The sequence below is a fragment of the Lynx rufus genome, unplaced genomic scaffold (genome assembly GCF_022079265.1).
Source record: "Lynx rufus isolate CCGP_SWC_20201006 ecotype Redwood Valley unplaced genomic scaffold, mLynRuf1.p SCAF_4, whole genome shotgun sequence".
NCBI lineage: Eukaryota > Metazoa > Chordata > Mammalia > Carnivora > Felidae > Lynx > Lynx rufus.
This window is the reverse complement of record NW_025814856.1, coordinates 55,903,327-56,045,665: the sequence shown is the minus strand read 5'-3', so window position 1 is coordinate 56,045,665 and position 142,339 is coordinate 55,903,327. Positions and strand designations below refer to the sequence as shown.

The 142,339-nt window shown below is 53.5% G+C and overlaps 1 protein-coding gene across 5 annotated transcripts; it reads right to left on the bottom strand.

The window, feature by feature from the left end:
• Window positions 1-31,756: 31,756 nt before the first annotated feature.
• On the bottom strand, window positions 31,757-141,097 carry NUP210 (nucleoporin 210). 5 transcript variants are annotated; one of them, XM_047096015.1, is made up of 40 exons: window positions 140,858-141,097; window positions 122,139-122,275; window positions 120,304-120,435; window positions 116,934-117,030; window positions 113,225-113,375; window positions 110,796-110,928; window positions 105,304-105,462; window positions 104,656-104,724; window positions 102,420-102,526; window positions 101,290-101,430; window positions 100,269-100,406; window positions 99,110-99,265; window positions 97,416-97,614; window positions 92,212-92,357; window positions 82,290-82,511; window positions 79,984-80,157; window positions 74,251-74,443; window positions 73,615-73,721; window positions 71,737-71,841; window positions 71,553-71,654; window positions 62,869-62,997; window positions 61,658-61,785; window positions 61,433-61,568; window positions 59,786-59,848; window positions 59,439-59,618; window positions 56,054-56,134; window positions 54,866-54,997; window positions 53,611-53,769; window positions 50,467-50,558; window positions 48,685-48,859; window positions 47,080-47,255; window positions 44,937-45,157; window positions 43,581-43,717; window positions 40,693-40,810; window positions 39,530-39,676; window positions 37,719-37,969; window positions 36,515-36,731; window positions 34,675-34,770; window positions 34,513-34,596; window positions 31,757-33,285 (listed from the first exon to the last, which is right to left on the bottom strand). In XM_047096015.1, exons 1-40 carry the CDS (start codon window positions 141,028-141,030, stop codon window positions 33,185-33,187), a joined length of 5,664 nt encoding a protein of 1,887 aa, XP_046951971.1. In that variant the 5' UTR covers window positions 141,031-141,097; the 3' UTR covers window positions 31,757-33,184. The 5 variants fall into 5 exon arrangements, with proteins under 5 accessions (XP_046951971.1, XP_046951970.1, XP_046951969.1 ...); XM_047096014.1 differs by lacking the exon at window positions 140,858-141,097 and adding an exon at window positions 135,944-137,058 and having other exon boundaries at window positions 79,987-80,157; XM_047096013.1 differs by lacking the exon at window positions 140,858-141,097 and adding an exon at window positions 135,944-137,057.
• Window positions 141,098-142,339: the final 1,242 nt, after the last annotated feature.

The following is a 142,339-nucleotide window of genomic DNA, read 5'->3' as shown; positions in this document are numbered from 1 at the left end:
AAGAAGCACTGGGCGTTTACAATAACTGGTCTGGCATATCCTCCTGGAAATATAAACCCTGCGGAGGCTCAGGATTCAGACTCCAAAGGCCACTCACTGATGTTGCCACTCAGCAAAGCCTGGTTCACAGCCGGGCCCGTGTCAGCCACGGCCTGGCCTGGGTCTGCACCGGGTGGGGAGTGGCAAGGTCGAGGCCCAGGTTACTTCCAGGCCACGAGTGTGATCCCAGACCGCCTCTCGGCCTCATCCACCGCTTCTGTTCTGCTTCAATTAGGTCAGTGCACTTTCCCCACCCCAGTTCTTGCTGAACACCCAGCTTGTCTGTGTTTGTTTGTTGTTTTTTTTTTTTCTGCTGCTCTGTGGCAATTATTCAGATGACACTTACCCTGACAAGCTCGGAATGGTGCCCTTCCCAAGTTAGGCAAAGCATCGCTCTTTCTTACACAAACAGCGAGCAAAGAACAAAAACCACGATCAGCTGTCAAAACACTGTCACAGACAAAACAGCTGACTAGTAGCCACCCAGCTCACAAAAAATGCTGATGCCCCCAAGTTCCCGATGCTCACACCGCCCCCCCCCCCACCACGGCACAGCCCCGAGATCTCTACAGGCTCCGGGAGGCCTGAACCCAGAGAGCCGAGGGGGAAACAGACATGGGAACGAGAACACGCACGGTACTGCTCCCTGTTTTTTCCCAAGCCTAGCCAGATAAAGAAGCTTTTCACGATTTATTTTCCAGGTTGTAAAATAATAATTTGCTTAGCTTGTCAGACAGCTGGGGGAGAACTTCAGAGAAACACTCTTCCTCATCTTTCTGCGGATTCTACCATCTGCTGGAAAAATCGGAGCAGCTCACCCCGCGCCCTCGGAGCTGAATGCATTTTGCCCAACCAGGACAAGCTTCTCTGAGCATGTTCTAGCTCGTTCTGGCCGGGGGACATCCTCCCCGGCACTGGGTACTCGGCTTTATCTTGGCCGGGAGAACAAGAACATTCTTTCATGAAGCCGTGAACACAGTATCTCCCTCTGCCACCTTCTCCGCCGCCCTCTCAGATCAGGAAAACCCTCGAGGCCTCTCTCAGCCCGTACGCAGTTCCCACTCTCTGCTAAGAGGGGGGAAAGGAGACAGGGACAGAAGGTTCTCGGGGCTTCAGACCCTGAAGCTCAGGTCTGGTACTTCCAGCTACCCTGAAGAACAGAACGGCATGCTTTCAGAGGCGTCTTGCCAGGACCCTCCCGAGTACAGCTTCTTGCGTCAGTGACTTCTTGCCTGCCACCCCCTCTCTCCGCTGGCCACCCTTAAGCTTCCCTCTGAACTGCTACACCACCATCACCACGAATGTCACCACAGACCCGGGGAGAGCGCTTGTTTGGTAAGTCAACAGAGACTGAATGCCACTGGAAGCCTCCCCCAGAGTGAGTCACCAACTCAGAGCTTCAGCAAAACGTCCTCTTGGAGTGATGTGACAGCTCTTGAGGGCCGGAGGGGACGGGAAAGCGAGGGAGGCCACTTCACAGGGCCCTCTCTCCAACCTCTGCAGGCTGGTGTTTACTTCTGCCGGGAGACTCTGGAAGATCGGAGGCTGGGAGGAGTCACCACGCTCAACCCTTGCCCCACTCACTGCCACCTCGGGTGATGCTGAGGGCCCGGACTCGGTGATGGGATCCCACACGGCAGGACAAAAGCCACATATGCTGGGCTTCCTCTGGCACTGGAGGCTGGGAGTCACGCAGGATCCCAGCAGGGAGAGGGTAGCCTGATCATTCTGCAGCAGGGAGGGCTGTTGGGGGGCGGGTGAGAGCAGGGGGCTAGAGGCAGGCCACCTGAGCCCCAATCCCGGCTCCGTTACTAGGGGGTGGGAGAACCTGAGTAAGTCACATGACCTCTGAGCTTCAGTCTCCACATCCATAAAATGGGAGCAGCAGCCGTTCCTGCCTCGTGGTAGCGCTGTGCCCATGCAGCGCACTGACACATGCACACGCCCGCAGCAGTGCGGGGCACATGGGAGGCCTTCAGTGCATGCAGCCATAATGCACTCATCCCTGCTGACCAGAGATCTGGCTCCGTGTCAGTGGGGCCGGCTCAAGTTCAAGCTGACTTTGGAAAGGAAAACACAGCAGTTCTAATCAATCCTGCCTGCCTTCATCCACTCAACAGGCATCTATTGAGTGTCTATTATGTACCCCAATCTCTAGTGGGAGGGAACAGTTCTAGAAACATCATTAGAATGTAGCCCGCTAAACACCGGATATGAATTCTGATGTCAGAAAAAAGTCAACTAAATAATCCAACGGAAACAAAGGTACCCTCTTTTTTTCCTGTTATCTTCCTGTTGTCCCCAAACTTGGGAAACTCATGATGGTATCTTCCAGCAGAGGACTTCCGAGGAAGGGTTTCAAGTTTGGGGTTTGAGAGTATCTACCATGCTCGGGGGAGGTGGCACGAGATCACTGTTGTCCCAGGATGAGCCTTTTCAGTGGTCTCTCCCCTGCATCTATCTGTTCTCCCTTCTGGATACGCAGGTGCAGCCTGTCCACGTGGTGGCGGGGGCCAAAGGGCTCCTGACTCCAGCCAGAGCAGCTGGCGGCTGCTGAAGACATGGGTAGCCAGGCGTGCCTTAGCCTGACACGCTCTGTGCACCCTTGCCTACAAGGACCCCTGTCTGCAGGCAGGAGGGCCTGGGAGCCAGCACGGGCAGTGCCCACTGGTGGGTGCACCAGCACTGGGAGAAGGTGGAGCCAAGTGCCCCAGCAGGAAGTCATCCCGACGCTGTGGTCTTGCACTGCCCGTCGCCTCGGGAAGCTCATGCGCAGGTGTTCCCTGCTCCATCCCAGGTGGCCAACCCCAAGTTGCCCCCGAGTTCTGGACAGCCGTTCTAGCTCCACACCCCCTGCACCGGGCCCCAGGGGGTCTCAGGCAGGTTGTCAGGAAGTTCACTTACCTCCTGCCAGGGCACCGTGGGCCCCAAAGAACCGAGAAACCGATGGACAAAGGAAGAATCTGAAATGCATTAGGCACCTACTGTATACCAGTTTCCTCCATGCCCATTATCCTCCCTTAACCCTCAGAAAAAGTATGGGAGGCAGCTGTGATCGTCCCTGCTTTGTGTGCATTAAAAACAAAAAAAACAAAAAACAAAAAAACCCTGAGGCTAAATGAGGAGGCATGACTTGTCCCATGGTCACTGGCTGAGAGCCGGCCATTGGTCCCAAGTCTGCACGTGTCCCCTTCTCCTCTTCCTCTGTTCTCTGCCCTTGCCTTTGTGTCTCCAAGCACATCACTAACAGTTCTGCACACAGTAGACACTTCATATAAGTTGGCTGCTCTCAAAGGGGTTGGTTAAACCATGCTCCTCAGGCATAGATCATTTTGCTACATAGAAGGACAGTCGGTGGGCACGTCAAAACCAGGTGTGGAAAAGCAGCCCTCAGCTCACTCCCCCTACACGGTCCAGTGACCCAGAATCCCAAGGGTGTGAGAAGGCACGTATGATACCACGGCCCCCCAAGAGTCTCCTATGAAGGGAGGGAGGCGGCCTCCCAAAAGGCTGGGACATGCAGTGGATGCTAGAAATGGGCCGGCGCGCTCCATCTCGAGGGACCCCACTGTTCTGTTAATATGCTGGTGCCACACAGTCTCATTTGTCACGGTGCGTTCTGGGGGCCAGCAGCATCCACAGCTTCTGGGAGCTTGTGTGCCTGCCCTGGGCCTACTGGTCAGAATCTGGATTTTAGCAGGATCCCCAGGCACTTGGTGTGCACATTCAAGTTGACTTAGAACTTGACTGGTTGCGGTTCCTCTGAAAGGGGATGCTGTCACAGGCTCTGGCTGTATCTCAGTGGAGGGAAGCCAGTGTGACAGAGCTGGGGACTTGTGAAATAAACCCCGCACCCACATCCCCAGCTCCCCCCTCCAAGGCCACCGCCCAGATGCAACGCTGGGGATTCCCCACAGCAAGCAGGACTCACTGTCTCCATCCTCCCTCTTGGTCACCAGAGGTGACTTTGAAGAGAAGAAAGGAATGCATTCCCCAGGACGGTGCTGGGAGGCATTTGCCAACAGCGTGTGTCACTGTTGCCTGTGAAAGTGGACCGTGCGTCCCTGCCCTTGTGTGTCGCCTCCCTGAGCTGCTGAGGACCTCACCTGGGCCATCCCCAGCTTTTCTTTCAGTCCCTGCATGAGGGTGCGGGGCTCAGTCTCCTGCAATAGCACCAAGTAACCCCCAGCCACTGTGGGAGGGACTGAGTGACACCTGAGTGACACCAGAGAGCCAGGGGTGGGGCGCACGGAGGGAGCAGGGTCTCTGCTTTCTCTCGCTGACACCAGCTAGGAGCTATCCACACGCCTCGCGAAACCTTCCCAGGATAAAGAGAAAGCAGGAGTTTGCTAGTGGGCCTGCCACCACAGAGCCATGAGGCTGACCCACGCCCTGACCTCATCCTCACAACCCTCCTTCTTCAGAGCCCACAAGAGCCCAGAAGCACTGCCCAGAACCCGTGCAGGAAGCAGGGTGACAGGCAGGGGTCCTCTGTCCCACCACCACAGCCTGGCACAGCTCCTCCGGGTGGGGGAGATACCAGGTCTGAGATGGCTGTACCTGGACTCTGGGAATCAGGAGCCCCTCCCCCCCCCACCCCCAGCAGGATTTGGGAGTCAGGGTCAACTCCTCCCCCATCATCCCTGCCTACCCCCAGCCTCCCAGGAAACCTTTCCTGAAGCTGCTGATCACCATCCTCCTTTCTCCCTCCGTCCCCCCCCCCCCCCCCCCCGCAACACAGTGTTTTTCTCCTCTGCCCCGGGTCCAAACCATGGAGTGTGGCCAGGTGGTCCCAAAGACAGAAGGACAGAGAGGGCAGACAGGCTCACAGCACCCCGGAATCCAACCCTGGAGTCACCTGAAGCCCCCGTGCCCCCTGTCTCTCCCCAGAAAGACACCCGGACTTCTGCGGAGAGGAGCCCCGCACCCGACTTGGGCAACCCTGGAAAGCGAACGGGCTGCTGCACGCAAGCTGCGAGCTCACCCAGGACGCCTGGGGCCAGCGCGGCCGGGCAATCCCGCCCCCATCCTGTCCCCCGCTTAATCCTTGGTCCGAAATAGCCAGGGGTAATCCCAGGGTGAGGCGGGCGGGGTATAAGACCCCGGGCCGCGAAGGAGGAGACGGAGGCGTCCAGAGGGAAGAGGCTCGCTCATCTCCGGCTAGAGGGAGTATACGGTCCCTCCCGGAGGGACAGTGACCCGCGAGTGACCCAGGCCCGCTCGAGGGCGGGATCTGCGCCTCCCGCACCCCTTTCCCACTGGGTCTCGGGCTCTCCGGGTCAGGAGTTCTGGCCCCACTACCCAGAGCCCCAGTTGTGCGCGCGGACAGCAAGCACCCCGTAGCGAGGCCGATCCCGCCACCGAGCCTCGGGGGTCGCTGGAGCCCGAGTCCGGAGCCGTCCGTCCTCGGAGAGCGGGCCGGTGGAAGCGCCAGGCAGAGCCCCAGAACCTCTTTCCCAGGGAACCCGGTCCCCGCCCGAGCTCCAGCCCCGGGTCGGGGGTCCCCCGGCGCGCCCTCTGGACGGGCTTCTCCCCGCCTCCGCCCAACTCCTCGCCCAGCCCCGAGGGGAGCGGGCCCCCCTCCCCAAGAAGTTCGCGCACCCTCGACACTCCCGCCGCCCCCGGTGCCTGCTTACTTGTCGCGGCGGCAGCCGAGCTCCGGGATGACGCCGAGCGGCTGCGGGCCGGCGCCGGGGCTGGGGTCCGGGCGGCGGGCGCACGCGGCCAGGTGTCGCCGGTGCCGCTCCAGCAGGCCGGCGTTCTCGCGGCTCAGCCGCGCCACTTGGCGCTCCAGCTCCTCGATGCGCCGCCGCCGGCGCGCCAGCAGCTCCTGCTGCGCCGCGACGATCCGGGTCAGCTCCTGCAGGTACTCGGCCGCCTTGCCGGGGGGCTCGGCGGAGCTGGCCATGGCCCCCGCCCGGCGGCCGGCAGCGCCTCAGGCCAGCGGGCGGCGGGGCGGCGGCGGCAGCGGCGGCGGCGGCGGCGGGGCGGCCATGGCTGCGCGGCGGGGACGGCGGCTCGGCGCGGCGCGGCGCGGGGCTCGGCCCGGGGGGCGCGGCGGCGCGGGGCTGGCGCGGCCCCGCCTCGGCTCCCGCCTCCGCCGGCGCCCGCCCCCGGCGCTTCCGCGCCTCGCGCTCCCCGCGCCGCCGCGCTCCGCCGCCGCCCGCTGCCCCACGGACGCGCCGGGGCGGGCAGGGCGCGGAGCTGCGGCCGCCGCGGGCAAGAGAGGAGTTTTGCAAAGTGCCGGCTGCGACGCGAGGGGGAGAGGGAGCCGGAGCGGCCGGCGCGGGAGGAGGCGGGAGGGAGGGAGGGCGCCGCCTGCCGGGCCCCGCGCCCCGCGCCCCGCGCCCCCGCCCCGCGCCCCGCGCGAACCACTACCGCCTCATCACCCGCCCCCTCCCAGCCGCTCTGATGTATACATTTAATTTAAAAAGAAATTCGGCAAAATATATCTTCATATTGCCATCAGCAAACGATTTTCGGGGTGAGTAGAAAAATAGTTAATAAATTCAGAAGAACTTTGAATTTTTAAAAACATCGGTCTCCTAAGCGCCGGGTTTGTTTGGTTGCAGACCTCTACAAGTTTCCTAGACCGTCCATTCTGCGTTCTAACGGGTTGGTGGCCCTGATGCCTCCAAGATGTCAACGTGGACGAGCCACCAAGATTCAGGCATGGTCATTCCAATGGCACCTCGAGTTCTGGGAGCCCATGGGACTGTAGGGCAAACACCCACCCAGACACTGGCATCGAGACCTTGGGCAACTTGTTTTGCCTCCCAGCTGCTGTTTCCTCAGCACTGTTTTCTAGTTCTTTACTTTTTGTAATCTTTATTATTTTCATACTCCAGATTTCTTTGGAGCTAAACCTATTTTTCGATCTTTTTGGCTTGAGGAGTTAGGTTCTTTCCATTGTTGTTTTGCAGCAAATGCCTTTAAGGCTATACATTTACCTCTGGGGGAAGCTTTAGCTACATCTCATAAGTCTCTAAAACTCTGTTATAATGTACATTTGATGGTATTTTTTTCTTTGTTAAGGGTCGCACTGCACTGGCTTTGCTGACTCTTGATATTCCATACCCATGTTTGTTGATATCTCTGTACCTCCAAGAGAGGATGGTCCCTCCATGGAGTTCCAAGGTCCTAAGCCCTCCGTGGGTATCCCCTGGACACGGCCTATGGAGAGGAAGAGAATAGAAGGGCCCCATTTATTTGGGTCCTCAAATTCAAGAACTATTACGTCAGGATAAGGTTATACCCACACCATGGTGAATGAAAACTCTCAACACTTAACTTTAAACTTGGCTCTTGTTACTAGACCAGTAATAGTCCTCTAGAAATTAATACTCTTTTTAAAAAGTCCTGCACTTGCAGTGGCCTAGAAATTAATATTATTTTTCTAAATCCTGTAATTATCCTCTGAAGAACACAATTATTACACTCTACTTGTGTGTGTATGTGTAAAAAGTGTTCGTCACTTCAGTCTATACATTTACAATATACCAACGTCTTTGCAATCCTATTTTAATATTTCTACATTTTAGAAATATGCCAAGAGCCTCCCAAAAAGGGAGGTGCCCCCAGCCTCTCCTGACTTTCTGGGGGGGATACCTGACCCCAGACCCCCAATACATACCCCTCTGCCAGTATTGGGGAGGGAAGGAAATTCAAAATCCTAAATCAAAATTCTAAATCCTGGCGCATGTCAGTGAGGATGGCAGTGAGGAGACGGAGTGGTGGACCCTTCTCCCAGCCCCAACCCAGAGGCTCCTCCTGGCGGTTCCAGGAGGAGGCTGACCTCTCCTCTCCATTTCCACACTGACTCCCTGCTCTCCGAAACCTGCCCCCTCTCCACTCCACGGTGCCAGGCCCTCGTGGGTGCTGGAGACCCTGGGCAGACGAGGCTCCATCCGTGCCTCCCAGGCGCTGCCAGGCCAGGCCATCCTGCAACCATGGGGGCCTCAGGGGACCTGCACCTATACCCCGGGACTAGGCAGGACCCTTTCCTTCTGGACCTGCCACCCCCAGCCCCCCGAACCAAACAGAGATGTCCACGGCACATAAAGAGAACACCCATGGGTGGCAGGAATGATGGCGAGTTTTGCGATGCATTTCTCTGCTCCTCCCAGCTGCTATCACTGAGCTCCTCAGCCTTAGGCAATGGGAGAGGTGAAGGGAGTGAGCCATCGCTGACTTGCCATCTGCCTTCGGTCTTACTCATTTTCCTTGACCTCCATTCTTGGCACTCTGGGGCGTTCCAGTCAGTGCCAAATCCCTGACACGGGTGGTTACAAGAGAGTCTGTCACGAGCAATGAGGCCGTGTACACCAGCCCTCCCAGTTCACACGCAGGTTCACACCCACAACAAAGGCTGCCCCCTCCCCAAAGGCCTCTTCCTCAGAGCGTATCACCTGGTCGCTCAGTTTGCAAATGTCACTGAGCAGTGACTCGGGCCAGGCTCTCGGGACCCTGTGCATGACAGACAAGCCCTGCTCTCCTGGAGCGCCCCTGTGAAGACAGACCCTGAACGAGTAGGGTGGGCAGGCGTGTGCTCTGGGCAGTCAGGCAGGGCCCGCTCCCGTGTCACCGTCTTAATGGTCTTAATTTTTGGACAAGAGGCCGAGCATTTTAATTTTGCACTGAGCCCCCTGAATCATGAGGCCAGTCCTGGAGGAGTGCAGTGGCGTGCTGGGTGAGCATGGGACAATCAGAAGAAAGCACTGTCTGTGGCATTTGCTGATCTTTGTCGTGTAAATGCTCCTACCACGGCCAATTCCACCAGACTGCAGTGAACGTGGAGCTAGGGGGAGGCATGCATGGCAGTGCAGACGAGGTACAAGGCATTGCAGAAGCTGTAACAAGTGCTTGGCCTGTTTGAGATTCAGCAGAAACCTAATAGTAATAATAAGGTGCCAGCAGGAGAGTTTCGCCTTTGGGTCAAAGGATTGAGAGCTGAGAGCAAAGATTCCCACCACAGAAGTCTCCATGGACACCTCCACCCTGCTCCAAGCTAGAGAGTGTCCCGCACCCCCACATTCCTTAAATGGCTGGGGGGACCGAAATGCTTACGTACAAGGTCACATAGGCTCGGCCTTGGAAGATGGTCCAGCAAGACCTGCCTTACGATAAGGTCTGTTGTCACATGCTAGGGTATCCCTGGCTTGGATCCCCACTACTAGACCCCAGTGTTGTGAGAAAACTGACCTCTCTTCTGGGCAAGACACTTAGCTGTCCAGGTGTCTCTTATGATCTTCCCAGGTAAGAACACTGACTTTGTCTGTACACCATGACTTTTACCTGGTTATGATTTGTGGGGTTTACATGCTGTTCCATAATTCTAGTTAAGGTCTCCATGCTTTGTATACAGATCGATTCTAAACCCTGAAAAGCCAATAATTGGCTTTTCCAATATTGTAATTATATAAATACAGGGCCAAATAGTTTACAATGAACTGCACAGAAAAAGATGTAGCTGTGCATTTAAAAGAAAATACAGGTAACAAAAATTTGAAGGAGGAAACAGGAATAAGCCTATTATGATTATTTATTCATTTTCACTATTATTATCCACATTCAGCTTCTCAGTAAGATCATCTATGTTTTTAAATATTACCATCGGTTGCAGCATATTCATTTTTCTTCTTAAAAACGTTCCTCTGAGAGCTCTCTGATTCACTGTTGTAATTTGGGCTGGCTGCTTCCTTGGCCTGCTACATGGCTATCATTGGAGAGTTCTTGGCATTACACTTCTGGATTGGGTCCATGGTTTCTTGGATCCTATGTATTCTCTTTCTTGGAATGATTTTTTTATTTTGTCAGGTACATCCTCTAACAATTCTCCTGGTGATAGCCTATCAGAAGGTCTCTGAGTCTTTGGGTGTCTAAATGTATTTATTTTGCCCTCCCACTTGACTGACAGTTTAGCTGGGTATAGATTTCAAGACTAAAAATCAATTTCCTCAGAACCTGGAAGGGTTTGCTCTGTTTTCCTCTATCATGTAGCATTACTAATGTTCATCTGATTATTGTTCCCTTGAATAAGAGATTATCTTTGGGAGGTGGAGATGGTACTGACCCTAATCAGGACATGTGGAACTATGATGAGGGAAATTTTTGATCACAATGATTGTGAACACTCTGGTCTTAATGGGCAGGGGCCTGGGATACACTGTGCAAAGTAGTCCCACTCAACCCAAACTGTCCCACTCAAATTGTCAAAAAGAGAAACAAAGTCAGAGGACTCATGCTACTGATTTCAAGACTTATTGTAAAGCAAGGGTCATCAAAACAAGTGGTACCGGCATCAAGACAGGCATAAAGATCAACAAAGATACTAATAAGGCACCTTGATGAGGGAAAGGATAGTTTTTTAACAAATGTGATTGGAAAATAGGATATTCACAAGCAAAAGAGTGACCCTTTGACCCATGCCTCTATAGAGCATCTATGAAAATTAACTTGGAAAAGAAAGTAGACCTAAATGTGAGAGTTAAATGCATATAACTTCTGGAGGGGGGAAGGGAAAAATCTTAATGGCCTTCATTTTGGCAAAGATTTCTTAAGTCTATGGTACCAAAAGCATGAACTTTAGAAGAAAATAAAATCAATAAATTGGACTTCATTGCAATAAAAAACTTATTTTGGGGGCCACCTGGGTGGCTCAGTTGGTTAAGCATCCGACTTCAGCTCAAGTCATGATCTCATGGTTCATGAGTTCAAGTCCTACATCAGGCTCTGTGCTGACAACTCAGAGCCTGGAGTCTGCTTCTGATTGTGACTCCCTCTCTCTCTGGCTCTCTCTCTCTCTCTCTCTCATGAACAAACAGAAAAAAAAAATTTAACTTTTTTTTTTTGAGAGCAAGAGAGGGCACAAGTGAGTGAGGGGCAGAGAGAAAGAAGTGGGGCTTACCTGAAGCGGGGCTCAAGGTTATCCTGTGTGGGACTCAAACTCATGAACTGTGAGATCATGACTTGAGCTGAAGTCAGATGTTTAATGACTGAGCCACCCAGGTGCCCCAAAACCTTGTTTTTCCATACACACTGTTAAGAAGAAGAAGAAGCAAGCTAAGTATGGGAGAAAATATTTGGCAACATGTGTATTCAATGAAGGACTTGTATATAGAATATATGACGAGCTCTTAAAATGTAATAATAACAAGACAAATAACCCAATATAAAATGCATCATAAGATTTAAACAGACATTTTACCAAAGAAGACAAACAAGTGGCAAATAAGCCCATAAAAAGATGCCCAAGGGGCACCTGGGTGGCTCAAGTGGTTAAGCGTCTGACTTCAGCTCAGGTCATGATCTCACAGTTCATGAGTTCGAGCCCCATGTAGGGCTCTGTGCTGACAGCTCAGAGCCTGGAGCCTGCTTCAGATTCTGTGTCTCCCCCTCTCTCTGCCTGGAGAGAGATCATTCTCTCTCCAATCTCTACCCCGATCATTCTCTCTCTCTCTCTCTCCCTCTCCCTCTCTCTCCTTCTCCCCCCCCCTCAAAAATAAACCTTAAAAAAAAAAAGATACTCAACACCATTAGTCATTAGAGAAATGCAAATCAACACCACGGCGACTTATAAATGACACCCAAACCGTAAGCAACCAAAGGAAAAGCAGATCAATTGAATATCACCGAAATCAAAAACGTTTGTGCTTCAAAGGACACCAGTCAAGAAACTGGAATTGACAACCTACAGAACAGGGAAAAAGAGTTTTTGCTGATCATATATTTGATGAGAGACTTGTATCTAGAATATCTAAAGAGCTTTTATAGCTCAATAACTAAAAAGGCAGGATAACCCCGATGTAAAATGGGTAAAGGATCTGAATAGACATTTCTCCCCAAGCAGATATAATAAGCACATGAAAAGATGCTCACCTTCAGTAGCCCTCAGGAAAACGCAAATCAAAACCACTGAGATATCCCTTCACACCTCGTAGGTGTGGCTAAAATTAATTTAGCCCGTAGGTTGGCTAACATTAATAATACAAAAAATAATAAGTGTTGGCAAGGATGTAGAGAAATTGAACACTCAGACACTGCTGGTGGGAATGTAATATGGTATGGCTGCTTTGGAAAATAATCTGGCAGTTCCTCAAACATTTAAGCCGTATGACCCCGAAATTCCACTCGTAGGTATACAGCCGGGAGAACTGAAAACATACATTCACACAAAATCTTGTACATAAATCCAAAGGTCCGTCAATTGAACAATGGATACATAACAATGGTATATCCATACCATGAGTATTATTTGGTAATAAAATGGAATAGAATACTGACATGTGCTCTAATATGGATAAATCTTCCAAACGTTATGCTAAGTGGAAGGAGTCATGCACAAAAGACTATGTATTGTATGATTCCGTTTATGCACAATTCCCAGAACAGGTAAATCCATAGAAACAGAAAGCAGATCTGTGGTCGCTTAAGGGCTGGGCTGGGGGTAGTGGGTAGGTGAAGAATTCTTTATGGGGTAAAGAAAATGTCCTGAAATGGACTGTGACAGTGTTTGTAAAACTCCCTGACTGTACTGAAAGTTGTTGAGTTGTATACTTTTAAAGGGTGAGCTGTGTGGTATGTTAATTGAACCTCAATGAAGCTGCTAAAAGGAAAAAAAAATGATTATTTACTAGAATGGCTTTAGTTAAGAAGACTGAGCATTCTTCCAGAGTCCCCATGGGGTGCAGGGTGGTGAGGTGGGGAGCCAGGGGTGGGTAACCAGTTTCTCCAGGCTCAGCATGAATCCCTCCCAGAACCCCTGCCCAGTTGGGGACATCGATGTGACCGTGGGGGAGACCCGGCCTGCCTGACCCCAGTGCACATCTGCAACCTCCCGCCAGGGGCCTGGCCCAGAGAAGCCGCAGATCATTGTGTTCCTGTTGAAGAAATAGCGTCGCTGGCCTGTCACTCGGCCTGTCACTTGGACACATTCTGTTGGCCAAAGTCCTGAGTCCAGCCAGGTTCAAAGGAAGCCCCTGGATGGGAGACGCCGTGCACTGCCAAGGGTGTGGAGACAGGAAGGGGGCAGCATCAGGCCGTTGGTGTAATCGTGGCTTACGTGGCACCAGGTGCACAACAGGGGCTCCGTAAGTGAGGCTCACATTTCATTTCAAGGGCACATCCATCGCTTCCTACAGCTTGAAGCCAGGACTGTGGTGGGATGAGGGAAGGGGCTTTTTCTCAGGACACCCCAGCAGCCAGGGCCCCTTGATGGCATCGTAAACCGGCCCCTCCTCGGCAGGACCAATCTCTGTTGTAGTTGTCGCCTTCCATGTGCCATCACATGCCCTCCATTGATGTCGGTGACGATGATGTTAGGTGCTACTGCGGCTGTCTGCCTACCCGGGGGGACACTGTGTCATGGGGCTCCCGTCCCATCTTCCCACTCCTGGCAAGCGTGAGGAGCTAGCGGACCTGCTGAAACACGCAGTGTCTGCTTGGTAAGTTGAGTCTCACTGTAGAAGGCCACGGGAAGAGCGCAGAGGGCTCTCTGGAGGTGGAGGCAAGATGAGTGGAGCCTGAGGAGAGCTGAAGTCCCCGCATGCCAGGACAGCAACTGCCTGCTAAACCCTGGCTCCAGCCACCTTCCCTTCACCCCAAGCTGGGGCCGTGCCAACAAGCCCAGCATGGATTCCTGGGTACGGATGACGAGGTTGAAACCCAAGACGAGAGTCACTTGCCCAAGGCCACCCAGCGGGTTAGAGGCAGAGGGTTTTGTCCTTGAACTCCAGGCTCTATATACATGGTTTCCCCCCACCCTGCATCATTTCCAGTGGTTTATTATTTCACAAGACCTCACCTTGAAGTGAAACCTTCTTTCATACTCTATCATAGAGGGGACAGAGAAAAGGGGTCAAGGTACAGCTACCAGTGCCCCCCCCATTACTGGACACCCACATTCCCTCCTCTCCACTCTACCATTCTGCATTTCCTCACATTAGACACGTCACATGCTCTAATGCCTTTGCCTTTTTGCACATGCTGTTCCTTCTTCCAGATACTCCTTTCCCTTTCCCGTACTCCCCAGACTGGCAAATTCCTACCCATCCTACAAGACCCAATCCAAGTGACACCTCCCTCCAGAAGCCCTCTCAGACTTCTTCCCTGGCCCACTTGAAGGCTCCTTTTGGTTCTTCGTGATATTTAAAAGATGGTCTTTACCAGTTTGCTGGGGCTGTAGAGAAACAAGCACTAACTCTTAGTCACTGCTGGAGTGACAATTGGCACAAGCTCCTTGAGGGACAACTGGAGAAGCGAACTGTCCTCCAGATGTCAAATGAATGCACCCTTTGACCCGAACGCTCCAGTATTAGAAGCCTAGCCCGTGATAAACTCACTCGCATGCTCAAAGGAATCATGGAGAGTCTGCTCTGAGGACCTTCTGCGGCCTTAGAGGACATTGGGTGGCTCCCTATGGATTGACGAGAGTGACCTCAGGATAGAGGGAATGGTAGACATGGATGTTTCTAACGGTGTGATGATATGAAGGGATATGCAGATTGAGTGCTTGAATATGTATAGACTATTTCCAGAAAGATACACTCCAGATAGTGCTGAAAGTGATGCCTCTGAATTTTTCTACTTCCTCATGTATATTTTACCATTTTACAAAGTGTTGAGAGCCTAGCAGCAGGAAGAAGACTGACCCTATAGACTTTCGTAGAGGTCGGATATCGTTTTCCATTCACACATGTATTGCCTTTTCAGAACATAGCCATAATAATTAACTGACAGAAAACAAAAAATCTCAGGGCATTACATTCTCTATGCACATCTGTCTGTCATTTCCACCACATTCTGCAGGCTGGAACCATGTATGATGAATCCCTGTACCTCCACTCCCACATCCTGCCACAAAGAAGGGCTCAGGAGATATGTGATGAATAAAGAACGAACGAATGAACAAACGAATGAACGAATGCATGGAGGAGGGAATAAGTGACCGAGAAGCCTGCAGTGTTACAAGGCAGGGGCAGTCCCTGAGCTCCTAGTTCAGACCTGAATCCGCACAGGGATCCTTCCCAGAGCTCTGCTGGGCTCCCTGGTTCCCTGAACCCTCGCTGGCAGGAATTAGGGGCCAGACGATCAGAGAGGAAGCTCCCTCCTCCCCCTGCACATCCTCATCCCTGCCCTTGGCATTTCTGTCTTCACTCTCTACTTTGCCTGACCCTTTATTAAGTACAGACAAGTAGGAGAAAGTACAGACAGGCAGACAAACAAAAAGTGGTGGATCAGGCCTCAGAAATTCCGTTTGGCCACCAACTTGCTATTTAACCCAGGGTAACTCTCTTCTCTCAACTGTCTCTTTAAACTTTACGTTCCTCATCTGTAAATGGGCAGACTAAGCCCCCTTTCCAGGCTGCTCTGACGGCAAAATGGGGTCACGTATGGAAACGCTTAGAAAGAACCTGGCACATGGTAGATGTTGTAACATTGTCCCTTGCTCCACACTCCGATCTCTGCACTCCACACTCTGATTTGTCAGTGTCACCAAGATGGAGTTGGAATAGAGACACCACTAAACAGTAAGCATGATTAGGAAACTAAGTACGTACGTTAAAAATATCAAAGTAGCCATTAGAAAAATAGAGAGAGAAGGCATGATTTTCAAAGCAGTAGGGGGAGAAATGGAACAAAACCAGTTTGATCGGTTTGCAAATGAAACAATGAAATTATAATTAAAAACATAAACTAAGGTGGCCAAATGAGTCCAAACAGATCAACAAGTGCAATAAACATTAATGTTTTCAACTCCCTTATTAAAAGGCTGAGACTCTCAGGACTGTCCTGATGCCCAGCCACCTGTATTTACAAGAGGAAAGGCATCGCAAGACCCCCTCCAGGTTGGAGCTCCCGCCTCCCGCCCCTCCCCGCCTCACCTGTGCTGATGTTCCAGACCTCCAATCCTCAAACTTGGCCATTTGGCCCTGCCCAGTGGGCGGCTGGGGAGCACTTTGTGGTCAGCCCAGATGAGGGCCCGCTGGTGGATGCAGTCACCTTGTCAGTCATCATTTTTCTGCAAATCAGAAGGATGCTCATCCCTCAGCTGTCCCGCCTTTCACAAACAGGTAACTGCTTTCAGGGCCCCTGGGAGCAGCTGCCCACAACAAGTAGGATTGAAGACCCTCCCAAGGTCTGACACCCCCAGTGCCAAGCTCCCGGAGTGTGTGAGCACAGAGCATAGTATCAGGACTCAGGCCTGTTCTAAGTGCCCCTGGTCCACTGTCTGCTGGGCCTAAATGGAAGCCTTTGATCTTCCCTTCAGAAAAAGGAATCTTCAGAATTACATTGTTAGCACTAACGCCTGTCTAGGCAAACAATCCCTTTATGACAAATGAAGAGGCCCAGAGAGGGGGAGTGGCTTGTCCGAGGACACACAGCCCACCCTCAACGTAACCCCAAATTTGGTCATTAATGCTGCCTTTGTGAATTTTGCCATCACCAGATACTCCTAAATGCATTCTTGATTTTTTTCTTTGATTTACTTTTCTTAACAAAATACTTTTAATTTAAAAGTTTTGTTACCAAAACATATTTAGTCTGCAATAAAGCTTTGTTGGGGCACGTGGGTGGCTCAGTTGGTTAAGTGTCCAACTTTGGCTGAGGCTGTGGTCTCACGGGCTGTGAGTTCGAGCCCCGTGTCAGGCTCTGTGCTGACAGCTCAGACCCTGGAGCCTGCTTCGGAGTCTGTGTCTCCCTCTCTCTCTGCCCTTCCCCCACTCGTGCTCTCTCTCAAAAATAAATAAACATTAAGAAACTTTTTGAAATAAAGCTTTGTAGCACTTGCCATAATTAGAAGTTTATCTATATAATAAAACAGGATGGAAAAAATGTTAGTATCTGGATAGAAAGTGTTGTCATTCTACACTGTGAGTTGATGGCTGTTCTTTCTAGATTAACAAGGGCTAGAGAGTTGTTAAAGGCCCAGTAGCACATAGCTGAGCCCTTCCCTTCATATAATCAGAGGGACTGAAGAAGAGAGACCTTTCTCTCCCTATGACCCTATGCTGTTTGGTGTGCTTTTGTCCACATCTCAAACGACCTTGGGGACTTGGTCTCAGGTGTATGAGGGCCCCGCAGGGCTGGTCCTAACCCCACCCCAAGTCTCCGTCTTTCATCTGTAAAATGGACATAAGAATATTTACTTCTTTTTTTTTTTTTAATTTTTTTTTTCAACGTTTATTTTTTTTTGGGACAGAGAGAGACAGAGCATGAACGGGGGAGGGGCAGAGAGAGAGGGAGACACAGAATCGGAAACAGGCTCCAGGCTCTGAGCCATCAGCCCAGAGCCCGACGCGGGGCTCGAACTCACGGACCGCGAGATCGTGACCTGGCTGAAGTCGGACGCTTAACCGACTGCGCCACCCAGGCGCCCCAAGAATATCTACTTCTGAGAGCTGGTGGAGGCCGTACAATCAAATGAGGAAATAGGGGCGCTCAAGTGGCTCAGTCAGTTGAGCATCTGACTCTTGACTTCGGCCCAGGTCATGATCTCATGGTTCATGGGATCGAGCCCCAGGTCGGGCTCTGTGCTGACAGTGAGGAGCCTGCTTGGGATTCTCTCTCTCTGCCCTTCCCCGACTTGTGCTCTCATGTGCTCTCTCTCTTTCTCTCTCAAAATAAATAAACAACAAAGAGAGGGGGGGAGGGGAGAAGGAAGGAAGGAAGGAAGGAAGGAAGGAAGGAAGGAAGGAACACGTGAGTTGCCCAGCACAGTGTTGCCCTGGGAGGGACTTAGAGTTGCCATTGCTGCAATAAATCTGAGGGGGAACAGCTTTAACAACACCCACCATGGGAGGCATGCATATCTCTCCCCTTTCACAGACAGGAAGCCTGAGGCCCTGAGACAAGGCCTTCTCCCCTAGGCGTCTTCAGCCAGGAGCCTCTCAGGGGCCCATGAATATGTTTGAGAAGGGGAGTGGGGAAGGGAGGAAAGAAACACACTGACAAACACGTCAAAATGAATGAATGTTTAATTAAATGTCCAGAGAACGTAACATTAGTCAACTAGTCAATGGCATTTCAACTCAGCTCTGATACAGTTATATATAAATTCTATTTAATGAGGCATGTGGGCGCCTTTTAATACGTTTGACGTGTTGTGGTGTGGATGGGCCAAACAGGACCTGGCAGAAGCCTTAAGATAGGCCTGCCCACACAAAGGAAGAGGTTTGTCAAGGAGCCCACTTGCATTCATTCATTCGCCCGTTCATTCATTCGCCCAGCAAGCCGAGAGTCTGTGAACCCAGCAGAGTCCACATGACAGTCCCTGATTCTGCTGGGTGGTCGCTCAGAGTCACTGCCTCCCTCCAGTGCTCATCTCTTAGTATCTCATCCTGAACCTGATTCCTCCCTCCTTCTCCCCCCAGTGCAGGGCCCCTCCCATACACATGGGGAAACGGAGGCTCAGAGAGAGCAAGGCAGGCATGAGGTCACGGAGGCTCACCCCGTCGGTGGCAGAGCAGGGATTAGCACCCACGCCTCCCTGCTGTGCCTCTCCTGCAAGCAGGCAGGCCGACGTCCCCCAGGGACCCTCTCCTGGATCCTCATGAATATGTACGCGGCTGACCCCATCCAGCCTCCCCTCCTTCCAGAAGTCTGCGAGGAAGCCCATTACAGATTCATGTGGCACCGCCTGCATTTCTAATTAAGAGAACATGGTTGTTCTAATTTTAACATCAGTCCCGTACTACCTCTGACCCTTCCTGTCACTTCTACAAGGGATGTTTTCGCCTCCAAAGACCACGTGCGGCCCTAGCTCTCTTGTCTGGTACTTGGGATGAATCATCTTCTGGAGGGCTCTTGGTAACGTGGGCGACTCGAATCCCTTGTTCTGGGGTCCCCGACGGATGCGTCCTCCATTAAGTGAAGAACGCCCACCCAGTTAGCACCTGGACCAGGCTGGGGGCTGGAGGCCACGGTCCCTGTTAACCATGACCCTAAGAATAAAACCCAGCCGCCTCCCCAGGCCCGCCAAGCCTCTGCTGCTGACTTCTCTCTTCCAACTCTCCCTCCTGCCCCTCCCCCCCCGGCCTAGGATTGCCAGAGGAAATACAGGGCGCCCAGCTACATTGGAATCTCCCAAGAAGACCAAATGATTTTTTAGTATAAGGATGCCCTGTGCCACATTTGGGGACATACTTATACTAAAAGCTCTTTTGCCCTTTATCTGAAATTCTCATTTCAGAAATGTAACTGGGGGCTCTATGTTTGTATTTGCTAAATCTGGCAGCCCTGTTCCAGCCACACTGTCCCCGTGCTATTCCACAATCACACCCGCTAGCATTCCCACCTCAGGGCCTTTGCACGTGCTGTGCCTGCAGTCCGGAACACTCTTCCTGCCCCATCTTTGCAGATTCCTCAACTCAAACATCACTGCTGCAGAAATCCTCCCTGACCACCAGACTGAAGTACTATCCCACCGTCACTGCCATCGTCCTCTCTTCCGCGATCTGGTCTTACGCCTCTTGGAGCGTTCAGCGTGATCTCTGAGGTGATCTTACGTGTCTGTGTTTTTCTGTCTCTCCCCCTACGGCGTCAGCTCCACGGGAGAAGTGAGTCTGCCCAGCAGGGGGCCGGGCACGTGCCTGCATCTTGGATGTTGTTCAATATGTACAAGTTACCCCCCCCTTGCAAGGAGCTTTCGTTTTGTCTACACTGTAGCACCAGAAACCCGAGTAGGGGGGTGACTTCCATTGGTTGACTCATTTAACCTCAAATCAGCCCAGGTGACAGAGGCACCACTACTGCTTCTATTTCCCAGTGGAGGCAACAGAGACACAGAGAGATTCAGCCGCTTGCTCACAGTCACAGAGCTCAGGAGAAGTGGAGTCAGAATCTAAAGCCGGGCCTTCTGATTCCAGAGCCTGCACATGGAAAACAGCGGCCCGGCCCAGCCCCTCGCTTCATTCTCTTACGTGTTTACAGCAGACTCCCAGACGCCCCGCCCCCCGCCGCACAACCTCAACACCCTCCCGACCTCAGCCAGGCACTTCTCTTCCCCCACCATCGCCCACCCAGCGCCCACGCAATCCCGTCTTGTCCCAGTCAAGTTAGCAACTGCCGCCCCTCTTCTTGGGGACCCTTCTTTCTCTTGTTTACCAGAAAACATTTTACTATTTCATCGAGATGTCTGACAAGCGTCCCCTCTTCCAGGCAGCCCTCCCTGACCATCCCCTCCCTCCCAGCACTAGGCTGGGGCCTCCTCCGGGGCTTCCTCAGGACTTCTCCCACTCTGGCCCTGGTCCAAGCCTGGGCTCTCTCCGTGCTAGACCATGAACTCTGGAAGGGCAGAAGTGGGCTGGAGGCCTCCCAGGGCCCCAGCACCCAGTGCAGACCGGGCTGAGAGGGTAATAGAAGTTCAGGACTGTGAGCACTACCCCTCCCATCAGCAGGGAACCTCAGTTGCTTCTGTCCCTTCTGTCCTCAGCAGGACTTTGGTTCCCATCTCGGGCTGTCCCTGGCCACCTGGAGCTGACTCCCCCGGTCGAACTGGAACAGGGACAGCCACTGAGTTGGGGCAGCTGGTTCATGGAGGGGCTTCCAGAAATTACATGCAGGTTGGGACTTTGGCTCAACAACTCTCAACACCCACCCAGAGGAAAGCCCATGCCCATATTTAGAAAGGTATCCTAGGGAGGGGCACCTGGGTGGCTCAGTTGGTTAAGCATCTGCCTTCGGCTCAGGTCATGATCTCACTGTTTGTTGAGTTCAAGCCCCACGTCAGGTTCTCTGCTGTCAGTGTGGAGCCCGCTTTAGATCCTCTGCCTCCCTCTCTCTGCCCCTCTCCTGCTTGCATGCACTCGCTCTGAAAGACAAACATTAAAACATTTTTTTTAAAAAGAAAGTTATCCTAGGGAAATAATCAGGTGCACAGAGACGAATGAGGATGTACATTTCAGGGACCAGCAAAACAGTGAAAACATTTATAACAGTAAAACGGTATAGGGGCAGCCGGGTGGCTCAGTCAGTTAAGTGTCCGACTTCTGCTCAGGTCGTGGTCTCGCGGTTCGTGGGTTCGAGCCCCACACTGGGCTCTGTGCTGACAGCTCGGAGCCTGGAGCCTGCTTCAGATTCTGTGTCTCCCTCACTCTCTGCCCCTCCCCCACTCACTCCCTCAAAAATGAACATTAAGAAATGTTTTTTTATAATGATAAATAAAACATCGGAGACCAGCTGCTGCCCACTCCCCAGGGACTGGTTTTCTGACTTGTGCTGCATCTATGCCAGGCCACTGGCATCAGCTGTTTCTCTTGTACGGTTTTCGTCCTGTTCTCCGTCAGCCACAATAGCCACATCCCCTCCAGCTAGAGCCTTTGCTCACGCTGTTCCCCCTGCCCGGATCACTCTTCCCTCCCTTTCTTGCTTGGGCCACTACCACTCACTCCTCAAATCCCAACCCAGTCCTCACTTCCTTGTGGGGGCCCTCCCTGCCCAGATCACATCCCGCAATAACGTGGGCCTCCCAGGAACCCGTCATACGCGCCATGGTCCCTGGATTGGTGTGATTCTTGGTTTATCTTTTTCCCCGATTGGACCGTAAGCTCCACAAAGGTAGGAACTGATCTGTTTCACTTCCCCATCTAGCGCAGCGCCTGGCACACAGTGGGTGCTCAATATTTGTTGAAAGGATGTTTACATTAATGAATCACTAATGGATACAGACCCACACTTACCGACGTGGCAAGATGCCTGTGATATATTTACATGCATGAAGAACATAGGTTACAAAATCTCTACTGCTTGCTGATGCTTTTGCAAGAAACACAATTTCTCTGTAGGCATTTATATAAAAGAAAAAAAAATCTTGGAAGGAAGAACAGGAAATCGAAATGCAATCAGCAGAGGGGCCGTGAGGGGATGTTTCTTTTCTTCTTGCTTATCTATAGTTTCTGCTTCAAGTAGCTCAGATTACTCAGTAATTAGAAAAGTGTATACGAGTCCCTGGGGGGTCTCGTTGAAGCACAGGTTCTGATCCAGCAGGTCTGGGGCGGGGCTCCAGGTGGCGCCCATGCTCTCAATCTAAGGGCTAGTCTCTCTCTTTCTCTCTCTCTCTCTCTCTCCCTCCCTCCCTCTCTCTCTCTCTCTCTCTCTCTCTCAGATGTCCGGAATCAGGCAGGGAGAGCCAGGGGCTTCAGCCCCTTACAGTGGTCATTATTGGGTAAATGGGGCCGGGGTTTGGCGGGGAGCTGGCCTGCTGGCCTGTCCAGCCCAGCTCAGCTATCCCTCTGCCGTCTAACCTCTCTGCTGCGGAGGACAGGGCAGCCCCTTGAGGACAGCAAATGTGCTGCCTGAGGACCTGGTTCAGAAGGCAGCCTGGGGCCCGGGCACTGGGGCTACTCCTTCACTGGACCCTCAGCACTGCAGAGCTGGGAGCACCTGATCAGAACTGAGGGGGACACTGAGGCCTGGACAGAGGAGGGGACTAGACAGAAAGGACCAGAAGTAGAAGCCTGGGGAAGAGAAAGGGGCACAGGCGAGGCAGTGTTTTCCCCAGATACAGCCCATCCACTCCCTTGATTCACCAGCCATCCCACCAGCTACCACCGAAGTGATTCAACCCTCACATTCACCCCTAGGATACCCTTATTAGCCCAAACATATCAGGCTCCTGCTCAAGCACCATCCATGGCTCCCCATTGCCTGTGGGAGAGGTTTTACAACTTTTTGTTGACTCTCACAGAATTTTCACAGAACCCCATCCCCCCAACCTTTCTAAGTTAGCATCTATGACTTCTCATGTTTAAAGATATACTTTCATTAATAGGAAATAGAACGTACGAAACATTTCATAGGATGAAATGTGATGAGGATCTACCATAGTTAGAATACTTTATGATATGACTTGAGAAAATAGATTTTAATCAAATTAAATACCTTCCTCAGGATCTGAAATTAGGCAAAATTTTTATTGGATGGGTTTTATCCATTTTGTAACTCAAAATGGATAAAATGCAGGAAACCTCAAAAAGAGTCTGGGGAAATTGGAAAGAATCATTTTTGCTGACTTCTCTTGGGCTGCCCTGAATTCAGAACATCTTCACCCAGGCCACACGTACCCAGGAGCGGATATTACAAGACTGGAAGAGACAGGGAGCCTGCAGTTTGAACATAGTGATCTCAGTCATCCCAAACCAGCACCATCATCCCCGAGTCTGGGGGCCGGGAGCTTTTTATACCCAGCACAACATGCCACAGCTGCATTCCAAACAGGTGAGGATTCAAACCCAGGCCACTACATGTTCCTCCCTACTGCTCAATGCTGTCCCTACCTGAGTTTCTGACCTTGGGCTCAAACTGGCTCCTATGCTGAGATGTCCATTGTCCCAGCACAGGTTCTGACTTACCTCTTCCTGGGACCCTCCTCTGACCTACCAACCTGGAACAGTCCCTTCCCTGAGGTTCCAGTACTTTCCATACCATGGAAGGTGCATATCTGTCTCCCTCCCTGTCCCTCCCTAAAGAAGCCCCATCTGACTCACACTCTGTTCCTCTCCCCCTCATCCCCGCTGGCTCCTTGGGAAGCTGCCAACACATAACTTGAGCTAATAAATGTTTAGAGAATAAATACATGGGCAAGCAGGGCATTGATAAAGGGTGCCAACGTCCCTTGGAGGTGATAACAGCAACTCAACCTTCCTGGCTTAGGGAACAAAATTAGTGACTTGGCAACCAACATGAATCTGCCTCCAACCTGGGTGTCTAAGAAACAGCCCTTGATAATTGTCCTTTGATTTAGATCATGAGCTCCCATCTGCCCTCTCCCCGCGCACCCCCCCCCCACCTCCACGAATAGGAAATGTCATTTCAGTGGTTCCTGAAAACAGCAAAATGATTACATTTACATACATTTGCACACCCTGCCCCCCCCCATGCAGTCCCTTTGCCCACCAGCTGGGGCTGCAGCCATTGCCTGTGCTTCCGCATTTTAAGATGCTTCAGCTCCAAACCTATAATTTTGAACGAGGGTAAAAAACCTCCAAGCATACACAGCAGCTTTTAGCCACTCTTCTGTCTCTTCTTCTATCTGTGTCCATCCCGGGCAAGTGGCCAGAGAAAAGCTAACACGTTCACATCTTTGGCTACGGGTGAGCTAAAACCAGTCCTTCTCCACCTCTAAGACGAAGGGCTCCTCTGTCAACACCAGATGACTGGCTGTGGCTTCCCAGAACACTGGATGAAGTCCTGCTGGAGCGGAGTGGGAAGGAGTGCTAGGAGCAATTAGCAATGTCTGCCAGGGTGATCGGAAGGGAATGTGGGGATACACACACAGAACGTTGCCATTGATGAAATTCAGAGAAGATCGAAAAACGGTGGTCTGAGGGCAGGTTGCTTTGGCCCACACAAGTTGTTTTTCCTATTTAAAAAAATTTTTTTTGAGGAGAGAGAAAGAGAGAGAGAGAGAGAACGAGCAGGGGAGGGGCAGAGATAGAGGGAGAGTGAATCCTAAGTAGGTTCCCAGCTGTCAGCTGAGAACCTGACACGGGGCTCGAACCCATGAACCGTGACATGACGTGAGCTAAAATCAAGAGTCAGACGCTTAACCAACTGAGCCACCCAGGCACCCCTGTGTTTTCTATTTTTTTTTTAATTTTTTTTCAACGTTTATTTATTTTTGGGACAGAGAGAGAGCATGAACGGGGGAGGGGCAGAGAGAGAGGGAGACACAGAATCGGAAACAGGCTCCAGGCTCCGAGCCATCCGCCCAGAGCCCGACGCGGGGCTCGAACTCCCGGACCACGAGATCGTGACCTGGCTGAAGTCGGACGCTTAACCGACTGCGCCACCCAGGCGCCCCTGTGTTTTCTATTTTTTAAACTTGAATTTTGTTACCACTATTTATAAAGTGGAAGGTTTTACCCCCAACCTCCCCCCACCACACACACAAAATTGGATTTGGGGAAATCTCTAGAAAACCACAAAAAATAGCTCCATGGGCCTTTATTCTCACGTGGCAGCTGGAGCAAGTGGGTGAGGCCGTGCACTCCAGGTCACTGCCCACCCCCCCCCCCCCCCGCCAGCTCCTCAGGGGTATCATCTACCTGGCCTGTCACACTCATGTTTGTAAGCCCGGACTGATCACCGATTTGCTCAGCTGGCAGGTGGCAGAGGGGACAGCTGTAAAGACTCCCAGAGGGTATGTGTTGTGGCCCCTGAGAGAGTGAGGGTGGCTGTCCCGGACCACCCAGGGAGAGAGGAAGGAAGAAAAGTTCACGTCTTTGAGCACGAACTATTTGCTCCCACCGTGCTGGGGGTTTCTATGCAGGAGCTCGTTAAGCCCACAAAGCAAACCGCTGGATGAGGTCATATGATAATCCCCATTTTACAGACAGAGAAACCGAGGCTCAGAGAGACAATGTGACTTACCCAAGGTCAAGGTCATCTGTCTGGTGAGAGGCAAAGGCAGGAGCGTCTGGGCCCTGTCCACCAGGCTCCCCAGCTTCTCTCTGGGGGAGGAGGGACGGAGCCCTGCTGCCCTGGGGTGATTGTGCCTTAATGCAGTGAAGCAATAGGTCTTTAGGATTCCATTTTCCTGGTGCTTATAAATGGTCTTTATTTGCTTTCAGTAAATACTCCCCACATGAAAGTGGTCACCTGATGAGGCTGCTAATGAAACCCTCCACAGAATTTTATCTGCTAATTACATACAACATAAAACTTAACAAAATAATAGACGATCGGCAAACCCGTGGTCTTGGGTTTTGTTTTCCTCCTTTTTCTCACTCTTGGAATTGCTCACTTTATTGGATGTAAAAATTGTGGCTCTAAACCAGCTCCTCGAGAATTCATCATAGGCTAAAACGCTCACAACGATCTATCGAAACATCCGCATGAACTGTCTTAGTTGTGGTGGCCAGCATGGTCAGGTGGGGGCCTTAAATGTCAGGGGAAAGGGCTAGAACATGGTGTGTTACTCAGGTATGACCCTGGGCGAGTCCCTTCCCGTGTCTCAGCCTCAGTTTTCCCATCTGTACGATGAGGGAATCACACGGGTTTCAAAATTTTATTTCAGAAGCAGAAGATCTCAGACAAAATATCAAAATATAAACTATCAATGTGCACCTTGAATAGAGGGCTACTGCCGATGAGTCAAAAAAAGACAACCATGACAAATTTGCATTGATGATCTTGATTCTTCACCCCTCCATTCACACCCTATCCCTTGTGGCTTTGTAGGTCCTCCCATCAAAGGGAGAGTCTATTCCCCAAGCCCTGATTTTAGAATCAGACATGTGACTTGTTTGGTCCAATACAATGAAGCACAGATGATAGCATGCCAGTCCCAGCCTAGCCCTCAAGTAGCTGTATGGCAATTCCACCTGCTCTCTTACATCAAGGTTGTCACCCTGAGAGGGACATGTCTCACCTGGCCTGTGGGTCCTGGAAGGAGGGTAAGAGACACAGTCACTCCCAGCTGAGCCCAGCCTGGATTAGCTGACCCTGGATTCATGAGAAATAATTAATGTTAGCTGATGTAAATCATTGAGAATGGGGGGGGGGTTAGTTTGTTACACAGCAATAGCTAACTGATACATTGATGACAAAATTGGGCATATGAATAGGTTTCTTATAGTATCTCTCTTTTGGAGTGACAAATAAGCTTTAAAAAAGTCAACATTTGGGTGGAGGACAGAGAAAAATATAAATGGCCAATAAACAAAAAAAAGATTACCTTCCGTAGCCATCCGAGAATTTGAATTCAACTTATCAAATTCAAAGTCACCCATCAAACCAGTAAAACTAAATATACATAGATATGACAATGTGATATGCTGACAAGGATAGGGGAAATCGAATCTCTCGTATCCAGCTGGCAGGTGTGAGAATCGTGCAATGCTTTGGAAATCAATTTAGTAGCATCGAGGCAAACTCATAATGGGCACACCCTTTGCCTTGGGAAACTCCAGCCCCTGGGCCCATGGAGCCTTGTACAGGAACATTCACTGCAGCACTGTTCAGTATAGCAAAACTCGGAAATAAGCTTCTGTCCAACAATAGGGGAAGGAAGAATTCAATTGAAATGAAGCTATATGATAGAATAATACAAGGAGGGAAAAAAACAAGAGTTGAATGAGACAAAGTATGACCAAGGTCATGCAAATGTATAAAAATACACACAAAACAGCAATACGTATATATATTTTTTACCGATGCTTATTATTAACAATAAATGTTGCTTTGGAAGGACATGCTGCAAATTTATAAAGGTAGCTGCCTCTGAGAGGGGAGGGAAGGGGGAGAAGGCAGAAGGTAAATGAAATTCAAGTCATATTAGTTTTTTGCTCTTCTGTGTTTTTAAACACCACCACCATATTCAATTTTTTTCCTTGTGAAAAATCAAATGACCCATGAGACAGCCTGAAGCAGAGCTGCTCGGAGGGGTGTGGGTGCCGGCCCTGGCTCCCTGCGCACAACAGTCTGCCCCTCTGGATGGATCCCCCACTGCCCGCTCCAGGTGGGCAGGGGCAGGAACTGGTGTGGGACAGCGAACCCTGCCGCCAGTCTGAGTGGATTCGGATTCTGGTTCTGCCACTTGCCAGTCGTGGGACGCCAGAAGGCTTAACCTTGTGTGCCTCGGTTTCCCCACCTGTCAATAGCTGAGGTGAGGATGAAGCGAACTAGAGATTAGAAAGGGCTTGGCATGTGCCTGGTTGCGGGGTGGGGGGAGGGGTGCAGTAAATGTCAGCAGCTTTGCTCGCCTGTGCAGCCCCAGGCCTCTTCCGTCGCTCACGCTGGCCACAGGGAGCCATGGCTGGCTATAGGAAGTGGTGGCTACCTGCCAAGCTATCTTTCCTTGGCCCTGGTGCCTGGTCTGGTACCCTTCCAGCCATTTGCCAGAGCCACCCAGCAAACCCTGTGCCAGCAGGAAGGGCCGAGGGGGCCCAGCTCAGGGTTCAGCCATGTCATTCAGACTCTGTGACAAGTGGCAGGAAACTTGCCTTCGATGGTTCAGCCAGAAGGGAATCATATCATGCTTTGTATCAGCCACCTACTGCTACAGTAATGCTGCCTAACAAACCGTCCCCAAAGTCAGTGGGTTTTCACACCTGTCATTTATTCCAAGTCATGGATCTGCAGGTCAGTTGTTCCAAGATGAGCAGATCCGTATCAGGTCCCCCTTTAGGTGTCTTTTTCCCTCCTTGCACCAGCAGCTACCTGGGCTTCCTTACTGTTATGTCAATGGCAGAAGCACAAGAAGGGTGCGTGGAAACTTCAGGTCCCAGGCTCTGAACTGATGTCCCTCCCACCACATCCTTCCAGCCAAAGCAAGTCACAGGACCATGGCCAACTTCCACGGGGAGGGAATATACTTAGCCTCTCGTGGGAGGTTCTGCAGTTACATGCCAAAGGGTGTGCATGCAGAGAGGGAGGAGCCTGGAATAATAATGCACCTGCTTCCTGCTGGCAGCCATTTGGGGTGATGGGCAGGACAGATGCCAGCATGGCCACTTCGTAGAACAGGGGACTGCTGTGGCCCAGAAAGGTAAAATGATTTCTCTTCAGCCCCAGAAGGTAGGCCTACACTCCTGGTCACCTGATCTCTAAGCTTCACGCATTCCCCACTCACCTAGACCTTTGCCGCCCATCCTGGATGTCCCAGGTCCTAGGCTTTCTTCTAGCCAGTCCATCAGACCTTGAAATGTAACATTTCCAGACTGCACAGAGAACAGGAAGATGCAGACACAGAGAGTTAATTTTTGCCCAAACTTAGGAATTCTGGAGGAAAAAAAAAAACCTATACGCAATACTATATTTTTAGCGCTAAATGGTGCTAAAAGCATTTTTTGGCACCCTTTGGGCGGTTCGCTTGGGAGCGGAAAGCTGAATGTGCTGTGCGTCCCCTGGTTTTGTCAGAGCACTCCCTTCTGGCAAGGTGGGCCTGCTTCTGGCAGCCCGTGCATTCACGGTCCTTTGTATGTGCTTGAAAATGGTGGTCGCCTCTGGGGAGAAGAAAGCCCGGGCCTCTCTCTAGAGTATCTGAGGTGGGTAAAGGGAAGAAAATGCCATCATCACAGAGAAAACCAGCAGATGCTGAGACCTTTCTATTTTGATCTGAAAGAAGTTGAGCGTGTTGATACACTGACCTCCACTCAACTGTGAAGGATTGCCATGCATGGACGTGATCATCCTGTTGCCCTCACTAGCCATGGGGCAGGAATGGCCAGAAGAGCCAACTCTGGCTATAGACATGACGGGAACCATCCGCTGAGGATCCTTCCAGGAAAGAAATCTTTAGTCCTTAGAAGGAGACAGGAAGAGATTATCCCTCTGCTTCTCTTCTTCTTCTGGATGCTGCCATGTCTGAACATGCTGTGATGCCTGGATCTTGGCAGCCATCTTGCATCACTGAGGGGGACCTACCTGGGGGCAATACTGTCATTATTGAGCGCTGCATGCCAGGCAGGCCCTGTGCTGAACGTAGGACACGGATTGAATGCTTTCTAGATCTTCTTAAGTGCCAGGTCCTGAGGACACAGAAGAACAGGCCTCAAAGAGGTCCCAGCTGGGGAGGGATAACAGGGTCAGACAATGGCGACACAGCACAGGGAATGACAACAGGTCCAGGGGGCTGGGGGAGCACCCTCCCTGCTGCTCACCTGCTGCCTCTGCATCTCACCATTCTGTAAACAAATGTTCTCCCACCATCTGGGCTCCTCATGGGCCCCGTGCCAGCTTTCCCCAACAACAGTGACAGCAGCATATGTGGATTAGCACCTCCTATCAGCTCATTTTGTCCTCCCAGGATCCTCATGAGGAAAGCGTCCTCCCCATTTTTCAGTCAGGGAAACCAGGCCCAGGGCGGTGACGGCGCTTTTAGCCTTTTAGCTTCGGCATTAACTTCTCAGTGTGGGTGGGCCACAAGGGCTTCAGTGCCCTGGAGTTGTCACTTGTCCTCCAAGCGCTTCTGCGCCCAGTCACCCCCACTGCCCAGGGCCCTCAGGACTGGATCTGCCACACAGAACATTCCTCGTTCCTCGGGGAGCTGGGCCCTCCCCCTCGGCTTCTCCCTCCCCTGCCGTCCCCTCTGACAGTCAGATCTGCCATTCCCTCCGGGAGAGGAAGGCACCCCTAGTCACCAACCCACTGCCCAAAGAGAAGGCCCCACACATGGCTTCTGGTTTACATTTACAGTAACTGATGGCACCGCCATGCCCACTTTGCAGAGCAGAAAACTGAAGCCCAGAGTGGGGGAGAGCAGAGCAGGAACACACAGGTGGGAGAGGGTGGGTGCAGGACCGCCCCAACCCTGGCTGGTGTCAAAGCCCCAGGGCCCGGGGGCGGGGGTGGCCTGGTTGGCTGCTTCTACTAGAGGTGAAGACGTTGGGGGGGGGGGAGCTGGTGTGAACAAAGGGACCGCACCCACCCCAAGGGCAAGCTGACTGCAGCAGAGTTTAAGCAGGAGGGTGTGAGCGGTCAGATCTGTGAGCAGCGGGTTGGTGCAGGGGACACGGAGGCTGGCACCTCATCCCAGGGGAGGCTCCCTGGGCCAAGAAGAGGGTCGTGGGGAGGGCAGATTCATGGGAACTTGGAGACCGGCCACATGAAGGGTATGGGAGAGGAAGGTCTGAGGGGGGGACCCGAGTTGTACAGGAGCAAGTGTGTCCACAGCGGGGGGAGGGGGCAGGGGGGAGAGCTCTGGTGGTGGCCAGATGTGGGGGCGTGGCTACAAGAGGGGGCACAGAGCTGGACTGCCAGGCTCGTGTTGGGGCGCTGCCATTGAATTGGCTGGGATTCGGCTCGGCTGTGGCAGAAGACTCACTGGAAGCCACTGGGAGTGTCCTTCCTTCCTGTCAAGGGAGGCCGTCCTGGGCGGGGCACAGGCTCCAAGGACAAGGGCCGAGCCATCCTGGTGGCCTCCTCCCAGCCAGCTCAGCCAGGGTTGGGACAACGTGGTGCGGAGGGCACCGCCTCCCGTCAGTCCAGTTCCTGAGCTGCCCGGGACACCACTGCTCACATTCTGTCCCCAAAACGTAGTCACATGTTGGCTTCCAGCAGCCAAAACGGCTGGGACACCTCGTATGGATTCTGGCCGCTGTCTGCCCAGCTCTGAGTCAGGAAGAAGGTGGATGATGTGGGCGACAGGGGGTCTCCGCCAGAGGTGGCTTCCAATAGCCTGCCGCCTTGGGCGGCCACCTGGTCTCTCTAGGCATCTGCCTGCGACGTGGGACAGGAGACCCTGCTCAGGCACTTGGGGTGAGCCTGCATGAGAGCTCGGCGACGGCAGAAGTCAGGGCACGAGGGGGCTGTGGAGGGTGGGCAGAGGACCACCCCGAGGGGAGCAGGAATGGGGAAGGCGGAGGGTGAGGGGCTGGGGAGGCAGGAGCGGCTGCCAGCGAGCAGTGGGGCGAGGTCCAGGCTGCAGAGTCAGCGAGAGGATCAGTGACACCAGGGAGGTCAGTCGGTGCGGAGAGTGGGTGCAGAGGCCAGAGTGACACGAGGAAAGGACAGCTGCAGAGTGAGAGGCACCCGAGAGAGAGAGAGAGAGAGAGGGAGAGATAGGGGTGGGACACGTGGTGATACCTGGTGATGTGTGGGCGGGGCTGCGGCATCCCCAGGCACCCGTGGGGGCCCCGTGGGAGGGGGGGTGTGGCACAGAAGGGCAGTGGAACAGACCCGCTCCCCAAATCTCTGTAACCGGAAGGAAGCCAAGTCACCGGAGCCTGGGTCACGTCCAGGCAGGACGCACGCAGATCTGGCAGTGATCACGCCCCTCTTAAGAAATTAGATAGAGCTTTATTAAATAAACCAAGTAGAAACGCGCCTATTTACATCCAAGTCGTCAGTTTGAGCTCAAGTGATAGGCAAGGCACAATTCTTCCTGTCTCCAGCTTTAGAAAAATAAATCGCACGGCCCGGCCCAAAAGGCCTGCGGTAGGTTCACGCTTGCGGCTCAGAGTCCAAGGGTCCCCCCCTACAGCGACCCCGCGGGCCGGGCTCGGGGTGTGCCTCCAGTTCTTCCTGAGAGCGGCACAGCTCTCGGCCCAGGGCGGAGAGGCCGCGTTCTGGAGGCCTCGGGTGCTGAATGAACGAGGGGGCATCTTCTAGACGTCTTCTCCTTCCCAGCCCCTTCCTGGAGGGCAGGCCCGCCCTCCTCACTGGCCGGGTCTGGCTCCATGGCCTGCTGGGGGGCTGCTGCGGGGAAACTGGTGCCCACACGGGGCAGGCCAGAGGCTCAGGGCTGCTGAGGTGCACGACCGTGGTACAAAAGGAGGAAGGGAGAACACTGGGTTTTGGTCTGGTGCTCAGGCGGAACACAGTGGCTTCTCAAAACAAACAAACAAACAAACAAACAAACAAACAAACCAGAAGAAAAGGTCCCGGTCTCTGGCTCAGGGATGTTTTCCTAACTACGATTCCGAAGTCCCTGTGTGGGTAGAGAAGCCGGGATAGGGAGGAGGAGCCGGACCCCAAAGAGCACCTCGATGGAGCTGCGGCCGAGTCCAGGAGACGCTTCCACGCGCAGGAAGCAACCACAGAGGACGCCGTCTATATTCACAGTGGCCCCCACGGAGGCAAAGAGCAGCCCGGCTCGTGGCTCCTGTGGCCCGTCGGCGTCTCCCGGTGAGGCTGAGCCAGTGTGGGGTTGGGCCCCGTTGGCGCCTACCTGAGGCCTCCGTGCAGTCACGGGGCCAGCTTCGGACACTCGTGTCTGCTCGCTCCCCTCATTTCCTGGCAGGGGCCGGAGAAGGGGAAAAGTAAAGTTTCCAAGGAGGGGAAAAAAAAACCCCACAAATGTTAAGAAAAAATAAAAAAGTCCTTTCCCTGAGGCCACTTCAGGAACATCCCTTACAGACCACTAGTGAAGGGAGCTTCGCCTGCTCAAAGTCTCGAGAAGGGAGTGGTTCCAGAGACTGCGGGGAAGGAAAAGCGTAAGTGCACGTTGTCCAGAAACCCTAGACAACTGGGCACAGAGGAATGAGCGAGAGTCTTAGCCTTTGTAAGATTCTGAAGAACGGAACAGAAAACAAGAGCCAACAGAAAGCCCTACACGGAAGGGTGAGCTAGCGAGCACAGCCTAAACTACAGGTCTACAAGAACACAGCAGGCAGCGACATGGGCCTGGGCCAGGGCTCGGGGCCCAGGGGTGCTCCAGGCTGGGCCCACCGTGGGGGCGCAGGGGCATCACGGCCCGGCCCGCGGACTAGTGGGAGGGGTACGCGGGGCTCCACAGCCCCGATGGAGGGCTGGCTCTGCGGATGGGAGGCAGTGCGTTGAAAGGCGTCGGCGATGAGGCAGCAAAATCTAGGGAGGAAAGAGATGAGGTGACCCACAGAGCATATGGGAGAGCTCGGCGCTCCGCAGGGAGCCCTCCGTGCCCCGCAGGGAGCCCTCCGTGCCTGCACCGGAACAGCCGCTAAGGACGCATCCGCTGCCCAGCTCGGCCATCCCCCTGACCGTGCCCCCAGGCAGCCCTGGGCCAGTGATGTGAGGTCACCCAGGGAAGGGGTGACAGCTGGACATGCCGAGAGGCTTGGAGCATGAGCCCTGACCTCCCACAGCTGCGGAGTGAGAACAAGCCGTGGGTCTTAAAACCACATGGGTGCGTCTGTGGGTCCGTGGGGCACGCAGGGAGCGGGGCCTGTCCATCTGGGCAGGAACAGCCTCTTGGGCAGAGAAAGCCGCATGAACAAAGACTCCAGGGCCTGGAGCGTTCAGGAGGTAACGCAACTACTCCACTATGGCTCCGACACACAGAGGGAGGGGTTGGAAGATGGGATTAGAAAAGGTGAGTGCCCGTCGTAAGGATGGCTGAATGACATTTGTGGAAGACTATGATTCCAGGGGTCCAGGATGCACGTGGGATCTGGTTACCCAGGAAAATGTATCTATATACATAACTGCATCCTTTTCCAAAAAATTTCAGACTCTTGGAAGCCTGGCCATGCCCCTTTTGGGTCAGCAGACACCATTCAAGGATTCCTCCTATAGGGGAGAGAACCCTCAAACGGAAAAGATATAAAGGCCACCACGTGCAGCTGTGAAGGTTGGGCACTACACAAGGTTCAAGGGACACCGCTCACAGAGAGAAGTGTCCCCTGGAGTTGTGTAGGATCACCAGGGCCTCAGGGTCACCAGAGACAACTGGACTTGAAGAGGAATGGCTCCTGTGATTCTCCCCCATCTGGGAGATCCATCAGCGGGACTGTCCAGAATCCTCACCTCTGAGTCAGTCAGTTCAACCCAGCTTAGAGCCCTCTGCAGCAGCCCCAGCAGGTAAGAACCAGTCCCAACATGCACCCCTGCAGAGACGGCCCCCGCTACCAGCCCTCCACCCTCCACGGTTCTGCCGGGGGAAAGCTCTCCTTGCCCAGGACCAGCTCCCAGATCTGCCTTCTGGGCCTCACACCCCAGCTGCCACTTTTGTGTGGGGCCAGAGCTTCTGAGACCTGGGGTTCAGGGCCTTGATCCCCACAACCCTCCCTCGTAGCCCCGGCTCTGCCTGGCTGCATCCGCAGGGTGGTGACTCACAGTGGGGGCTGTGGCGAGGGCTGGCTCCGGGGGAGAGGCCTGGGGGTGCAGTGAGCTCCCGGGGTGTGCAGACCGTGTGGTAGGCTGCAAGACAACATGGCTGGTTAGAGTTGGGGTCAGGGGTGGGGGGCAGCCCAGGGGACACAATGCAGCCCGCCTCACCTATGATCATGACAGCAGTCCCAGCCAGCAGGGCAAAAAGTGTGAAGAACATGACCTGGTAGGAATCCAGGAAGTGCTGGAAAAGGCTGGCTCCATCTGTAGTCAATGGAAAGACAAGTTACCAAACAGCCACGTGGAGTCCCCTTGTGTCTCTGTGCGTGGCCGGAGGGCGAGGCGGCCTGCCTGAGGCCTGGGGCAGCAGCCGGTCCTGTGGGGCTGTCACTCCAGCGCTCCGTCCTATTTCATCTTGGGCCACTTGAACCAACCCGTGTCCACCTGAGGCCCTGCTGGGAGGAGGGTTCAGGTTCCATACCCATTCCGGGGAAAAGCAGAGCTGTCTGGGGGAGTTCGGAGGGTAAGGGTGGCCCAGGAGTCAGCCACGTGCCCGGAAAGGCAAGGCAGTGTGGAAGATGTCAAGCCAGGAGCTGCCGTCATGAAAACGGAGGTCAGGGTTGGGCAAAGGCTCTGGACAGGGATGTTGCCGCTCTCAGAACTGAGGCCCATGCACCACGGGAGCCCGGCATCAGCTGCCCCAAAGCCACTCCTCCTTTGGGGCCCTGCCTCGGGGTGGCCCAGACTGTGGCTTCCTCTTGCATCTCCCTCTGCCTCATCCTGGGCCCCTCCTCCTCCCCTAAATGGACTGTCCTGAGTCAGGACACATCCCTGCTTGACGGGAGGAAGGAGGTGCCCTCTTCAAGTGCCCCTGACATTGGCCTTAGCCCCTCAGGCTGTTCCTCTCCAGACCTGACCAGGCCACTTCCCTGCTCTCAAGAAAAAGCCCAAGCCCCTGGCCAGGGGTTCGAGGCTCCTCGTGGCCCGGCCCCTCACTCTGCACCTCACCCCAGGGCCCTTCTGACGGCTCGGCCCTCCCCCTGGCTACTCATCCTTCCAGACCTGAAGGAAGCAGTCCCTTTGAACCACACCCTCAGGCCAGCAGGTGTAAAATCACCCGCTCCGTGTGCCCCCCACTTCTTGAGCCCCATGTTTAGGATCATTCCTTTCTCGCTGTGTCTGTAATATTCCATGCCCTGTTTGAGGTGGGGGCTTCTCAGGCATCTGCCCAGCACATGCGCTGCTGTGCAACAGGTGCTCGTACACGACTGCGGGATAAATGAGGCATCCGTTACTGAGCACCTACTGTATATGCTAGGTAAGCCCTGTTCTAAGTGCTGTCCCCACATGCAGTACTCAGCTCCCAGTTGGGGAAGACCAGCGGAAATTATAATTAGTTGTATTAATTATTCCCTAGGCTGACAGTGGGAACAGGGCTATGGAAGAAGGAGAAGGATTTACGTGGGAGTAAGGTTCAGAATTTCCTAATATCTGAGCAGGGAATGTGTGAGGAAAGGTGGGTTTGACTGAGGTGGGGACGTGGCCAAGGGGCTATCGGGGGGAGAGGCGTCCCAGGCAGAGGAAACAGTGTATGCCAAGGGCTTAGCTGGGAGTTGCACGTGTTCCCAAAGTAGGAAGAAGGCCAACGTGGCTGCAGCAAGGTGCCCAAGCGGGGAGACAAGTCATCAATGGTTTGGGGAGGCAGATTATGGGGGGCCGGCCTTTCAAGACACTGGAGAGGCTTGGGCTTTACCCCCCAGGGGAGGTGGGCGCCAAAGCAGTGTTGAGCAGAGGAGGGGGTACGATCCAGTCACATTTCAACAGGATCCCTCTAGCTACCCGAATGGGCCAAATTCACTTTGTGGGACAATCTGCATTTCTGAGTCCTCCAGGTCTTGACCCGCCCCCCTCCTGCTCTCCTGCCCAGATTTCCACCCACAGCCAAGACCACCCGGACCGGCCCTCCTCGCCCAGGTCCATCCCAGCGGTGTCCCATCCCATGACTCACGAGGACCAGGCCCTCGGCGATCCATCACAAAGGCCACGGTGACCGGAATGGTGAGGGCTTGGTTAGTCATGGGGCTGGAGAAGGTCAGGGCGGTGGACAGAGGCCCCTGACTGCCAGCTGTGGGATCCGAGATGCCGACTGTGTATGTGATGAAGCTGGGGAGCCCCAAAGACTTTTCCTTCTCAAAGGCCAGCACAGCTGGGGACCCTGATTTCACCTGGGAGAGACAATGTGGCTGGAGAGCGGCACCCCCACCCCCACTTCCGCCTGACATGCTGTGCCTCCCTCTGGGGCCCAGACGGTAGGGGTGGGGACCCTTCCCTGGTCCACCTTCCTAGGTAGGCGATGACGCCTGGGTACTTCTAAGTGACAGCGTGAAATCTGCAAAGTCAGGGAAGGAGCATACTGTCTACACTTGGGAGTGTTTTTAAGGAAAGGACAAATCAATATCATTGAATTCTAATCAAGTGCTCTTTAAAAAAATGCTAAACCAACATGAACTACCACCAAACGCCAACTTGCCAAGGCAGCAGCCTGGAGCTCTGCTAATGGCCGATCGCCAGCAGCTCAACCCCTGGGCTGGCGGACCCTCCATCAGCAGCAATGAATTCATCGCCGTCTCGCTCCAAGAACGTTCATCCACGTCCACGTTTGCTGCAGTGAGACCAGGGATACGGCAAACGGAGGAGCCAAAAACCCCTTTGCCACATCACCCCAGATCTCTTACTGGCCTGCTGGGCTGCGGGACCTAGGACATCGTTCACCCAGCATTCAGCAGATGGGGAAACTGAGGCCCAGGGCTAGGGACTCGTCCCCAGTTGCGCGGGCGTTGGTGATAAGTTAGGGATTACAGTGTTTCTTGCTCCCCCATGTCAGTGTACGTTCCTGCACTGACTTCATTCACTGAACATACTAAGTGTTCACTGAGCACATACTATGTGCTAGGTACGCTCTGTGCTGAGTACTGCCCTCGCATACTGAGCTCCTGGTTGGGGAAGTCCGGCAGCATTCCCAGTAACTAATTCAATGATACAAGCTCACAGATAATGGTATGGGGGAAAAGAAAAGGTTAAGGGTATTTACGTTTAAAAAATCTTTTTTTCACTTTTAAAGAGAGGTGGTCCACGACTTCCACCTTTCACCTCGTCTTCCCTGCCTTCCGGTCCTTTCCAAGGCCCCCGGCTCATGCATGGACGCCACTCACCTCCAGGTTCTCGAGAATCTCCACGGTACCAAAGACCTTGACCTCAGAGCTGGTGAAGTGGTTGCTCAAAAGGATTTCAGCCTGGTCAGTGTAAAGCCCTGGGCTGAAGGGCACCTCGGCACCAACATGCTCCCCAGAGATGTGGCTGCCGGGGATGGAGGCGGTGACCAGCAGCGCCGTCTTCTTCATGCTGAGGTGTTTCAGCTGCTTGTCCGTCAGCCTGTGCATCGTGACTGAGCAGAGGTACCGGCCTGTGGAGACAAGCAAGCTCTGAGTTGTCCCCTCTCCCACCCACGCCCGGACGCTGCACTTTCTCCTTGCTCTTCTAACTGCAAAACTCCTACGCATCCTTCGGAGCCCAGGTGAGGTGTCACCTCCTCCAGGGACCTCCAGGGATGTCCCTCTTCAGCACCCCTGATCCAGCTTGGACACCCTTTCTGTGACCAGCGCTCTCGCTCACTCCTCAGAATCCTCTGCTCGCCAGATCCCCACTGCACTGACGTTGCCTGGGGAAGGAACGTCTGGACCAGCTCTGCATTTCAGGGCTTAGCCATCCTGGCTCTCAGGATGGGGGTGAGTAAATAATGAACGGATACCGTGACCCGATGCTGAGCTACAGGCTGAGCTGGAGCGGACTCCCAGTATGGCCCGTGGCCCCAGATAACAGCAGAAAGTCCTGTGAAGGTGTGGATTGGGGCTACCTTGGTGCTTGTTGGACCCTCCACGCCTGGCCCTGGGTAGATAAATGAGTTCAACGCATACTGTTGAGCAATGCCCTGGAAAGTACCTGGAACCCGGATGCCTGGGCTGGAGTCCCCTCTGTGCCCTTGCCAGCCAAGTGCCCCTGGGTGAGTCAGCCTCCTTGCTGACCTGGTTTTCTTGTATTAAGTGGGAATAACTTCACACGCCCTCATGGGGCCGCATTAGCCAATAAACAGGGCATGGGACCATCAAATGCCTGTTCTGTCCCTGCACTTGGGCCCCACACAGGTGCCCTGAGGACATACCTCCTGCATCTTAGGCAGCGGCCTGGGTGCTGACCCCGGGCCATGGCAAGCTGCAGGCTGGGCTTATTATGGTCTAGCGTCGTGCCCTCGCTAACTCCTCCTAACTAAGACCGGGCTGCATATTCTTGGAAGGAACTGAAGAATGGTCCAAATGCTCATCGACAATCATTATCATAATAACACTGGGCAGCTCCTGTCGAGGACTCGATGGTGTATGCTGGGCACTGTGCTCAGCATATGGCAGGAACTATCCTACTGAACCCTCGAAGCACCCCACGTGGGCACCCCCCTTCTCAGACACTCCGCACCACGTGGCCGGCATGCCCGGGGCCAGGCAGTCACTCCAGCCCGTGGCGCGGGCATCACGGGCAGTGGAAGTTCTGTTCGGACACACCGTGGGGCCCTTGGCCAGTTAACAAGGAAGGGCCCTTCTGCCCAGCTCTCGCTTGCACCGCTCAGCTCTAAGGCATCATCCTTCCCATTTCACAGAGGGAGGCAGCCTTAACACCCACTGGCCCTGAGGTAGGAAGAGCAGAAAGGGACCTAAACCCAGGCTTTCCAACTCTGAAATGTGTCCTGCCTGCTGCGTGTAGGTGGGTGCCGAGGACAGCCATCGCCCAGCACTGGACCGCCAACCCCGCCCAGCGGCCGAAATGAATGACAGGCCAGAGTGGTGGCATCGACCGCCAGGCTGGGCTCCTGACAGACATGGCCCTTCCGGACAGATGGCTGCCGTGAGCCCGACACGCCAACAGGAACCCTCCATGCAAGCCAGTCATCCCATGCAAACCCTTGCAAACGTACCCAGAGTGGCATCAAATCCTGGTTCTGCCGTGAAAACGTCACGCGCTGGGAAATCGAAGACATCTTGCTTGAACTGGAGGTGGCAGCTAATGAGGGATTCTGGGTGCAGAGTCTCAATGGTTTCCATCTGGGAGGGAGAGCACTCACCTGGAGAGGGGAAGGGGTGAGAAGGGCATGGGCCAGACCTACTAGGCGCCCCACCCCGGCCCCCCTGCACAGGCTTCTGCATCCGTCTGTTAGAGCCCCGAAACGAGGGAGCAAGAGCAGGCCAGGTGCAGGCTAGCCGGGCCGCGAAACGCCCCACATTCCTTCCACACAGGGCCCCCCGAGGGCTGCCCAAAGCTTCGTGACAGCACCACAGTTTATAAGAGCTGGGGAGAATTCTATGGGGGAGGAGGGTCATTCCGAATCGTGGGCAATTTCAGATCAGAATTTCAGCATTTGGGCTACAGAGCCTGCGTCCCGCAGCACAGCAGATGGGTCGGGCTCACTAATGCACATCGTCTGTTCCTGTCGGCAGGGGGAAAATGGGCAATTTATTTCTGGACTTCAGGAGGGCAACAGTTTCCCACTAATACACTGAGTATCATCTCGGCAATTGTGCAGTATTGGCCCCGTGCCCTGAAGTAGGAAAAAAGAGGTTATGTGATGCAGAAAAGCTACCTCATCAATCAGAACAAGAACAGTGGTATTTAATTCCACTGGGTACATGGTTTAAAAAAAAACAAAAACAAAAAAAACCAAACCAGCCCACATCGATGTATTTATTTCTGGCAGTTGCTGTCCAGGGCTGTCACGGGCAAGGCCAGGGTCGGATGTTCTACTCATGACTTGGAAAAGGTAATTACAAAAATCAAAATCGGCCGCGAGGCCTGCTAAATCATTACTTTCTTGGGATTACCGGCAGTCAGCTGGGGCTTTCTTTACTCGGCTGCCCTGGGGCTGAAGTGGCACTTCCAGCTCAGACACAGGCAGCTTCTGGGTGCCGGGGTCTTTTAGAAAGAACACTCGGGTTTCGAAAAAGCTGGAAGGAATGGGCCAGCAGGGGTTAAATGCTCTCTCTGCCTTTGGCGTGAGTTTAAGCAGGGCCACGGGGAACCTCCTCCCTGCTCGTGCGACTGGCGGGGCCCCTCCCCAGACCAAGCAAGCCCCTCACTCTTTACCTCTCAGGTTAGAGCCTCTGTCTCCCAAGGTGACGGTCACTTTGGAGGCCTCCTGGAAGCTGGTCTGGCCTGGGCGGACGGAATGGGCCACGATCCTTTGAGGGACACCGATCGCTATCTGGGGAGGGAGCCGAGGCAGCTGCACTGAGCACCGACCACGTGTGGGCTCAGTGACGGGCATTTTTGTGACCTCACCCCGTTGCCTGGGATGCAGGCACTGCCCATTGCACAGGGGACAAAACTGAGGCTCCACGTCTTTTTGAGACTTGGCCAGATGTGGCAGAGCTGGGCTTAGACCCCAGGCCGGTCAGACTCTGCCTCCCTCTGAACGAGCTGCTTTTCCTAACAGCGGAGTGCGGTGCTGAACAGCAGGTCTGAATGCATTCAGTCCGGGGTGGGCTGTGGGGTTTGGCTCCTGGGACAGCGGCAGATCACTTCTCTGTTCATCAGTTTGCTTAATTAGTCTTTCAGCAATGAGAGAAGGAGCCATTTTACTTTACTGTCATTTATTCAAAATAAATCAACCTGACCAAAAGGCAACTCACATAGCCTGGGTACTGAACGCCCCTCCAGACTCCAGTCTTCCCAGACTTTCCCCTGCTCACCCCCCTTGGCCCAGCCTGCACTGGCTGCACCCAAACACCCCAGTCGTGCGCCCCTCTTAAGCTGGGATCACCCTCCCCCCTCCCCCCGCAGAGCCTGACCCCATCGGCCCTCGCAGGCCCAGCTCCAGCATGGTCCCCTCCAGCCGGCAGGCTGTCCTCCCACCTCTGGGCAGGCGCTGAGCACTTCCTGCCTCCCACAGGATTTCTAGCGGAACGTGATCTCGTCAAGAGCAGGGATGGGGTCTCACTCCTCCCCAAAGCCCAGGCAGCTCCTGTGGCTGACACAAGAGCACGGGCAGGCCGTCAGGCTGGCCCCATCACCTCCACGCTCACTGGTGGGCACCCACATCCGGGCCCTGGTTCTTCCCACCTTCTCCTGTACTCCTGGCTGCCTGCCTGCCATCTTGTCCCTGCTTCCTCTGCCTCCTCCCCCCACACCTGGCAGAGGGGGCCCAAGGCCTCTGATATGTGCTGCATGTATGTGCACCTGTCCACTCTCAGGTCTTCCAGAACCATGTCTGTGCTGTGGACTCCCACCCCACCTCCAGCTTGCTGTCTTGGAGCTCCAGAAACACCTGCTGCCTCATCACCAGCCTCACCTACAGGAGCTGCAAACGCCTCCAACTGGCCACGCCTCCATCCACTCATCATCTTTCCCCAGTGCTGGCCCCTCCTTCTGCAACCCCCTACCGCCATCAGGGCAAAGGACCGACATCCACCTTGTCACTCAGCCCGGACGCCGGGGAGGTCATCCCCCAAAGGGTTCTCCAAGCTCTGATGACCCTCCCTTAGTTTCTGCCCACCCAACAGGGCCAGCAGAGTGCCCATCCTGTCTCCTAGCTCACTACCCCTGCAGCTACTCCCCATCTCTTGGGCTCTTAGACTCCACCAGGCACTGGATACTCATTCCAAACATTACCTCTGATTGTGATCACTCTTTACTTAAAAAAAAAAAAAAAAATTCTGATAGGGATGCCTGGGTGGCTCAGTCAGTTAAGCGTCTGACTTCGGCTCAGGTCATGATCTCACAGTTCCTGGGTTCAAGCCCTGCATCGGGCCCCGTGCTAACAGCTCAGAGCCTAGAGCCTGTTTCAGATTCTGTGTCACCCCCTCTCTCTGTCCCTCCCTCCAAATAAATAAACATTAAAATTTTTTTTAAAAAAATTAAAAAAAAATTAAAATAAAATAAAATAAAAACCAAAAACCCTGATAAATCCCTACTGGGTCTGGCATAAGCTTCTCCTCTTTGCTCCAGAATAGTCACAGGTGCAGCTAGTACCTACTGAACATTTGCTAGGTGTTGAGTACCACTCTAAGTGCTTCACATAGGTTAACTTTTAATCCTCTTGGCCCTCTTACCTCCATTTTACAGACACAGAGAGGTGAAATAACTTATCCAATGCCACACAGCCTCTCAGTGGCCTGGCTGGGATTTGAACCCAGGCAGCCTGGCCCCAGAGCTCACGTGTTTCACCAGGAACTACCCAGAACACAATGTGCATCACACGATCTGACTGCAACGCCAGCCTCCACACTCCCCCCACTGCCTATGTTCCAGTCATCGGGGCTCGACTCTTGAGCCCTGCACACTTTTGCCTACGCTGTGCCCTCTCCTCCAGCCCCCCTCCCACCCGCCCCTGCCCACTCTCCGCGGCTCCTCCTGGGAGAGCACAGCTTTATTAGTCACAAGGTGCCTCTATCTGCAACCCGCTCACCCACTGCAGAGCCCTGGCACTAAATATGCAAGCTATTAGGTTAAACTGCTGGATTCGATCACGTGCACGCTGGCTCTAAAATGAGACACGTTTGGAACGCAGCCAGACGCTGCTCATTGATTCATTCTCGGCTGGAGATAAATAGAAGAGAGAACGGTTTTGTTCACCTCCAGAAAGACTCAAAAAGTGACTTGCTGGGGAGGCTTAACTTTGCCAGTGATGCCAAATGGCCACGCCGGCCCGCCTGCCCTGAGACTCCTGGGGAAGTGCCCACAGGGGACACTCCTGCCCTTACGCCAGCGTGCGTGGGAGCTGGGGGGGCGGCCCCGGGAGGTCAGCCCTTGTCATGACACCATTTTCAGCGTGGGAGGCAGGGGCCTGGGAAGGAAAGGGCACCTGTTCCAATCCCGGAGGAAGTGGGGAGCAGACCCCAGACTCACGACTCCGGATCCTGACTGCCTAGCAGGGTGCTGGTGCTTCTTTTTTTTAAAGGGAAGGGTGCCATTCAGGATAGAAAGCCGAGGCTTTTACCCCAAGACGGTGAGCCACGTATGCCCCGAAGCCCTACCTCCTTGTAGGTTCTCAGGTGCCCAGCAATCTCGTAGTAAACCGTCACAGATCCCGCCTCTTGGGCCACAGCCACGCCCGTCCTGGGGTCGATGCGGAGGATGCTGTGAGCTGAAGAGCTCCAGGTTCCGGAGAGGCCTGGGAGAGAAAGCCCTGGCTGTCACTCATCTTTCCCACGTCTGCCATTCCCGCCCAGCCCTGTCACCTGGGTGACACTGCCCCACCACCATGCTCCACCCTGCTCCCGGGGGTGCTCACTCATCACCCTCAGGGTAGAATCCATGCCACTGGCCTCTGCACCCTGGCACTGGCCCCCGCCCCCCACCTCCCCTGGCTCCTGGCTGCGGCCACCTGGAGCACACCTGCTCTCTGCCCGGCTGTGACCCTGCCCAGAGTGAACCTCTGGCCCTATGTTCACTCCAGTGCTTTCCTGCTTGGAATCTCTTGATCACTTCCTTGTCCTGGGATGACCCGGGTGCTGAACCTCCCCACGCACCACCCCTGCCCATCCCCGACTGTTTATCAACCCCTTTGTGCAAACAAAGCAAGTGTCAGGTTCAAGAGCGTTTCTTAGTTAAAAGCCAATTGCATTATATAACAGATAACAACAAAATAACTCAACAGCCACGTTCTATTTCTGGCAAATTGTATTTGCTTTCTTTTAAGGGCAGTGTTGAACGTCTTTTTAAAATGAATTTAATTAGGTAAGAAAAAAACAGGGAGTCAAACTGAAAAAAGAAGTTGGGTAACGTAGGTGGTGAATCTACAGGTGGCATGGGAACAGGCCCGATAGCTGTTCTCTCCTTACATTTCCTTCTAGATGTGGGCTGTTGGCGATACATGGTAACCACTAGCCACGAGATGAATTAAAATGAAACACATAGCTCCTCGGTTGCATTAGCCACATTTAGAATACTGGATGGTGAGTGCCCCGTGTCAGACAGTGTAGATATGGGATGTTTCCACAATGCTAGAAACTTCTAGCGGACAGGGCTATACGAACGCACGGGTTGGCCAGCTTCCTCCACAAAGGGCCAGATGGCACATCTGTTGGGCCATGCGGGCCCAGAGGTCTCTGATGCCAGCGCTCAAACCCAGCAGCTGGAGGGTAAAACCGGCCCCTGACAACATGTAAATGAGGGTGTGCCAGAGTTCCCAGGCACTTGTGTTTGCAAAAAGAGACAGCATGCTGGATTTGGCCGGTGGTTTTCTGACTCCTGCTCTTGAACGTCATGCCAGCCCTGCTTGTCTCACCCCCACGACAGGAGCCCGCTCCCATCTTTGGGGCTGCCCCGGACTCAAAAGGAAGCCCCCCCACCCCGACCCCGGCCAGTATCTCTCTCTCTCTCTCTCTCACCTTCCAGGCCGACCAGAACTGTGGCCAGACAGAGGACGTCCCCCACCACCACCGCTCCGGACAGCTCCGGGGAGATGGCCTGAAGGACGGGCAACGGGACGAAGTCGGACAGGCCCACGTGCTCCGTGTCCCGCACGCTGAGCAGCGTCAGGCCCACGCTGATGGTCCGGACGATGCAGGTGTTGTTGGCGACGCCCTTCCCAATCTGCACGAACTCGTCTCTAGGCACAGGAAGGGGGATGCGGGCTCTCAGTCTCAGGAAAGAGCCCCCAACTCCGGAGGGAGAAACATAGCTGAGTCCTCTGCTGGGCGAAGCTTCTTGCTAATGGTGGCCCCAGGGCGTCCCTCCAGCTTAAGTTTACCAAGCAGCTGCCCAAACCTGGTCTCATCTCATCTCCCCTGGGAGGAGCCCATGGCCCACAGCACATGCCCCACGTCCCAGGAGGGAAAGCTGAGGTCAGAGGGCAAGGCGAGCTTCGAGATGCTTGCTGGTCCCTTCCCAACAGGGAACAAGGACATTCTCAGGAGGCATGGCCTCTGCCCACTTCCTCATGGGTAGCTATAAAGCACCGAGACCAGTGTCTGGCACAGTGAGTGCTTGGTCAACACCAGCCAATGTCGCTCTGGTGGAAAGGCCCAGACCGGCAGGTCTGAGGGGTAGGGTCTCTGGCTTTATCTCCTCCGCCACGCCGTCTCTCTTCGGAGCTCCCGCTGGTCTCTAGGAGAGAGGCTCAAGGGCCAGCGGGACTTCTGTGGGGTAGCTGAGGGGCTGGGAGGAGCTGGCTCCATTTCCTCCAGGGTGGCCTAGATCCCAGACTCATGGATGGCCCATACAACGTGCAAAGAGCTCCACACTTTGCCAGACGCCTTCACGACTATGGCTTCAGCTGCCGGCCCCGAGGACTAGGCATGTTCCCCGTATGACAGGTGTGGAAACAGAGGCCTGGAGAGGTGAGCCGCCTTGTTTGGGAAGGCGCCACAAAGGCCAGAGCTAGGGCTTGAACGGGCTCCAACTCCAAGCCCCAGTTCCCCCACCATGCTAAGCCCCCCCTACACCTGGCCCTGGGCGTGCTAAGCAGGCCTGTGAGGAGGCCAGGTTGCAATGGTCACCCACACCTGGATACAATCTTCTGCCCCCCATAGGCCCTAGAACCCCTGCCCAAGCCGTCCTTCTTCCTATGCCTGATGCTTCTCTCTCCTCCTCTGAGCTTGTCTGCATGCCCCCGGGGCAGTAGTTCTCAACCTTTAGAATCGTCCGGAGGTCTAATTAAAACAGACTGATGGTGGGGCCCCTGGGTGGCTCAGTGGGTTAAGCATCCCACTTCAGCTCAGGTCATGATCTCGCGGTTTGTGAGTTTGAGCCCCGCGTCGGGCTCTGTGCTGACAGCTCGGAGCCTGGAGCCTGCTTCGGATTCTGTGTCCCCCTCTCTCTGCCCCTCCGCACTCACGCTCTGTCTCTCAAAAATAAACATTAAAAAGAAACCCCAGGTTGTTGGGGTATTTACAGGGCCAGCCAAAATGAACCGCATGTGGAGCCTGGTGTTCAAACCCCGCGTGACCCTGAGCAAGTGGCTTGACCTCTCTGGGCCTCTATAAACAGGCGGCAGTGAGGAGTCAGCGAGACGTCACGTGGAAAGGCCTGTACACACACAAGGGGATGCAGTGAAGGTCAGACCCCTTCCTCGCTGGCACCAGAGCATTGGAATATGTGTGCCTTGCTCTGACCAACTTTTATAACGTCTGTGATCACTGATTTGCATCCGCTGATCACAGGGCCAGTGCAATGGCCAGGGTGGCTATGTCTCCCCTGCAGTCCGGCTTTCACGGGTACACCAAAGTTTATCACAAACCCCAACACCTGTGTCTCGCTTCCGGCCCGCCACGGGACATCGCCAACAGCTTCCCGCCACGCGGTGGTACAGGCTCTGTGCCCTGCCTTCCCCTCACCACTGCCTCCCGCCCAAGCCCAGTGCTCCCCCTGTGGTCCCGCAAGCACGACACGCTCCCTCCTCAGGACTGAAGGGAACAAAGCTCCCTTCCAGTGGCACGGAGGGTCTAGTGGACTCAGCCGCCCCCATACATCAAATCTAAGTACAACTGACACACATCTTCACAGGGGAGATGAGCATCACCCACACCCTACCTGTTAGTCGCAAAGCTGAGGACCGAATTGTGAGCATGGAAGGTGTCTCCGGAGTTGTCGTGGAAGTGGACGGTGAAGGTCACGGTCATTCCCAAAGGCAGGGCTGCCAGAGCCTCCTTGTTCTGGGTGTGCAGGGCGGGGCTCATGGAGAGCCTCAGGTAAGACACAGGAGATACCTGGGGACAGTGAGCAGGTGTGGTGATGACTGCCCTGGGGACCAGCCTCCCAGGGAGGAGTCACTTGCCCCCAGTGGGACCCACCTCGGGAGGGATCGGGAGGCTGATCGACTCAGGGGTCACGGAAAGAGAAAAGGCCTTGGTCTGCTAAGCGTCCCAACCTCGCGACAAGAATCCCACCTTCCCACACAGTGGGCTGGCCTCACTACAAGAAAACCCCCCAATCTACAAGAGTCAAAACCCATGACTTTGAAAAATTAGATCGTTATTCACACTGGCAAAAATTTCCCCTGGGCTTTCGATGTTCAGTTTCCTTCGAAAACCAGGCTCTCTGGGTGTTTAAAGTGGAAGTAATGCCCACTTGGACGGCAGAGGAAGTATTAACCAGGAGCCACGACGTGCTGGCAGGTGCTCCAGGGAAAGAATCCCGGAGCCCAGAAACCCGAGCTCCAGGGAGAGCGGCCCTGGCCCTCCAACTCCGGGTAAAATCTATCCTGGCCAGAAAGTTAGCTCCGCTCAGAAGACCCAATTTCTTGGATAAAGATCGGCGGGTGCAGCGACCTCTACTCAGCTGGTGCTCACTACATAGTTGCTGAGGTAGGATGAGCAGGAAGCTGCTTTCACCGACTCAAAAACCAGGCTGAAGGTTCCCTGCCAGGCATTAATTACGGAAACAAAAAGACATTATTAAGGAAACAGATCTGTGACCATGGCAAAATCTCGAACGTGAAGTCATGTATCTTGTCTGTCACCCAGGATTCAGAAAGTGGCTATGACGAGATAGTGGAAGGAAATTCCGGGGACCCGGCCCGAGGATGCTCGAGGAGGAGAAAGTTCCCGTCACCACGGAGCACGGAGGGCAGAGGGACATGGGAAGCGCCGTGATGTGGACAGATGACACGACCTGAGCCCGGCTGACCAGACCTTGACTCTCCACCACTGAAGTGACTCACTGAGCGAGTCATTTCCATGGTGAGTCCCGGTGTCCTTGCCTGTAAAATGGGTCACTGAACTGTACATGCTGCCACATGTATAATGTAACCATTTCTGTGTCGGGTGCCCAGCACATGCAGTCAATGTGCATAGGCACCTATCACATTCCAGGTGCCGGCTGCCCAGTCAGGACATGGGTGCTGGTCCCAGCAAATCATGGGCCTCGCTGGGCCTCAGTTTCCCCATCTATGAAATGAGGCCACTGCAATCAATCTCCAAGGATCTTCCGCTCTGACATCTAGAAGATGCTAGAACTTTTCAGCTAGGACCTCTGCCCCCAAGTTATTCTTCAATAAATTCTTACCTACAATTTCTCAGCTGGAAAGTGATAGATCTATTTTATACCTGCGAGGGGAGATTTTTTTTTTTTTTTTTTTTTTTTTACCTCGACACGATTGCTTTCATTACTCCAAAAAGCAGGAAAGCATGATCCTACCTTTACAGCAAAGAGGATGGTCTGGTTGGCCCCAAAAGGCTCTTGGGCAGTCACTTGGATTGTGGACATCCCAATCACGGACCCTGACGTCAGGCAGCCTTTCTCATCAACATGCACGACAGGAACCTTCTCCGGCCCGTCCAGGACGCGGTAGCTCAGAGATGCTGCTCCGTCCCTTTGGAAAAAAAACAGACTCGGTTTTTCAGAGTGTGGCAGCGGGTCGCAGCAAGGGGCCCGAAATCCCTGCCCTGAGATCCAGCCATCTGGGCTTCCCGATGGCTCCTGGGAGAAGGAAAAAGCCTGATCTTAGCCCCACTGTGCATTAGGACCTGGGTGCTCAGCTCAACTTCAGCCTCATCAGTCACCCACGGGAAACTTAATTTGCAAAACCGATGGTTCCAAAGAGGGCGCTGCTTCTGGGAGAAGAGGCTGAGGCCTGAGCTCTCATCAGCTGCATGGGACATACGCTGTCAAAGATCGTTTCTGGGGCAAACTTCCCCATTTGCTGCCATAAGGCAGCCTGGCACAGTGAAAGACCATCGTCAGGCAGAAGCTGAAGTCCCAATGCCCCGCAAACAGCTGCGTGCCTCCTCTCTTGGCCTCGGTCTCCCCAGCTGTGAAAGGGAAGCAATGGTGTTGCCCTGTCCTGTTTCCAAGGGCAGGGAACGGGATGAAAATGGGCTGCTGGCTCAGAAAGTGGTTTGGGCTGGGTGGGAGACACATCTCACAGTGTTTCATACTCTCTTTCAGGCTTATTACAGAACAAAGAAACAGCAGGGAGCAAAGGTGTTCAGCCCCCAGGGCCTGTCCCCCTCCCCGTGCTCTTTGCGTGCAGCCCTACAGACCCTCCTCAGATGACCTTAAAGTAAATGTTATTGCTTCTGCTTCAACTTTCTCCCCCATCAGTAACCCCTTGCTGGGAACCTGCAGAATTCCTCTTCATCCTTTAATAGCTCAAGCCTCGCTATCTCAGACAGGCCTCCACTAAATCCTTGCACAGAAGGCCCTTCTTTGGGCCTTGGCTTAACCGTTATACCTTGTTTCGTTGTCCCCTTCTCGTGCCGTACTTCTCGCTTCCCCACCAGCACGTCATGCACCTGTTCCAAGAGCCTAGCACACAGCCTGGCATCTATACACGTGCACGAATGACCACCACATGTGTGCGCTCCACGGAACACGCGAGCACTCCTGTGGTCCTTACAGCCCCTCCCCCACCGCGCAACTGTAGGTTACGTGCAAGTCATTGCCACCAAAGGCGCCCCATTTGAATGCAAGGTGGGAATGACATTTGCAGACGTGTTTTACACCTGTGCCTTGTAGACAACGATGTGCATCCCCATCGAGTGGGGGGTCTTGTTACGTGCAGGTCTGGGGTGGGGCCCGGGGTCTGCATTTTAACCGGCTCCCAGGTGATGCCCATGCTGGGTCAGGAATTATTCACACTGAACAGCAAGCCTTGAAGACAAAGGGGCATTTGAAAATTTAACTCTTCCAAGGTAGCATTTCTTTCCCTTTAAGGTAGCGGGTTTGAGCAGTGGGCATTAAAACCTTTCCAGGCTATGGGGAAGATAAGAAGGACCCTTGGGAACACGTGATGCGGAGCAGCAGAAGACGACATCCATGGCGGAGAGAGGGGGGAATGCAGAAGCCGCACCCACTTCAAGCCCAGGAAGATGCCGTTCGCTTGAAGCACCCGCGGCTCCTGACAACTTTGACAAATGAGCCGTCGGATGCCGAGCGCAGCGTCTCAGCCCAGCTGCAAACAAGCGCTGAGTCACGTACCTGTTTGTCTGAAGCTTTATAAACGAGTTGGGCGACATTAATATTTGCTCTGCTTCTATTTCAGGGCTCAGCAGCAGCAGCTTTTCGAATACCTAGAATGGAGGGAGTTTTGTTTCCTGTCATGCTACTGGAGTCACGGCCAGGCACCAGCTCCCCTCCAGGGAGGGAGACCAACGGGGTGGAGACAGGAGGATCACTGTTGCCAGCACCTGTCAGGTGGCTGGGTATGGGACGGGGAGGGCTGACTTTTAAGAGAGGCCCCGACGGCATCTGCTTCACGGAGCCAGGAAGCACGGGCCCCTCCCCAGATTCCCGGTGGTGGGGACATCTCTCTGGGCATGGAAGGCAGCGTACAGAGTTACAGGACCCAGGGTCTTGCTCAGCTGCTCCTCAGTGTGACCATCTCAGAATAACCCCCATCTCACTCCCTCCTGCCACGCTCCTGCGGGATCCGCACAGTGTGGGTACGGGGCATGTTGGCGAACCAGGGCAGATGATAAACCTGGTAATGTCCGAGTGAATCTGATCATCACTCCCCAGGAGCCCCGGGGCCCTCGGCGGCTCCCCAGCCCATGGTTGCTGCACTTATGGTAACTCCAGACCCCTCCCTACATGCACCCTAACTGCCCACCACCCTTCCAAGTCCCTTTCTCTAGGAACCCTTGGAAGGACCTTCCTTGGCATCCGGGCCTGGATGCTGAGCACAGCTCTGAGCTCCCCACTGGCTTCTGATCTGATCAGACTGGCTGGATCCCAAGGGCTCAGTTTTCCAAGAAAACTCCCTCCCTCCCAGCACTGCTATGTTCTGATCGTATATGTAAGTCTAGATTTCTTCATCTGTAAAATGGGTCTAAAACTAATAATCCTTGCCATGTCTGTCTCAAAGAGCCACAGGATTCTAGTAGCAATGTGCGTGGCAGCACTTCCGAAATGGTGAATGATAAATGACCTTGGGAGCTAGATGGGGTTCTGGCATCAGGGGAGTCCTTCCACTAGGCAGGTGGCACCCAGAGTGGAGCAGCCTGATTTTGACTCGGATGCACGCACTGCACTGGAAGTACATGCAAAAATGTCTCCTCCTACTTCCTATTTGTCTTAAATGCACATTTTTTATTGTCCCTCTTTATTTTATTTTTTTTAATGTTTATTTATTTTTCAGGGAAAGACAGAGAGGGACAAAGCATGAGCAGGGGAGGGGCAGAGAGAGAGGGAGACAGAATCCGAAGCAGGCTGCAGGCTCCGAGCTGTCGGCACAGAGCCCGACGCAGGGCTTGAACTCATGAACTGCAAGATCATGACCTGAGCCGAAGTCAGATGCTTAAGTGACTGAGCCACCCAGGCGCCCCTATTGTCCCTCTTTAGAGGTAAATTAAGGTGCAAGAGAGATCTTACTTTCCTGTTAACTCAAGTTTAAGAAAAGGAATAATGCAAGCACCAGGGTCAATGGCAACTGACAGGTGGTCTCACCATCGGGGAGAAGCGGGAGGGCAATGGGGCCAGGAGGGGCTGCTTCCCATCTCCTGCTGATTTTGGCACATGTGGAAAAATGCCATGTATCTTCAGGACAAGCTGCCTATTGGATTTTTATACATCTTCCTATTTTTAAATGTTCGCAACAAATAAAAATGGTTTCGGAGCACAGAATGAGCCAAATCAAATACATCTGTGGGCTGGATCCAGCATTGCTAAGTCTCTGACATACCCAAACCTCCATCTGCTATCAGCTAGGGAAACTGAGGCACAAAGATGCTCAGTGACTCATGCAAGGTCACAGAATTCGAAGGCTGCAAAGCCCCGTCTTTATCCAATGAGAAGGTGCCAGACATGCTTTCATTTTTAACTGGGAAGAACATATACTTGCACGTGTCTGTGTTTGTATTTATCTGTGTATACATATGTGTCTGTGTCTCTGCATGTGTATGTATGTTACGTGTCTGTGTGTGTTTCTGTCTGTGTGTGTGTGCATGCACACATGTGCAGCCCGAGGTGAGGGGGGTTGGTAAATGACAGTTTCTTTCTTTGAAAATCTTTACCCCTGACTAGGTAGGCGCCTAAGTTAGAAAATGGTTTATTTCTTCGTGAAGAGGGGACCTGATCTGTTTCTTTTCTCACGTTCAGGAGCTGCTTTCAATTTTTTCTTGCAATTTTTTTTAACGTTTATTTTTGAGAGAGAGAGAGAGAGAGGGACAGAGCCTGAGTGGGAGAGGGAGACACAGAATCCGAAGCAGGCTCCAGGCTCTGGGCTGTTATCTCAGAGCCTGACGTGGGGCTTGAACCCACAAACCGTGAGATCATGACCTGAGCTGAAGTCGGACGCTTAACTGACTGAGCCATCCAAGTACCCCCAATTTTTCTTTGCCATTTAAGGCATCCCAGAGGTTATTAGGTCCCAGATCCTTAGTTTCACTGAGGGGCCCTGACAGTCAGGGGAGGGAGGAGGGCAGACTGGAGAGAGAGACGCAGGCACTGAGGCCTGGGCGGGAGAAAAACTGCTGGGCTCCTGGTCCTGACTCAGTGGGGCTCCTCTGGGGGCTTGGAGCAGGCCCCCTCCCTCTCTGAGGCTCGGTTTCCATCTGTGAATCAATGGGTCACACCGTCTCCCAGGCCGTACACACAGCACAGCCCTCTAGGCCTTTCAGGACCCACCACCCACTCACTGCAACCTGGGGGCACACTCTGACCCCTCCCCCCTAAGGCCTCGGGCTCATCATCAAGCAGCAACGCCCACAGCGCCTGCCCCACAGGCTTCCGGAGGCACTTCACAGGTGAGGCAACACTGGGGCCTGGGGAATGGCAAGTCCGCCTCTGGTAAGTGGTCTGTGAGTGTTTGCGAAATAAACACAGACAATTCAATTAATGCCCCACTCAGACAGTTCTCCGGCTTCTTTCTACCATGAAAGTGCCTCAGACTCCCAGCTCAGGATTACCCGCTCTTTGGGGAATACATCAAGCTATTTCGGACCTCCTGGCCTGCCAGCCACCCGCCCCCACCCTATGCCCTCAGGCAGCCCCATCTCCGGGCTCCCCCGCAGCCCGAGAACTCCTCAGGTGTGGGGTGGCCCCCGAATGGTCCCCAGAGGGAGAGGCCGCTGGGTTGGCACCTCCTCTCCCTCTGACGGTGGCTTCTGCCCACCTGTCCTTTACCTGGATTTGGATCTCGTCAGTGAGCTCTTTGGCGAGGCCGTGCAGCTGTCCAGCAGCGGGGTCCAGAGCCTTGACCACCACCCTCAGCCCGGTCCGGCCTTTCACCCGGCCGTGCACGTTCATGGCAAAGTTGTACTGTGACGGGAGCCGGAGCGAAGCCTGGGATGGACACCAAACAGGTTCTCAGGGAGGGCCAGGGGCTCCAGTCCCCCCGACATCCACCTGCCTGTTCTCAAAGGCCGTCGCCTCACCGCTCCAGCCAGGGCCCGCTAACCCGTCACGGGTGCAGGAGGCCGAGTTTCACGAGGTTCATGGGTGCATGTGGGGGATGTTGGGCCAACCCAGGCCGGCGGAGCTTCTCAGAGCCCTTAGCGTGTGGGGTGGGTGATGAACTGAGAGGTATTTGCTAGACCTGGCAGTTTTCCGTGAAGGGACCCTCTATTCTGGGATGTCCGTGTTATGGGAACAGTCTGAGGAAGCCCCTGGCACTGGAGACAGGACCCTCCCCACGATGCACAGACAAGGCAAGAAGAAACCTCTCAAAACCACCCCACACTCGAGTCCTGCATAACCCAGGGAGGGCAGACTAGAGTCACCAGGGCTGGAACCTGGTCCCATTGTCCCATTTCCCCACTGGCTCCCTGGGCCAGACAGGCATGTCCCTTCCGTATGGGCTCGTCAACACAACGAGGGGGTTATAACTACTCGTCCAGCTCTGAGGTCTGAGGAGAGGCCAGGGTCGCTCTAAGAAGGGCTAAGGGGAGGCGGGTTTGCCCTCTGGGGTAAATCTGGAAAAAGCCCCAGGGCTGTGAGGCATGGCCTCAGAAAGAAGGTCAGAAGTACAGACTAGGGGCCCTGACTAAGACCCTGTGACGGCCTGGAACTTTTGTGACTTCTCCACAAGGCTGCCTTCTGAAGCGGGTTACCTGCGACGCCCCTCTCTGGCGCCTAGCAAGAACGCGCTTAAAGGGAAAAGGGTTGCAGGCACTCCGGGACCGGGAAGGAGGGAGAGCTAGGAGCCCATATTCCTGGTCACGAGAGGACTGGGAACGGAGGCAGGTCACTGGGGGTGGGGGGTGGACAGTGTCTGGGAGAAGGTGTCCCAATGAGCCCTGAGAGAGAGCAGGGCAGGGCCAGGACCAGCCTGGGAGGGAGGGGGCAGAGCTCATGTGCAGAAACGTGGGGAGAACCCTCCCGGCTCCGGACGCCGGTGCACGCAGGGGGCAGGGGAATCTGGGGGGGGGGGGGAGGTTACCTCCTGGTGCCGCCCCCGGATGTCCAGGATGTCCCGCTTGGTGACAGACCAGTGGAAGGTCAGGCCCGGCACGGCATTGCCAAAGGAGAAAGGGTTCTGGCTGTTGGTGATCCCAGTGATGTAAACAGGCATCTGCAGGAGAGAAGCCAGGCCTGTGACCAGCAGAGTCCCACCACCAAGAGTGCCCCCCCAAACCCTGGGGCACCTCCAGCAGCCCGGGCGCTTTCCTGTCTCCTTTGTGCAACGGGGGCTCTTCCTCCCTAACCAGAGAAGGGCCTGGCACAGGGGCGAGAAGCTCTGGTGAAATAGCAAATGAACAAACAAGAGACAGAGCCAGCCCCTCTGCACGCGGTCCTTCTTGAGCTGTGCACGGCGTCTCACCTTGGCTGACAGACCCCCTTGGTGATGTGGCCCCCTATAGCCCCAGGGGGCCTGCAGCCCCCCGGGCAGCCCAGCCCACGCCACCCTGCCATCCATGCCTCTGCTCCTCTCTCAATCTAGCAGGGGCTCCCTGCTCACGTGGAATGGGCACAGGTGGGGTTCACAGGCTCCCTCAACCCATGCTTCCTGAGTGCCCACCAGGGGAGGCAATACCGCTAACGGGAAGAATGGACTCCATGCCAGGCCGCCTGGGCCAACTTCCAGTTCTGGCACTTACTAGCCACGCGACCTTGGGCAGAGGCCGTAAGCTTTCTAGGCTTTCATTTCCCCACCCGTAACATAGAGACTGACACCGGGAGCCACCTCACGGCTTGTTGATGAGCGTCTAATGAGTCACCGCACAGAAAGCCCTGAGGTCCTGCTATCCAAGCGTTGGCTCCTGTTCCCTGCCAGGTGCTATTCCAGGTGTGGAAGGGTGACAGGCTCGGGGGAGGGAGACACAGGCATCACTCAATAACTGTGCTGACACAGAACTGGAGAAGGGTAAATGCTATGCCCACGAGGGCTTTGCGCCAGGAGCGAGAACACACAGAATGCCTGCGAGGCCTAGAGCAGGAAACGGTAGGGCTCCTTCCTAAAGCTGACCCCAGAGATAAGCAGGGGTTGAGCAGGAGAGGAAACAGTGACCTAGCAGCGACTTCCACTCCCCGCAAGCTCAGCCTGAACCAGAACTCGGAGCCTGAGACCCGCCAGGGGGCTGCTCAGACAGCGACACCGGCAGCAGGTGTGGAGGGGTCCCCGTCTCACCTGGGTTCCCGTCCTCATCCGAGTGATGGGGGCACGGATCCTCACCGCCTGGAGAAGCAGCACCTCCACCTCCACGAGGTCCTAGGGAAAGGGCTTTGGGCTCAGGCTGGCTGGGGCAGGGGGGTACTATCAGCCAACAACAGGTGTTTCACCAAGGGACCCCTCCAAACAGGGAGGCTCTTGCCAAGGCCAGCTTGGGAGCTGCATGGCTGGAAGGTGCTCACGGATGTCCAGCACCACCCTCCTCTTCCCAAGGCAGCCTGGTTTTGTGGGTGGCTCACCCCACCCAGATCTGGCCACCGTTCCTCCCGTTCCCTTGGGGCTCCCAGCCTTGTCCTCTGAGCCCGCAGACCTATTGGATGGAGTTGTTCCGGGTCAGCACCAGAGAGACGAGGGGGTGGTGACCGGACACTGTTCTTCTCTAGGTTGGGTGGCCCTCACAGGACAGGATTCCAGATGCTCCTGACCCTAAATCTAATGTGTTACTCTCTGTCAATGATCAGGGTATTGGGACAAATGCAGGATACAGATAGAGTCTGGTTAGAGCAGACTGTATACTCTCCTTCATTCTGAAGTCTATACTCTTGTTAATCTGGTCAAAGATTAACCTTATCAGGCTTCTTTATAGTGCTATTGACTCTGTTGAACCCAGGCTACCAAAACCCTTAAGCCTTTTCTATATACTGAGCCCACCCTGTGTCTTGTGATACGGGCTAATGCCTGGCATATAGTAGGTACTCAATAAACATCCATTCTCTTCCTTGCCTTTGTCCCTTTCACTGCCCAGTCTCCTTCTGCCAGTCCTGGCCCATGCTTTGGCCATGGGTGCTGATTCTATGATCTGGTTTAGACAGATGAACTGGGAGCTTCTGAGCAGAACCCCCTACACTTTGTGGACACGTGGGCCTCAGGCTGAACCACTGCCTGCCTGGGCTCTAGGAGATGGATTTCAGATGGAACTGCTGGCAAAGTCGCTCCACCTGCCCAGGGGTGCCAGACCCTCCCCCGGTTCCTCTCCCACCCCACCCGATGAGAGACACACGGAGAGAGAGGTGGCCCAGCAAGGTCAGACCACAAAGAGGAGTGGGACGCCTGGGTGGCTCAGTCAATTGAGCGTCCGACTCTTGGTTTCGGCTCGGGTCATGATCTCACGGTTGATGGGTTCAAGCCTCACATTGGGCTCCATACAGACAGTGGGGAGCCTGCTTGGGACTCTCTCTCTCTCTCTCTCTCTCTCTCTCTCTCTGCTCCTCCCCTCATTGCACACTTTATCTCTCAAAAAAAAAAAAAATTTAAAGAAAAGAGAGAGAGAAGTGGCTGGGAGGGAAACGCATGGCCGTCAGCTCCTCTGGCCATAGTTCCAGCCAGCTGCCATCTCAGCCACCTGGGCCCCCAGGGGGAGAAAAATAGGCTGGTTCCCGAAGCCCTAATCCTTTCTTCAGAAGAAAAGGAAAAAAAAAAAAAGGCAAGGCCTCGTTGGCCCTTCATCTTCTCCTCCAAGACGTCTATCTGAATCCCGCTGTATGCCACAGGGCAGATTTCACATTCCCGACACTTTGTCTTTATAAAAATCAATAGGTACAATCAGGGCATCTACCTCCACGATACAAAAGGACTTTGTGGCTTAACCGGTTACTTGCAGAGACACTGAAACTCCGGCAAACAGGAGTAAATCAATGAACTCAATGTCAGATCAAAGTCAGCCGCAGGGAAGAAGGGCACATCTCCAGGGCAGTGCACAGAACCAGCTCCCCTGGGTGCCATGTGTTCAGATGCTATGAGCTCATGGGAGCTCATGGACTCCTTCCAGGGGGCCCTGAATGCTGGACAAGGAGCAGGGTGACAGGGTTCTGAAAAGGCTGTCCACAGTCACGTTACACAAAACAATACTCTTCTTAGAGCCCAGATTTCTGGCACGGTCATGTCCACGCTGCAGTCTCCCCTGAGACGCTTCCACAGGGCACCGTCAGGGAGAATCCAAGCACTCTGAGCCCTGCTCAGGAGGTGGAAACCATCTCCCGTCTCCCTTCCGGACCCCGGTGAGGTCTCTACCCCCTGGGAAACAAGGGAAACTATCGGACTTAGAAACCGACTTTCACCCGCCTAGTGTCAGTGCCACTAATGAGGGGCAGGAAGACCCTCCTGGGGGGAGGACTCCCCTAGCTCGGCCTTCCATTGTCTCTGCTGATCCAGAAAAGCGCTTAGCAAAAGTCCCCGAGTCCAGCCGAGAGGCTTGGGGGATAACTTAAGTTCATTGGTGCGTGATTCAGGGTCTCCTTTTCTCCTGGAAATAGAACTCTGGGTCTGAAACACTACTGACATCCGATCGTCCACATGCTTAGAGCAGCCTGGCTACGCACGCCCCTGAAAACACACACTGCGATCCACGAAGCGTGTCGGAACTAACAGTAACCCCTTTTCCATCAGAATGTCCCCAAGCCCTGGCCCACTAGCTGTGCCTCAGGACCGTCGTCTGGAAACAGGGTAGCCGTAGACCCCCTGGGGCAGGGGTGCTGAGAGAACTAGAGGGCTGCAGGCTGCGTGACCATCATGCACTGGAATATCCCCTGGGCAGGGATGGGGTTGGAGACCAGGCTCTGTCCCTTAAGGAGCAGCTGGGGAGGGGCGCCTGGGTGGCTCAGTCAGTTAAGCGTCCGACTTCAGGTTATGGTCTCACGGTTTGTGAGTTCAAATCCCATGTTGGGCTCTATGCTGTCAGCACAGAGCCTGCTTTGGATCCTTTCTCTTTCTCTCTCTCTCTCCCTCTCTCTCTCTCTCTCTCTCTCTCTCTCTCTCCTCCACCACTTATGTGCTCTCTCTCTCAAAAACAAACATTAAAAAAAAAAAAGAGGGGCGCCTGGGTGGCGCAGTCGGTTAAGCGTCCGACTTCAGCCAGGTCACGATCTTGCGGTCCGTGAGTTCGAGCCCCACGTCGGGCTCTGGGCTGATGGCTCAGAGCCTGGAGCCTGTTTCTGATTCTGTGTCTCCCTCTCTCTCTGCCCCTCCCCCGTTCATGCTCTGTCTCTCTCTGTCCCAAAAATAAATAAATGTTGAAAAAAAAAATTAAAAAAAAAAAAAAAAGAGCGCTTGGGGAGACTCAGTCTGGAGAATTCTGAGTGATCTTGGGGGGCTCCAAGTTGGCTAGGCTGGCCCTGGTGGGGGGTCAGGTGGCAGACAGGGGCTGTGGACTCAGAGGGCAGAAGCAGGACCCTCAGAGAGGGGTGGTCCTCATGAGCAGAGCCAGACCCAGTTAACAGACTTCCTCCCCATCCCAGCTGACCAGCACCCCAGCTCTTGAGGGGCACAGTGCACCCCAGCACTTAGAGGGCTCATGTCCAGGGAGGCTTCGGAAGCACCCACATCCAGTGGAGCCCACGCTCGTTACCTGAGACACGATGACAAGCTTGCCGGTCTCAGCGTCCACGGCCTGCACAACCCCAGACACGGTGCCATTGCCGACGGCCAGCCCCCGCACCAGCCCGGCACTGTTTACCACGGCCACGGTCTCATTGCTGATGGAGAAGAGGATGTTGGACTGGGGCTGGGGGCCACCCTCCGAGGTGATCTGGAGTAGGGAGAAATAGCAGCGCCCATCAGCCCCTGCCTCATCCTCAGAGCTCAGGGCCCAGAGCGCCCCATCTTAGCCCTCTGGCGCCCAGGAGGGCAGGCCAGCCTGGAGCCAGGCAGGAGCCACGGGTGGGGGTGGGCGAGCACGCGGCCTTTGGTTCCTACCTGCATCATAGCCCCGATGATCAGCGTCACCTTCCTGGGTATCAACCTAAACGGGGGAAAGACCTGCGTGTGGAGACACAAGAGAGAAGGGGGCCGTCGTGTTCCAAGCTCGCGCAGCTGGGCAGAATTCACCCCTGAATATTTTCAGGGAGGCACGGTGCCTGGACATCCCTCCTCTGTTAGAAGGGACTGGCGAGGGCCTGGGGTCCTGACCAGCTCTGGGGGGGGGGGGGGGCTGAGCACCCCCCCCCCCCAGGATTTCAGCCCGCCCATGGGCCTGAGGATCTGTGGTTCTCAGGGGCATGCTCTGTTGTTTACAACGATGCTTCATTTCACCAGATGTGAAACACCATGAAAAGAAAGACAATTTTATTCATGTGAGACCCCTGCGTAGAGCAGTGGTTCTCACGGCACGGTCCCCTGACCAGCAGCACCAGGGTCACCCGGCAATCATTAGAAATACACATTCTCCAGCCCACCCCGGTCTATGGAACCAGAATGAGGCAGGGCGGCAGGGGTGGGGGGGGGCCTGAAATCTATGTGTTAACAAGTCCTCCAGGGGATTCCGATGCACGTCAAGGTTTACATTCCAGTGCCTTCAAGATGTTCCATTTCACTGAACTTCTCCAATTTCTACTGATAAATTGCCTGAGAATAGTGCTCTACTTCGATGCCCTCAAAACTTCTCAGATGAAGAAAGAGGGGTGTGGGGGGTCAAGGACAAGGATGTCCTGGTCTCTGCAGCACAAAGAAGCCCAACACCATCGTCCTACACCCCCCGCAGTGCCCGCCCGGCAGGAGCACAGGAAGAGCCTGTGCAGTGAAGGAGTGTGGCGGTCGGCCGAGGGGCTGCTTTGTGCATCAGGATTAGTCTCCGCAGGGCTGAGCTATTTATAGCAGAAATGAATTCTTCTTCACCAGAAGAAAGGAGCCCTTCCTTCTAGAGGCACGAACCAGAACCACCAGCTCCGGCACAGTTTAATATAAAGTCTATCCGCCCCTGGGTGGACGAGACCCGTGGAGGACGCTGGCAGGAGACAAGCAGCTGATGGAAAAACTTGGACGGAAAAACTTGGACTGGGAGGCTTGTGTGAACACCTAATGCCACAAGACGAGTCCCAAGTCACACACTGAGATGACCGCGGGGTGCCCCAGAGCTCCCTCACTCAGGACCTGCTTGCTCCAGGAGCTCACGACAAAAGCCCACTGCTTCTAAGGGCGGGTTCAGACCGACTGTCAAGATGGGCTTCCACACAGGAGCCTGAATCTGCCCACGGCTTCTACCCAGCCGCTCCCTTCTGGCACCAAAGGGTTTCAAGAGTGTTCTTCCACTCCCCGGCTGTGTGACGAGCGGCAACCTTTCTCTGAGCCACATCCTGCCCACTCTGTCCCAGAGGGAGGTAAAAATCACTCAGGTCCCTCCCTCTGGAGCTGCCTCCCCAGATCCCTGGGACTGATGATGGCTCCCTTTTAATCAGGGGACATCGCAGGGCATAGATTTTAACACGGTTTCTCCACGGCAGCTTCCTGGGCTACCCCCATAACTCCTGGCCCGCCACAGAAATGACACACTTCCCACCCCGTGCACGCATGCAGTAAGGGCTGGACTGATCCCACACAGGAAGGTGGGAAGGGAAACAGCTTTACCTCAATCTGCTGCGGGGCTGAGTTGATTCGCTGTCCAGCTTTATCGCTCACGGTTGCGGTGAGGCTGGTCTGGCCAATGGCCACACCGTGGATGCGGAACGTGGCGGTATAGTTATCAAGGGCTTCATCGAGGGCCCTGGAACAGAGGGAAGGGCTGGGACTTCTCCCCTGGACCTGCCAGTCCTGTCCCTGAGATGCCTTCCTCTGACCCCTAGGAGGACTCACACCAATGTAATGATCTGGGAGGCTGCTCGGAGCTTCAGGTCCATGAAGGCGAAGTATTTGGCCAGGAAAGGCTTCTTGTGAAAGTCCAGCACCCGGACATATGCCTTGACCGTCTTTCCAATCTCCACCTGCATCATAGGGGACAGAAACTCAGGGTAGCCTTTGAATGACCAGTTTCATCACCTACTGTACCCTAAGGCTTTCTGTGAAAGTGTCATCAACCTTAAACCCACAGACCTAGTTTGAACTCCGGACAATCAGCCAATCAACAGATGAAAATTAATTAAGTGCCTACTGCACACAAAGAGCTTTGGGGATCCTTAAATGCAAAAATTACGCTCTCCGCTCTTAAAGAATTAAGAATCTAGTTAGAGTGGACAGACACAGCCAGAATGGCATACAGTAGGAGTTCCATAAGTGCTCACTGACTGAACAGCTCACATCTGGCACCATATGATACATACAGTAAGAACTTTAAGATACCAAGAGTCAGAAATGCTTAGTGAAGAAGTAGAACTCTGATCAGCAAATTACCAGTGGAAGTAAAACCACAGAAGGAACATTTGAGGCGGTGTGACAGAATATTGGCTTTTCAAGCACTCTAAGCTGCTCGAACATTCCCCTTTTAATTACTAACTATTCTCTCCAGTCAGGAAGATAGGAACCTGACAGCAACCCTCTATAAGCCTGGCTGCACCTCCTTCAGGTATTCGCAGTAATAAAAATTCCCTGTTTACATTGAAGAAAAGCCTAGATCTATTACGCATTCCTTTTGCAAAAGCACTTGGCATAGTTCATTTTACTCATTTGCTGATGAGATTCCAAAACCCACACGCTAGGGAGAAAATTCACCATCGGCAAGGGGTATGCCTGGCCGGTTAGTAACTACACCAGCTAGAGACCGAGAATCCCCAAGTCGGGGCTCATGAGGAGACGACGTCGGGCGGGATTCGCAATTGAGCTTTTACCGATATCAACTGGCAGGAAGAAGTATAACCTCAGAGGTTGCTTGACATCACACACGCGGAACGACAGAGGTGAGACAACATCATAAGCTCAAAGCAGCTTGGCGGGGTGGGGGCGGGGGGGCAGGGGGAGCTGGGTACAGGGACTCAGAAACAGGGCATGAGGAAGATAACTCCCACAGAAACACTGCTCTCCCAGCCTCTGTGAATCAGCAGCGAGGGGCCTTTTAGGGAGTGGCTACTGACCTTGTCAACCACACGGACGTACAGCTCCTGAATGTCCGAGACGTAGACATCGGCCTTCGCCGGGGCTGGGAAGGCCAGGCACAGGTCATGGATCATGATGGTCGACACGCCCGGGAGCAAAGGGAACACCTGGAAGGTTGGAGTGGGGCTCAGTCCTGCAGCTGCTCATGGCATCAGCCCATTGCCCATGGGACACCATCTCCAGGAGACGGCTGGGCCAGGGCTCAGAGGAAGATCCTAACCCAAGCATTGCCCTGCCCACCCCTCGCCATGAGCCCCCACTGCCAGCCAGGGGAAGTGCTTGAAATGTAAAATGGTAGAACTGGGATGGATCCCCGAGAGCATTTACTCCAATTTATGAGAAGGAGAAAACGGAAGCTGCTTAAAGCAGGGCAGTCGATGGCCACGGGGCACAGAGCAATTCGGAGGTAGAATGAGGATTCCAACCCGGGATTTCCCAGCTTCTGTGCAGGCCACCTGCCTCTGCAGCTCTGGTGACAGAAGAGTGTCATGCATGACATAGCTCCTTTCCAAACAAACCTCTCACTCAGAAGTCCTAACCTGACCTTGCAGAATCTCAGAACCCGCAAAGAGACCATAGAGGCCATCACAGTCTCAAGGTTTAGCTCTGTGAGTCTCATTCATCTCTGCCTCAGCCGTGCTTGAAGTAGAGACCTTGTGAACATTCCGAGGAGATGGACACACCCGGGTTACTGTGTTCCGGTCTTCACTGCAAAGACCCCCCCACCCCCAATTTTAAACCTCCTTCTTTCCCTATCTGCTTCCTGGGACCACACGTTCAGAAGCAACTCTCCCCAAATAAACTGCACCATAATCACTCTCCCATGCTGTGGATGCACTTGCAGTGATGTGTCGTATCGTTTAGGCATGTATCTCAACTACGTGGTCTGGGGGCTGGGCAAGTGGGGTACGCCACAGAGCTGGTGGGTGAATCCAGAGCGGTGCTTCCTGTCTCTAACCCTGGCTTTGCTGCCTGCAGCTTGTGGTGTTACAGTCATGGGGGGCAGGGGATGTTTACAGTGAATGGTTCAGTGCTTGCAAAGCTAGAATTTCAATATCAAGAACCAGTGGGGGAAATAAAAAGCAGATTTCTGACCCTAATGAGATAGCCAAATATGATCACATCATATCCAGGTTAAAATCCTTCAAAAAATGGGGCACCTGGGCGGCTCAGCTGGTTACGTGTCTGACTTCGGCTCAGGTCATGATCTCACGGTTTGTGGGGTTGAGCCCCACGTCAGGCTCTGTGCTGACAGATCGGAGCCTGGAGCCCGTTTCGGATTCTGTGTCTTCCTCTCTCTCTGCCCCTCCCCTGCTCACACTCTGTCTCTCTCAAAAATAAATAAGCATTTAAATTTTTTTTTTCTAAATCCTTCAAAGACTGCCCAGAGAGTGAGTCCAAATCCTTAGCCCATCCTGGAAGAAACTGGCACGAGCTGGCCCTTGCCCATGGCTCTAATGTCACTGTAAACCATGATCCCTCACCACTGTCAGGCTCCAGCCACAGTTCTGCTCTGTTCTTCAAAGCCAGCTAGCACCTGCCTGCCTGCCTGCCTGCAGACCACACAGTCCATCTTAATGATCTGGGGTTCTTCCCCCGCACCCTGTCTTCACCTGCTGGCTCCTGCTCTTCCTTCAGGCCCCTGTTCAAGCATCCTTCCTCAGAAAAGTCTTCCCTGACCAGACAGCTAAGAGCTACCTCTGTTCACTTCTCCTAGTGCAGCTTTACTGCATATAATTTGGCCATGACGGAGACCGTGGCCTAGTGTCCATCCTCCCTCAGGCTGTCTTCTCGCCAGCTGTAGCCTCAGGGCTGAGCCTGGCACCCGGCACAGTACCAAAAAACATGTACCAATCAGGTCAAGATCCAGGATCACAGCTCTAGGTCACTGCAGTTACGGCAAAGAAACCTGACTTTCCAGCTTGCTTCCTTAGCTTCACTTTTTTAGCTTTGCTAAAACCTAGAAATTCTAGGGAAAAAACAAAAAAGTCTGCAAACCCCATGTACCCTCATCTCTTTGGGAAGTGCTGTGATCCAACTCCTTCAAAGCACATATGGGGAAACTGAGGCCCACTCAGGACGGGAACCCAGCCTTGGAGGGGCAGCACTGGGGAGAGAACCCAGGTGCCCAAGCTCCCAGTTCAGGGCCCCTTCTGCCACACTCTGCCAGAGCAACCAAAATGGAACTGTGGGCAGGGGAGGAGGGCGGGGCCGGCCAGAAAAGGCCAGAGCTGAGGCAGGCCCCAGCCCCATTAGCAAGCTCGGCCAACCTGGAAACCCTGCCGGTGTCATTGAGCTCAAGGGCACATCAACCCGGATGAGGCGTGCCTGAGTTATTCCACACGATGACTTAGAGTCGATTAACAAAGATCCCGTGGCGGAAATCACACTCGCCTTCCAAAGCGATGCCTGTGCAATTTGAGCCATTGCCACACGAGTCCGGAATTAAATACAGGCCGAGGAGTGGGGTCTGGAAACCAGGGGCCTCCAGTTTTGCCGAGGACGATTCATCCTGGCTTATTCTCTTTCCCTCAACGGAAACTCATTTAAAAACTTGAGAGAGAAATGAGAGCTTTCTTTGAAAGCCTAACGCGAGGCTCCGATCTAATCCTCCTGCAGAAGTTATTGCTGTCAGGACCTGGCGTGTCCTTCACAGTGCGAAGAAATTACACGTCGCACTGGCTGCTGAAAGACCCGCACAGGGGAATGCACGGAAAGCTTTCTCGTTTTCTTTTTTTCTCTCCTTCAAAAGGACCATTTTGCACATTTTAAACAAAGACGTAAAGTGGCGAGGGGAAATCAATTCGTCTTCCGCTTGATTTCCCAGAGGCTGGAGGTCCGGCCACCTTCCGGGTGACAGACGCAGAGATGCTGCATGGCCCGGCCGGCCTGCCTGCTGGCACCCATCAGCTCGCCTCGCCTCCCCTGAACAAAGCTTTAAGGGAGAGAGTTCACCAGGCCCCTTGGGAGACAAAGAAGCTGCTCTGGGGGAAGCGGGGGGACCTGCCAGGCAGCTGGAGGCAGAGTGGGGGCCTGCCTCACTGCAAACTCTAGACTGTGCACGTCTGTTTCTGCAGGCCTTCTGGGTCCACTCGCTTCTTGACCGACATTGAGGCACGAGTATGAAGGAGAGGAGGAGGAGAAAAATCCAAGCCCAGAGCGAATTCTAATTTCCAAGTGTTGAAGGTGCCACCTGAGAACTTCAGCGAACACTGAGCCCAGAGGAAAGTCCTGTCATCTCTTCAGAGGCAATGAATGCATTACTGCTCATTAAGACACTGTCAGTAGCACCGGAGGCAGCTCGTGAGTGGGCTGGAGCCGTGATGTCTACTTGCGCCCATCAGGCCCCGAGGGTCTGCCCGCATCATCCCGGTTCCTCGCTTCCCTGGGCCCCCACACACTTCAGACTTGTCCCTTGATGGGTAGCATTCATAGAAGAGTAAGGACCCTATAAATATTTCCACACGTCACAGGAGCCATCAGCTCCCGCTTCCTATTAGGTAGCGTGCTTGTCAATGTTGTGCGGTGGGTCAGGCCGTGCCACGCAAGCACTGGGGTCTGTGCCCCCGACTGGATGCCATCGAGACCCCGAGGGGGTGACCACGAGCCCATGAAGATCACAGACACCAAGAAGAACCCTGGCTTGGAGGCTGGGTGGAAATCCAGCCAGGGACCCCAGCCAGCCCTATGCCTTCTTGCAGGGCCAGGACTGGGACGGGTACCTGTGTCCACGGGTCACACTCAAGGGGAAAGCAGGACACACCCAAGTTCAAACCCTGAGGCTCGCACCTGCTACCCGCCTCATCTTCCTTCCTGACGCGCTTCCACAGACGTACAATGTCACCATGATCACGGGACCAAGGAAATAGGCAGAAACACTGTGGCTCATGAGGTGTTCCCCACGGACTCCCAGTGCCTGGACCGGGACCAGGCCCACGACAGGCACCGATCTTTGCGAGATGAATGCGTTAGTTAAAGGTACAAAGTGTTTGGCGCACAGTAGGGCCTTCCCCGCTACTCTTATAATCGCATGATTATAAGATCCTTCTGTTGGAAAGACTTGGTTTGAAATACAAAGAATCGGTGAGAAGAAAGAAACCCTAAGTTTAACTCGGGTAAACACTCCTAGGGGCAACCCAGCTAAAACTGAAACGAAGGCCCCTTGCAGAGTTTTAGGGGGTGTGAGCAGAATTCCGCACAGCCCTCCATGCATTGTGTGGACATAATAGCCTCCACAATGGGCCCGGTGCGTGAGCTCCGCGGCTGCCTTCCAGAGACAGACGCTCAGAAGCCGAAACACACCCAGAAGCCATTCTTGCATCCCGAATGTGTATCAATAGGAAAGAAAGAAACATTTTCTATGAGCTAATTGAAAAACTCCTGTGGGCTTTCTTGTCTCTGTGATTAAGGGAAATGAGAATGTTGCTAATTAGCAGCTGGAAAATGCCAAAGAAATGTGTAAACGTCCTTCAGAAACAACCGTCTGAGAGAAGCTGCTAGGATCTGTCACAGATTGTCAACGCTCCGTGAAAAACTTCCCCGGCAGGTTGCAGAAGAGGCAAGGGGAACCGGATCCCAATCTCCACCTCGAGGTGCAGAGGTCTCTGCACAGGTGATGGGAAGCAGAGACGCCAGGGCTCAAGGTGCCTTCAGGACACCTTCTGGGGCAAAAGCGACTCTCATAGGGCCTGTCACACGGGCTGCTGCTGGTACGTCCCATAGTGTGCTAGGCTTGTCCTGTGGGACGTCTGTACTGGGCACCGTGTCCCGTTCCATAAGGGCCACGAAGCAATGAGACATGCGAGCAAAGGGCCAGTCCCCAGGCAAGAGAGAAGGGCTATAGCTCTACTAGAACCATCTATAAAATGGGGACATCAATATTTGTCTTGATTGGAGAATCCTAGCATCTGTTGCTGAGGGGGATTGCACAGGGAACTGCAGAATTGTAGGACTGAACAGGGGCTCACAGGTCGCCTGGGGAAACTTGCCTCTGATGCTGAAATCCCATCTCTAGTCTTCCAGACAAGGGTCCCAGCTCCCATTTGGTTGCCTCCAGAGACGGGGCACTCACTACCTACAGAGGCAGCCCAGTCCAACACGGGCTCTTCAAAGCATTTGTTCTTGGAGGAAAGTTCTCTCTCTGGCTGCAGGATTATCCTCAGGGCTTACTCAAAACGTATGGTGCGAGGTAAATATGAGTAAAGGGGTCCCCAAGCATTGTTGGCACTGTGCACATTTTTCTGAACTGCAACTTCCCTCTTCTTTATTTTTTTTAATGTTTATTTTTGAGAGTGAGAGAGAGCGAGCATGAGTGGGGGAGGGGCAGAGATAGAGAGGGAGACACAGAATCTGAAGCAGGCTCCAGGCTCTGAACTGCAAGCACAGAGCCCGACGTGGGGCTCGAACTAGTGAACTACGAGACTTGAGCCAAAGTTGGACACTCAACTGACTGAGCCACCCAGGGGCCCTGAAACTTCCCTCTTCCTGATAACAGGGGAGTTATTTTTAATTTCCAGAAGTAAAGCAAAGCAAGGCATATCTCAAGCAGTCAGAATTATTTACGATTTGAGCTTTTCCTTTTAATATGAAGGATGTGACAGCAAACACTCATTTACATGGCAGGAGGGATGGCCAGGGAATTATTCTTTCTTTTATAAAGGGAACAAAAATGCTCAGGGGACAGCTTCCTATGATCTCGGGCTTCTAGAAGCACACATTTATTCCCAGGTGCTGAGAGATCGTGTTTTCTTGCTCTGATTTATGGCCACACACCTCAGAGGTCCTGCCATGTGAGACTGTGCCTCTGAGAGGAACAAGAACATTATGACGTGTTTCCTCACCCTTCACTGAAGGGCCATACCAGGGAAAAGCGTCCTCTCCACAGACAGGTAAAGACCAAGGCCGACCACTGGAAGAATGTAAAAAAATGTAAAAACAAATAACAAAAACAAAAAAAAAAAACCTCAACTGTCCTCAAAAGACCCAAGTCACCAAAACTGACTCAGAAAGAAACAATGTGAATAGGCCGATAACAAACAAAGAGACTGAATTTATAATAAAAAAACTACCCACGAAGGAAAGATGATGGCCTAGTGGCTTCACCAGTTAATCCTACCAGACATTTAAGAGTAATTATTAGCAGGGTGCCTGGGTGGTTCAGTCAGCTGAGCGTCCGACTTTGGCTCAGGTCATGACTTCACAGTTCATGAGTTTGAGTCCCACATCGGGCTCACTTGCTGTCAGCTCAGAGCCCGCTTCAGATCCCCTGTCCCTCTCTTGCTCTGCGCCTCCCCTGCTCTCTCTTTCTAAAATGAATAAACATTTATTTTTTTTTAAAAAGAGTAATTATTACCAAGTCTACATAAACTGTTCCAAAAATAAGAAGAAACACTTCTAAGCCATTCTGTGAGGCCAGTGTTACCCTGATACCCAAACCGGACAAAGAAATCACAGAAGAGAAAAGCACGGACCAGCATCTCTTCCGACTCTTAACGACACAAACCCGCCAAAATATTAGCACACGGAACCCAGTTCCATATAAAAAGAACTATATGTCACGATCAAGTAGCGCTTGTCCCAAGAATGCAAGGTTGGTTTAACATCTGAAAGGCAACTAACGCCATTCATCATATCAACAGAATACAAAACAAAAAACCACATCAATATTTCAAGAGACACAGAGCATTTGCCAAAGTCCAACACTCGTGTGTGTGTGTGTGTGTGTGTGTGTGTGTGTGTGTGTGTAAAAGCAGGGAGGAGATGGCTCAACCGTCCGGGGTTTCTGTTTGAGGTGATGAAAATGCCCCAGAACTGACTGTGGTCATGGCTGCACCTGCCTAGGAATGTATTAGACACCACTGAATCGCACACTTTAAATAGGTGGATGGTATGGCATAGGAATTATACCACAATATTAAGCTGTTGTTAAAAAACAACAGAAAGGGGTGCCTGGGTGGCTCAGGCGGTTGAGCGTTGGACTCTTGATTTCAGCTCAGCTCATAATCCCGGGGTTGTGGGATGGAGCCCTGCCCTGGGCTCTGCACTGATCATGGAGCCTGCTTGGGATTCATTCATTCATTCATTCATTCATTCATTCTCTCTCTCTCTCTCTCCCCCTCTGTCCCTCACCCCCCCTTGTGTGCTTTCTCTCTCTCAAAAACAAAAATCTTTTTAAAAATAACAAAAGGCCACTAGAGGCACACTGCAGCTGTCCCTTAGACACAGTCTCTGCTTTCCACTCTGCCACAGTCCCCACCACCCCCTACTACTCCCTGACACTGATACTAAGCCTCTCCCACACTTCCAGGTCCGTTCCTCATGGGAAACCCTGCTCATGTCCCTCATTTACTTTCCACCTATCCCACTCCAGAGGCAAATAATTTTGTGACACCCGTGTCAAGATGGTCAGTGAATGCAAACCGAGAAAAGGACCTCTGGAGCCACCCAAAGGCAACAGCACTGTGGCAATTTAATGACACGACTTAGGTGTCATGTCTTTGTTCTTGGCCGCCTACATTTATGACTTCTGGTAGTGGTCTGATACGTTCTCTGACACATTCCGTAGTGAGTTTATTTTAAAGGAAGTTCGGGGGCGCCTGGGTGGCGCAGTCGGTTAAGCGTCCGACTTCAGCCAGGTCACGATCTCGCGGTCCGGGAGTTCGAGCCCCGCGTCAGGCTCTGGGCTGATGGCTCAGAGCCTGGAGCCTGTTTCCGATTCTGTGTCTCCCTCTCTCTCTGCCCCTCCCCCGTTCATGCTCTGTCTCTCTCTGTCCCAAAGATAAATAAACGTTAAAAAAAAAAAAATAAAATAAAGGAAGTTCGGTTTTCACAACTGCAAAAATAACTCATTGTGCAGTATGCAGACATTTAGGATACTGGTGTTTGTTTTTACCCTTTGCTACAACTATAGGCCTATTTAAAAAAAGAGAGAGAGAGAGAGATTTAAACAACTGAAATGCTCTACAAAGAGAGAATGGCTAAGTACAAATGACAGCATAGAAATAATCAGCCAGCCTACAGAGCAACACGGGGGGGATAAAAAAACTAAGGGTGTAACCAGTGACCAAAGCAGAATACTAAATTCTTCCATATCACAGCCACAGCTAAGTCAATATTTGCAAGAATAGGAAGAAGGTCAAGAAAGGAATATGGAAAAACACAAAAAGCAGATACATCTTTCAAAAGCAATCTTCCTGGGGCGCCTGGGGCGGCTCAGTCGGTTCAGCGTCCAACTCTTAACTTCGGCTCAGGTCACGATCTCACAGTTCGTGGGATCGAGCCCCGTGTTGGCCTCTGTGCTAACAGTACAGAGCCTGTTTCCCACTCTCTCTTCTCTCTCCCTCTCTCAAAATAAATCAGTAAACTTTGTTTTAAAAAAAGCAATCTTCCTTACGGTTGTCAGACTTGTGTTTATACGATAATGTTTTAATTCAAAGACTGATTGACAGGAAACCATTAGCTAACTAAGAGTGTGGGTAGTTTGCAGAGAAGGAACAAAAGTCACAAATGATGGAAGTTTCGCGAACAATGAATCAGAGACTCTGAAGACGTTACAAGTCGCATCTGCTGCGATTAAGCGTCTGCTTCTGACACAACCAATCTGATAACCACAAGGCCACCGGACGAGGGATGACAAGGAAGGTGGAGATGGGCCCGTACTCACCGTGGCCACGCCCCTGGTCTCCTGGTAGGTCACCTTGATGATGTCTGTGGTGCTGGTGTTGAGGAAGAAGTAGCCAGAGCCTTCTCTGATGTGCAGCTCAGCCTGCAAGGAAGGGTGGGCCTGGGTGTTGAAGGCGAGGCCCCCCCGTGGGTCACGCCCAGGTGGCAGGTGGAAGGGACCGTACCTGCACATCGGGGTGGTTGTAGATGGTCACCTCTTCCGGGCTCACCCTCACGTCCTCCACCAGGATGAGTTCTATGGAGGCCGACACAGGCGTGAGAGGGTCGTGCTGAAGGGGTGAGGCAGTGCTATTAGATCCAAAGGCAACGGCCCAACCCTGGCCAGTCTGCGGGTCGCCCCCCCACCCCCACCGACTCCTGCCCTGAAGGAGCATAGAAACCCCAGGTCCTGGCGTCACACCCAGGGCACTCATTATGTTGGGGACATAAGCCCCAGTAAAACCATCATGTTTTAAGCCCAGGTTAGAGGACACATTCCTTTGAGGCAACCAGAATTCTGCCAAGGCCAGTGCCCCACCCCAGGTGGCCCGGCCCCATGAGAGTGGTGATTCCCATGCACTCCAGGAAAGTGGGGGTGCACAGCAGATGACCTGCTGCAGTGCCCTGTGTGAGGGACGGGGACACGGGCAAACAGCATATAGGTGCTGAGAGGAGGGGGCGTGGAGGCGTCCTCACGGGGGGCTCATGGGGGATGCAGCACAGCCCTCACTCCCCTGGGTGCTGCCCGTATCCATATGCGAAGCCGCTGCCTGTCCTTCCAGGGAGAGTGCTGGACCCAACCCGGCCCTGTACTCACCTGCTTCAGCACCCGCCCCCGCCCAGCCCTGTGCTAGCCCTGGGGGTTCGACAGCGGTCCTCAGGCAATGATGCAAATTTAATCCAATGTCAGGATTACATTACAAGGGACAGTAAACGAATGGCCTGTGTCAGCACGTAGGACAGGTTGTGAAGGCGGCGAAGGGCCAGGTAGGGGCGAGGGGGGTGGGGGGGGGGACTCTCAAATGAGCAGACACCCAGAAGTGAAGGCGTGAGCAGTACTGCTAGAGAAAAGCCCACAGGCTAACGAGCCTAAGTGCAGATGCCCTGGAGGGGGAGGCCCGCGAGGCCACCCACAGCCAAAGGACTCCCTGTGCAGGGGGGGACGGACAACCCAGGGCTGAAGCCACCAGGGGCGTAGGTGTGCTCCTTCAGGGCCAGCCTCAGTGCCGCTCCCACTGGGGTCTCCACCCCCTTGCTCCCCCCACCACCCAGGAGACAATTTCAAGCCCCGTCTGCTGGAACTTAGGGTCCCTTGGAACCCCATCCCACCCTCTCCTTCCAGCCATTATCTGCTGCCTTCACCCTACTCAAAACCCACGTTGGTGTGGGTATCATTCAGCAGGACCGCTCTTGGGGAGCCCTTCCATGCACCCATTTGCCACCCAGAAGCAGTGCCTCTGCGGGGGGCCCATGAGATGCCGGGGTGGGGAGGCTCGGGTCAGCGGGCCTTGACCCAAGCGTGTGCAGACGATGGCAACAGTTTGTATGTGCAGGGGTGTCTGTACCATACCAGAGGCGCACAGGGGGATCTGAGGCCTTGGGCAGCTACTGTGTGCCCAGGGTTCAGGGCTGCTTCCCAGAGGCTGACACTGTGGCTGAGCCTAACAAACAGGAAGTAAGGGAGTGAGGGGACAGCATTCCAGGCAGCGGGGACTGGAGCTGCAAAGGCACAGAAGCCCGAGCCACCTGGGCACAACCTCGGGCGGGGTCTGAGGTCAGGGCCACGGGTGGGGGGCGGGGCGGGAAACAGGCTGGACAGACGAGGCTGAGGGCTCCCAAAGCTGTGCGCCGGGGCCTCAAGGTGACAGGGCCAGACTGCCTGAACGCCAGGCGTGTGGGGCAGGGGTACTGGCGGCCAGAAGCCAGAGGGAAGGCGCTCGATTCAGGGATGGGTTAGTGAACAGAGGGTGCAACCCAGCAAAGGGACTCAGGACACTGGGAGGCCGGACAGGATGCGGGCAGACACGGGGGCCTCCCCGCCACCGGCGGGGCTGGGGACGTACCGGCTGCACCACTCTGGCCGTGCTGAGGTGGGATTGCTGGTAGCCAGTCGCAGTGGCGGAGATGGCTGTGGTTCCCGACGCCTCGTGCACCGAGATGGCCTGCAAACCTGAGTCCAGGGAGAGGAGAACGGGTGTCGGGTTTTGCCCCCTGCCTCCCTGTGATTTGCAGTCTTAAATCTCCATAGTCCTAAACATACATCACTGAGTCTGTTTAAACTGCATGCACCATAAGAGTTAGCGGGCCCTGAGCAAAAGGCCCACGGTGCAGCTTCGGGGAGCTGCACGGGACTCCATGTGTGGCTGCCGAGGGGTCTGTGAAGGCAGCATGACTCAGAGCAGCATGGGTCCCAGAGGCTGGCTGATTCGTACAACCGGGGATGGGAGACTCACCTGCTGTGCACCCTGAGCCCGTGTCCCCATCCCTGAAATAGAAATTCCAGTTCCTGCCTCACAGAACGTCTGTGCAGGATCAAAGCAGAGGAGTGAACTTGCTTCCTTTCCATTCTGGATAAAGGGGAGTCCCCGACAAAAGCCCCCAACAGCCGCCAGCCCTCCTCAGCACCCCTCTCGTCTGTCTGGGGTTTCACGACACCCTGTCCTCCTGACCTGGGTCGTCAGGCTCACCACCCAGCTCACCGTGCAACTTCTTCTGGCCGCTCCCATCGTCCCGGGCCACCAGCTGCATGGGCAGGTCAAGGTTGATGCTGGCCAGCGACGGCCTGGTCGACTCCCACTGGATGTTCAGAGAGCTGAAGTTGTCGAATCTGCGGCCCTGCTGGTCGTAGGCGGCCAGGTCCAGCAGGGGGTTGCGGTGGTTGGAGACTGGAACCTGCGAGAAGCAAAAGTCAGACGTCGTGGCCAAGCCCAGGCCTGGGCACAGCCACTCTTGACCATGCGGTGCACCCTGAACCTGGCTGACTGCCTTCGGAAGGGCTCCCAGCATCCTGGCGATGGAGGGGGGCAAGTCACGAACTACTGCTGTGCAGCAGTCAAGATGCTTCATAGGCTGGTCCAACCTGGTGTCTTAGTCCACCCCGTGGTCCTCTAGGGGGGACCAGTTTGCCCTTTCAAGGAGGCCTTGGCGATATCTGAAAGCATTTTTGATTTTTATAGCTGGGTGGGGGTGCAACAGGCATCTAGTGGGTAGAGGTCAGGGATGCTGCCTAACACCCTCTAATGCACAGGACAGCCCTCAAGAAGTAAGGATCTGGCCCCAAAGGTCAGGAGTGCCGAGGTCAAGACACCCCTCCCTAGAGCCTTCCCCCAGCCAGGCTGCTCTCTCCTTCCTCTCTTGGCCTCACCTTTCCAAATCCTTGCTACCTCCTCCCTGCCCCACCGAGCCCCTCCAAGAGGAAGGCTGCCCCCACCTGGGTTTCATAGGAACGCCAGTTACAACCTCCAAAATGTTCCAGAGCCATTTGGCTTGCAAGGCTCCTTGCAGAGCCAAGTTCTCACCTGATCCTTAAATATCCCAATGAGATGGGAGCTGTCGTCCCTATATAAAGGGTGAGGAAGCAGAGTCCCAGGGAAGAAAAGGAACAAATAAAAGGCAACTCCGAGAATGAGTGGCACACCCTTCGGGGTTGAGCTCCAAACCCTGAATTACTAACCACTCTACCATTACCTCTTGCTCCCCAGGCAAACCCACCCTAGGCAACCCAAGCCAAGTCGCCCTCCTTCCTCCCAGATGCTGGTTCATCCCCCACCCTCCCCGCCTCCTGGCAAGGGGGCAGGTGGGGCAGGTAGTGAAGCAGGGACTCTAGGTACATAGGCGTCCGCGTCCCCCTGCCTGGCCTGGAAGCTCGGCCTGTCACCACCCCAGGCAAGCCAGTGGGAGTCACAACAGGACCACCTCCCAGGACTCTGTTTTAACCAAGGGTCGTATGAGACCATTTGCAAGAGGTCGGCTCACTGTAACAAACGTGCAGGCAGGGACATGGGCAGTCGTGCGCAGTGTCCCCCGACATACCCACTGATGCATGCACGGGGCCAGGAGCGAGGACCGCACTGTTTTGGCCTTTGCAAGTTAGGAGTGACCGTGTCACTTGCTTTGACCCGTGAAAGGTGAAACGGGACTTGACAACAATTCCGGGGGAAGCCTTAATGGCCAGAACACAACCCGCCAGGGAGTGCCGCCTCCTTCTCTCTGCAGTGGCACCCAACCACGTTCACCACGCCCTGGAAGGATGGGAACAGCGACATGAAGCAGGGTCCCCCCGCCACCACGGTGCACACGCAGGACGTGCAAGAAGTGAACCGTGCTGTGTGAATTACGCGATCTGTGCTTGTCTGTTCCCGCAGCCTCGCCTCGCCTGTCCAGACCGATGCTGTCACCGAACTACCGACCGGCACCGTGAGGGCTCGGCCACAAGTCCTTCTAGCTCTCTTGCCTCCAGAGAACACCGAGCCCAAGCACGCTGCAAATTTTCACTGCAGGTCACAGCCCAATCAATTGGGGATGCTGGCTTCGGTCAGGAGCTACAACCACGGGCAGGGACGGGAGTGGCCCCACTCTTTCCCCGAGATGCGTCCTGGGTGGGAAGCCGATGCCCTTCCCTCCCCCTGTGCTCCCAGGGAAGGATGTTAACAGTCTGCTCCAAGCATGCTTGGATCCTTCCAGTGGGCATCTGGGGGAACAGCATCATCCCCATTCTACAAATGGGAAGGCGGCGGCTCAGAGACATTAAGCAAGTTGCCCGAGGTCACACAGGTTTAGGGGTGGAACACTGTTGGTCTGGTTTTAAAGCGCACAGGCCTCCCCCGTGACTGTGCAGCCTCCCCTGACCGTGAGGCCTCTCCCCGGTACACCAGTCAGGCTCCATCCGAGCCCCCGCTAATCAGTCTCCTGGCACACGACAGGTGCTCAGCCATAGTGAGCTGAACACAGGACGACCCGTGCAGAGGGCTGGGGTCAGGCCGGAGTCTGGTTCCACTTTGTCACTCTGACTGGTCAGCTCCATTCTGGTGTGTGGCCTCGCCAGTAATTTACTCAGCAAACACGTCTCGGGTGGCCTCTGGCTTTGGAGAGGTATAAAATTAAATTGATACTGTACCCAGGATGCATGGCAGGGATACAGCTTTCTCAAGGTCCCCTAGTGAGATCATAAATCGCAGGGGCCGTGCCCGATCGGCTCACAGCTCTGGAACTCCAGGGCTGATGGATCACACGGCAATTCTGTGTTTGAAGTCCATTATTTCCTGGCAAGCGGGATCTACGACACACGCAAGCCAATTCAGATCCGTGCTCTGCTGCCTTGACTGTCATCTTTCCGTCAAGAGAGACAACCCTGCGCTGACCCAGAGGTCACAGCCAACAGACGGCCAGACACGGCTCACTTGGCAAATGCCCGACGTGCAAAGACAGGGAAGATACATATAGATCTGCCTGGTTTTTTCTTTGAAAATAAGAAGGTTTGACCAGCCTTGGGTTCAATGGGCTAGAGTCGAGCTGGGCAGACCATCACTATGGAGGGGCACCTGCTCTCCAGGCCTGCACCACCCACCCCCCTACCCCCAGCCCCCTTTCTTCAGCAGTGCCCCTCTTGGCTTCTCCAGACATTTGAGCCTGCAAGAGTCAGGGCCAGAAGGCACAGGGACACTGGCATGGTGTGCATGTTTCTGTGTTCATTCATCCATCACATTTACTGAGCTCCTAGCATGAGCTGAGGTCTTTTCTAGAGACTCGCAGAGAATAAGATAAATATGTAAATTCTACAGCATTAGATGATGTGCAGAGCTCGGGGGCAGGGGAACAGGGAACTGGAATATGAAATGTTGAGGGAAGGGAGAAACTTTAGGTAAGGTCTAAAGGCTGAGGACTCCCTAACTGCAAGGGGTAACATTTGAATAAAAAACTGAGGGAGGCAGGGAGGGAGGCTTGGGGACACAGGAGTAGAGAGAAGCCAGAGGCACAGTAAGTTCGGGATGCATGCAGGGCACGTTCTGGTATGCTCAGGGTATGACAGGGTGTCCAAGGACAGGAAGAGCAGGGTGGTGGATTAATGGGGACCGGAGCTCAGAGACTACGGGTTATAGAAGGGGCTTGGCTTTTGCTCTGGGGGCGCGGGAAGCTGTTGGCTGGGTCTAAGCAGAGGAGAAGGTTAAAGTGTAACATTTACCAGTCACGCTTCTCCCCTACAACCCTAGGGGACCGCTGTCACCCATTGTCATTCAAGGAAGAATTCAGGCCCAGCTGTCAGTGCCTACTGATGTCAGCTGCTGTCTGGCTTGTGACCTCACACTCGGTGGACCAGCAGAGCGGCTTTTCCAGAAGAGTCCAGACTTAGCAGGACTATACTCCTTATAAAGAGGTAATTTGTTAATACATAAAAGTGTTGGGGTGCCTGGGTGGCTCAGTCGGTTAAGTGTCCGACTTCAGCTCAGGTCATGAACTCGCAGCTTGTGGGTTCAAGCCCGGCATTGGGCTCTGTGCTGATGGCTCAGAACCTGGAGCCTGCTTGGGATTCTCTGTCTTCCTCTCTCTCTGCCCCTCCCCTGCTCATGCTCTGTCTCTCTCTCTCTCTCTCAAAAATAAATAAACATTAAAAAAAATTTTTTTTTAAATACATAAAAGTGTTTTAAAATGTGACCCTTTCAGGACATTCGCCTCAACAGCCCCCAAAGTCAGGAGGCAGAAAAGTCCTGAACACACAGATTTTCAGCTTGGGAATGACAGCCACCTGCTCCCTTCCAGTAACACCCAGGCCTGAGCTAGGGCTAAATGAGGCGTCATGGTGACAAGCCTCCAGAGGGGCTCTAGGCTCGGGGCCAGTTCTCCTCACCTGTCAAGAGGGAACATGGGTGCCCGGCCCCCACGGGGTAGGTGGGAGAATGCCCCGACGCTGGGCGCAAAGCGTCCTCATTTGTAACTGATGCTGTGGAGGCACTGACCCGTAAGGGACCGGCATTGGGGGCAGCAGAGGGGCTCACACGCCCATGTGTCTCCGAGCTGAGCAATCAGGAAAGCCTGAGAGAAGACAGAAGCCCACCAGAACAGCAGGAAGAAAAGCCAACTAAACTCGCAGGGGACATGGAGGCCAAGAGTCACACGTCAGACAGGCAGGAGTGGTCCCAAGTCTTAGACACTGGAGTCTGGGACCTCCCGCAGAGCATCAAAGAAATGCACTTCAACAAAACACAAAGCCATCCTCCTGCTTCACCCACGGGGAGCCAAATCCCAAATCTCTCTGCGGGTGGTGGGAGAGGCTGCCCACAGAAACAGCCTCAGAAAGCTTCCGTCAGGTGCACAGAGGAGATGCACTGAGCGCTCTCAGGGCAAGCAGCAAAGAGGTGAGGGGCTCCCATCCCCAGAATGGGGCCCTCAGGAGCCACCAAGGCAGGGGGCAGCTGGACATGCCTTGGAGCGGGGGGAGCTGATCACAGGGCTGGGGCCGGGAGAAGAGAAGGAGCTGCAAGGACCAAAGAGGGGGCACTAAACTTGGGAGCCGGGCAGATGTAGGGCCTCTGGGACCCTGCCCACCTCCGGGCCTCGTGGACAAACTCATGAAGGGGATGCAATGAGCCTGGCCTCACAGATGGTCTGGCGATGGGGAATAAGGCACACAGGTGAGAGCTGTGTCAGAGAACACACGATGGTTCTGATTGCTGCATGGGCAGCAGGGATGCAGAGACCCCAGGCTAACCCCAGGGCCTTTGCACTTGCTATTCTACCTGCCCGGAACACCCTTCCTTCAGCTCTTCTTGGCTGGCATCTCCTGACACGGTATGTGCCCTCCTCACGGAGGCCTTTCCTGGCTCCATCTGAAGCGGCCTCCCGTGGCAGCCGTCCCGCACCCTGCCTCACTTGCTCCACAGCACTTCCCACCTTCTGTCCGTCTTGCCTACTGTTTGCAGGCCTCCTGCTCTTGCTGTCACCTCCGTGGGGCAGGTGTCTCCCCAACCGGAGTACTCCTGTATTCTAGAACCCCGAGTTCTGTGCCTCACACTGAGAAGGTGCTCAACAAATACACGGTGAAGGAATGAAGGGAAAGAAACCTGCCTAGTCTCCTCCTCTGTGAAGGGGCTGGGGGCTGGGGCCCATATTATGATATGTCCGTACCCCTGACCCTGAACAGCAGGGCTTCTAAGTCCTCCACATCTGTCACCCGATCTCTGGGTGTCCTGGCGTGGAGGGCTACACTGGCCAGAAGCCCAGGTGCTCCAGGCCCGTGGGTTCACCTTCCAGCCCCACTCGTCAGAAGAACCCCCGAGTGACTTTCTTCCCCCTCCCACATTTACGTTTGAAACACAGCCCCCGGATACGTAAAAGCCGGACAAAAGCAGGCCCCGTGCACGGAGGGGAGGTGGCACAGTGCTGACCCGTCCTCGTCACCACACCCCCGCCGCCCCCCGCGAGAATCGCCCACTCACCACCTGCTTGTTCTGCTGCAGTAGCGGGCACGACAGGTCCAGCTGGGGGCTGGCGTAGACGGGCGTCAGGGTGAGCCTGGAGGGCGGGGCGCAGACGAACTTCACCACGGCGGGCTCCAGCGCGGGGAAGGGGTTGGTGACACTGGGCTTGTTCCCCACCGAGAGGGCGATGACCTGGCGGGGCACAGGAGCACTCAGGGTCCGAGTGCCTGCTCCACCGTGAGCCTGGCCTCCCCACCCAGCAACCTTGGACTCGGTTTGCTGCTCCGTAGAATGGGAAGGTGAGAGCTACCCCACCAGGGGGTTACAAAGGTCCAGTGACATACGTGTGGCAGTGTGCTCTTTCAACCTGCGAGAGGCCTTCCCGCGGGGGCTCTGATGCCCTCTACAAATGCCGGCCGAACGCTGCCCGCTCCGTGAGCCAGGGAGGAGGCGGATCGGTGACACCTCGCAGCTGTGCAGGACCCTGCGAACACCTCATAGTTGACTAAGCGAATTCACAAGCCTGTGGGTTTTCTAAAGGAGGAGCCCGCACTGACTTTGGAGGATTCATCACAGTAAGGTGCAGGTGTGGGAGGGCGTGTGCCGACGGACAGAGGCCCTCATGGCAGCCGGACGGGAGAAGGGCCGTGGGGGGCCTTGGCCTGCACACCTTCCTTCTTGAGAGAAGCTCGGCTGGCCGCTGCAGAGGCCAAAATTAAAGGTGCCAGAAAAGAGGGAAGCTTGAGTCTGCTTTGAGAGCTGGGGCATCAGAAATCAAGCGCAGGCCCGAGTTTTATGACCGCAGCTAACGGTCCATCCCCAGAGAGTGCCCCAGGCCCCTGAAATGACACGCACTTTCTTTAGGACATGTGGTCCGGCCCAGAGCCCCTCAGCCTTCCTGATCCCAAGACAGGACGGAGGGCGGTTTCCATGCTGCCCTGTAGGCTCTCGGCCTCCACCCCGACGTCCCAAGGAACTGAGGCACACGGCACAGGAGTGGAAGGCTCCCGGAGGCGCCTCTGTTCAGAGGCCCAACCCCTATGGCCCAGGGGGGGATGCGGACGAGCAAGCCGAGTCAGGGAGAAGAAAGCTCTCTAGCTTAGTTCTGGACTGGGTTTATCCTCATGGTATTATTTGCATTTCTTTTACTTATTAGTTAAAAAAGACAAAGCCAGCGGGAATCAGGGTCTTTCACTGTGCTTCTTTTCTGCTCACACCAAGGGAGTCTCCGTGTGGCAAGCTTGGGGTACCCTTATGAAAGGGTACCTTGGCGGGGGAGGGTGCATGTGTGTTTTAACACCAGCTGACACTATTACACATGCAAGGGGATTCTCCACTTCCCTGAAGACATGTGTTCTCTTTTTTTTTTTTTAACGTTTTTTAAATTTTATTTTAGAGAGAGAGGACACAAGAGTGGGGGAGAGGGGCAGAGGGAGAAAGAGAATCTAAGCAGGCTCCATGATCCGTGCAGAGCCTGACATGGGGCTCGACCCACGAACCTGGGATCGTGACCTGAGTCAAAATCAAGAGTTGGATGCTCAACCGACTGAGCCACCCAGGCGCCCCTCTCCTTCTTTCTTGGGTCACGCTGGCCTCCCACCCTCTTTCTGTTTCCCGGCTCCGGGGCACCCTGTGAATGGAGGGCTACATCCCTGCTAGAAGCAAATTGGCGGGCGGCCCTGAGCCTCCAGAGGGCCAGGCACAGGGACCGGATGGGTAAGCTGCCACCCCGTCCAGCCCAGTCCTTCACACAGGGGCTCTGGTGTGGCTCTAGCCCCAGGAGAGTTCGGCCACAGACGTGTTGTGTTTGGTCCACCCAGTCTCCTAATTTTTTCAGTTTTCATTCAGCATTGTGAAAAACAAAAATCAAGAGATTTCACAGAAAAAAAAAAGAAGAAGAAAAACTACTGGGATTCCTGGCTTATCCTGAAACACCAAAAACAATCTGCCAAATCTGGGCTGAGGCCTCACTCATTTATGATATCCGCCTGAACCTCGGAGGCCTCTGACTGTGACCCCCGATCTCGTCCCATCGTCTGATTTGGTGGCAGGAAATGGTGAAGTCCAGAGAGACAAGAGGTCCCCCCACTAGTGGAGAGGGAGCTGAGACTGACTGGCTCTAGCAAAGCCGCCATGGGTCAGGAGGGTCCCAGCTGCTGCCCCCAGACCAACCTGCCTGTGTCTACTCAGTCCTTCCACCTCACTGATCCTCAGTTTGCCTGTCTGTGAAATGGTGCTGTGAGCACAGCAGGGTACTCAGGCAACACGACTCTGCACCCGTCTCCCTCTGGGCAAGGTGGGTCTAGGGACAGCCATGTTCCTACCTGCTCGCCCAAGGCCTGGCAGGTCACGAGGATCCAGTGTTGCTGGTAATTCCGGGAGGCAGAGGGCCCAAAGAGAGCCAGACTGATGCTGTCTGTGTCCTCAGAGGTGATGTTCCGGAAGAATTTGGAAGGCTCGAGGACCCAGGGTCTGGGACCTCCTTCGAACAGCATCTCCTTTGAGGAGCCAAGGGTCACCAAGGCGACGGAGGAGGGGTCAACAGCCTGTGGGGGGGGGGGTGAGGGGGAAAGGAGAGGCAGCATTCCTCTGGGAGGCCTGTGCAGGTGAGGCCTCGCCCTGCTGCCGACTCGCCCCTGCAGAGGTCAGGCAAGCCCCAAGTCCTCTCTGGAACTCAGTCTGCTCATCAGCAACACTACCAGGACTGTTGTCAAGATCCATAGGAAGGCTCTGGGAAGAACTGTGTCCTCACTCTCTGATATGCCGCTGAGGGGAGGGCTAAAGAGACTTGCCTCTTCTGTAAAATAATCAGTAAAAGCCTTGAAAATACCCCCAGCACTTGCCCTGGAACCCAGGAACTCCTCACCTGGAATCTAACCTAAACAGAACAGGAAGGACAGAAACAGATTCACGCACAAAGAGACGTTCGTCACACTATTACCTACAATAGCAAATCATAGGCAACAATCTGAAATCCACAGTGCGGGGCTGGGTAAATAAACGTGGTACATCCACACAATGGGAGGTTCCACGGGTCCCCGAGGCAGCACTTACAAAGAGCCGGATACAAAACTGACTCCAGTTTGATCACAGCCACGTGGCTTTAAAAAGCATAAAGCCATCCTACAAAGAAACACACCAGAAGACGGAGGGAAACGCAGGCAGCCTGTCCTTGCTGGCGGTTTGTTTCCTTTTTCCTCCGCAGACTCTCCCACACTTTCTACAACGTATGGATAAGCTTTGGGGGGAAGGGGAGGGGGCAAGACTTTTTTGCCTGTTTTGTCCCCAGCACTTAGAACAGTGCCTGGCCCATAGTCGGTGCTCAATCATTATTTGCTGAAGGAAAGAGTGAACGTTAAGTCCTAAAAGTACTCAACAAATAAGGACAAAGTAAAATAATTTTTTAGGAGCGCCTGGGTGGCTTAGTCGGTTAAGCGTCCGAATTCAGCTCAGGTCATGAACTCGTGGTTCGTGGGTTTGAGCCCCACATCAGGCTGTGTGCTGACAGCTCAGATCCTGGAGCCTGCTTGGGATTCTGTGTCTCCCTCTCTATCTGCCCCTTCCCCACTTGAGCACGTGCTTTCTCTCTCTCTCAAAAATAAATAAGCTTTAAAATAAAACAAAATAAAATTTTTTTTTATAAAAACCCTCATCTGCTTTCACAATCTTTGTGCTGAGGGTCCCAGGGCCTCCCTGCACAGACAAGGGCAGAGCTTAGAGTCTATAAGAAAGGGTGCCATTCCCATCCAACATCAGGGAGAGGGCCAGCTTCGCCAGGAAGACGTGGTTTGCTCTGCCCAAGGACACCTCCCGCCACAGACACAGCTGGGGTCTCTTTGAGGGGTCCCGCAGCCTTGCTCCCTGGCTCCCTGCTGGGGCTTACCTGCTCTGCTCCAGAGGGTCTCGCTGAGGTTGCCCCAACTACTTACTTACCAGCGGGCTTCCCTGTTGGACCCCACTCTACCCTCCAAGAACTTCCAGATGTCCCTTCTGAAAGCACAGATCTGACCCCGTCACTCCTGCACTAAACCATTCTGTAGCACCTGTTGTCCTCGGAAGAAAGGCTTAGTTAGCCCAGGATTCGGGCTCTTCCAGGGTAGCCCTCGCCTCATCTCTCCTAGTCCCGCCTTTAGACTAGCCCTCACAGAAGCCACCCCACTGACCCTGTCCCCTTACCTACTCCTTTCTCCAAGAAGCCCCCACTTCCTCCCTCACCCGATGACGTCCAGCCTGCCAAGGCAGACAGCTCATTCTCTGGTCCCTGCTTTGCCTCGTGTCAGCATCCTGCAAGGAAATGATTGGTCTGGCGGCCTACGTCTCTGATCAGCCTAAGGGCTCATTAAAGGTAGGGACTGCTTTCTTCTATAACCACAGCAATCAAACTGTATGAGAAATGCAAAACGTAGAGAAAACAAGAATATTTTTTTAAAAAAGACAGGGGAAATTACAATGACTCTGTGGTACTATTTCTTTTTTTTTTTTAATGTTTATTTATTTTTGAGAGAGACAGACAGAACATGAGCAGGGAGGGGCAGAGAGAGAGGGAGACACAGAATCTGAAGCAGGCTCCAGGCTCTGAGCTGTTAGCACAGAGCCCGATGTGGGACTCAAACTCACAAACTGTGAGATCATGACCTGAGCTGAAGTCTGCTGCTTAACCTACGGAGCCACCGAGGCACCCTGCCCCTAGATTCTTTTTTTTTTTTTAATTTTTTTTTAATGCATATATATTTTTTGAGAGAGAGAGAGAGAGAGAGAGAGAGACAGAACATGAGTAGAGGATGGGTCAGAGATAGAGGGAGACACAGAATCTGAAGCAGGCTCCAGGCTCTGAGCTGTCGGCACAGAGCCTGATGTGGGGCTTGAACCCACGAACCATGAGATCATGACCTGAGCCAAAGTCTGATGCTCAACCAACTGAGCCACCCAGGCGCCCTGCCCCTAGATTCTTTTTTCTTTTTTAATTTTTTTTTATGTGTATTTATTTTTTGAGAGAGAGAGAGAGAGACAGAACATGAGAGGAGGATGGGTCAGAGAGAGAGGGAGATACAGAATCCGAAGCAGGCTCCAGGCTCTGAGCTGTCAGCACAGGGCCCGATGTGGGGCTTGAACCCATGAACCATGAGATCATGACCTGAGCCAAAGTCAGATGCTCAACCAACTGAGCCACCTAGGCGACCCCGTGATACTATTTCGTAGCCATATGATTAGCAAGAATTTAAAAGTTTGAGCACACACTGTGCTGGTGAGTATGCAGGGAAATGTGCACTCTTTTTAAAGAATTTATTTAGTTACTCACTTTTTTACTTAACTTTTTATTGAGATATAATTGACATATAGCATTGGTTTCAGATGTACAGCATAACAATTTGATATTTGTATAGAGACTTGACCTTTGAACTACGCAGGGGTTAGGGGTGCTGACCCACCCAGCACGTCAAAAGTCTACATGTGACTCTTGACTTCCCCAAAAAGGAATGGAGGTGAGATTTCTAAGTATCTCTCTTTTTTTTTTTTTAAGTTTTATTTATTTATTTTGAGAGAGAAGGGCAGAGAGAGAGGGGGAGAGAGAATCTGAAGCAGCCTCTGCACTGTCAGCTCAGAGCTCGACGCGGGGCTCAAATTCAGGAACCATGAGACCCCGACCCAAGCTGAAACCAAGAATTGGATGCTTAACTGGACCACCAGGCACCCCTAAGTATCTTTCTGATATAGCTTTAACTCTGGAACTATATAACTTACATATACATAATAGTAAAAACAAAAACCAAACCCTAAAACTGACACCTGGAAACAGACCAATGTGTCTGACAGATGGGTCATTACAAAGCTGCAGTGACTAAGTGTGTGCCTGTCCCCTACTCTTGGCCTCAACGATACCTTAACCTCTCATGATTCCCCACGTCTTTTAGAACAAGAGTTACAAACACCTGTTCCTCTGACTGCCTTTCAACAGCTGGCGAGGGTGGGGGTCCACGGAGCCGGTTCCTAAGGTGGAATCAGCACCAGGCAGTAAAGGGCGCCAGGATCCATCAGCTATGTCTGCTGTGGGCACAGCACAGATGCACACAGGTGCCATGCCTGCATTAGCCCAGAGTCCACCTGGGCAGGGGCCGCTTCTGGTTCAGAATGGCCAGCATGCTGGGAGTGTGGAGGCTACCGCTAACACGGATCGAGGGAGTCCTTAGTTTAATGCCTAGAACGTAGAGTACTTGACAGCTATGTCCAGGTCCGGCTCTCCCAAGCTCTCCTCTCCAAGAATCCTTGGAGCCCTGAGTGTTGGTGCTGCTTGAGGCAGAACATCCAGTCTCCCACCCCTCTGCGGGTAGAGACCGGAATGTATTGCTGGGATGTCATAAAGCCTGGGCTGAACCAAAGCATCCCAGCGCTCAGACAGAGCCAGCCCCTTCCATTTTGGCCCCGCATGTGTGAACTCCACTCACTGTAGGGTGTTAGTCTATTTCTGTAGTCACCTGCCAGGACTGGGGTGACGGACCCACCCCTCAAGGCCCCCTGACCCTTCACCTAGCTCCCTCCATGCCCTCACCCCCACGGCGGCTGTGTAAATCCTCAACTGCCAAGAACCTGACGTGCTCACAGATTCAGACAACCACCTGGCTGTCACCCGTAGTCCTGGACCCGGAGCAGTGCCCCAGCCAGTTGCCACCTCGCTATGGAGGGGAGTCACCGGAGTGACAGCTTTAAGATGCACACGCCCTCGAGGGGCACAGGGTGACGATCTGCTGAGGCCTACGGGGCACAGCTTCTCTTGGCTGTGGACTTACATTAAACCCTTAGCAAAGAAAGGGAATCACTTGTCAATGAGAATTCTGTCCTTTTAACTTTTTTTTCCCAATATTTTTCTGAATTTGCTATTGGTTATCAACTCTCCAGGAATCCCTCCCTGCACACATATGCACGTGTGTAGACGCAGGCAATTTCAAAAAACCTGGAGCGCCCCCACCCGGACTCTGCCTTGTTGCATGCCCAGATTTTGAAACCATCAAGATAGCCCTTTTTCTGCATGTGAATGGCCAAGCATGACCAGGGCCTTTGACTTTTCCTCCCTGGCCCTCCTACTCCACTCAGGCCTCTTTGCTCAAACATCACCTCCTCCAAGAGGCCTTCTCTGATCCCGTAAGGCAGAACCTCTTGTCACCCGCTACCTCCTTTCCCATTCAACTGCCCTTATTACTACCTGCCATCACTTTGTATGTAGTCATTTGTTTCTGTCGCCACAACTAGAATGAAGTTGTTACTGGCTAGCTGTGTGACCGCAAGCAGGTTAACCTCTAGGAGGCTCAGTCTCTGCATTCTGTAAAATGGGTATAACAAGAACTTGCACCTCGTGGGATTACCACAGAGATTCAAGGAGTTGGGGGCAGGGGGTGTCTGGGTGGCTCAGTCGGTTAAGCCTCTGATCTTGACTTTGGCTCAGGTCATGGTCTCATGGTGTGTGAGTTGGAGACCCACATCGTGCTCTGTGCTGACAGTGCAGAGCCTGCTTGGGATTCTCTCTTTCCCTCTCTGTCTCAAAATAAGTAAATAAATTTTTAAAAAAAGAGATTCAAGGGAATGTGAATGAAAGCCCCAAATACATGTCCAGCAACACGGGCTCAATAAATGACCTGAGCTAGCGCACCTGGGTGGCTCAGTCATTTGAGTGTCAGACTTCAGCTCAGGTTGTGCTCTCTCGGTTCATGAGTTTGAGCCCTGCATCAGGCTCTGCACTGACAGCTCAGAGCCTGCTTCGGATCCTCTGTGCGGTCTCTGCCCCTCTCCCACTCGCATAATGTTCAAACATAAGTGAACATTAAAAAAAAAAAAAAATGGCCCGTGCTATTATCGACTATCCTTATCATCCCCATTTTACAGATGGAAAACACGAATCCCAGCAAAGTGAAGCAACGTGTCCAAGTGTATCCAGTCTGTTCCGACTGCAGATCCCCTGTTCTTCCCCGTGTGTCGATGCTACAACCAGCAAAACTTCACTGTGGGCAAAGCAGGTCACTGTAAACCCTGCCAAAGCCCAAAGGGAAAGACTGTGTAAAGGCACCGCACGTCCTATAATTAACAGCTGCCAAACTATGAATTACCACCTTCGCGTGTAATTCTCCTCCCATTCAGGCATAAACGGGCCAGAGAATTCTGTGCCAGGGAGAAAGGTTAATAATCACCACTGCTAACGAAGGACGCTCATAAATCATAAGGGCTCCTCAGTGGATGTCAGAGCACAGATACTTGAAGGGGCAAAGCCAGAGAGGAGAGGGCCTGTGCACGTCAGACCAGACGTCTACTCCGGGCCTCGGTCTCCTGATTTGCAGAACCAAGAGGGTGAGTCTAAACATCCAGAGGCCCTTAGCGCGGACGGTTTACATTTCTAGCAGATGGAACGCACGCGCCCCTTCACAGGATACTCACGCTTGGTCTAGGACCAAAAGACAGCAGGAGAGGGGCGGGGTGGCTGGAAGTGAAGGCCCCACTTCCCCCGGCTATCCCAGCGGCTCCGGGGTCATCGTGTTCAGCCGTACTGAACGGCTCCTCCATCGTGGGAACGGGGAGCCAGGGGGGGTCCTCACACCCGGGCACTGGGGGCTCCCAGAGAGTAACCTGCACGGGGGTCAAGGGTCTCCAGATCCCTGCAGCAGACGAAAGCTGAAGAGTACCTGGGGTGCGGACCGCGGAGGGAATTAGGTAGCCAGCAAGCACAAGGCCTCCATAGTCCAAACAGACGGAGGAAGGTACACATAAGTCGGGGGTGGGGGCCAGAGCTGAGCGGTGCCCATCTTATGTGTGGACCTGATTTTGTCCTCCCCTGACCTTCACCAGCTGCCCACTGCTGGGTGAGAACAGAATAAATATCTAGCCCCTAGCCCAGCATTCAAAACCCTCCTTGATCTGACCCAGGGAGACTTCCCAGCCTCTTATCTCACCCGAGAAATACCATTTCCAGTGCTCTCAGCAGCCAAGCTTCCTGCCTCCATGCCCTCCTTCTCCTTCTGTGTTCGCTGGTGACCTGTCCCCCTCGGGACTCCTCCTTATCTCTGTCATGCTCATTGCAGTTGTCTGAGCAGCTGCCTCCACCACAGACCAGTGGCCACCCAGGGCACAGTATGGGACTTCACCCGGGATCTCTGTCTCCCCAGCCTGGACTGTACCAACAAAGTGCCCAGGGACAATCTGCAGGGTAAATTGACGGATGGACAAGCAAACAGTCACTGATAGTTGCTTTCCTAGTTTCTATGCTCCCCCCTTCCTTAAAGAAAAGAACACTCATTTTGTCAGGGTAGAAAAGTATCTAGCTAAAATATTTCCTGGTCTCTGTTGAAGCTAGGTATGGCCAATGGATTTAGTTCTGGCCAGTGAGATGCAGGTAGAAACTGTTCTTTTAAACTCCTGACAAGGCTACTATAAGAAGCTAACTTAGCTGAAAGGAAAGCTCTTTCCTCTTTTAGCTACATGGGATACAGATGTGATAGCTGGAGCTCCAGCAGCTATTTTAGACTGTGAGGCAAACTTGGGGATGAAAGCCACATACTAGAATGAGGAAAGACAGAAACCTAGGTCCCTGATACTATGGAACTGCCACACTAGCCCCAGGCAAGACCTCTCACGTGAAAGAGAAATAAACTCTTTTGGCTAAGACACCGTTTTAGATTTTGTTACATGTAAATAAACCTGATCTTAACTGTTATCAAGACAGAAGAAAGATAAAAAAAGAAAGTCATATCTTTCTCCTACAGCTTGTCTAGTCAGGAAGCCTTGACCGGGGACACGTCTACATTATCTTCACCCTTAATCCCACCTCAGGACAGTGAGCTCAGTCGGTGCCCTCTGATGCTTCAGCCACACACCCCAGATAATCGGGATGTCTGGTCATGAAGCAAGCACCCAGGAAGAGCCCTGAAGAATCTCTCCTCAGGGTCCTAGGGAAACCGCACCTCATGGAAGGCTCCGGCAGGGGTTCCCCAAGAGTGACTGACGCCATCTTAAGGGAGGTCGATCGTCTTGAAACCTGTTCTCTGAGCCCTCAGTGCTTCCTGATCAGTGAGGGGATCCCGACTTCCTAATTTTACATTGCCACCCTCCCTTCTACTACCCTCCCTATCACCCTCTCCTTCCTTCCTTTTTCCATGGTACGCATTGGCTTATTACTGTCTCCACCTCTGTCTCTGCTAGAATGTCAGTTCGTGAGGGCAAGGATTTCTGTGTGTTTTTTGCTCTGTTGTATCCCTAAGGTGTAGAGCCGGGACTGGTGTAGTAGGTATTCATATAAATTTTGGTGTGTGTGTGGGGGGGGGGGTCAGGAGACCTGGCTCCAGTCCTGGCTGGTAAGCCTGGACACATTTGCCCACTCATCATTCTAAACAAAACAACCCTTCTCAAATAATACCCACTTCTGGGTATTTAACCACAGGAAAGGAAAACACTAACTCAAAAAGATATTTGCACTCCTGTGTTCATTATAGCATTATTTACAATAGCCAAGATATGGAAATAACTTAAGTGTTCATTGATGGATGAATAAAGATGATACACACACACACACACACACACACACACACACACACACAGAGGAATATTATTTAACCATAAAAAAGAAGGAAATCTCCTATTTGCAACACCATGGATGGACCTTGAGGGCATTATGCTAATTAAGTCAGACAGAGTAAGACAAGCACTGTATGATCTCAATGATATGTATAATCTAAAAAAAAAAAAGAAAGAAGTCATAGATACAGAGAATAGATTGGTGGTTGCTGCGGAGGGGTGTGGGGTAGGAAATGGGTGAAGGGAGTCAAAAGGTAGAAACTTCTAGTTATAAAATAAATAACTCACGGGGATGTAATGCACAGCATGAAGCCTGCAGTTAATAATACTGTATTGTATATTTGAAAGTTGCTAAGAGTAGATCTCAAAAGTTGTCACCACAAGAAAAAGATGTGTACCTTCGGTGCTGGATATTAACCAGACTTACTGCGGCGATCATTTCACAATATACACAAATATTGAATCATTATGTCATACACCTGAAACTAATATAATGTTATATGTCAATTATACCTCAATTGAAAAAAAAAAAAAAAAGGAAAAAAAAAAAACCCGTTGGTGGTTATCTGCTCTGTATCAGACACCATGCTCCAGGCTAGGGTTTCAGAGGTGAAAGGCTCTAATCTCACGGACCCTGCTTCTAATGGGTGAGAGAAACATGGGGGAAGAAAACATGTTGCCGAAAACCAAGGGGACCAGAACTGTCCTGCAGGCTGGAGCTGGGGGTCAGGGAAATGTAAGCGCTGACTGTCCCAGCCCGGGAGGCCCCTGGGAGGTCCCCCGGGACAACCCTTTTGCCCCCTGAAGGGGGAGCTGACTCACCCTCTCTGGGCCTCCTGTGTGAGAGGCAGGCTTTGCATTAGGTCTCCTTCCTGCGGCGGGGCCTGTGTGAAGCCTTCCCATCCACCCTTGGAGGAAGGTCTGGTTCTCTTTCATCTGTATTTTAAACTAACCCTTACTGAGCACTCACTACCTCCCAGGCACTGTTCTAAGCCCCTCTCATTCACTAGCCCCGCTAATCCACACCCTAACCCTATGATTTAGGTGCTGTATTAGCCCCATTTTACAGGCAGGGAAACAGAGGCCCAGAAAATTAAACTAGTCAATGCCACCGATTGGTGTCAGACCTGGATTCAAACTCGGCAGTCAGTGTCAAAGCCAAGGCAGTGAGTTCTGAGCTCTGAAGGCCTCTCGCCACAGAGAGATGAAGGGGGACTCACACACCAGCTGGGTACCTGATGTCAGGCAGGCACCAGAATCCTCTGCAGACAGCATTTCATCCCCACAGATGTCAACAATCACCTTCCGCCATCAGGGAGGCCCTGCTCCTTCTACACACTTCCTGATTTCAGTTTGATGACGATAGGGAGCGGGAGCTATTCCAAAAGCTATTCTGACCAATCAGGGTTTAAAAAAAATTTTTTTTTATGTTCCATTGTATATTTCAGAGAGAGAGAAACAGAGTGTGAGCAGGGGAGGGGCAGAGAGAGACAGAATCGGAAGCAGGCTCCAGGCTCCGAGCTGTCAGCACAGAGCCTGACGCGGGACTCAAACTCACGAACAGTGAGATCATGACCTGAGCCGGAGTCGGACACTCAACCGACTGAGCCACCCAGGCGCCCCACCAATCGGGTTTTAATACAAATTTGCCAGAGCAACTGAATTATTCGCATCAAGGGGAAGAGGTGGGCTCACCTTGAGGGGCAGGTAGGCAGCGATGGTGATCCGGGCACTCAGGTGGATGTGGCCATGTTTGTAGCTCACGAGGAGCGTGGTGTAGCCCTGGGCCTCCGCTCTCACCTTGACCCCGCTGCAGTGCTCAGACCCTGGCTGCAGCCTCCCTGTAAGAAGAGAACCAAACGATCCCTGTGAACTTGCCTTTGCCAAGAAAAACATGACAGGATGACAGCCCCTCCTTCATCCTGGGCTTGATACACAATCTAACTTTTTTAACTGAAAAATCTGAACCGGGGCGCCTGGGTGGCTCAGTCGGTTAAGTGTCCGACTTCGGCTCAGGTCATGATCTCACGGTTCATGGGTTCGAGCTCCGCATCGGGCTCCGTGCTGACAGCTCAGAGCCTGGAGCCTGTTTCAGATTCTGCGTCTCCCTCTCTCTCTGACCCTCCCCCACTCACACTCTGTCTCTCTGTCTCAAAAATAATAAATAAACATTAAAAAATTTTTTTAAAAAAATCTGAAGTATAATTCCCATACCAAAATACAATTATCATAAGCATACTATTCATAATGATATTTTTCCCCCACCAACTGAACACACCCTGTATCTAGAGAAACACTATGACCTGTATCCCTGAATCTCCCATAGATCTTTCTGGTCACTAGCCCTCCCCAGAGGAAAACCACTGTCACCTGACTTCTAACAGCTTAATTTTGCTGGCTTCTATATTTTACATGAAGGGAGTCACCGAGCATAAACTCCTGTGCGTCTATCCTCTTAAGCTCAACACTGGTGGTGAGAGCTCTCCTTACACTTTGCACAATGTACATCTTTTATCCGCATTTGTAAATATGACTTCACTGCATGAATACGTAGTGACCGATTTCCCCATGCTACTGCAAACATCTGGGTTGTTTGCAGAGTGGGGCTTTGAAGCAGGGTGCTGCTGTGAACACGTATGCGTGTTTTCTGGGGTGGACGCATTTCAGCATTTCTGCTGGGCGTATCCCTAAGAGTCCGGTATCTTCACCCCTAGTCCTTATTCCCCAGGAGCATGCGTATGTTTGTATATCATCATCACTGCCAAATATGTTCCCTAAAATGGTTACATCAAACTATACTGTTCCTAGTTGTTGCACAGCATCCCTGCCAATACTTGGTATTTTCCACAATTTTTTTTTTTAATTTTTTTTTTCAACGTTTATTTATTTTTGGGACAGAGAGAGACAGAGCATGAACGGGGGAGGGGCAGAGAGAGAGGCAGACACAGAATCGGAAACAGGCTCCAGGCTCTGAGCCATCAGCCCAGAGCCTGACGCGGGGCTCGAACCCACGGACCGCGAGATCGTGACCCGGCTGAAGTCGGACGCTTAACCAACTGCGCCACCCAGGCGCCCCATTTTCCACAATTTTTAAAAAAGGCATTCTAGTGAGAGTGTAACGGTATTTTATTGTTTTGTTTGAAAACATTTAGAAAAAAATTCTGTGAAACCCCACATACCCATCCCCTAGATTCTATAATGAATATTTCGCTATATTTCTCCTACCACATATCCACCCATCCCCCTACCCACCTACCCACTGATCTTTTTTTTTCTATGCATTTAAAAGTAAGTTGCAGGCATCAGTACACTTCATTCCAAACGCTTTAGCATACATATAATTATCCACAGTCCGATATTTCTTCATGGTTCTCTTTCCTGAAGGTCAAATTTACACATAGTGAAATAGTACAGATCTTAAGCGGACCATGCCATGAGTTCTGACAGACGCGTCTACCTGTGAAGCCCTAACCTCTACCAAGATGTGGGACACGACCTATCCCCACGGTTCCCTCCTGCTCCTTCTCAGGCAATCCCCGCTCACCCCTTTCCCTGGAAGCAAGCACTATGGCATTCGTTTTACATCATGGTTTAAGGGTTCTGGGGTTTTATTAAATAATAATTTTATTGAACTATAACTCACATGTCACAGAATCACCTGTTTATTTTTTTTTTTAGCTTTTTTTAATGTTTGTTTATTTTTGAGAGAGAGATAGAGCGTGAGCAGGGAAGGGGCAGAGAGAGAGGGAGACACAGAATGTGAAGCAGGCTCCAGGCTCTGAGCTGTCAGCACAGAGCGCGGTGCGGGGCTCGAACTGATGAACCATGAGATCATGACCCGGGCCGAAGTCTGACGCTTAACCGACTGAGCCACCCAGGCCCCCCAGAATCACCCATTTCGAGTGCACACACAATTCAGTGGTTTTTTAACACGTTCACAGAGTTGGGCAACTGCCACCACTAATTCTAGGACATCTCATCTCCCAAAACGAAACCTGCATCCATGGCCAGTGGCGCCCTCCCCTCTCCAGTCCCCGGCAGCCACTGCTGTACTCTCCGTCTCTCTCTCCATGGGGATCGGTGTGCCCCCCACTGCACGTCAATGAAGCGCATTCTCTGGGTCTGGCGGCTGTCACGCAGCATGTTTTTGAAATTCATCTGTGCTGTCCCATGATCAGTAAGCCGGTTCCTTTTTATTGCGGAATACTGTGCTGCGAGGGTGTCCCACAGTCAGTCTGCTCATCCATTCACCAGCTGAGGAGCACTGGCGATGTTTCCAGGTTGGCGCGATCATGGAACAGAGCACGCTGTTGTGTCAATGGCCACCACTGTGGCCAGGGCAGAAGTCCCCGCACTGCCAGGAAGGGTGGGCTATAGAGTCCACGGGCAGAGCCCACGAGCCCCGGAAAACTGCAGCTCTGCCCAGTGGGCCTGTGTCCACAATCACACACAGCGAATAGGGCAATGCTAGGTCTGAGTGTGGACCCTGCTGGCTTCCGGTCGGGTTCAGAGAGGCTGGGCGAATGCTCTCCTGGACTCGGCCCTGAATATGAGACAGGACGCCGGGTCCTCTGCAGAGCTGGGAAGTGGGTGCTGGGGAGTGGGGGCGGGGCGGCCTGAGCGTGATGCCCTCTGCCCCCTGCCCCAGCCTGCCTGGTGTAGAGACTCAGCACTCCCTGAGTGCCAGGCTCTCCCGTCCCACGACCTCTGCCCTGACCGGGGGCCAAACTTGGAACGTGTCACTCCCTCTGCGGTCTCTCGCTCCTGACCTACTCTTCCTGCTTCTCAGAACACTCTTCTCCCAATTTTCCCCCTCTTATCCTTCAGGTTCAGCTCTCACTTCATTTAAGCAGCCTTCCCAGACATCCCCAAACTGGCTTAGGCACCCAACTTCTGCATGTTTCTGCCGAGGAATATGTTCAGGTTTTCCTGCCGAGTGCACGCCCAGGGGTGGGACAGAACTCACGGTCCCTGTGCTCGCCGGCCGGCCCACTCCGTCCCAGGCACCGTAAATGCCTGTGGAACCACCTGTCTTGGTTGTTGGTGGGCCATGAAGGAGACACCACGCATCTTGTGTTCACCAGGAACCCCCAGAGCACAGCACTTACTAGGTGCTCAGCGAACAGGCTGCTGAAAACCAGCCGAGGCTGGGAGCAGAGCAAGGGCCAGGGCGGAGCAGGAGCCCAGGTGTCACAGCACCCCGCCAAGCCCGGAGCCCTGGGGCTCCATCAAAGGCTTGCAATGGTGCCCACGGCCAAAGAGCTTCCAAGGGGGCTTCAGCGATGAGGACAAGGAGGAAATGGGACCCCAGCTGCCAACTCCAGCAGGAAGAAAGTGGAGCCCCAAACTCACCGAGAGGGGTCTTGGGGCCTGGGGCTGCAGCCACTGAGGGACCCATCACGTGTCCTCTCAACCAGGCAATCTCAGCTGAGACAGACAGACAGAGAAGGAAGCCTAGCGTGGGGATACATCTGCCCCCAAGCACCTGTTCCATGAGCCTCCTGGGCCCCAGACAGATGTCACTCAACCCGCTGGCCCCACCTGGTCACCGGCCCCACAGGTCCTCTGGACGCCTGCATCTCTGTGGCTAGGCTAGGCTCCAGGCTGGAAGGTATGTATTTCTCATATAGCCTGGACCCTATACGCGAGGCTTCACCAAGCCACACGTACTCTACACCAAGGGACATTCCAGGAGCTTTCTGAGGGAAATTTTGACGCCACGGGTTTTGGTCTCGGCTGCCACCTTCAGAAACAATCTCCTTGAAACATGCTTCTTGCGCTGGGCTGAGGGACATTCGTTCGTAACCCTCACAGCTAGTGAGGAGCGGGTATCCCTATTTTACCCATAAGGACTTTAGGTTCAGAGAGGCTGGGCAACTTGTCCACCATCACACAGCCAATGTGAGGAAGAAGTGATGCTCAGACCCATAGCTGTGAATCCCAAACTTGTCCCCCATTCCCAGGACCTCCTGGGTGCCAAGCCGGTGCCTGGGCCACGGCCTGCAGACTCCCCTCCCGGACACACGTCGGGGGCAGCGCAGGGGGGCAGCTCCTCTCCTGCCCCAGCGGGCCTCTCTCTTCCTCACGCGGAGGTCTTTATCCCGGGCGGCTGACCACTGAGGCCCTGCCCACCTGTTACTTCCAACCCCTCCCCGAACCTTCCTCCCTCACCGGATTGTCAGTCCTTGGCTTTCTTCATCCACAGGAATCCCCTCGCTGCCCCGTCTCCACCTCTCAGGGGATGATGGCTCCACGGTCAGTGTCAGACACACCCAGGTCTGTATCCCACCCTCACCTGTGCCCTTGAGCAGCTAGCTCGTGAAGAGCAGCTCCCTGTCTCTTCATCTGACACGTAGGCCAACCACAGCCCACCCTCCCACGAAGTCTGATGAGTCACACACACACGCTGAGTGCTTACTCTGCACCTGGTGGGGTTGACGTTCTTTAAACTGACTGCCACCGCCACCATTACCACCGAAGCCCCGCGGGGCAAGCCAAAGAGGAAAGGTCAATGTGCATTGAGGGGTGGACACGCTTCATGCCACCAAGGTGTCAGGATTCTGTCACCAGCCAAAGTCCCTACCAACAGGTATCCCGAGTACCTACTGCAAATCCAGGCACTGCAAAGGGCACGAGGACATGCGATTCTATTTAAGATGACACCCATTTTAGAGATGTGGCAACTGAGGGCTCCCAAAGCCCAATGACAGGGTGGGTCACACGATGGGCAGGAGCCGGACCAGACCACTGATGGTGGACAAGGGGACACATGTCATTCCTCATGCTATGACCCGCCCCCCGCCCCCCGCTGTCTCAAGCCCTCCAGTGGGCAATCGGGGGCAGCCCCTGTTCAGAACTTAGGCATTCTGTCTGGTGCCCACTCATCAGTGCTGGCTCACCTGGGAGTGGCTGGAACACGCCCTGGTTCTCCACCTCGATCGCCAAGTCGAAATGGGAGCAGTCGCTCAGGGTGACCACCTCGTCGGCCCCACCAGGAATGAGGCCATTGATCCTCAGCGGCAGCTCCAAGGTCTGGCCCACGCGTGCCTCCACCTGGCACGGCGCGAACTCCATGCTGCTGGGCTCGATCACGTACACCTGCAGGACAGCGGCGTGGACTGAGGTCATTGGGCTCCGCGGGAGAGGAAGGGCCTGTGCTAGTGTTTCCTAAGAGCTGCCGTGCACTGGGCACTGAGGACACGTCAGTGGGAAGACTGAGCTGGGAGGACAGGTGTGTGCAGTGAATTGGGGGACAGAGCTGTCAGGGAAGGCTGCTCTGATAAGGTGACCCAGGAGCTCAGACCTGAGAGCCATGTCAGACGCAGCCAGACAGAAGTGTAGGGGGAAAACATTCCGGGAAGCAGAGACAGTCGGTGCAAAGGTCCTGAGCCACGTACCAGCTCAGCTTGCTGGAGGAATATAAAGAAGGCCACAATACAGGGTGAGAGAGGCATCATCACCCACAGATGACAGTTCTATAGAACAAAACTTGTCACACTCCAGGTTCTGTTCTAAAAACACTGCTAATTCATTCAGTGCTCTCAGGCTCTTTGTTAAGATTTTATTAGCCACCTCTACTTGAGAAAACCTGGACGGTGGGTCTGAGCCGGGCAGCCTGGCCTCTGGGGCCATTACACAGTCTCTTGAGGAACCGTCCCCAGGCTGCTGAGCAACTGGATGAAAGGTAGCACGTGTACTGAGATTAAAGAAACTCAGGGGGAGAAGGACAGTGGTCACAGTTCATCCATAATTTGACAATCATGCTGTAGCTAAAGGGTCTCAGTTACGACCCTTTTTACGTGAGAATGAGATTGATCCTTAGGAGTGTGTGTGTGTGTGTGTGTGTGTGTGTGTGTGTCTCTATGTGGATCCAGATACAAAGACCAGGACAACCTGTCCATCCACGTCCCAAATAATATACGAGCAGGTTGAGACTGGACACACTGTGTAAGGAGCTTTGACTTCTGCCTAAGTGAAGTCATAGAGGTAGGTGGAGGTCGGGGTCAGGGTCAGGAAGTCAGAAGGCCAAGGTGGATGGCAGTGACTCATACCCACCACCCACGGCCTTTGCCACGTGAGTTGGTCCTGCACCACCTGGGGTCAACAGCCAGGTGCAGGGCTCCAGTACAGAGAAGGAAATGAGTCAGAGCCAGGTCTCACGGAGTCTGGGGCCTCCCTTTGACCATGAATTTGCCAACGCTCAGCAGCACTTCTGACTTGGAGATTTCATTCCTTTCAGGTCTGAGGACTTTTCTAGAATGACCCCTTGGTTACCTCATGTCTTCTGTGTTCCCTGGTCCCCCTTCCAGAAACTCTCACTATGCTGACCCTGCCCCTTCTGGTCTCATCCCCTGCCTGGCGGGGGACGTCACACCCATCCCCCTGCTGTGACCTGAGCTCCTCAAGGGCGGGGCTGGGGCCTGACCCCCATCACCCTGCCAGCCACCAAAACCCAGTCCAAGACTGAGGGCCGAAGTGCTTCTGAATAAGCCTGAAGGCTGGATGTGAGGAGGCGGGCTGGAGACCTCCGTCCTGTGCCTCTCCCCACACCCAACCCCGCCCCCAAGCTGTCCGGGGGCCCCCGAGGTCTCACCTTCATCTCCCCAAAGTGGAGCGGGTTCTGCACGTCATGTGCCTGGATCACACTGAGTCCAGTGTTACTGCCTGTGGTCATGACGCCCTTGACGGTGACCATGGCCACCATGTGGCTTGACGAAGACCAGCTGAAGTTCCCACTCCCGCCGTGGGCCTGGGGAGGAAAACCAGTGCATCAGCCCGCCTGCCTGCCCGCGCTCTCTCTCTCTCCCTCCGTCCGTCTCTTCCTGCCGCACACTCACGCTCGCTCTCTGACTCTCACGGTCAGCAGCCTCTCACCACCTGCAGCACCAGCTGACCCCCGGCTGGAGGCCGCCTCCCCACCTCGCTCTCTCTACCGGGTCTCATTTCCGGTCCTCATACTGTGGGGGCCTTGTGGCCGACACACACACACGCACATGCCCGTGACACTGGCCCCAGACCTGGCGGCACCCCCAGACCTGAGTGGGAGGACCCTGGGCCACACGGCAAGGTCCAGGAAGCTGCTTCCCCGACCAGGCACAGGCTCCCTCCCGGCACACAGCCCCCCCGCTGCTAGCCATCTCCCCTGAAGTACAGGCAGTCCAGTGGCTCCCCACATCGGGGGCCAGCACCCCAAGCCCTGGACGGGGACACACCTGAGTGAACAGGCAGCAGGTACCGGTGACAGTCGTCACGGCCAGGGAGACAGCAGGGACAGTGCTGGCCACCGGGGCTCGAGCCCCCATGGGAGTCGGTCAGTGCCCGCTGACTGAGGCCAGGTGGGCGCGTGCATATCAAAGACCGAGAACACTTGATAGGTGACAGTTAGAGATGTTCTCGCCTTGAATTTCAAATTCTTCTCCCAGGATATTTACACTGCTTTTGGAAAACAACCTTTTTTTTTTATCACTATTGTTTTATTTTTTAACAAAAACAAATGCTGAAGTTGAATGTGCCCTCGAGGCTTTCTTTATTGTGCTTCCTTGTCTGTTGATCTGGGTTTTTGTTTTTTCTGATTGCCAAAATATGATGCTGTGACGGACACCCCAGAAAGTAGAAAAAGCATAAAAAGTCCCCGATTTTAAATTCTCTCCGACCACTAGAAGGTAACAGTAAAAGACACAGAATAGACAAAAAGCCCTAATCCCATGGAAACCCCCAAAGGAGTGAACCCAGATGTGGGGTGTCACAGTTACCTTTATTGTGTACTGATAGGCGCCCGTCTTTGGTTGCCACGGAAACGTCAAGATGCTCGGATAGAGGGTGATGGGGACATGAATTTCTACCTCCTGCTGGTTCCACACAGGTACCCGCAACGTGTGGACCCCTCCATCCTACAAGGGGGTGAGGGAGCTGCACGTCACCATGACAATCAGGTCATCAGAAGTTTTTGCACCCAAGCAGACCCCCACCCCTCCCCAGAGATCAGGTCACAAGGAGATTTTGTGATTGTCGGGGAGCAGGAAGGATGATGCCGGATACCCTCCAGCCTCCTCTGTCTCCATGGAGACAGCTTTCCACGGCTCTGTAACAGCCACTCAAGTAAATGCTGCCTGACTTCATCTTCATGGCACCCCAGGTGGGACGATGTGGTTATCCCACTTTACAGGCAGGAAAACTGAGGCATGGGGCACGAAAGCAACTTGCCCAAAACCCCCAGAGCTGAAGTGAGACTGGTAGGAATCGTTGTCTAACCCCCAGGCTGTTCTCTCTGCTGCCTCTAGCTGCCTCCTCCAGGTCCGGGGCAGGTTTGTGCAGGGTAGGAAGAGATCACCCGTCACCCATGCCAATTTCCCAATCAGTAAAAACCTGCTCACACCTAAAACTGACCGGCCTTTTAAATGAAAGGACTTGGAAGGACCCAAGCAGCCAAAACAGCCAAAGGGATGCTCCTGGCTCCTGGCTGCAGCACAGCTAGACACACGGGCCCAGCGTGGTTTCCCCAACAGGGTTTCTGCCCCAATCCCAGAAGGGCAGACTCACCTTCACAGGGGCTGGCAAAGGGCAGGGGAAGAGGGGCACCCAGTATGGGGACGGGGGACAGGGAAAGCCCCAAGCCCCACCACCAGACAGCCCTCGAGAGCCCAGACGGAGGCGACCCTCACGGTACCCATGAGAGCAGCACACCAGGCTGAGCCGGGGGTCCCCGGCCTCCCAGGGCTCATGTCCGGCCTGGGAGGGTGCGGGGGGTGAACACGGAGGGAGGTGCCAACTCGCCTGGTCCACCACGGAGGTGAGGGCTGCCTCGATAGCCGTCTGGCCCTTCTTTGTCGCCCTGACGTGATGGTACGAGCCATTCTGGGAAGAAGCGAGCACCTCAAAGAACGCAGGAGGTAACACGGTGTCGATGCGGAGATTCTGGAAGGGGGGCAGGATGGGTGAGAGAGGCACTTCTGGGACGAGTCCGGAAGTCAGAATGCAGGAAAGGAGCGAGGTCAGGCCACGGGGCCGCCTGAGGCCCAGGGGCCTCAAAACCAGCAGACGAGCTGGGCGAGGCCCCAGAACTGAGCTCTGACCACTCTGGCCTTTGAGCCCTCCCAGGCCACCCTCCCCGCAGGGCCCGGGGACCCAGCGCTCCTGCTGCGATCACCCGGTGGTGCTCAAGCCCATGTCAGTTTTCTCAGACCCTGAGGTCCCAGCAAAGAAACCACTAAACACCAAACCACAAAAAAGGTCGTGAATATCCACGAGAGCCTGACCCCCCTCACCCCCAAAAAAGGGGGATCGTCAGGGTCCTTGTTCAATAACACAAAGAAAGCAATAACCTGCAAAGCTGCCTAAGGGGGAACCTTGCCTCCTTCCTCTCAAACCTCAGAAGCCGCCAGGAAGGTCCCAGATGGTCCAATTGAGGATCCTGGAAACCTCTCCTGAAGGAACAAAACGTGCCAAGACTCCTCTCCCCCCACCTATGTCTGCCGTTCCTTTCTAGAGCCAGAAAGCTAACGGATGTTGGCCTTGGTCACCTGGGACTTCCAGACAGAGTTATAGGTATTCCTGGCCCTGCAGGAAAAGATGCAACCTCAGCAGAGTGAGGTAAAGTCTCAGGCTAACGACAAGGGAGCAGGAAGGCAGACAACGCTTGCTTCCCGTCACCGCCTCCTTGGACTGTGCTGCCTGTGGCTTCCTCTCCCTGCTCCAGCCCTACAGGGAGAGGGCCAGGGGTGCAGACTCCCAGGCTCACAACGTCCTGAGAGGCCCCCGGGATCCCACGGTGCTGTCTCCCATGGACCCGGCAGCACCACCAGGAATCACCGGACTCAGCTAGCCCGTGTGGGGGCCCTGCTGCTTTGGGCGCTGCTCTGGGAGACGCATCCCACACCCCGCCGGGCCCCAAGGCAGGCACTCACGTCGGACAGGTAGACCTTGTTGCCGGACTTGTCAAGCACTTCAATGGTAATTTCATACAGGCGGCCAGTCTCCAGCACCCACCTGTCACCAGGCTGGATGGCGAACCCTACAAAACAGGCAAGCAACAAAGCCTGACCACCCGGACCACAGGGGCGTGCAGCTGAGGAAGAGGATGGTACCAGGCACCATCAGCCCCAGGGCCCCGCAGCTGCTCACAACCTGCTCTCCTCCGAGGAGAAAGAACAGCTGCTGATCATGGTGAGATCTGACGCCCGCCACCAACCTGAGCCCTCAGAACCTGAGGTGATCTCTCAGATGCCCAGGACCAACCTGAGCACATCCCTCACTGGCTGCTCAAGGGCTCACTCACACTTGACCGGATGCTCCACGGATGGTCTACACTGAATCCACAGCAGGTCTACACTGTGAATCTGAGTAGGTCTGAATCTGAATCCACATCTGAATCCACAGTAGGTCTACACACTGAACCCACAGCAAGTCTACACTGAATCCACAGGTCTACACTCTGAACCCACAGGGAGTCTACACTGAATCCACAGTAGGTCAACACTCTGAACCCGCAGTGAGTCTACACTGAATCCACAGTAGGTCTATACTCTGAACCCACAGTGAGTCTACACTGAATCCACAGTAGGTCTATACTCTGAACCCACAGTGAGTCTACATCTGAATCCACAGGAGGTCTACACTGTGAATCCGCAGTGAGTCTACACTAAATCCACAGGAGGTCTACACTGTGACTCCACAAGTCTACACTGAATCCACAGGAGGTCTACACTGTGAATCCGCAGTGAGTCTACATCTGAATCCACAGGAGGTCTACACTGTGAATCCGCGAGTCTACACTGAATCCACAGGAGGTCTACACTGTGAATCCGCAGTGAGTCTACATCTGAATCCACAGGAGGTCTACACTGTGAATCCGCAGTGAGTCTACACTGAATCCACAGGAGGTCTACACTCTGAGCCCGCAGTGAGTCTATGATCCAAATCCAAAGTGAGTCTACCTCTGAATCCACTGTGAGTCTATGCTGTTAATCCGCAGGACTTCTACCCACTGAATCCCCAGTAAGTAATGCTCTGAATCCACAGGGTTTCCCTCTGAGGCCTGGCACTGAGCATTCTACCCGGGTGAGCGGCCCTCCCTCCCAGGCCTCCGGCCGTGTTCCCACACGGGGCCACACCAGCTGCTGGCTGACCCCCAAGACGCCACGCATTTTCTCACCACACCTGCGCCCGAGCTGTTACTTCGGCCAGGCTGACCTGCCTCGGAAGGAGCCACTCTGAAACACCTGCCTCGAACATCATCTCCCAGAGGCCTTTCCTCTGCACTCACATCTACTGGCTCTGGACCCCTGTCCTGTCACCATCCGTTCACACTGGTCTCTCCTGCACGAGGACCTAAGCTTCCTCCCTCCAGAGCCCCGATGCCCAGCAGAGGCCAGACAGAGGGAAGGTACCAAGAAAACCTTTCTGAATAAATGAAGTCCCTGAGACACACAGGGCTCCCCTGCCAGGTGTCACTGCACGGTCAGCTGGGGTCCGCACCAAGCAGCAAGCAGCAAGCTCACGTGGCGGCTAACAAGAGGACCCAAGGGGTTGCCGCGTGTCAAGTGCTGCCTGGCCTGAACCAGTTCAGTACGCTCAACAAGGAGTCAACTCCGAGGAAACACAAAGGAAGCACCGTCACTGTGACCAGGGGTGACACGTGTCGCAGACATCCGCCAAGCCGCGGTCAGTTACGGCAGCCCCTGGGCCCCGGCTCTGCCCCTATAGGTCCTCCATAACTGCAGATTCCTCCCTTCCTCCCCCAGTCAAACACCTCCCCTTCCTCCCCACTGAGACTTTTACCAAGTGCCACACTGCTTTAGGGGCTCCTTTGTAACTGCGCTGCCCACTGGGGCCCCCGACCTCCAAATGGCCACAGCCACGGTCGGGTCTGGATGGAGCCTTGGAATAAAACCCAGGAAGGGACAAAGCCCTACTGACTCGACCGAAATATTTCTGTCTCTGTTGAGCCGGTCACCTACCCTGACCTTGGCCTACCCTCTGCTTGTCTGTGCATCACTGGGGGAAGGACTAGGGAGCAGCCGGACAAGGACTGGCAGAGCTGGCCAGACTGAAGCACTTTCTAGGGAGCCGTTCCCTTTACTTGTATTTTTTAACTCCTATAAATAAACAACATCCAGGGGGACCCACGATGACCCAACTCACCCAGGTATCCAGGTTCAACCACGTAGATGGTGCTGTTGGGTAATCTAGAAGCACCCTGCATGCGGATACCTGAATTCTTAATTAAGGAACAAAACATAGGAAGGAAAACAGACTGGCTGGCAGGATTCAGCTGGCTTGGATGACTTGATTACCATGTAGACATCACAGGCAAAGGAGAGGGGATGAAAGCTTGCTCGCCTGAGGCCAAATAGAATAAGGCCATTTTCCAGAACCCAAGGGCCCAGCACACTTCCTATATGAGCAAAGGTGGATCTCTGCAAGAGACACTGGAGACCACGGGAGCAGGTCTAGGACGGGGACAACCCATGTGCCAGTGTGGAAACAGCCGCGGCCAGGCCCCTCAGATGAGGCTGCCCACGCCCAAGATGGTTCCGGAGGCGAGGAGCATGGCTCAGCTCCTGCCACCACCTCCCATCCGGGGAGCCTCTCCGGTGAGTCACCCACCGAGGTGAGCAATTCTACACGGCCGTGTTGCTATTTCGGTTCCTTCTGATTGTCAGACCTTGAGGGAAAACAGGGTTATTTTTAGCCTAGCCAAGCTTTCAGGGAGAAAAAGGGCTTCCCAACAGCAGATATCCCGCGTGGGGCACACATATGCACTTGCAGACTGGCCAGGGAAAAGGGTACTCCTGTGGCTGAGAACCAGGTTGCTCTGTCCCAGCTGCACTGCAGTGACCATCGACGTGTCCTGGTCCAAGACAGCCACGGGCCGGCTCGGGTCTCCCTCGGCGCTCGGGATGCTGTTCTGAAGCTGCAGCTCATACTGCTCGGAAGGCATTGAGAGCTCTGACCACCCGGAGTCAAAAAGGGGAGACAAGAGCAAAGACAGGAAACGTTAGTAGCCAATGTGGCAGTCCCGCCCCAAATCCCTGGAAGCGTCTCCCAGGGCTGCTGCTTAACGGACGGACTTTCCTTGTTTCTTCCTTCCTTTCTTCTTTCCTTCCTTCTTGCCCTCCCTCCTTCCCTCTCTGCCCCCCCTTCCTTCCCTCCTTCCATTCCCTCCCTTCCCTCTCCCTCCCTTTCTTCCTTCCCTCCCTCCTTCTTTCCTTCCTTCCTATTTCTTTCTTTTGCTTAGCTTTCTCAATACTTTTTTTTTAATTCCAGTATAGTTAACATACAGTGTTATTATCTTATCAACCCTTTTAATTTTAACATTATGCTCAATGCCTGTGGAGAAAGCTGACACTCTCCATGAATTTTCAGAGACAATCAGTTTTTCAGTGACTGCTGTAAACTGCCTTTTTTTTTTTTTTTTTAATGAAGCACGGCTTCCGACTCCAATTGCAGACTGCTTACAGAATACAGGAGTTAAATGAACTCTATTACTGCACTAAGGGTCCAGCATGGGGCTCACTGGATCTGTGCGTCCTCTGGGAGTTTCCAAAAAGGCACCAATCCGTGGTTTCCCACCGGGTTTTGGGAGCTCAGTCTAGAATTCTCTCTGTTGCCATCCTGCCCATCCATCAGTGCTTCCCCTCTCTGTGTCATGTTGTAGAAGAGAACTCGCTCATTCTGGACCAGGATGAAAAACAATTTCCCCAAGGACATAAGGGGTTCCACAAAAGCCACCACCCCTGCATCCATTTTCCACACTACGGTAGTGGCCACGAGCACTTTTGATACAAATGGCTGCCACTGACCACGAAATTGAGATGTGGCAGGACTGCGCCTGGTGTTTGATGTGCACATTACCCCATTTTATCCCACAACAACCCTTGAAACAGGCACTACTGATGCGCACACCCTCAAGATGGTGGTGCTGCAGAAGTCAGGACAAGAAGCCCGCCGGAGGTCCCACAGCAGGCAGCGGCAGAGCTGGGATTCAAACCAAAGAGACCACAAGCACTTTCACATGACTTCTCCCTGGTCCGTCAAATTTCCTACCCGGCAACCCACTCGTGGAGCCTGTAGGTGCTGCCACGTCCCCGCCCTCCGGCAAGAGAGAGAAAAGAGAAAGCGGAGAGCCGCTGACGGCATCCCTGCTTGTTGCTCATCTCTGGGTCCCGGCTCAGGGCCTTGCCACGGGAGGCGTCCAGGACAAGGACCAGGAGGAATTGCAGCTCGAGCATCCTTCAGAATCCCCAAGGATTCCAATGGGAACTCTAAAAGGGAGGCAACTGGTCTATTTCCTGTCTTAGGGTATCTTCCGTGTGTTCCAGTAAGCCCCCAAGAACTTGCTCTCAAGCAGAGACTCTCAAAGCGTGATCCCTGGACCACCTGCGTCACCTGCCAACTACAAATGACTGGCCCCACCCCAGAGCTTCTGGATCAAACTCTGGGGGCCCAGTGCTCAGAGTCTGAACAGGCTCTCCAGGGGATTCCAGTGCACACTAGAACTGAGAATCCCTTAGCGAACACACAGCCCATTTCTTGTGTCTAACTGGGGGAAGCCCAGCCAAGCTGGGCTGTGATGCTTGCAGACCGTATGTTCAGAAAACAGCAGCAGCACGTCAAGGATCCGTGCCATGATAAAATAATGCCGCTGCTCAATAGAGCAGTATTACTTCATGTTGTTTTATGAAGCACTAGCTCCCTCCCTTATTTAAAGTTCTCCAAGCAAATAGGCCATTTTGGGAAGGGAATATACTGATTCTCACAAGATCTTGCACAACGACGTATTTACAAAAGCCTAAGACAACGAAAATAAGGGGCTTGTCTGACTCCTTAAACACCTCTTACAAACGCAGAACTAGCTGCTTCTAAGAGGCACTGAATACTAAGGGTCACTATCTGTCTGGAAACATAGGAAGGTTGTTCTTGGGACACGAGACCAGCCCGTCTACCGTCTGCAGAGGGGAAAGGGCATACCCAAAGGCTGCCCTCTGTAAGCCAAGAGGCCCACATGCTTCTAGGAGACAGGCTCTGTGACCCCTCCGGACCCCGTCTAATGCTCCAGACATGCTCCTAATCCACCCACCCCGTGTAGGCTCACGGAGCTCCTGGGGAAGTGGGCCTGAGCCCAGGACCGTGGGGGGCTCACTCCCCTGCCTCCAACTCCAGCACCTGCTCACGTAGCCCGTGTGACTCAGTTCTGGGAAGCACAGCTCAAGGGTGTGCTGGGTTCCAAGTCCTTCGCCACCTGGGACACAGACACCCGTCTATGCGGTTGGTTTTCCCAGCTTCAGTGCATTTTAGCTCAGTCATTTCCACTATTCCACTGCCCTCAGTCAGCATTGTCCTTTCTAGGGTTTCTTCTGTCTGATGGTGTGGTTACTGTGCCAGCCAGGTCTGCAAGCAACACAAACACCAACAGGGTGGAGAACCGAGGGGAGAGGCCTGTGGCCCCCACTGGTCTGCAGGCAACACCGAGGCTCCTGTCATGAGCTCCAAGAGCCCCTCTCCTCCCTCACCGGCCCCCACTTGTAACATGTTTGCAGGGTAATCATTGGATTGACTGCTGGGCTGTGCACTCCAGGAGGGCAGGGACCTGGGCCGCATACACAGCACCCAGCAGGCTGCGGCACACAGTAGGTGCTCAATAAATGGGCTTGCAAGACAGCGAGCACCAAATAAAGAGAGGCGGGACATAGGGCAACATGGAAGAAAAAATAATTATATTTTTAAGGAAGGAAAACCGCAAAAAAAAAAAAAAAAGCCCAGAAAGAATAAACTTGGGGTTACAATTATCTACATGCTAATAAATCCACGTGACTGCCCTCTAACCTATAATTCTCCGAGCCAAAGCAGGATGTCATGCAAGACAGACAGTGGCTGAAATTCATGTCCCCTGTAACACCATCAGTCCTGGCTTTCCTGTCTAGTCAACTTGTTTCGCATGACAGTGATGTGAATTATATCTCAATTAAAAAAAAAAAAAAAACAAATCCATCTAAAATGAATGGACAGGGGCGCCTGGGTGGCGCAGTCGGTTGAGCGTCCGACTTCAGCCAGGTCACGATCTCGCGGTCCGTGAGTTCGAGCCCCACGTCGGGCTCTGGGCTGATGGCTCAGAGCCTGGAGCCTGTTTCCGATTCTGTGTCTCCCTCTCTCTCTGCCCCTCCCCCATTCATGCTCTGTCTCTCTCTGTCCCAAAAATAAATAAACGTTGAAAAAAAAAAATTTAAAATAAAATGAATGGACAGAGTTTCCGTTTATATGACTTGTTCACGGCAGGCCTTGGCTGGCTCAGTTCTCAAGGCATCTGTCTGGAATCCTCTCCAGAGCTGTGCCAACTACAACCATCAATCACACAGGTGTGTTTATCTTTGGACGAATTTTCCATCTCATTACCTCACTGATGAAAGGGAGGCAACATGACTATTTCCGGTCCTGGGGTATCTCTTTTGTGTTCCAATTCTTTGACGTCTATAGTAGTCACTAAACCCACAAGCTTCCTAGGTACTTGGGATGTACCGTTCCCCTGAACTATGGCCCCTGAACTCATTCAGGGTGAGCTCTTCAGACGTCTTAATTAAATCACCCACCCTTGGGGCGCCTGGGTGGCTCAGTCAGTTAAGTGTCCGACTTCGGCTCAGGTCATGATCTCGCGGTCCGTGGGTTCGAGCCCCACGTCGGGCTCTGTGCTGACAGCTCGGAGCCTGGAGCCTGCTTCGGATTCTGTGTCTCCCTCTGTCTCTTCCCTCCCCTGCTCACACTCTGTCTCTCTCTCAAAAAATGAGCAAATATTGGAGTGCCTGGGTGGCTCAGTCGGTTAAATGTCCGACTTCGGCTCAGGTCATGATCTCGCGGTCTGTGGGTTTGAGCCCCACGTCGGGCCCTGTGCTGACAGCTCAGAGCCTGGAGCCTGCTTCGGATTCTGTGCCTCCTTCTCTCTCTGCCCTTTCCTGCTCATGCTCTGTCTCTGTCCCTCTCTCTCTCAAAATTAAATAAACATAAAAAAATTTTTTTTTAAAAATCATCCACCCTTAACCATGCTCACTGCCCTCCCTGGTTGGGTCTCAGCCTGCAGCCTCCACCCTGCATCCTACGCAGAAGGGGCTGGTTTCTCAGCTTCTGTGGTCTGAGGGCAGAGAGCCACACAGTGGCTTCTGACCGGATCCACTGCTCTGAGGTGAAGCAGTCTCTTTGAGGACCCCATCTATGCCACAAAAACCCAAATTTCTTGGATACTGAAGCATCTATGCACCCCGCATCACAGAGTGACCCTCCAATCCAGGGGAGGCACCTGCCCAGACACACATCAAAGCCCTCGGATGGACAGGTGACACTCCTGTGCCCAAGATCTTAACATCCTGTGCTCTGACCATGAAACATGGGTAAATGTTTTTAAAAAAGGATAATAACAGTAATAATTCTTAGGAGGACTGGTGCTGCATGAAGAATGCTCATCACATAAAATGCATCCCAGGTCCACGGCCGTCTAGAACTTCCAAAACAAATGCACATCCGTTAAGTAGTTTTGCCCTCACAGCACAGACAGAAAGGCCTCAAGGGCTCTGATGGAGAAACTGAGCCCCAAGGGGGGACAGTGGCCTGCCAAGGCTGCCCGGCACTCAGTGGCAGGCCGAGGGCAAGACTCACTCCCACGTGAGGTTCACAGCTTCTGACGTTCTGAAAACAAAGGGACGGACACACACCCAAGAGGACTGAAAGCAGCATCTCGCAAAGATGTTTGCACTCCTGTGCTCATAGCAGCTTTACTAACAGTAGCCAAGGCAAGGAAGCAGTAAGTGCCCATCAGCAGGTGAATGGAGATAAACATTCAACAGACGTGAATACCCATGCAGTGGACTACTCTTCAGCCTTAAAAAAGGAAGGAAATTCGGACACTGGCTACAACAAGGACGAGCCTTGAGGACATCATGGCTAAGTGAAATAAGCCGGTCACAAAGGGACAAATATGGTAGGATTCCACTTCCTGGAGGTCTCTAGAGAAGTCAGATCCACAGAGACAGAAAGGAGGACGGTGGGTGCCAGGGACTGAGGGAGGCGGGAGGGATGGGGAGTTGGTATTGAATGAAAACAGAGTCTCAACTTGGGAAGATGAAAAACGTTCCAGAGCCGGATGGTCGTGATGGTTGCACGACAACACATGTGTACTCCATGCCACTGAACGCTTAAAAAGCATCAAAATGGGAAATTTTATGCCATGTGTATTTTACCACAATAATAAAAAGGGGAGCCTCTGCCGTGATTCCCCCGCAGAGTCAGCGACCCACCTGTAATCTTTCCTTGTCTGATTTTCTGCACCTTATAGCGAATGGAGGTCCCCACCATCAGGTAGACGTCGTACGCTGGGTTCAGAAGGATGTTCTCCAAGATCAGTAGCCTGACCTCCGCAGGGTGCACGTGCTTGGAAGACGGAGGAGAGCAGGGAAGGTGAGATGAGGTTGGGGAACGGAGAGCAGTGTGGGCAAGAGAAAGAGAATCTAGAACTTTTCAGGATGCTCATGTGTGGACCGAGAAGTTAGGGAGACAGAAACAAGGCAATGCTCCCAGCCCCACACCTTCAGTCCCCTGAAACCCCAGGGGAACCCGGTGTGAACAGCAGGCCACGTATTACTGCCACACGGACTGAGCAAGTCACCTCACATTACGCACATTGTAGCTCTGGGTACAATCTTTTTTTTTTTTCAATGTTTATTTATTTTTGGGACAGAGAGAGACAGAGCATGAACGGGGGAGGGGCAGAGAGAGAGGGAGACACAGAATCAGAAACAGGCTCCAGGCTCTGAGCCGTCAGCCCAGAGCCTGACGCGGGGCTCGAACTCACAGACTGCGAGATCGTGACCTGGCTGAAGTCGGACGCTTAACCGACTGCACCACCCAGGTGCCCCAGGGTACAATCTTAATTAAACGGAAAGAAAAGTGAGGAGTGAGATCCACAGACACTGTGGCCAACAGGAGCTCGGGGGCTCCCCCCGCAAAAACCCAAAGGCCAGGGAGGTTGGGAGGCCACTGGCAAACCTGAAAAGGGGCAGAGATGCATGTCCCTGAGGAGTGCTCGGCCCATCCTGCCCACCTCTCACCCCACGCTGCGACCTCCTCACCAGGAAAAGGCACGAGAGACTTGAAACGGGAGAAAAGACCCCATCTCGAGTCCAGCGCACCCCTCCGGTTACCAGTCTGCGGGAGCCCGCACCTTCCACTGTCTTTGATCTGCTGGCAACTCTTCTAGTCGGAGAAAACTTGGCAAAGGAAACAATTCTCATCCACAGAAATGCAAATACATTGTCTCAGGTGGAGATGTGGCTGATTTTCATCCCGTGGATATTTTTTTTATGCTTATTTATTGATTTTGAGAGAGAGACAGAGACAGAGCGTGAGCCAGGGAGGGGCAGAGAGAGAGGGAGACACAGAATCCCAAGCAGGCTCCAGGCTCCGAGCTGTCAGCACAGAGCCCGACGCGAGGCTCGAACCCACAAACCGCGAGATCATGACCTGAGCCGAAGTCGGACGCTTAACCGACTGAGCCACCCAGGCGCCCCATCGTCCCGTGGATATTGACAAGTTCTGCTTCCATTTCTAAATTCTTGGGATTCTCCTTTGACCCATTTGTAACATCTTAAAGGTTTCGTCACTTAATGCTAGCTTAAATAGTATCTTTGACTCATCAAAAAAGAAAAAAAAACAGGCCTTGGGCTGGGCTTGGTGGCGGTACTTTCTAGCACGACAGGCAGAGAAGCCACTTACAGACAGCAGGCAGGACAAGGGTGCCTTTCCAGCTTAGCAGTGGGGAGGGCTGGGCCGGGGCTCCGATAAACGGAGGCAAACTGTCTCCAAATACTAATTGCAGGGTGCTACAGGATAACGCCTGGGATATGGCATGTCCCGTGCTTCTAAACCCCCCCAGGACCCCCAGCCTACTGGCTAAACCACGAAAAAGAGTGAATCAGGAGGAGTTCTCTCACCTGCCACTTTAGAAAGTAAAGAAAGACATGGGGTGGGGTGGGGTGGGGAGCCCTCCACAGATGGGACCACCAGTCCCGGGGCTCAAAGTGGGAGCCAAGAAGAAACAGCATGGGGGACACCAGGAAGCCCCCAATCTTTTCAGAGCCCCAAATGCTTGGACGCATCCCTCTACTGGGACAGGTGGGTATTTGTCGAAAATCTGCTAGTTAATGAAAATCCTGCCGCTCCTGGCCTCCCTCAAAACTGACAATGGACCAGGGCGCCTGGTGGCTCAGTCGGTTAAGCGTCTGACTCTTGGTTTCGGCTCAGGTCACGATCTCACAGTTCACGGGTTCGAGTCCCACGTCAGGCGCTGTGCTGACAGCGCAGAGCCTGTTTGGGATTCTCTGCCTTCTTTCAGTTCCCCTCCCCCACTCGTGCTGTCTCTGTCTCTCTCAAAATGAATAAATAAACTTAAAAAAAAAAAAAACGACAACGGCCCAACTACTTTGTGACTCTGGGGACAGTGTACTCCAGTTCCCCCAACTACCTCTCTCAAAAGCTGTGGCCCCCAAAAAACCAGACCAAAGAAACAGAAATACAGAACTACAGCCTGAAGTTCCCACGGCACCAACGATGAAGCTTTCACAGTAGAGCAACTCGTTCCCACTCCTGAACGTGTGCATGGGTGTGAGCGGCATGGCCGGCCTGGTGTCCCCCCAGGAAGCCCGGCACCTCCCCAGCCCCAGGGCCCCACCTTGTAGACGGCCTCCTGGATGCACGCCTTGAGCTTGGAGCTTCCAGTCTTCATCCCGGACACCAGGATGGTGTCCCCCTGCTTGGCCACTTTCTCCATCTCGGAGATGTAGGAAGGAGGGATGTATGTGGACTCCAGGAATGTGAGGATTCTGGAAAGGGAATGTGTCATCAGACCTGGTACGTGGAACCAAAGACCCTAACATATGCACCATCTATCGGCGCCTCTAGGAGGGCCAGGAGCTAACAGTGAGTGGCGTTGCTTAGAAATGTGTCCCTGAACCTCCTACATCGGAACTGCCAACCTCCTTGGAAAAAATGCAGACTCTTGGCCCCTGGCCCAGGTTTTGTCTACACGAAGCCTGGCGATCTGCCTTGTGTCAAAATGTGCATGTGGTTATGGGAAACACCAAATTAGGAGGACCGCCTGCTTAGTCGAAATGCTTCTCTCACAGATGTGGCAGGTGAGGGCCATGGAAACTGACAAGCGGGCCCATGACCACAGAGCCAGCCGGGGTGGTGCCAGCCAAGCCACCAGCCTCCCAGGGCTCCCTGCTCCATTCTATCCACCCCTCTGGGCCAGCTCCTATCGCTGGGAAATGATTCTCAATGACCCCCCCCCTCAGGTGTCGGGACGAGGGGATCACACCCATCTTATCGTTCTGGGGGTTGAGCTGTGGGGAGAAGCCCCAGGTCGGGAGAGAAGTCAGGATGTGGTGATCCTCCCTGCAGTGTAGGCTGGAAGCAGGGCTTGAGGGACCCTTTCCATACAGTCTCTCTCTTACAGCCTGCAATCTACAAGTCAGCCTGCCTTTCCACTTGAACAAGAGCATCCCCTGGACACGCTTTCATTCTCCCAAGACCCACTGGGCGCTGCACTACACTGTGATGTATTTCCTTGCCTGGTTTTACTAGGTGTCACATCCTGAATTTAAAAAAAAATTTTTTTTCAATGTTTATTTATTTTTGAGAGAGAGAGAGAGAGAGACAGAGCATGAGCGAGGGAGGGGCAGAGAGAGAGGGAGACACAGACCTCGACGCGGGCTCCAGGCTCTGAGCGGTCAGCACAGAGCCCCACGTGGGGCTCGAACTCACGGACTGTGAGATCATGACCTGAGCTGAAGTCAGACACTCAACCGACTGAGTCACCCAGGCACCCCACATCCTGAATGTAATGAAAACCCAGGACACTCTGGTCGCAACATGCCTTCACGCCTTAGATTTCGGTCAACACTCTGCTCAAGTCTAGAGTGCCTGGAAGTTTGGGGGGCTTGACGGGAAATGCACCTGGCAGCACAGAACGGGGCAGGGAACCAGTGTTCTCTGAGCATCTGGGGCGTCAGGCCCAGAGAGGGGCTCTGAATACCAGTCACCATGCTAACCCACAGAGCTGCTGAGGCCCAGATGGGTTGCGTTCCTTGACTAAGGCCACAGGCAGGAAGTGACTGGGCCAGGATTCGGACCAGGACTGGAATCCAGGTCTCTTTGATGCACAGCCCATGTGCCCGGCTTTATGAGACACCAGAAATTCCAGAGCTCATTCAGAAGACAGAGCCTGAGGGCCCCATTTCCCAAAAGACCTCGGACCCAAGAGGGAAGCCCAGCTTGCACAGCATCAGGGCAGGAGGATGTGTGCCATGGGGACAAGCGTGAGCAAAGCCAAGATGTTCCCTAAAGCCCAGAGCTGCACTTTTAAAAGTATAAAGCAAAGACCAGGCCCTTAACTCCCCACAAAATACTTACTAACTGCAAAGTGGTAAGAAAGTGACTTCACAGTGGGGCACCCAGGAAGACACCATCTCGCCCAAGTGACGACAGGGAACATCGTTGGTGACAGACCCACAAAGTCATGACAAGATGCACTCAGGAGAATACAGAATCTCGCCTCGGTGACATTCTCGCCCAAGACGCAAAGCTCTGAGTCTAACCAGGAGGGAATATCAGATAATCCCGAAATGAGGGACATTCTGCAAAATAACTGGACTATAATCTTCACAAGCACCAAGGTCCCAAAAGCCAAACAAAGACCAAGAAACTGTCCTAGGTTGATAGAAACTAAGAGACCGGATGGTATACAGCAGGTGGCTCTGGCTGGGTTCTTTGCTTCACACGAAGGATAGAATCGGGATAGACCGCCAAGGTTTGACCGGCATCCGATGCCTGCAGACGGTGTCGATCTCCTCATTTTGATGACCATCTTGTAGATGCGCAGGAAAATGTCCTTAGCGGTTGTCAGTGCACGGTCAATATTAGGGACATGAGGTCGACAACTTGCTCTCAAATGGTTCAGGGACACCACTCTGTGTACCGTACTTGCAACTTTTCCATTGGCTGAAAATAACTGCAAGTCTTTGTTTTCTTTTTTAATTAAGTCTTCCTCAGAGCTCGAGAGCATGATGCTAAGCGACACACGTCAGCCAGAGAAATACAAACACCGTATGACTTCACTCATATGTGGAATTTAAGAAACAACCAAGGAAGGGAAAAAGAAGAGGGAGACAGAGGCCAAGCAGGAAACAGACTCCTGACCACACAGAACAAACCGATGGTTACCAGAGGGGAGGTGGGTGTGGGGGGATGGGTGAAACAGGTGATGGGGATTCAGGAAGCCACTTGTCACGAGGAGCACCAGGTGACGTACAGAAGCACTGAATCGCTACACGTGCACCCGACACTAATACAACACTGTACGTTAACTGTACCGGAATCAAGATAAAACAAAGTAAAAAAAAAAATAAAGGTTATAAGTGGCTAGTCACAGCAAAAAATTAAGTCTTCGCCCCCCCAAGAGGAACTTGGAAATTTTACTTAATAAGGCGTGAGGCAAAGCAGTATATAGCAGGGGATATGAACCCAGGCCCTGGGTCTGCACCACCACCTCTCTGGCCAACAGGACTTCCTGGTCCACATCTGCTCTGTCCAATGCGTAGGAGCCACTAGCCGCATAGCTAACAAGCGCTTGAAACACAGCTCGTACAGCTGAGGAGCGAGAGTTTTCATTTTATGAATCTAAATTTAAAGAGCCAGGGTTGGCTTGGGTTAGTGGCTACCATATTGGATAGCACAGATGTGCGCAGATCCGAGTGCAAATTCTAGGTCCAGCCACTCATCAACCAGACAAGTGGCTTACACCTTTGTTTCTAGGTCTGAAAATTTGCAAAAAAACAGTGGTATGTGAGCCCACGTGGCTGGCGGGGGGACTGAGTGAGGCGAGATCCTGAACGAGCCCATCGCATAAGGAGTCTGTCTGCATCCCCCAGCGCTGAGGGACGCAGCCTCTTGCGCCTGTGAGGGGCTGGCTGTCACTGCCGGAATGTCCTCCTGGCTGAAAACTGTCTCCCCTTTAACATATCCCCATGGGAGGGAGGGCTGCCCTCTGAGGCCATGTGCCACCGTTCCCTGCACCCCGTGACAGCCTTCCATTACTTGGGACAAGTTTTCTGTTTCACAGCCGGGCACCCCAGCCCCTCGACCACTTCCCACGGAGAGCGCCCCAGCGGGCTGCAGAGGCTGTAAGCTTCTGGCACAGCTGTGTGAGCTGAAACGCCCCGCCTCAGTCAGTCATGGGGAATGCTGGCCAGCATCCCGGGAACTTTCCTCGGCTCCTTGCTGAAGGTGGGATGGTGACAGTGACGATAAAAGCCCCCAGCTGCATGCAGCCAACCGACGGCCCCCCTCCTGCTTTCCTGCAAAGGTGAGGCGCCTCTTACCGCAGGGCGTTGTGGGAGTCTGAGAACCCGTTGGCCTCCGTGTCCTTCACGATTGTCCAGTCAAAGACGAGCCCAGCGAGGGTGCTGAACGTGTTTCCTGTAAGAGCAGGTGGTGGGGAGCAAAAAATGCATCAGACTTAACTCCCTGCTGCCAGGGGAAGGGGCAAAGGCACTCAGCACCACCCTTCTGCAAAGCAGGTGTCACGCCTCCATTTCAGGAAAGGGAAACTGAGGCATAAAGGGCCAGGGTCGTGTGACTGTGAGGGACTAAGCTGGGATGTGAACCAAATCTGTCTCAGGTGAGTATCTGTGTTCTTCCCACTGTACCTCCAGCCTCCGACTGCTCACGACAGGCGCGGTAAAGTGCGTGACACCATCACCCCTCACGTCTGGAAGCACTTTACAGTTTAGACGCAGCCTCTGAGACCTGAGCCATTGGTTCCTCCTCACCCTCCCTCTGCGGGGAAAGAAGCTGGGGATGAGGGGCAGCGTCTGGTCTCTCCACCCAGGCGCTGAGACTCTCAGGGTCCCAGCGTGGAGGAGGTGGCAAGCCACCCAGCTGGCCCGAGCTCTGAAGTGCCAGCTTGCTGCCCGTGAGCCTTCTGATAGGACCTCAGGACGAGTGGAGCCCAGCCAGAGCGACCAGGCGATGGTTTTTGGAGACAGGACCCAGTGTGGGTCCTAACACGCCATAAAGACCTTCTTAGTCTAAGTACCAGATCTGGTCCCGCCTGGAAACCCTGCAACAGGGCAGAGGGTGGAAACTGGTCACTCCGAGGCCTGATCTCCTAGGAGCTGTGGCTTTGCTGTTACCCAGTCAATGCTTCTTTTGCATTTTTGAGGTATTTCCCACCGTTTCAAGTTAAGAAATGCAACCTATAAATCCAACTTCTGTGTTCTCTTGAAGAGTCTGCAGATTCAGCCTCCTGGGCCCTCGTCCCTCTGGTGACCAACCAACCAGTGGCTGGCCCAGCTCACTAGAAGGGATCACGGTCTCCGGTTTGCCACACTCCCCACCATGCTCTGTTGTCCCACCCCCACTCTGTAGTCCTTATCTACATTCCCTGTCTTGCCAGCTCCCAAATAGAACGTCGGAGGTCTAGGAAAGCTCTTTCTACAGAGCAAAGGGTAAGGCATTTAGAGTCAGAGGGGTCCCGCCCCTCCCCACCCATGTGATTTTAGAAGCCAGATGAAACAGTGCTCAGCAAAAGCTCCAGAAAACGGGGCCGCCTTTGCCATCACTTTTAGGGCAACACAGAGGTACTCTGTGACCCAGCAATTCCACCCCTGGGTATACACACTCAGGGGAAACGAGAAACTATGTCCACATAAAGACTTGCACACGAATGGCCCCAGCAGTATTATTCACAACAGCCAAAAAGTGGAAACAACCTGAATGTCCATCAACAAATGAATGGATAAACAAATGTGGTCCATTCATACAGCAGGATATTATTCACCCATAAAAAGGAAGGAAATCCATGCAACTACATAGATAAACATTATGCTAAGTGAAAGAAGTCAGACACAAGAGGCCATACATCGTATGATTCTATTTATACGAAATGTTCACAACAGAGAAATCTATACACGGAAAGTAGCGGCTGCCAGGGGCTGGAGAGAGGAAAGAATGGGAAGCAGCCGTTCTTGGGTCCGGGGTTTCATTTCTGGAGTGACGAAAATGTTCTAAAATTAGCGAGCGGGGATGGTTGCACAACTCTGTGAATATATTAAAAGCATATAAAATGAACTGGATGAATTTAAATTTAAATGGATGAATTTCATGGTATTGGAATCTCAAAAATAAATAAATCTTTTTTTTTGTTTTAAGCAACATAAGACAGGAAATAAAATGGAGTGGGCTAGAGCAGGGCTTGGCAAACTATGGCACACCGTCAGTTTTTGTAAATAAAGCTTTATTAGAACACAGCCCGCGAAGCATCCTCTATGACTGCTTCAGAACGACGGCTCGGTCAAACATCACATCCCTAAGAAACTGTCCTGACTTCTGTCCCCCACGCACCAGCCTCCAACCTTCCCTGGGGTCGGCTCCCCCAGCTGTGCAGCGCTTTCACACCTGCATCCAAGGTGATGAGAAGCGGCACCTGCTGAGATGCATGTGCCCCTCTCCCCTCCCCCACAGCCTGAGCTGCGGGGGCAGAAGCACCTGGCAGGACGCCCAGCAGATGGAAACGCTCAGCCGCCGGCTCACTGAGAACCACTACCTGCCGCCCGGCACTAAGCCCCGCACACACTTCCCACCAAATCCTTGCAACCCCCCGATAAACACCACTATCTCAGTTTCACAGACCAGACAACAGCTCGGAGAAGTGAGGCGGCTTACCTGATAAATAAATAGGGACAAGGGAACTGTCAGATGCTCTAGAGCAGTGATTTCACCCCCAGGGGGCATTTGGCAATGGCTGGAGATACTTTTGCTCATGAAGCTTGGGGGAGTTCTCCTTCCCTCTGGTGGGTGGAGGCCAGGGATGCTCCTGAACTTGCTACGACGTACTGGAGCCCCGACCACAAATCCTTATCTAGCCCCAAGTGTGGATAGTACCCGGGCTGGGAAATTCCAATCTAGAGAATTCTTTTTTTTTGTTTTGTTTTGTTTTTTAAAGCAGAGGCAGCTGGGATGGTCAGGGAAGATTTCAAAGACAAGGTGTGCCAAGGTCTGGGCTGAAGTTTTTTGGGAGATCCCTCGGCCTGAAAGACATCTATTGCCTGACTTAGTTTCTCCAACAGGAATCTCAACTGGCAGGTTTCCCTTTGCTCCTCGACCACAAGGTCGGGCTGCAGCCAACACAGACCACTTGGTACCAAGAACAGATCTTCTAAGAATCCCAGGACAATCCAGTATCGGACTCCAGTGAAACAAAGTGAAGGATGGTGCAGAGGCCGGCACAGGGACGTTTCCTGGCGTGCACACACGCACGCACACACACACACGTGCGCCCCACAGTCTGGACCAGGAAGCCAACTCCGGCCCTGAAAGCCAGGCAGGGAGAACACTGCCACTGTTTAGAGCGTACTGACCCCGTGAGCCTCTCCCACCGTCCCACAGCTCCACAATGCTGGACGTCAGCTTCCCAAAGACGCGTTCTACCCAGCATGACCCTGTGCACAGGCGCAGAGTCCCCCTCCACAGGCACCAAAGCTCTCATCTCACAGGCACTGCTGCAGAGGCCGGGTGTGCCAGGCACGGCCATGGCCCTGCTGCCCCCAAGCGCCTGGGGGCCACTCAGAGCGATCCCGACCTCTTCGGTGTCTTCCCAGCGCCAGCTTCGCCATCCTGGCTGGGGCAGCCCTCCCTGGGGGACAGCAGGGTCAGACGAGAGGGGACAGAGAAGCAGGGACACCTCCTCACCTTCGGAGTCCAGGGCCTGGATCTTCAGTTCCAGGGGCGAGTCCTCCAGGTACAGCTCGCGGGTGGTGGAGACGATCTGAATGCCGTGGATGAGGTCGACGATGGCATCGCAGCGCAGGACCTGGCCCGTGGCTGGAGGGACGGGAACGGACCGGTCAGCACAGAAGGCAGCGCCCCGACTCCCAGGGTCTCGCCGGTCAGGTGCTCTTGCATTTTGGCAAAGATGAGAGCAGTCAACAAAACCAGCACCCCGAGATGGGGCTGGGAGAACCACACTAACCCTCAGAAGCCAAGCCGCTGACCAGCACACGGGCCTTCTAAAAGGCAGCACGGACCTGTGCACAGAAAGGGCTCGGAGACATTTCGGGTGCCCATCTCGTACTCCTCCAACGTGAGCACCAGCATTTAAAGCGGTGTGTGAAAAAACTCCTCCCGAGAAAATCTAGTTTTATTCAGGGTGTGACCACTAAGTTAAATGACCAGAGTACATTATGAGGAGTTAGCATCCAGAAAGCTGAGGCTGTTCTGAATGCTCGTCCCCACGCTGAAATCAGGAACTGCGCCCTGAGTCTGTCTGTTCGTTTACACGGGTGCTTTTACATAGACTATCAACTGCACTATCGAATAAATGGGTTATGTGAGCAAGCACACAGACTTTTTTACGTGCCCCATAAAGAAGATACACAAATGGCATTGCCTGGAGAATTCTCCAGTGTAAAAATAACAGCATGTGACACAAAATTATTCTGACCATTCTCCAGGCACCATATAAAACCCTTTGTGCGCTGTTAATGGTACCTTGTTAGAAAGCAGTCATCAAAATCCTTACAGATAATCATATGTAAAACTGGGACTCTATCCTTGGTAGTAAATAACTTAAAACAACCCAAAAGTGGGGCGCCTGGGCAGCTCAGTTGGTTAAGCATCTGACTCTTGATCTCAACTCAGGTCTTGATCTCAGAGTCTTAAGTTCAAGCCCTGCATTGGGCTCCATGCTGGGCATGGGGCCTATTTAAAACAAATTTTTTTCTTAATTGTTCTCTGTATAAATATAACACTGAAACAAGCAGCTGAAAACAATCTAAATGTCCACTATAAGGGGATCCTTACAGGACAACCCCCTGTGGGAAGTGTTATTCAGCTGTTAAAAATGACTATCAAAATGAAAACTTTTCATATCACGTTAAATGGAAGAAAGCATGACAGAAAATAGCGTTAACTGTCTTCTAAGCATTTTACAACTATGATGTGGTCAATTAAGTATGGGGCAGTAAGAGAATCACAAAAAGAATCACAACAATTTTCTTCGTTTTGATTCAACCCCTATTGAAGAGTTATTTGGGTAACAAATAATAATTTAGAAAGGAAAGCCAGGGGCGCCTGGCTCAGCTGGTCAAGCATCTGACTTCGGCTCAGGTCATGATCTCACAGTCCGTGAGTTTGAGCCCCACGTCGGGCTCTGTGTTGACAGCTCAGAGCCTGGAGCCTGCTTCGGATTCCGTCTCCCTCTCTCTCTGCCCATCCCTGGCTCATGCTCTGTCTCTCTCTGTCTCAAAAATAAATAAAAACATTAAAAAAAAATTTTTTTTTAAAAGAAAGGAAAGCCAGCCTCCGTGAGGGAGAAAACAGGACACAGCGCCAGGGAGAGAGACAGGGGGCGGGGGGGGGGGGGGGGTGCTGCCTGCATGGCCTCTCCTCCTGCCTGAGCATCCTCTGACCCAACAAAAGAGACAGGAAGCGCTGCCACAGGCCCAGGCAGGCTGTGTGGCCAATGTCTCAGTGAGGTGCTTCCCGCCTCTTGTCCCGCCATGGGTCCCAGGGCACTGGGCTCTTACTGATGTCCTCGGCGAAGATGATGCTGGTCAGGCGGGCGGGCTGGGACAGGCGGGCCTGCACCACTGCCTTCTGGGAGCACTGCGCTTCGTCCATGCCCAGCGGCTCTATACTGGCCACCTCCGGCCGGGTCGATGACCTACAGCAGGAAGATGAGACTTCACTCTCTGGGGTGGGGCTACCCCGAGAGGCACAGCTGGGACCAGAAGCCAGAGCTGCAGGTCCCCATCCGGGGCCCCATCCCAGACGCCAACACAGAGTAGAGGTGGGCGGTGTCCAGGGGGTTTCACACCCAGGGGAGAAATGGGGCCCGGCTGAGGCCCCTCTAATGCAAGCATGACCACCGAAGGACATGGGACCTCCCCTCCCCAACACACACACACTGAGCAAATCAAACAGGGGACCAAACACAGGGGAACACCTTACAAGCCTTAAAAGACTTCTCTATGGAACAAGAAATAATTCTCAGGGCGCCTGGGTGGCTCAGTTGGTTAAGCATCTGACTTCAGCTCAAGTCATGATCTTGCGGTTCATGAGTTTGAGCCCCACGTCGGGGTCTGTGCTGACAGCTCAGAGCTCACTTCAGATCCTCTGTCCCCCTCTTTCTTTGCCCTCTCACTCTCTTTCTCTCTCTCTCCCTCCCTCTCAAAAATAAACACTAAAAGGGCCACCTAGGTGGCTCAGTCGGTTAAGCGTCCGAGTTCGACTCAGGTCATGATCTCACAGTTCGTGAGTTCGAGCCCCGCATCAGGCTCTGTGCTGACAGCTCGGAGCCTGGAACCTGCTTCGGATTCTGTGTCTCTCTCTCTGTGTCCCTCTCCCGCTCACGCTCTGTCTTTCTCTCTCTCTCTCTCTCAAAAATAAATAAACATTAAAAAATTAAAATAAATAAATGAACATTGGGGGAAAAAAGGAAATAATTCTCTATCAGTGGGAAAACTGCCTTTGGTGTCAGGTGAGGAGGAAACACCGTGGATCTGTGCTGACCTCTGGGCCGGGCCTGGCACAGAGCAGCCACCCAAGCATTAGCCACCCCCCAACAGGTCCTACAAAACCTAGAGATCACCAGCTGTGAAGACAACCACAATCATAAAGTCCCAGTGCACACAGAGGTGACATTAGGGGAAAGATGGGAAGAAAGGCAGATAAGCGCAAATAAACCAGCAAAATCTAGGAGATGGCTTCCCATGGAGAGACGGGGCTCCACGACAGGATGAAGGGACGGCGTGATTGGGGGAGTGACCCAAGGCCGGTGCCACGGCTCCCCACCTATGACAGGCTGACGACAGTTCCTGGGCCAAGGTGGGATGAGAAGTAGTGGGGGTGAGCAGAGAGGAGACTCCACAGAAAGTGCTGGGTGAGCATGTGCCATTACAGCTCTCTGCAGACAGGGTGCTCATGGAAGCTTCCGGGGAAGGCGTCTCGGTGAAGACCACACAAAGATCGGGGGGTTCGGGCAAGGCCCGGAGGTGGGCAGCAGCCAGGAGGGCTCCAGGAACAGAAAGACTAGTGTGATCTGAGGCCTGGGACACCATTCCAGGAGACCAGATGCGTTGGCCAAAGCCTGTGCTCCTAACCACCACCCCAAGCCGCTAATGGCCTTTCTTGAGCAGTTTTCAAAATCTGGAGTCCCATCATCAGGAAAACGTAAATCAGAGCCACAATGAGATTATCACCAAACGCCCGCTAGAATGGCTATTATCAAAAAGACAAGGCGAGGATGTGGGGAAAAGGGAGCCTTCGTGCACCATCGGTGGGAATACAAATTGGGGCAGCCACCGTGGAAAACCGTATGGAGGTTCCTCGAAAAAACTAAAAATACAAGTCCCATATAGGATTCATCAATTCCACTTCTGGGAATATAACCAGAGGAAATGAAATCACTGACTTGAGAAGCTATCTGCACCCCGTGAGTACTGCAGCACTATTCACAACAGCCAAGACACTGGAGCAACCTCAGTGACCATCAGTGGTCAAGTGGATAAAGAACATGTGGAACACACACACACACACACACGAATATTACTGAGCCATAAAAGAGAAGGAAACCCTGCCGTTGGGTGACAACATGGATGGACCTTCAGGGTGTTATGCTAAGTGGAGTAAGTCAGAAAAAGAAAGACAAATACTGTATGATTTCACTTACACGTGGACTCTAAAAGCAACCAAACTCACAGAAACAGAGAATACACTGGTGGTTGCCAGAGGCAGGGGGATGGAGGAAATGGGTGAAGGGAATCAAGAGGTACAAACTTCTGGCTATAAAATAAATAAATCCTGGTGATGTAAGGTACAGCATAGTTACTACAGTAAACAATCCTGTATTGCACATTTGAAAGTTGCTAAGGGAATAGATCTCAAAAGTTGTCAACACAAGAAGGAAATTGTAACTATGTATGGTGATGGATGTTAGCTAGATGTACTGCGGTGATCATTTGGCAACATACACCTGTATCAACTCATTCTGTTGTCCACCTTAAACTAATACAATGTTCTGTGTCAATTATAGCTCAATAAAACCGGGGAAAAAATCTTTGAAGGAGATGGTGGGGGTTGAGGTCAAAGAGATGGCAGGAACTGAGGTCAGGGAGGCTCGGGGGGCCACAAGTAAAGAGCTCAGATTTATTCTGGGAGCCATGACAAGCCAGGAGGGGATCGTCAGCAGGTACACAATCTCCTCCGATTCACTCTGCAGAGCAGAGAACAAGGTGTTATGCTCAGGGAGCGTGCAGGACCCAGGGGAGGGGTGCCCACCCAGCACTGTCCTAGGAGCTGCACTCTGCACAGAGCAGGTTCCACCAGTCTTAGCTCCCCTCCCAGCCCTTGGCTTAAACTCACTGGAACTCCATTGATCTGGGGTATTCAGAAAGAAACTTGTAAGAAACCAAAAATGCCTGGTGCTAAAAAGCAATGGTGTGAAACCACAGCCAAAAAGACATCTATCTCCACTTGTCACCGAGTGCCTCTCCCGGGGCCAGGCAGGCACAGTGGCACCTCCACACACACCTAGGGATGCTTGTGTGGCACAGACATCACGAGCCCACGCTGAGCTGCTGGCAGGATGCCTGGAGATGGACCAACACCGCCACCGGAAGTACTCAGAACATAAACCTCACCTACCGTCAAGGGAGGGAATCCAAGCCCCCGAGGACACAGAATCCGAAGCAGGCTCCAGGCTCTGAGCTGTCAGCAAAGAGCCTGATGCGGGGCTCGAACCCACGAACTGTGAGATCGTGACCTGAGCCGAAACCAAGAGTCAGACGCTTAACCGACTGAGCCACCTGGACGCCCTAATAGACTGTTTAGAGCAGTTTTAAGTTTGCACACAACTGAGTGCTAAGTGTGGAAAGGTCCATACTCTCTACCCCCGCACACGCACTGCCTCCCCCGCTGTCAACACCCCTGGACAGAAGGCACACTTGTGACAACTGGGGCGCCTACACGGACACAGCATCATTACCCAGGGCCCATCGTTTGCGGGGGGTTCGCTCCTGGGGTTGTACAGTCTGTGTATGAGGACACGTATCCACCATCTGTAACATCACACGGAGCAGTCGACTGCCCTAAAAATGCTGTGCTCGTCCGATTCATGCCTATGTTTTGAAGTTCCTATTAAAAAGCCCTATTCAAGCAATGGGTGAATTAACCTTAATTATACCTATGATGTAACCCAACATACCCCAGGCCTCATCATTCCAACATGCGGACCAGCTGCATCCCAAGCTGTCACTGTCACACGAGGTGAGTGGTGAAGGCATGTGACGGCCAGCTCAGAGGACTGAGAGCCAGGCAGGCAAACACTATTCCCAGCTCACCACTTGTCCTGGGGATATCCTCTAATCCCCCCCGAGGACCAGCTCTGGAGTTGGTGGGTGCTGAGAGCTCTTGCCCCTCTTGAGAAAGTTCCCCATCTTCACACTTAGGGCTGATACAAGGGCACGAAGTGCAGCCTCCAGATAAGAAAAGCAGCGTGCCTGGCCTCCAGCCGCCTGGAAGGAGGTGCCCACCCCACCCACCCTCGGGCCTGCAGTGAGCGGGCTGTCCAGGGTCCCAGCCAGAAGACAGCGCGATCTGCGCAGGCAGGGGAGGGCAGCCTCCAGCGCGGGCGCGTGGTGGGATGTGAGCCCTGCACCTGCTCGCCTCGGCTAAGCTGGGACAATGGGAGCCAGGCTCCCTTCTCACGGAGCAGCTGGGAGGGCCAGAAGGCACCTCATAAAGTGACAAAGAACGTCAACAGATGTGGCAGACAGCCAGGATTGGGACAGACGGCACCACGTTCCCCCCCACCCCCGCCCATTTCACCCGCGAATATTCTCTCAGCACCAGGGGGCTGCATGTGAAGCTGGGAAGGCTCACACCACCCCCCTACAGGAGGGCTTGAGACAGTCGTTCCAGTGGTGTTTCTGTTACCAGCAAAAGGGTTCTTTTCAGTTATCTGAGTCTTTCTGGGGCGTCCTGAGGCCTGCCTGCTTCAGCCATACTTTTCTCTTTTTTTTATTTATTTTGAGAGAGACGGAGAGAGAGCACAAGTGGGGTAGGGACAGAGAGAATCGCAAGTAGGCTTTGCACTGTCAGTGTAGAGCCTGATGCGGGGCTCGAACTCATGAACCGCGAGACCGTGACCTGAGCCGAAGTCAGATGCTTAACCCACTGAGCCACCACCCAGGTGCCCCTCAGCTATACTTTTAGGAGGCACAAAAGAACCACAGAATCCAGCAATTATGTGCCCCTGTCATGGTGAAGTTCAAGTGGATTCTGGATGAAACAGCACATTCAAAGTGTTGGGAATTACAAAGGGAAAGGTACCCTCAGGACTCAAGCTCCGAACAGAGACTGCCAGGGATAAGGGGTGAAACGTGGGGTGGCGGCAAAGGGAACTTGAGCTTTACTGGCAGTGTTGGATTTCTCACCCAAAAGAAACAGACTGGAAACAAATACATAAATTGTAACCCATGGCTAATTCCAATGGTAACATTGTGGGTATGCATTATGTTATTCTTCGTTATTTTCAATACTATTTCAACTTTGTTCTTTCTTCATTTATTTTGAGGGAGAGAGACAGAGAGTGAGCGCACACGCATGAGGGAGGGGCAGAGAGGGAGACAGAGAGAATCCCAAGCAAGCTCCGCACCGTCAGCACAGAGCCTGATGCGGGGCTCAAACCCACAAACATGAGATCACGACCTGAGCCGAAATCAAGAGTTGGACACTCAGCCAACCAAGCCACCAATGTGCCTCAGAACTACTTCAGCTTTGAAATGCACATACTTCCCCCTAACATTGGACGCAACTTAGAAAACTACTGCTGTGCCTTCTTTGTACAGGGAAGCAAACTGAGGCTCAGAAAGACAAGGGGACCTAGTTAAAGGCCATGCCAGGGCCAGGATACACGTGATCAAGGCCGGGTCTGGGTGTGTTTTGCTACTCAAGTCCCCTCCCGACTACACAGAAGGGCTGTGTCTGCATCTCACAGCTCTCTAGGGTGGGCTCATAAAACCCCACAGATGCCCCGGAGACTCAGGCTGGCTCCTTCCAGGGCTGGGAATGGAAGAGTTGGCCACACATATGCAATTCTGGAATGTTTCTGCGTCTAGGATCTGGCAAGAGAAGACTCGCTTTTCCAAAGAGGGAGGACGGGCAATTCTGGAGACACAGTGGCTAATCATGCCGAGGCAGGCAGACAGAGACAGGGAGCGCCAGAGGAGATAACAGAGGTGATGATGGGCAGGCGTAACTCACATCTGGCTAGTGCTGAGACACCCAGGGACCGTGTTTCGATTAGAGTATAAAAGCGGTGGGCACCTGGTTGGCTTAGCTGGAAGAGCGTATGACTCTTTATCTCAGGGTTGTGAGTTCGAGCCCCATGTTGGGTATAGAGATTACTTACATAAAACTTAAAAAAAAAAAGGGGGGGGGGGGGGGCGCCTGGGTGGCTCAGTCGGTTAAGCATCCAACTTCGGTCCAGGTCATGATTTCACAGTTCATGAGTTCAAGCCCCACGTTGGGCTCTGTGCTGTCAGCTCGGAGCCTGGAGCCTGCTTCGGATTCTGTGTCTCCCTCTGTCTCTCTCTCTGCCCCTCCCCAGCTCATGCTCACACTCTGTCTCTGTCAAAAAATAAACTTAAAAAAAATTTTTTTTAAATGTGTGTGTGTGTGTGTGCTGGGAGAATATGGTAATTAATCTTAGGGGTCAGCTTGACTGGGCCACGAGGTTAACTGAGCAAACATTATTCTGGGTGTTTCTGCAAGGGTATTTTTGGATGAGATTAACATTTACACCAGTAGACCAACTAAAGCAGATTGCCCTAATGTCAGTGGGCCTTACCCAATCAGTTGAAGGCTTGCAGAGCCCAAAAGGGCTCACCCTCCTCCAAGAAAAAAAGAATTTCTCTTGCCTGACTGCCTCTGAATTGGGACATTGGCTTATTCTTGCCTTTAGATTCAAACATCAGCTTTTCTTGGGTCTCCAGTCTGCCAGCCTTTGGATGGGAATTACATCATTGGCTTCCCTGGGTCTCCAGCTCGCCAACTCACCCTGCAGATCTTGGGACTTGTGAACCTCCATAATCATATAGGCCAATTCCTTATAATAAATCCCTTTGTATATAATAAAATTATATGCTATTGGTCCTGTTTCTCTAGACAATCCTTACTAACGCAGGGAGGGGCTAGAAGATAAGAAAGGGGATTGTCCACCACATATTAAACCAGGGTTGAATACTTACATCCATCAGATTACTTATCCTCCAGCTGGCCTATCTGGGAAAACAAAACTGAGGCTCAGAGAGGTCAAGTAATTTTCCCCAAGCCCCACAGCTGTCAGTGGCAGGGCCAGGGATCACAGCAAGGTCTGTGCAACTCCAGGTCAGATCCTTCTCCCTCTTCATAAGTATTTTCACCGGGGTATGATACACACAACAGCAAAGAGGAGTCATTTACAGACGAACTATTTTTTAAATGAACTCTTTATGTATTTCAATTCTTATACTTTCACTTTATTTTTTAAAAAATTTTAAAAGGTTTATTTGTTTTGAGAGAGAGAGAGAGAGAGAGAGAGAGAGAGAGAGAGAGAGAATCCCAGGCAGGCCCCACAATGCCAGCACGGAGCCTGATGCAGGGCTTGAACTCGCGAAGCACGAGATCATGACCTGAGTGGAGGTTGGATGCTTAACCGACTGAGCCACCTAGGTGTCCCTCAATTGTTATTCTTTCATTGTAAAGTGTGTTACGAAAAACAAATGTATCAAACTCATGAGTTCATAAATGTTTATACTAAAGACAGTATCAATTTCCCAAAAAAGTGAGTCATTTTGTAGGAAACAGTAAGTAAATTCCAATGCAGGTCATGAGTAAGACAAAGCCAAACTCTGACAGTGGCCCAAAGCGTCTGCAGCTTCACGGCGTGGGAGACATGGGGCAGAGGGAGAGCGACCCGGTCCCACCACGCCAGCTACACCTTCTCTCTGGCACTACTCTGTCAGCTGCCATTTCCCCATGTTTCCAGAAAAACAAGGACGGAGCAGCCTCACGCACCGACGTCACGGGCTCTGGAGACCAGCAAGTCCCCTCTCTGGTTGGGCAGGTCCCACGGCGAGGAGCGGAGGATGTGTCCTGTGCCACAAGACCGAATGTGTCGGCCGCACACATCCCAGGCAACAGCGCACGGGATCCTCGGGACAGACCCCGGGGGACGGGGCTCAGAGACAGACAAGCACTAACAGCCTAGGAGGCAGGTCCGCGTGCAGCCCAGACAGCTGAGACCCCCTCTAGGTAACCTGCCGCCCATGGAAGCCAGCTCTCTGTGGCCACAGCCCAATTCATTTGCACATATGAATGAATGAATGAATTTGCACAGCCCAATTCATTTGCACATAACACCGTGTTCCACCAAAGAGACAAGTCCTGGCTCCTACGGCTTTTCTGCTGAAGAGCCTTCCTCTGACCCCAGTTTAAATTAACTGTCAGTCCACCGACAGGATTCGTGATGCCCCAGCTTGCACGTGCACGGTCCCTCCATACATCTCAGCCGGTGGTCGATGGGCCCCGTCTTCCCACTGACCGGCACACCCCAGGGCCCACAGGACAGGCTCCCAGGGCTTCCCCGGGCCCCTGGCGCAGCGTGGTAAGCGGCACTTGGTGATGGTGACAGGCCTCCCTGTGTTCTCTGTTGGTCTCTGCTACAAGGTGATGTCCTAAGACAGCAGGGTGCTGCCACTCACCTGCTGTGTGGCCTTAAGCAAACAATCTAATCTTTCCAGGCCTCTGTCTCTTCTTTTGCATGGTGGAATAAAAATAGTTCCTGCCGCAAAGGATCAGGGTGGATTAGATGGGATAGAAGATATAAAGCTCTCATTATGGGCCTTGAACATAGCAAGCTCTCAAGTTCAGGAAACACAAGGTTCTCAAATGAGAGGTCTTTCGTGCAGTGCTGACCACGAGAACTTAGCTTTTTAAGGGAAGGAAGACAATGCAGGTCCTTCTAGATCATGAACATTTATGCCTCACCGTGTCCATCCCTTTCCCTGAGCGAAGCCTGACCCTGGTCCCTGTTGTCAGGCCCCCATAGCAGCTTCATCAGGGACCCCCACCATCAACGGTGGAGCCAAGACAGGGTAACTGGCCCAAAACCACACCACCAGCAAGATCCCGACCCATCAGACTTCAAGTCTAACCTCTGCCCGGAATTCCCTCCCACGCTCCCTCCCAGCTTTCATACCTCCATTCCTTTGCTTCTGCCGTTCCTGCCACCTCACATGCCCTTCCTTCTCCCAGCTCTCAGGCTGCCGGCCTTCATGGCTTCGTGGCTCGCGGTAAATGGCAGCTCTTGCACGGCCCCATCCCCAAGCCTCCTCACCCCCTCCTCTCAGCCCCCACAGCCCCACTGGTCCTCATGCATTCATGCACCGAATCCACATTTGCTGGGTTATATGCTGTACTCCAGGTTATCTGCTGCTCTAAGTGCTGGGGATACACCAAGGGACAAGATATGCATTAATCCCCATCTTCATGGAGCTTACATTTCAGTGTGAAGAATAAACAAAACAAGTAAGTGAATACAGGATCTTACACAATAGGGCTGTGGACAAACATAACGCAGGGACGGGAAAGGTTGCGATTTTTAGGAGGATGGTCAGAGGAAGCCTTAACAGAGAGGGTGACACGAGCACAGACTCAAATGTCTCTGAAGGAGAGGCAGACGTTGGCCCTTTGAATATCTGAGGGAAGAGCATTCAAGGCAAACAGCTCAGCAAGCACAAATGTCTCCAGGCAGCGGCTTGGCAATGACCTTTTCCTGTCCAACTTCCCTCAGAGACAATGTGAAGACCGAGTCCACGGCTTGTGGACTCCTCGGGGACTTCTTGCCCCCAATATCTTTAGCACAAGACTCTGGTACAAGGTTTGGCAGGTGCCCTGTATCAGGTTATACATTCTCTCCTACGCCTAGTTTACTACAAATGTTTAACCATGAATGGGTGTTGAATGCACTGCACCTACGGAGACAATTATATGGCTTTTCTTCTTCATTCCATTGATACGGTGACTTACCGTGATCGTGAATGTTAAACCAACCTTGCATTTCTGGGATTTATCCCAGTGGGTCATGATGACTCATCATCCTTTTTATAGTTTTCTGGATCTGACTTGCTACTATTCCGTTAAAGAATTTGTGCTTTTCTCCTGTGGATTTCTTATTCTTGTAATGTTTTTGTCTGGTTGGCAACAAGTGGAATGTTGACCTCATAAAAATGACCTAGGGTATCATCACTCCTTTTTCTTTCTTGACTTTATACAAAACATGTACTATCCATCCCTTAAGTGTTTTGTAGGATTTACAGACAGGCCATCTGGGCTTGGAATTTTCTTTCTTTTTTTTTTTTTAATGTTTATTTATTTTTGAGAGAGAAAGAGCGTGAGTGGGGAGGGACAGAGGGAGAGAGAGAGACACACACAGAATCCCAGGCAGGCTCCAGGCTCCATGCTTACCAGCACAGAGCCCGACGTGGGGCTCAAACACACAACCTGCGAGATTGTGACCTAAGCCGAAGTCGGACACTCAACCGACTGAGTCACCCAGGCACCCCTGGGCTTGGACTTTTCTTTGTGAGAAGGTTTTTAATTAGAAACCTAATTTCACCAAATGTCCTAACTGAATGGAAGGCAAGGAGGATGTCATTCCCATTGGTGGCCCATGTTGGATTTTGGCTGCCCAGCCCCCATCCACCTCTCTCAGTAACAGTACCCAGCTTTTCTGTGGGTGCTGCCTCTCCTCACACTCTCAGACCATAAGGCTGCAGAGAGCTCACCCTGCTCCAGACTCTAGGAGACAGGTAGCTGGGGCCTGGCCAATCGGCTCTCTGTGTTCACCTGATTGGAGAGGGGTTCAGACCCAGGCACGTGCCCAGGTGAGTCAGCCCAAATGGGTGCTGTGGCCTGTGCCCCTCTAGACTGGACTCTGGGGGCTGTACGGCTGGAACTGTGACCTTGACACCCCAGGAGGGTACCCAGCCAAAGCCAAGACCCAAGGACCGAGAAGCCAGGCCCTGCTGACGTCACACGAACCCCTGCAGCACAGAAGCGAGGGCGTTCAGTTCAGTTCAGTTCCGGAAGCCAAAACAACATTCCTTGGTTTTATTTAAACTATTTTGGCTTGAGCTTCCTGTTGCCTATAGACAGAAGAATCTGGACGAAAGAAACACCCCTGACTGAATTCTTCAAGGCTTATTGCTTTATTTCATTCAAAGTACTGGTATTTTTCTCTCTTTTTAAGCAAAACCCAAAAAAAAAAAACCCTTGTATTCCTTATGTGTTTATTCTGTCAGGCACAGGGTGAAACACAACGCAACTGTTTCATTTGCTCCTAGCATCCTGGTAAAACCCCCATTTGACACCTGAGATCTCCACAGAGATATTAAGTCACCAGCCCAAGGTCACATTCCTAGGGAAAAAAAAAGGCTCAGCCCAGCCTGGCTCTGGACCCGGCCGGTCCGGTCCCGCTTCCAGTCCAGACAGGGCCCTACTCCCTCCTGCTGGAGGCACTGTTATTCAAAACAGGGCCAAAGGCCTCCCACCTGCCCTGGGGCTGCCCGAGGGGAGGGCCTGGGCTCCCAGACTCCAGCAGAAGAGGCCTCAGCCCCCTCCTGAATCACAACCCCACGTGTATCCTTTTTCCTGCTTCTGAAAAGTGTCCTTGATCTTATTAAGGCCTATTGAAGGGACCCGGGTGAACCACCCACTGGCTGAGAAGCGCTGGCACCATCCGGTGTGGTCCCGGGAGCGAGCTGGCCCTGGGGACGGCGACCTGGTTCTTCCAGTAACCAGCTCATCTCCGGCTACCAATTTGCACAGGGAGTAGTCCTTCTTACCAAAAAGGGTTTTTTGTTTTTGTTGCCTTTTTTTTTTTTTTTTTTTTTTTTAGGATTAAGTGGGGAATAACATAAAGGGATTTGCAGAGAAAAAAAAAACTGGTTCTGCTATCTTGGCTCCCTCTGCCACACACCCCCTCCGATATCTGAAGCCTCTGGATGTGCATGTCCGGCTTCCAGGGCAGCTGCCTGCACAGCTGCGGTCTGCCAGCCCCTTCCCCACCTCCAGGCCCCCTCTCTGTATGCTGCCCTCCAGGGGTCCAGTCACATCCAGGTGACCCTTGCATCGTTTTCTTATTTTTTTCTTCTAGATGGATTCTTCTTTAAAGAAAAAGCACTTTAAAAGGAAACCCTGTGGGGTGGCTCTGTTGGTTAAGCGTCCGACTCTTGATTTGGGCTCAGGTTGTGATCTCACCGTTCATGGGTTTAAGCCTCACATCAGGCTCTCTGCTGACAGGGCGGAGCCTGCTTGGGATTCTGTCTCTCCCTCTCTCTGCCCCTCCTCTCAAAATAAGTAAGTAAAACATGTTAAAAAATAATAATTAAAAAAATTTTTTTAATGTTTTATTTATTTAGAGAGAGAGAGACAGAGAGCAAGCAGAGGAGGGGCAGAGAGAGAGGGAGACAAAGAATCCGAAGCAGGCTCCAGGCTCCGAGCTGTCAGCACAGAGCCCAATGCGGGGCTCGAACCCACAAACTGCAAGATCATGACTTGAGCCAAAGTTGGGACATTTAAGCAACTAAGTCACCCAGGCGCCCCCAAAAATAATTTTCTTAAAGGAAACCTTGTATCGCTAGTGAAAAGGAAAAGCCCATACCGTTTGCCCTACATCTCTGGTAACCATAAAAACAAATGTATCAAAACAATGTTACCAGACTCTGGGGGGGGGGGGGGCATGTCTGCTCTCAGGAGACATGCAAATATTCAAAGGTGTTAAGGAAAGCAGAATGGTGGTTTCCAGGGGCTGTGGGGGGAGGAGGAGGGGGGAGTTTCTGTCTGATGGGGCAGAGTTTCAGTTGAGGATTATCGAAAGTTCTGCACATGGACGGTGGGGACAGCTGCGCGACAGTGTGAATGTACTTCAAGCCACTGAACTGTGCACCTAAACATGATTAAGATGGTAAATTTTGCAAGATGCGTATCTTACCACAATTTAAAAAACAAACAAAAATGTAAGCTGCATATTGGCACCAGAAATCCACTTTTATTTTGAGGAAACCTAACGGGCTGACAGTGGCTTCTGGAAGGGTCAGTCTTTCCCATTCCGTGGGACAGAAGGCCAGCTCACACACACTGCGTCAGGCGCTCTGGGGCCCCGCGGCCTTGGGGGAACCACTCACCACTCCTCAGAACACAGGAACAGGAGCTGGGCAGGGGAACCCAAGGCCAGGCCAGAAAGAGAGTCCAAAAACGAGAAGTAAGAGATGCACAGGAGCAGGGGGTGGGTGGGAGTGGAGGGATGCACAGCCCGCCTCCCCTCCACCTGCAGGCTCCGGCCCCTCTGGGGCAGAGGCAGGGCCTGCAGGGAGGAAGCCACCCAATTGTGGGGGCAGAGCAGGGCAGAGCAGACCGCAAAGGAGGCAGGAAGAAAACAACCCAGCACCAGGTCAACTCAAGTCAACACACATTTCCTGGCACCTCCCTCTGTGAGTCGTCGAAGGGAACTGCACGAGGCCCCGGCAGCCCCGAGCTGCAGGCCGACCTCGAGGCGGGTGCAGAGCAGAGAGCAAGGCCCTAAGAATGAACTGGTCCCAGGCTAACACGTCCCAAGTCCTGACCCTGGCAACCCGCTTCCTGTCTCCTAACCACAGCCCACAAGGTTCCACATGGCCCGGCCCCTGTCACCCTCTCTAACGTCACCCTTCCCCTCACTAAACATGCCTTGTCTGTGCTCCTCCGGCAAGCTCGGCCCCTCCCCGGGGCCTTTGCACCTGCTTCTCCCTCTGGCTGGTACCCGTTCAGGTCCCAGGTCAGCTTCAAAAAGGCTTCTCCTGACCACCCTGCCCAAAATCGCTTACCATCTTCTGCAGCCCTTGTCACAACGTGTTGTTTTATGTCCTTCGCAGACTTCTTACCATAGGAAATGCAGCCATTCATTTCATCTTGGTTTATCATTTAACTCTCCCAGCCAGCTACAAGCTCCAGGACAGCAGGGCACCAACACATCTGCCTGTTCACGATCCCAGGCCCCAGGCCCAGGAGTGGCGCCTGGCTCGGGTATAAGTCACAGACATTCATCCCCTGCTAAGTAGACCCCCAGGCCTCATCTGTGAAATGTGTGTTGCTGACCAGTGCACTTGGGCAGGATGGCCCTTCACAGTGAGCACTGATGGGCCTCCCACTGAATCAAGCCCACTTTTGTGGTTAAGTTTCCACATTGTCAATTTTTTACTTCGATTTCAGGGCCTGATTCTCCAGTTTCCCCTGGGTTCTACTGCCTCACCTGTCCAGCTTCAAGCACGTGAACAGCCTCCGTCCTTCAGGCCGAGTCCGTGAGCTCGGCAGAAGGCAGCTGGCTGGCTGACTTTCCCTTGGCTCGGTGTGCAGAAGGGGCCCCGGAAGAGCCAGAGGAAACCCTGCCCCTCCTCTTTCTCTTCCACTTTCCCCAGGCTGCAGCGGGACTGGCCGAGAGGCCCTGGGAGGTGCGCTGCGGCCTTGGACTTCACACAGCCGCGGGTCAGCAAGGGCAGAGGGACTGTCGGCTCTTAAGTGCCCCGATTCGCCAAGGGTCATCTGAGGTGCGTGAGACGCAACACACGCCAAGGACAAGGGCCACTGTGTGGACCGCCACAGCAGGAAGGGCTCCCATCTGCCTCCCAAGAACCCTAACACCCGTGGCCGAGAAGTGCACGCTGGTTCAGGACCCAGCCTGGCCAACACGCCAGGCAGCTTCAGGGTGCCCTGGGAAGGCTTCTTCGGGCACAAGGAAGGAGGAGAAGTCTGGGTACAGCAGCTTAGTGGGGGCTCTAGGATGCCCTGCCTAGATGCCCTTTACCAGGCCGATCCCCCCCTCTCAGCGGGGGGCATGCTGCCGCTCATGGTGTGCGCGCATAACCTAACCCACTCAAACACCCCTGGCCAATAGGGCCGCTTCACCCAGAACCCCAGAAGGTTGCACAACACCCCCTTCCCCAGCGGCAGCCACTTGCTGACTGCGGGTGCGAGCTCGAAACCCAGGCTTCCCCTGTACCTCAAGGGAGATGGCCCTGAAGTGCGTTTCAACTGCACGAGGTCACAAGAGTCACACAGACTTTCTCTGGGACCACATCCTTACTCATGTCCTTCCTCTTCCCTATCCTGCCTCCCAGGAGAGCACACTCTCCAATAAACCACAGGCAACCAAGTCCTCGTCTCAGGCTGCACTGGGAAACTGACCTAAGATACTCACTTTCTCCAAGACAAGCCCAGGGGAGAAACCAGAACAACCTGGGACTTCAATCACAGGGGAAAGCGTGAGCAGATGATGGAACACCAGAATGGTGCTCAGACACTCAGAATTTTGGAAGATAATGAAACACCATAAAGAAATACTTGAGACCTGGGGCACCCGGGTGGCCCAGTCAGTTAAGTGTCTGACTCTTGATTTTGGCTCAGGTCATGATCTCACCGTTTGATTCATGAATGAGATCAAGCCCCGTGTCAGGCTCCATGCTGAGATCGCAGAGCCTGCTTGGGACTCTCTCTCTCCCTGCCCCTCTGTCACTCACATTCTCTCTCTCTCCCTCTCTCTCTCTGTCTCAAAATAAATAAATAAACTTAAAAAAAAAGAAAAAGAAAAGAAAAATACTTGAGCCTTAATGTGAGCTGGTGGTTAGCAGAGAAAAAGATACCAAATGACCCAAGTACCAAGCATGAGGCAATGTTAGAAAGGAGCTCCAGGGGGGGAATTAGTGACTAAAAGGAAGCTCAAATAGTGACTGGCTGTGTTACGCTGAAGGATTAGGGCCTATTTCTCTTTTTCTGTATTTTCCCAATTCTCTATGTAATGCCATTTTGTATATAAAAGGATACCTTAAAAAAAAAAAAAGACCTGAGGCTCCTGGCTGGCTCAGTCAGCGGAGTGTGCAACTCTTAGTCTCAGGGTTGTGAGTCAATCAGTGGCTGGCCAATTAGCCAGAGGCCGCAAGTCCCGGAAGGAGGTGGGAATGGTGGCATCCCGTGAGCTCCCACTCAACTCAGGGACCATTGCCACAGATCTCCCTTGACTTACGATGGGGTCAGGCCCCGAAAAACGCATCTCAAATTGAAACTATCGGGCGCCTAGGTGACTCAGTTGGTGAAGCGTCCGACTCTTGATTTTGGCTCAGGTCATGATCTCATGGTGTGTGAGTTCAAGGCCCACATCGGGCTATCAGAGGGGAGCCTGCTTGGGATTCTCTCTCTCCTCTCTCTCTCTGCCCCTCCCCCACTTGTATTCTCTCTCTCTCTCTCTCTCTCTCTCTCCCTCCCTCCAAAATAAACTTCAGAAACATATGTATTACAAGTTGAAAGTGCATTTAATACACCAAATGTACCAAACATCATAGTTTGGCCTGGCCTACCTTAACCGTGCTGGGAACACTTATATTAGCCTCCGGTTGGGCAAAATCCTCTAACACAGACCTATCTGATAATGAAGGGTTGAGTGTGTCCTATAACTGTTGAATACTGTACCTGGAAGTGAATAACAGAATGCTTGTAAGGGTATTGGGTGTTGACCCGCGTGATCGCCTGGCTGACCTGTAGCTGCTGCCTGCTGCCCAGCTTCGCGGACGGAGCGTCAGACTGCATGCCACTAGCCCGGGAAGTGATCTAAATTCAAAGTCCCAAGTACAGTTTCTGCTGAATGCCTATCGCTTTTGCACCATCATAAAGCTGAACAATCTAAGTAGAACCATCGCTGGTCGGGGACCACCTGTGTTTATGCCACATCACAGAGCCCTTCCTTCTCTGAGGCCCCGAGGACAATTTGCATTACGATCTCTAGGGCTCCCCGGGCCAAACGCTGTCCGACTATTTGATGCTATAAAATCAAGAAAGAGGAAAAGTGTCAACTTTAAGGCACTGGCTGAGGCATGCAGCGGTTTCAGTGTAAACGTGGAACCTGGCTCCAAATTCAAATGATTGAGCAAAAGCTCCCCCAAGGTCCAGGAGTGTTTTAATTCTTTTGTTCTTCCATATCAGACTTAACTTCCTGGATGAAGGGGATAGTTTCCTCCCAGGTTTAGATACCTGCGGACGTATAGCTCATCTGCATGCCAACTCTTAAAACCTCCAGAGGAAATTCTTCAAAAACTGAAACAACAGAGAACGAAACTAGGAACAGCACTACTAAAAATAAATATTTTCAATGCTTGATTGATGGAAGATTTTCCTGTGAAATTAAGGGGAAAATCACCACCACCAAATACCTCTGAAGAGACACATAAGCTAAGCAGTCACACATTTGCGATGAAAATGATGGATCAGATGCAAAACGAGTCATAAGGTACTTAGCATTTCTCTGATGCATAGGAGATTAGGAATGTGGTTTTTCCCCCCTTCCTCCTAAGAAGCTTTACAAGTAAATTAAAAATCACCAGCCCCTCTCAGAAAAGAAAATGTACTTAGGGGGGAAAAAGAGTGTAGCTATAGAATCTCAAAGGAAGTAGCACACAAATACATCCAAAGGGATTCATTTGAAGCCAGCTGTTTTTAACAATCAGCTTCCTCTTTCTTGCGCATATATCAAGAGAACAGACAACCTCCACCAGAGAACAAGCATGTATCTCCTGGAAAGCATGGACTAGCAGTTCCTCTTCCCACACAAGACAAGGCCCTAGTCAGGTATATAGAAAACTTCTGAGCCAACGGCCAGCCTCTGGTGCCAAGCCAGAAACAAGACCCTCCCGGGGCATAAGGCACTAAGCCCCAAATGCAATTGGCTGACTCAGCATGGCTTTATTTCACAAGGCCGCTTTCAGAAAACACATAGCTGCAAATAGCATACTTGAGGAGGAAGACCGCTGCTCTGGGCCAGGGTCGGGGTCAAGCATGTCTGCCTGATATGCACACACTGATATCCAGACAGACTCAAAACATACATACGCACACCTGTTCTCTGAAACGTGATCACACCTTGTTGAGCCTCAGCACTGACCCAGACATCAAACAGGAAAAGGAAGGGAGAGGCAAAAGCGCCTCATGGAAGCCAGCGGGCAGAGAACCGCCTTTTTTCATCTCTAGCAAGGTGGGGCCTCAGTCACACCCTGGGCTGTCTCCACCTGCGAGAGTAGAAGCTGAATCCTCTGGCGGCTTAGATGGACGGTCTGCGCCACATTACCCTGCCCAGCCAGGCCTCTCGGTCCAGGGGGTAAGAGGGAACAAACGGAGGCCTCTGGTTCCATTCTTTTCTGGGGTTTCCGAGATCCCACCCCTCCACAATGAATGTGGAATTCCTGATGCCCCAGGAAGCGCGGAAGGGACAGAAAAAAAAAAAAGCCTGAGTTTTGAGCATAAAGGCTTAACCCCACTCTGGACAACCGGAGGTGAATCACCAAGCAGTCCTTGCGTTTCATTTCTCATCTGTAAAATGGGTCCCTAGGGTTTCCCTCACAAGACCTTTCATCAAAGGTTTATGTTCCTCCCAACGATGCCGAACGGGTATGATTCTTCCCACGCACGCCTTTCATACTTCCCCACAAACCCAACTCCCACACCAGTCCGGCGCCAGGGATGAGTCCCCCATCACCGGACAAAACCAAGAAACCTGCGTCTCCGGGCTAGGGCTTTGTAGGGCCTTGAGCATCCGCTCCCCAGAGTCCTGGACATGAAGGGGAAGAGTAAGACCACGCGGACCCCCATCCCCGGCCCAGGAGCTCCAGGGCACTCCTCTCCCCACAGGGGAAGTCCTGAAGACCCCTTTCCCTGGTAGGGCCTTCCCGGAGCCCTTCCTCAAGTCAGGCCGACTCTCGGGCTCCCTCCTCCCGCACAAACAGCTAGCGGCGGCCCGGGCCCCGCTCCCTTCCAGCCGGAGGAGCGCGGAGGCCCAGGCGGCGCCATGCGCAGTGACGGCGACCCGCGCGCAAGCCGCCGAGCTCCGCGCGGCCCGCCTCTCCGGCGGGCCCGGGCGGCCTGGCAGCGGCCCGGGTGCCCAGAAAGCGCGCGCCGGCGCACCTGCTGCGCGCGGGCCCGCTGGGGGCGCGCCCGGCCGTCCCGCCGGCCCCCGGGCGCCCGCCCCGGCCCCGGAAGCCGCGCGCTCCCGCCGGCCCCGCGCGGCCCGGCCCGGCGAGCCGCGGCCGCGCTCTCCCCGCGCCGGCGCACCTGCAGCGCGCGCCCGCCTGCCGGCCCGCCCGGCCCCGGGGCCCTCCCTCCTCCGGCCGTGGGCCGCGCGCCTCACCAGCGGTAGCAGCCCTCCGAGGCCTCCAGCGTGAAGTTCACGCGCGTGGCCCGCGTGAAGGGCAGCAGCACTTTGGGGATGTTGAGCTTGGCCGCCGCGGCGGTGGGGCCCAGCGCCAGCAGCACCGAGAGCGCGAGCAGCAGCGGCGGTAGCCCCGGGCCCCGCGCCGCCATCCTCGCCGCGCTTCACCTCCGGCGACCCGGCTCCTGGCCGCCCGCGCGCTCCCCCTGTCGCCCTCCTTCCCCGCCCGCGTGCGCCGGGCCAGCAGGTGATAAGCGCGGGCGGGAGGAGGCGGGGCGAGGGCCGCGGCCTAGGGCCACTTCCTGGGCCTCGGCGGGGCCCGAGCGCGGGAACTGAAGGGGCCGATCCCGTGGCGACCCCACCCCCGGCCCCGGCCCGCGCGCCCCCGACCACGCGGGGCGGAGGGAGCATCTAGAGCGCGCGCGCCCTTGGCCGCGCAGTGCGGGCGGGGAGAGGGTGGGTAATGTGGGACACGCGCCCCGGGACACGCGCCCCGGGACACGGTGGGGGTTGGGGCCCGTGCCCGAGCCACCGTAAGGCGGGGGATGAGAGGCTAGGGCGCGCGCCCACGTGGGGTCAGCCTGAACGCGTGCGCCTGCGGGCCACCCCTCTACCACGCGGGATCCGCTGCCCAGTTTTCTGGTCTCCGCGCTCAAATCCCGAGGTTTCAAACTCTCCAGCTGTACTGGGCGCCAGTGTGGAGCCTCGCGGCCTTGCCCGCAGCCACTCATTCAGCTCTGTTCGCCTCTGGCAATTGAGCCGGGCCTGGACGCGGCTCAAACGAGGCCGTAACCGTGAACTCGGTCGGGGAGGCTGACCGTCGACACGCAAAGGGTCAGGCACCCCGGAAATCTGGGGAAGCGGAGTGCCGAGGTGCACTTCAACCCGGTCTGTGCTTTCCAGAAGAGGGGCCCGGGTTCCACAAGGGGCAAGGACCTGCTGAAGCACTGAGAGCTGTCTGGGTGCTTCCTCCCACTTCAGCCTCCACACTGCCCGGCCGGAGAGAGATTATGATCCCCATTTCTCCTGGAGGAAACAGGTTGAGTGGCCCAAAGATCACCCAGCAAGCAGCGCTAGGGCTCTCAGATCCCAAAGCCCTTGTCTTCTGGCTTCTGGAAGTCAGGGAGGTTACCCAAAGGGCAGATTTGGAGCACCAGCACTGCCGGAGCTCACTCTACCCCCTCTCCCCTCCAAAAGAGAGAGAAGAATGTTCAGCATCTCTGAATTCATCTGCATGCAGAGATCTTGGATCTTACATTCAGTCTACGTCTTGTGCTCTGTGGTTTGTAGATGTCTTTGTCATGATTTGCATGAGGGAGTGGGTTCAGCAGACACAACGCGGCACCAGTGCCTCCAAAATGTCAATCTATTGCGGGGGGGGGGGGGGGGCGGGTGAGGGGGGCAGTCTAGTGGGAGGTCAGGAAAGGGGTGGGGTGAGGGTGCACCAGACCAGCTTGTGTA

Bases quoted from the DNA above. Each gene is read 5' to 3' on its own strand.
- NUP210 (XM_047096013.1), bottom strand. From the start codon at position 136,233: ATGACCCTTGGCGAATCGGGGCACTTAAGAGCCGACAGTCCCTCTGCC. The intron at 100,407-101,289 runs GCGAGTTGGCAC...ACCCCCTTGTAG, and splicing joins TCACCTCCGTGGTGGACCAG to GATGGAGGGGTCCACACGTT. The intron at 39,677-40,692 runs GTAAAGAGTGAG...TCCCCTCTCCAG, and splicing joins CAGAGGCTCTAACCTGAGAG to GTGAGTGCTCTCCCTCCCAG.